Source organism: Dendropsophus ebraccatus, chromosome 5 (genome assembly GCF_027789765.1).
Source record: "Dendropsophus ebraccatus isolate aDenEbr1 chromosome 5, aDenEbr1.pat, whole genome shotgun sequence".
Classification (NCBI taxonomy): Eukaryota; Metazoa; Chordata; class Amphibia; order Anura; family Hylidae; genus Dendropsophus; species Dendropsophus ebraccatus.
This window is the reverse complement of record NC_091458.1, coordinates 59,845,044-59,966,939: the sequence shown is the minus strand read 5'-3', so window position 1 is coordinate 59,966,939 and position 121,896 is coordinate 59,845,044. Positions and strand designations below refer to the sequence as shown.

The following is a 121,896-nucleotide window of genomic DNA, read 5'->3' as shown; positions in this document are numbered from 1 at the left end:
CTGAGGGAATCACGGCCGGAGTGTATACACATAGTAAACACTCTGGCCAGGATCGCTAGCGGCACTGCAAAAAACTGACATGTCATTTTTCTGCGTCTGCTATTTTTTTCTGCGTCAGAAAACCTGTAAGTGCACACAATGGAGCATGCGGCTCCCGCTGCACACTCCATTGTGTGCAGCAGGGAATTGGAATGCGGGCGTGCACGTATGCGCCCACATCCCAATTCATCAGGAGTGAAGATCATCTTCTCTCACACCGGCCGTTCTGTGTCCCGCCGGGGCACAGAACGGCTAGGGTCTTACGTAGTGGGAACATGGCCTAAACCTAGTGATAGATTGTCTTTGGGATGTTTTAGATGATAAGCATATAATTCATTTCCTAATGATGATCAATATCAATAAAATGAGCCAAAACAAAGTTTTCTAAGAGTGATGTTTTATTTCCTCTAATTTTCTCCGTGATGTTTGATAAAGAGAAGTAGATGCTTGAGGTTCTATTATACTTGTGTCTTCGGTATGTTTTCCGTGACATTTACAGGTTCTGAAAATAAAACATACATAGATTAAATAAACTTTTCAATTAGGCTGTTAAAGGATACCTCTCACTTCTTAACCGTGGCAGGATACTCTAAAGAAATCCGGCAGGTGGGCGGTCCTCCTCTGATACCAGCCATGGTACGGAATTCCCGTAAGCACCATAGACTGCATTGTAAGTGTATTACAATGCAGTCTATGGAACTTCTGGTCCATGGCTCATGTCAGAGGTGGACCGCCCACCTGCAGGATTTCTTCAGAGTATCCTGTCACAATTAAGAAGTGAGAGGTATCCTTTAAAAAGGTGGTAATGGCATTAGAACTAGACAAAATAGCGCATCAAAGCAAACCAAGTAAGTCATGAATTTTACATACAGAACAACTACTTTTCTGCTTGCATTAGGATCTACCTCTACGTGTATGTAAGCCTTATCTATCATTAGCATCATCATTATCATCATCGTTAATAATAATAATAATAATAATAATTATTATTATTATTATTACATAGACTATATTTTGGTGCATTTTTACAGTTTACAGGTACCATCACTACATGACTTTACATTAGGCCAGGGCACATTTGCTTTGTAGGTGTATGACCATCAGAATAGCACTTGTTTCCCCTTTTGTGTCTATGAATAATAAAAAGGAGACATTGAAGGAAGCTGTTTTCCACTTACAGGTAACTAAGTATCGTTTATAACCATAAACAGGAACTTACACTGTTGATCCAGGAGATGTAAGCAGACACTCTGGTGAACACTGTGGGTTTCAGGTAAGCATTACATCCAGAGGAAGACACAAAACTGGTCACACCATGGACTTGGTAGACACCATTGACAGCACAGTTCAGGGGTCCACCAGAATCTCCCTATAAGATTATAAATGGTTAGTGCTAGCAATAAGCGGGTTGTGTTTTATTTTCTAGTCAATTTTCTGAGAAAAACATTGGTTAATTAGTTTCCATGTCTATTTTGCTAAATCACAAAATCAGTATGTTACCTCTCATAAATCCATTAAATTATAATTTGGCAATACCTTGTTCACAGTAAACATATCAAATCCTATTTCAAATGATTTAAAACAAATTTAGAACTTGAAACATTCAGAAAATAAAATAAAAATAAGAACATGGTAAGACTTACTTGGCATCCAGCCTGTTGTCCATTACCGCCGGCACACACCATGGTGGATTTAACGGTGCTGCCCCAGTAGGAGCTGGTAGAGCAGGTAGAGTGGGCAACAACAGGCAGGGGGGCTTGCTGGAGGGTGGATGGCAGAGAGCCACCAGCTAGGAAAGTAAAGCAAAACTAAATGAAATGACTTCTATATGACATTATGGAATTCCTTAGAACTAGTCAAACTAATACTGAAGTGGTGAAGTATTTGAAACATACTAGTTTCTTAACATGTCCTGAATTGCAACTTACTGACGGTTCTTCCCCATCCGCTAATGATGCAGTTGTAGTTGTTGGCAAGAACGGCACCATCTGCTGGCAGTGTGGCCAATTTCACATAGCTGTTTATAGAAGCACTGGATGCCAGGTGGAGGACAGCAATATCATAACTGAAAGAGAATATAATAGAAGACTTTGCCATAATTGTCAGACACAGGGGCAGATTAACTTTACCATAGGCCCCGGGCTGTTTACCAAGCCTGGGCCCCCCACTCCACTGTAACTATGGCAGCACTAGCCTGCTGTTCATAAAATGGGATAGATAATGTCATGTTGCTCACAATTGTGCAAAATTGTGGTAAAAAGAAGCAAATGTTTACAAATCATGGCAAAACTGTAGCCAAGAGACAATACACCACTGAAATTCTAAGTCCTTTTGGGTAGCCACGGGCCCCCCAGTAGCTCTGGGCCCCGGACTACCGCCCGAAATGGACCTATTATAATCTGCTACTGGTCAGACACAATGAACAAAGGACTTTAAATGCAAATATGTTGAACCAAACTTGGTTGAATGTTGAGTTTGGTTGATCAACAAGCAGAGTCTAGCAAATTAGCTTAGGCTATGTTCACACAACCTTATTTTAAAGTAAAGAACAGATGCTGTTAAACTAGGTGTGAACATGACCTTATACAGTTTTTGAGGAAAACCCACAAGTGGATCCAGCAGGAAGCAGAAGTAGAAATCCCTCATTTATATTCCCCTTTTTGAATTCACCTTTAGTTTTGGATCAAAAACTGCAGCCTTATAGGGTTTTTTTTTCTTTCTTAGGATAGGGAAGGGTGAACTAAGAGACCATTTTTTCTCCTGCCTTTACTCCACACCACCATTCTCTCCAGAGATTAAACTTCATGGGTTTATGTCTTTTTTCAAATATATATATATATATATATATATATATATATAGTAAATTGTCTAATTTATAAAGAATAGTAAACTATTGTTGATTCTCAATGTTTAGTTTCAATCAGATACATACCCAGCAGCTACATTGTTGGTGTTCCAGCCTGAGTGGATACGAATAGTTGACACTGAGATGTACTGTTCGGTACCATCATTCTGGGATATGTTGTGATCTCCCAAGACCACCCGAAAGGTGTTGGGTCTAATTAACAGATATGAATATGTAGAGACATAGACTTAAGAGACTGTATGTAGACATGCTATGGGTATAAATACACATTATAGGCAAAGGACTTTAAGAACGTTCAAAAAGTGGCAACAGCAATGGAAATCAATGCCAAAGGCATAATTGTATGGCTATCTGGATGCTTCATATAGAAGCTGCCATTACTGGCACGTCTTGCTAAACATAACATAGCTGCCCAGAATATTACCTGTCCACACAGTGAGCGGCAGTCAGAACACGGTTAACACGGATCAGGGAGCCTCCACAGGTGTGGTACCAGCTGCCACCAGAGAGGTACTGGAGAGATACCTGCAAGGTGAAACACATTGGGATAGTTTTAACAGCACTGCCACAGAAACCAGTCCTCTACTTTAAATAAAAGCAAAATTAACAGCGGTTTAGAAGGAGAAAATTACCTTCATTTCTCAATGCCCCTGGTGCTATGGAAACATAACAGCAGGTTAGAGTCTTCTAACCTGCTGTTAGAGTTCCCCTTTAAAGTGTACCTGTGGTGCATTACTGTGAGGTGCGACCGGTCACTTGCTAGATGGTGCTATGTGACTCCACTAGTGTATTGGGTGGTCGAGATATAGCTCAACCAGGTTTAGACTTGTTCACAGCATGGGCTGGGATGATCCCTGACTTGTCCTCTCTAAGAGTACTTAGCACTGCATAGTGTGTGGAAGTGCTGTGTTCAAGAAAAGTGTTCTTGCGTCCCATGTGTGTGCATCCACTACCACACCTAAGACTACACTAGACTTGTCCTCTAACAGGGGACCTGGCATAAGCCAAGGTCCAACTTGACTGCTGTAGGGACTGTTCTGGCTTGCGTCCTTCCTCTACAGAAACCAGAGTAAGTCACTAAGTGTGGCTACACTTCCTCTCCCCATGAGACAACTTCCTACAGCACATGTAATATGTGCTGTGAGTGGGTGAGAAGAGAGTGCAAGAGAAGAAAGGAGATAGGTAGAGAGGAGAAAGAGCTCTCATTGGTGCACAATTCACAGAAACAATAACCCTTTAGTAACCTACAGCTGTGCAATACTTAAGCATACAATATATATACTAGTGACATCTAGTGGTAAAACTTAGGAACTACTTAATCACCACTACTACTTTGAAGTACAGGCTTTTGGTGCCCAAATATCCTTTCAAACACTCGTTCTCCTCACTTCCCACAATACCCCATTATACCTTACTAGACGAATTGTGGCCATAGGAAACCCTGTCAGTTCACACAATGAAGCAAGTGGCTCTGGCTGCTTGCTTCATTGTGTGCTGTGGGAGGTTCTGATGGGGACATGCGCTGATGCACCCGCATCAGAACCCTGCAGCCGGAAAGATCATCCGGCCGGTACTTAAGTACTGTCCAGGATAATCCGGGCAGAGACCAGCCGTTCCGTGACCCGGCCTAAGCATGCATAATTTCTCTTCTACTGTTCAAGCACACTAGCTCTATTCAGATCATGTAACAAAATGTCTGTCTTTAGATATGGGCTCATATGTATAATTTATGTGATCAAGCCTCCCTTCCACCAAACCCCTGCCAAGCTTTGTTTTAAAAGATAAAACTTTTTTTTAATGCTGGTAGTCTAGGGGCAGAAAAGTATACTATGATTTTATTTAGGGGGTTGAACTTTGCTTTTCAGAAATATAGCTCCAAATCCTTTGCTTTACACTGATATAAAAAAACTGTAGTAAAATTCTGCCTGTTTTTATCAGTCACTAGTGTAAGCTCATGGCATGGGAATTTGTACAGGTCCTATCAAATTCATTTATAAACCTGTATGCTTATAGCTCCCATAGTTGTAGTTTACACAGTCGTAGCTACTGAAAAGGTATTCCCATCTCAGTAAGTTCCCCCTATCCATATGACAGGTGATAATCGGTTGGTTGGGATTGAACACTGGAACTTCTGCTGATGCTGTGAACAGGAACATTATGCTCCCTGAAATGATTGTTGCGGACTTTGCCTTCATGGCTACTGCTCCATTTATTGTATATATAGCCGCCAAAAGTTTCAGAGTATTTTGTTTTAAATATTTGATATTTTCTAAACATGCAGTAACTATATAATACCCATAAAGCACTTATCATTACTTACCTGCCATGGCCAGGAATTTTTAGCTGCAGTCGTTCCTCCAACTACACGTGAATTGTCTTCAATGTAGCGAAGATTATCATCGCAGTGTCCTAGGATGGGATAGAATTGATAACAAATAATAATGTAAAACAAGTTAGCGTTTTTATGATATGGTTCTTAAAAGGCATTATCCAGCAAAAATCTGTATCTTTGAAATCACCTGGTTTCACAAAGTTATATAGATTTTTTATTTACTTCTATTTAGAAATCTCAAGTCTTCCCATACTTATCAGCTCATGTACTGTATGTCCTGCAGGAAATGTTCTTTTCAGTCTGACACAGTGCTCTCTGCTGACATCTCTGTAAGTGACAGGAACTGTCCAGAGCAGGAGATGTTCTCAATGGGAATTTGCTGCAGCTCTGGACAGTTCCTGTCACGGCCAGAGATGTCAGCAGAGAACACTGTGTCAGACTGAAAAGAACATTTCCTGAAGGACATACAGCAGCTGATAAGTATGGGAAGACTTGACATTTTTAAATAGAAGTAAATTCCAAATCTATATAACTTTCTGAAACCAGTGGATTTGTTGGTGGATCAGAGAAGCATTCTGGCTCCTGAGCACAGCAAGCAGCCTAAAAAGAGGTGCATTGTATTGTCATACTGTAGATATGCTGCAGTAACATGAGGGCGTATGCTCTTGCATCTTACCACCAAGGACAAAGGCAGCAAGGAAAAGGAATGTTAACATCTTGGATCAATTGTAGTAACCTGTGGAGTGCACTCCTGCACTCCTCTTTATATTGTTGGCAGCCCAAACCTTCATGTGTTGGGAACTGTGGCAGATGTTATATTACCAATATTTGCTATATCTTTATCTGTTTTTGTATTTTTGTCAAGGATACTTGGAACAATTGGATAAGAAGTAGTTATTTAACACAAATAAACACAGAATATATTCCAGTGATTTAAGCTGTTTCTCTAAACATTTCTGATTGCTGGGGTGTTGCTATAGGGGTTATATAATTGCAAATCCCACCTGGGTGCTGGACCTGCGGGGACCAAATGGCGCCTTCTCCCTGCTGTTATGTCCATGCCTGTTCAGACCTCAGTGTGGTCCTCTGCCCGTAAACTACAGCTGAGACTGTGCTTTTGGCCATGATTTAGAGTGCATGTGTCCTACCAGTCTGAACTCTGTCTGAATCCAGCACTTGTTGTATGGTGATTGACAGGTTCCGCCACACCCATCTGGTTTCTTCTGCTAGCCCTAGCTGGGCTGCAGATGGTTCAGACTGAGTAGTGTAGGACAGTTCCCTTGACAAGTACACTTGTAATCTTGGACATTGCTTGTGTCTCTTGTAGATAGAACTGGCATTTTGTATTGGATTGGATTGCTTAATGTTCTGACCTGTTTGCCTGTTTTTCTAATATCTTTTTTGCCTGCTGTTTTTGTACTGTTTTTAGCTGTCTTGTCTGGTTCTGTGTTTCTCTTACCTAGTGAAGGGACCGTCGCCCCGCTGTCACCATCCGGGTAGGGTCAGACTGGCTAGTAGACAGAGACAGTCTTGGCGGCCTAATGCTAGGGCTCACACTTTCTGTCTGAGGAGACCTGCACTTTAAATTATACATGACAGTTGAGGAGTTCTGGTACAGAGTTTTCATTTGGTTCTCGAATAGTAAACAGATTATCCAGGATTAGAAAAAGCACAGCTGCTTTTTTTGCAAAAACAGCACCACCCCTGTCCTCATTTGCTCCACTGCAGAATAAACCTGTCCTAGGTTAGTCCTGACATTTAGAAGGATTCTGCATAAGCAAGGTTTGAACCCAGATGACAGTTAAGGTCCTATTCCACGGAACAATTATCGTTCATAATGTCGCTCCAACGACCGCTCGTTAATGATCACTAAACAATTTTTTTTTGCGAATGATAACACATACTACCTATGAAAAAACAATGCTGGACAGTATTCTACATATATCAAAAAAATACTTTATTGATTACAAACAACAGAAATTAATTCTTTTGTTTAAAAACATATGTTTAAAAAGGGAGCTGAAAAACCATACAATACATGCATCAGATGGTATACAGGGCAGAGAGAAAGATAAAGATAATAAATACTATATTTCACTTATATATTAAACCATTGATGGTATATCACTTGGCCCACAGAGGTAGAAGGAGAAAAGAAGTGAATAATAAATGCAAATAATCAAGAAACAGTAAAGTAAATCTACACAACTAAGACTGCAAGTGCAGTTTAAAGTGCAAAGTGCAATGTAAAGTACAAACTATACAAGTGTATAGTACAACCTCTGGGTATGTAGTATATATACCTGCCCTGTACCACCACTCACCCAACGCTGCGTTTCGCTGTGCAAGCTTTATCAAGGGTCATGATAACACATAACACACATGGGAACGTGAATGATATATGTAGTGTAACGATTATTTTGCGGTCGTTACATGTTTTTTTAAAACGTTTGCCAGGGTTATCATGACCATACAACATGCCTTACGAACTGATTAGCGAATTATCTTTCAAAGACCAACGATTTTTTTTTCGACATGCTGAAAAACAATTTTGAATGACAATACAACAATTTCGCCTTTGCCGTTCGCTCGTTTACACCAATTCCACGAAGCGATTATCGTTAATGAGCGGTCGTTGGAGCGAGTTTATGAACGATAATTATTTCGTGGAATAGGGCCTTTACTCAACCTCTGGGCTTAGTACTGTTTAAGGCTCCTCCAAGTCTCTCACAATAGACAAGTGTCCTCTCTCTCCAACTCCACTAACTGAGAAGAACCCAGAACCCTGGCCTAAGCGAGGCCTGGCTGTCGACAGCAGCAACTCCTTCTCTGTGTCTCCCTTATTGCAGGCAACTGGACAAAGCCTCCTGGTTTCGGGGTGCTTTTTTACTCTGTCTGTTTTCTTTTAGTTAATTGAAAAAAGTGGGGTTGGACTTGCCAACTGTGGTAATGTGCTAGTGTGTTTAGAATAAAGAAATTAAGAAGATGCTTTTTAGACCATCAATAATTGTTAAGACCTTGTTAGAAGAGTCTTGGGAATCTGTCAGCATGGTACCTGTAGCTTACCTGTCCATGCAGCAGAAAATGTGCAATCTTAATGGGACCAAGTTCTCTCCGACCGTGCCGCGTTTTGTCACACCTCCTGTTAGCGTCAGGTATGGCAAAGGCAGTTGGCATGACCCCACTTACTGTCCCTGCCTACTTGCCACAGTCCTAGGCAACTGCGGAAAACCACGAAGGCGTTCCCTACTCTCAAAACGTTGAACACAAAGCACGGACAGACAAACAAACACACTAAGAGGTGTTAGACAAACCAGGTAAGCAACAGTCGGGGGCATAGTTCAAAAACAGTAAGCAGGAGAATAGTCGCGGTCAGATGCAGAAGGTCAGGAACACAGAGAACAGAGTAAATGAACATGGAGCTGAGCAGGCGAGTAAACTCTAATATTCAGCAGGGAAGTGAGCAGCCTGCTGCTACTTACCCAGAATCAGAGATTGGGTCCAGCTGATGATTGGGCCAGCTCTGATCCCAGCACCAAGCTCAGCTGATCAGATCTAGCAGTGCAGTAACCCCTGCACTGCCAGAGGTCTGACAAGCAAGGCAGGTGGAAGCAAGCAAGGCTGGAAAATTTGACAGACACAGTTGCAAAAAACACGGACAGAAACTCAGTGCTTCCTCGGCCATCCGGCACATAGTCACATTCCTAACACCTTCTCCTTGGTTCCTCCTCCCCTGAATAATAATTTCATATCGACCTCCAGTTCCTGCGCTGCTGATGACGTGCAAGTTTTGCTACCTAAATTCATTTAAGCAATGTAGCCAGCAAGAGCAGCACATGCGCACTGAGCAGTGAAGCTTACTTCCATCAATGTGCATGCGCCACACTTCCTGGTTACATCACTTGAATGAGTTTAGGACGTAGGACTTGCTCTTCATCGGCAGCACAGGAACTGAAAGCTGATATTAAATTATTATTCAAAAGGAGGAGGGATGAGGAAACAAGAAGGAGGCGTGAACGAGCGTGGCAAAGCTAGAGAGCTGCAACTCCTCTTTGACACTTGGTCACACTAAGATTGCACATTTTCTGCTTAGACAGATAAGCCACAGGTACCATGTTGAATAGGGTGGGTGTGACCTATATAGTCAGCAACCCAGGTTTTGTACTGAATAGTCCTAGTAGTCACCTCAATGCTTTAATTTTTTTGTGAATTGATTTAATTACCCTTTCATGTCAGCAATACATATATACATGTTCCTACTGCACATACCCCATGCAGTAGGAATGAACATATACGTTCCTGACTGTAAAGGGTTTGATGTGTGCGGGACCGCTGCAGTGAGAGTGGCCCCGCACACATCAGTGTCCCGGGAGCCCAGCATAATGACAGGCAGCTGCGATCCCCCAGCTGCCTGTCATTAACTCCTTAAACGCCGCGATCTATAGCGATTGCGGCATTTAAGGTACTCAGTGAAAGGAGAAGCTGCGGTGGTCCTGATCGCTTGTACCGATGGGCAGGGATAATCCTCAGTTCATCTGTCCTGTCAGATAGGCAATCTATGTAATAAAAAAGTTTTTAAAAGTATAAAAAAAAAAACTTATAAAGCCCCCTCCCAATAAAAGTTTAATATACCTCCTTGCCCATTATAAAAATAAAAATATTATATATCGTAGTGTACAGAATTGTCTAATCTATGAAAATATTACATTATTGTTCCGGCACAGAGAACGGCGTAAACGGGGGGGGGGGGGGGATTTTTTAGAAATTATACATCAGATTTTTTTTTTTTATAAAAAGCGATCAAAATTTGAAAGATATGAATAAAAACTAGAGGTCATGGTGCAAAAAATGACACCTCAACCAGCCCTATAGGTGGAAAAATAAAAGCGCTATGGCTCTTAGAACGTGGGGAGGAACATTGTATTAATTTGACCCGGACATCAGTGCATCTATGGGCTCGGTCTTCAGGGGTAAAATATTGAATTTATAAATCACAAAGTTGTAAATGTTAAATCTATGGTGATTCTTGTGTCATTCTTTCAATAGTTCCCATTGACTCCCACCTGTTCTTTCAGATGACTTTTCAGGACAAGCTGCTATGTGTGTGTATATCTATACTAGCTAAATGCACTTTGGTGGGTTTTTACACTTACGCTGTTTACCGTACCGAGATCAGCGATAATTTATGTAATTTGTGATAATTTAATAGTTCGGGCTGTTTAGCTAGAGGTATAACGAGTAGGAAGAGGGAGATTGTGATCCTGCTGTATAAAGTTCTAGTGAGACCATAATGTATCTGGAATACGGTGTCCAGTTCTGGAGGCCTCACGTAGAACATGTGCAAAGGCAGGCTACAAAAATGGTGAAGATATTAAGCATTAAACTTAGGAATGATTTAAATGTGTCATAAGAAAATAATCAATTGTTTAAAAAATATTTGTATGTTAAACTTTTTTTCTAATTTTCCATTTTTAATAACTATGCTATAAAATAATACTGATTTTTTGAAGTTTTCTTTTTTACCACTAGGTCTAAAACTAAACTTAGACTTTCTGCTCTGTCTGTGGTGATAAGAGGAGGCTGTTTTAACCCCTAGGCGACCCTGGACATACCCGTACGTCCAGGGCCGCCTCCATGTGTCCAGAGGAGGGCGGCATGGCGTCCGCGCTCTGAACCGCCGCGGTCCCGGGTGCCGCTCGTAGCCCGGGACCGTGGCTATAAGCAGGCACGGTCCGACCGCCGTGCCCTTTAATAAAGTAATCGGATGCAGCTGTCAAAGTTGATGTCAAACTTGATGCAGCCATTCCCTGGTGTCTAGTGGGGTGGATCGCTCCTCCAGGACGTTGTCCCGGAGGAGCGATCCCCACATCTGTTACCTCCGGGGCTCAGCGCCGTAACGGCGCTGATCCCCACTCAGCACTCGATTGCTTCCGGCTGCAGCAGCCTATCATATTGATCTATGCTGCATATCTATGCAGCACAGATCTCAATGAAAGATCAGTGTGCTTATACTAGAAGTCCCCCAGGGGGTAAAAAAAGAAAAAGTGTAAAAAAAAAAAAAAAGAAAGTGTTATTATCAATAAAAAGACCCCTCCCCTAATAAAAGTCTGAATCACCCCCTTTTACCATATTATAAATAAAAATAAATTAATTAATTAATAAACATGTTTGGTATTGCTGCGTGTATAATTGCCCGAACTATTAATTAATCATATTCCTGAGTAAATATATATGAGTAATTAATCTGGGCCAACCCTTGCCTGTAGTCAGAGAGTGCATATGTTCTTTAATCCTGATTTGTAACTTCCGTATTGTTTTCCCAATATAGTAATGGGCACTACATGGGCAAAACATAATATAAACCACATTTTTACTCTGACATGTAATAAAATTGCGTATCTCAAAGTGTTTTCCTCCTACTTTTAAATAAGCAGTATGTATCATTTGATGACAAATAGTAACAATTCCTACATTTATGGTTACCTTACAGTAACACAGCATCTAACCATGTTCCTACCTTCCTTTTACTATTTCATCCTTTAAGTTCTTACTTCTACAGAAGGAGATTAGCGGAGGGAACTTAGCTCTATCTTTTAAATGTTCATCTTCACTTAAAAGAAACCAATTCCGATGGATAATTTTTCTAATCTGATCCACCACTAGGCTATATTCCAACAAGAACACAAATCTCCTTTCCGTTTTGGTATTTCTCCTCTTATAAATAAGCCGATTCCTATCCATTTTCACTGTCTTCTCAAAAGCTCGTGCTATCACCAATTTAGGGTAATTTCTCTCTCTGAGCCACACGATCAACTCCTCTGACTGTTGTTAAAAACTTTCATAATCACTATTAATTCTTCTAAGTCGGATGAATTGACCATACGGCACACAGGTCTTCACATGTTGGGGGTGAAAACTCTCAAAACGGAGTAACCTTTAGTAAGGATTTTATTTTCCCTGGATAAATGCTGTAACATCAAGAAAATTAATTGATTCTCCCCCAAATTCTGCAGTGAATTTGGACTGCCTTTGAGAGGTGAGCACCACCTGAACCACTGGCGAATTGAACAAGTGTCAGTCACGATACTATGCCTATATGCTGAGACCTGTAGTGCTGGTTCACAAACTACATTTATTGGCATCCTGTGACAGGCTTCGTGTTTCTGTCTACAGGACACTGTAGTCATGAATTCAGTCTACTTTCCCTCCCACTACACTTTCTTATAACCCTTCCAACATAATGAGAGTGAGATGGCTAAATTCCTGACTAGAGTGTCCTGCACACAGGAACAGGTAGTCCCATACAGCAGTGTTTCTCAACTCCAGTCCTCAAGACCCACCAACAGGTCATGTTTTGAGGATTTCCCATACAACGAACAGCTGTGGCAGTTACTGGTGCGCTGACTATAATTATATCACCTGTGAAATCCTCAAAACATGACCTGTTGAGGGGTCATGAGGACTGGAGTTGAGAAACACTGCTGTACAGGATATACACCAGGGAGAAGGTTGTGCTGAAGGTAAAAGAGCAGACTGTATCAAAAGCAGAATGAAAGCATGACCACAGAAATGTAGTAAAATAATCTGATTTACCAATACATGTTTATTTGCTAAACAGTTGAAAATAAGTTTCTTCATCGAACAATCCCTTCAAGTGACCAATGCATTGAACAAACACACTAAAGACAGTAAAAGAGAAATAATTATTTTTTTATTTATTATCCTTGAAAATATTTTCACTGATGTTAAAACAAACTGATCAGATGTCACAATCTCTCTTTTCTCCAGTTGTTCATGTCTTGGCAATTTAGATGTTCTGAAAGAAAAGATGCACATGTGAAAAAACTATTTGAGGCCAACTACTACAACTAGCAATCAATACAGACTGTGCTTCCCTCCTGTAGAGCTTTCACACCAAGCTTCATAGAATTTAAGATGTAATGTTCTCATTGATAGTATATTCAATTTCCAAAAAGGTGGAGAAAAGAATGCAAGAAATTTGCAGATACTGTATAACCCCAACCAGGTACTCCTGACATAGTGCTTCTGTGTAAACTTACGCTGTTGATCCAGGAGATGTAGGCAGACACCCTGGTGAACACTGTAGGCTTAAGGTAAGCGTTGCATCCCAGGCCGGACACAAAACTAGCAATACCGTGGACTTGGTAGACACCATTGACTGGACAGTTGAGAGGTCCACCAGAATCTCCCTGAACAGAAAAGATGGATATACATTGGATAACATTGTTTTTTTAGATATAAATTGAAAGTATTTGAATTAGCTTTTACAATCAATGATTTTCAAGATGAAAATGTGCAGACTATGCTATTCTAAAGTAACAGAGAAATAATGAATGAATATGGGGTTTTGCCAAACTGAATTAGGATTATAAATTGGGACCATGTAAAATGCACCCCCCCTACCTGTTATATCACTAGTTTCTCCTCATTTGTATTTTATGTGTATTCTCATGTGGATGAGATTCCTTAGGGTCTCTCAGGCCCCAGGTTCAGGGGGAAGCTACTGTATATCTGTCTAGACTCTACAGTTACGACTCTGGGCTGGGCCACAATACTAAACTGACACCTTAATCTGTAGAAAACACTAAACGGTTCGGTACTTACTTCACACACACCTGTGCGGCCAACAACCCAGTGTGTTTGATTGTTAATACCAGACTGGCACTTGTATTGGGCGGCAGCAGTCTTCCCACCTAAATGGACCCTTACTCTTTGCACAAATGTGTGCAAGCTCTTTAGATTGTAATATATTTAATATATTCTTTACAATTCCTACAGGAATAAAATATTTTTGAAAATGATAGAAAGAAACAATACAAATAAGAAAAAGGCTGAACTTACATTGCATCCGGCCTGTTGTCCGTTACCTCCGGCACACACCATGGTGTTCTTAACAGTACTTCCCCAATAGGAGCTGGTAGAGCAGGTAGAGTGGTCAACAACGGGCAGGGGGGCCTGCTGGAGAATTGATGGCAGAGAGCCACCAGCTAGGAAGGTAAAGCAAAACAAAATGTTATTCTTTGGAATGAAGTTACTTCCATATGGCATTATGGAATTTCTTATAACTATTGAAACTGACTAGTCTATGACACTGGCATAAGACAGCATAGATCTTTTGTGCTGTCCATGCAGCACATCAGTGGAGGTTTTGAGGAAGAAGATGGTGGCAGACACTGTACAGTCTGGAAATCGACAGTGGCAATGAAGTGGAATAGATAAGTACATACATTTAGTATGTTTACCCCAACCCCCATGATAAATTGTAATTTTTACCAGATAACCCCATTACCCTTCCTCTCTAGTAAAACTTACTGGAAGTTCTTCCCCATCCGGTAATAATACAAGCATGGTTATTGGCAAGGACAGCACCATCAGCTGGAAGTACAGCCAGTTTTACAACGCTGTTCAGGCTGGCACTTGAAGCCAGGTGGAGGACGGCAACATCAAAACTAAAAGGAGAAAAAGGATGATAAGATTTGACAATCGGCAAGCACTTACATTCCAAGCATTAATGCTTTCTTTCCTGCAGTGCAAGATACATGAAGACGTAAAGTACATACTTGTCAATAGTTTGTGTTTGCCTCACTTACTGGTTATTTCTTTTTAGATTCCATGTTTGGCCAAAACTATATTATGTATAGCAATGATAATGTCGGAAAGCTTGTAAACCCTTCAAATGTTTCTATATTTCTCCATAAAATTAAACTGAAACTACATTGGATCTGCACATGTCCTAAAAGTAGATCAATAAAACAATCAAGTGAGTCAAAAATATTAAATTTGTTCAAATCTATCCAGGTTTTTCAGGACTCCCTCGGGTGACATCCAACTTTTCCAGACGCAGGGAGTATATGAATGTGTATTTGAAGCAACTTAAAGGGGTGCTCCAGTGTGGGGGCACTTTTTTGGGGGGACCGGGGAGGAGGTGGCTGAAATAAAAAACGTCCACTTACCTCCCCGGTTCCAGCGGCGGGTCCCGCATCACAGCGCTCCGGTGCCCGGTTCCCGGCCGCTTCTTGGTGTCTGACGCCGCCCGAGACGCTACGTCTCAGTGAAGGAGGCGGGATCCGTTTGAAGTCCGCTCGGATCCCGCCTCCTTCACTGAATTTTTGCTACAGAAATTGTTGTGCAGCCATTTACCTGTCTAAAATGGCTTTTGGATGGATTTATTTACTTTGTTATAGACAATGCATACATTTATGATAACAATAAATGGATTTATGCAACAATATATACTTTACTTACCCAGAAGCGACACTATTTGGGTTCCAGTTTGCATGCTTGACAATTTTGGAAACAGCAATGATCTGCTCAGTACCTTCATTTGCACTGAGGTTATGGTCTCCAAGTGCCACACGGAAGTTGACAACCCTGTTAAAGCGCAAGCAACAGGAATTATTTTGTATGGGATTAAGATAACAACTTCAAAATTACACTGCCTTTGTCAAGTGGACAGGGCTTACTGTGAAGTCAGAAAAAATGTTGGTATTATGTTAGGTATTAGTGAGCTACACTCTTTCCTTTTTTACTGTGATGTCAGCAGAAAGGGGCATGTCTTCCTGCTCACTCTTAAGTTATTACAATGTACGATTTACTCTAGACGGCTATTGTAAATTGTAGCAGAAATCGACTCTAGCTCTGAACTAGCTTAAATTTCAAAAACACTGTGCATCGGCAGCCACTGTATAAAAAAAGCATGTTCCGCTTAATAAATTGACTAAAGCTGAAACTAGCGGGATTTTACTTAAGTAGTCACAGTCCCTCGGTTTGATAGCCAATGAGATTCCTCATAAACTTGTAAATTCCTTGTTAACCAAAAATGACTACTTACCCCAGAAAAAAACAACTCCAAACTGTTCTAAAATCATGACCACTAGGTGGCCCACTTCCCTGCAATCTTCTGTCCACTGCCTGTTGAGGTGAAATCTGTCTCTAATAAGATCTACATCATGGCAAATCACAGGGGAGGTGTGGCAGGTATAACATGTGCAAGCTGAGTGGGTCTGCTTGCTGAAGATGATCTACACTGTTCCTCAAGGATTCTATACTATACGGGATCATAAAGGAAGCTATGTATATCATAGGGATCATAGAGGGGCCCTATTATATGGGGCACAAAGTGGGCACTATTACTGCATGAAGCAATACAGAAAAAAGTCTGTATAGAGGTAAAGATGGTGCTGAAGCGAGTAGCCAAAATGTTTGTCAGACAGATTCTGTGGAGATAAGTTGTGCTCGGGAGAAGTCTTTATAATGGCTGGACCAAATGGAGAAGAAAAAGGAAAGTGGACAACTCTGATGATAGAAGACGACCCCTGTGAGTTTCTGGATGTAACTGCAGTGTGCTTATGTATATGGGGGAGTAGAGTGGGAATACAATTAGGCTATGGGGGCCCAGGCACATTTTTCACTCAGTACTAATACTGTGTGACACAATAAAAATATTAAGTGTTTACTGTGCGATAAAGGGGCAGATCATTGAGGACTGCTTTGTGTGTCAGCTAGTGATGCAGCACATTACACTCTGTGCCCCCTCCAGAGAAAATGTGAAAGTGACATTGTAAAGCAAAAAATACTGTTCAACTCAGTTGATGCAATGGGTGGAGGAGATATATATATGTGGGCTGATGGGGTTTGTGTGCCAGGGCTGCTTTTCAGTCCCAATCAGGCTTTGGTACCTTGCGCACAAGTGCATCAGTAACCGCTTCTCCCTTCACATACCATCTAGTACTGTACTATGTAAATCAGCTCAGCACAGCGTCAGCCTGTTTAGACCGGTGCACTTTCTCCAGAACTGTCAGAGGACTTTTATGTGCTGTGCTGTGATTGGCCATTTTTAGCACATTTCTCTCAATTGGTTTTTAAGATGCTTTTCTTCTGTATTATCTATGACATGGTTATTTCCAAATACTATGGCAACAGCCTATAGTAATTAATGAATATGGTTTACCCCTCCTGTGCAACAGAGATGTCAGAATGGCTGATATGGGTAACTGAGCCATAAATCTAGACAATACCTGTCAACGCAGTGAGCAGCGGTCAGTACACGGTTAACACGGATCAGGGAGCCTCCACAGGTGTGGTACCAGCTGCTGCCAGACTGATACTGGAGGGAGATCTGCATGTAGAAAACATAACTATTACTATTCAGTAAAAAATAAACAACACTGGTGACATTACAGCAAATCTGTAGTAGAAGTAGTCATGCTGGATGCGCACAAGGGTGTAGATTAGAGATGAGCGAACCGGGTTCAAGTCGATCCGAACCCGAACGTTCGGTATTTGATTAGCTGGGGCTGCTGAAATTGGATAAAGCTCTAAGGTTGTCTGGAAAACATGGATACAGCCAATGACTATATCCATGTTTTCCACATAGCCTTAGGGCTTTATCCAACTTCAGCAGCCACCACTAATCAAATACCGAAAGTTCGGGTTCGGATCGACTCGAGCATGCTCAAGGTTCGCTCATCTCTAGTGTAGATCCAGCCCAATCACATCATCTGCTTGCAAAAGGAGGCCTCCAGCTTTTATCAGGAAGTGACTACTACTAAAGGAGGGTATCAGCACTTGTCCCTCTCAGGGAGCACCACAATCTCTCAACATAAAAGAATTAGAAAATCGCATAGAAATTATGGAGGCTGAATTTTCGATCAATGCTGACAGTGTTACAGTAATAATGTAAATCTACCAGAAATATACCTGAAGGTTAGAATTCCCTTTGCATATACAATCCAATGCCATGCTATTGTTATAAGAGTTATCCCCTATAAAAAGTAATTGATCAATGGTGCAGGGCAGCAGTGGGATCAACAAATATTAAGTGTTGTTGTTACCATACACTTAAGACATGTGGCCAGTCAATTATATAAGGGATAATTCATATTATAAGCTGCTATCGGATTGGTACACTTCTAAGGACACTGTTCTTTGTTGTATAACACCTGAATAAAATACATTGTTAGCATTTGGTAAAATAGTCACAGACCTGCCATGGCCAGGCATTGGGTGAAGCGTTTGAGCCTCCAACCACTCTTGAGTTCTCGACTACATCTTCTATGTACTGCACAGAGCAGTGTCCTACACAGAAAGAAAAAAAAAATCATAAAGGTAACATTTCCCATTAAAGAGGTACTGTCACATAAAAAAGTTTCATATGTCAGAGAGACAGTGTTCAGACCCTGACTGATCATGAGAACGAGTCGGGAGAACTTGCACCTGGCGTGGCCCTCTCCCGGCTATGTGTCACGTGACAAGATGGCCTCATAGTGAAGGTCTGTGAGGCACGTGTTTTCTCACTGACACAGAGAGAGGAGATGATCGTGCTGTCCACTTCCAGCTCATTCTATTGGTCGGTCAGAGTCTGACCCTGACTGATAAAAACGTTACATTTTAAACAAACACTTTAAACCATAATATTCAAAATCACAGAAAGGCTATGTTCCCACAACGTTTTTTTCAGCTCTGTTTAAAATGACGTCCGCTATTTTGAGTCTAAAATAACGGACGTTTTTCGAAGCCTGGCATCCCCTTAATGCAATGACGGGTGTTTGCACTTTATCTAAAGGCCCTATTCCACCAACAGATCTGACGACAGATTATCTGCCAAAGATTTGAAGCCAAACCCAGGAACAGACAATAATCAGAGAGCAGGTCATAAAGGAAAGACTGGATTTCTCCTCTTTTCAAATCCACTCCTGGGTTTGGCTTCAAATCTTTGGCAGATAATCTGTGGTCAGATCTGTTGGTGGAATAGGGCCTTAAGTTTGGGGTTACTAATTGCCCTTTGGTTGTGGCTTAATTGAAAAATCCATTGAATTTAATAGTAAAAACGGAGAAAGAACGGTGACAATAGAAGAACTGTGTGTGAACAACTAATACAAATCGTCCGCTATTTGCAAAAAATGTCCGAAAATAATGTTCATGTTCATTATTTTGACGTCCGCGGCAAAAACGTCCGTTTTTCAATGCATTGTGTGCATAGGACGTCCGTCTTCCCATTGACTTCAATGCAATTGCATTGAAGTCAGTTAAATTGCTGCAAAAACGGACGTTTTTTTAAATAGCGAAATCGGATGTTTTTTCTCCATTTTTGACGTTGTGTGAACATAGCCAAAGGCAGACTAATAAAGACAGGAATGATATAATAATTATACAATTTATATAATAAATTTAATGTATCACTGAATAATGAAGTGAAACATTAAAAACTCCTGTCCTTGTATCAAGACATTCCTCTAATTTGTCGTCTTTTGCCATGTCGGCAAGTGAAAATTAATGAGCTGAGTCATAAGACAATAATACAGAGATAACAACATATTACACAGTAACAATGGTCTAATCTGTAAATCCTATTACCACAGTGACAGCTTATTTCGCAAAAAAGATTTGGTGAAGAATCCATTCATTCTTTCATCATATATGCCAACATTTATTAAGCCAAAATCTGGATAGTGCCCTGCCCTGAAGATGTCCCAGGAACGTCCCCCAAATGCCCACTTTGTGGTGGAGCTAGCATAAACCTCACCTCTTCTGTGGTCCCATATTGCAAGATTCTGCCTCTAAAATAAGGATTATTGGTAAGTGAGCAATCGATTAATCCAAAATGCCCTCTGAGGCTATGTTCACACATAACAATTAATGCACGTTTAGTTAGCATTAGGGAACACGCACACTGCAGAATTTCCACAAAGACTTCAAGCCGATTCCGCCAGGCTGCCTCCGCTTGAAGTTATGCCCGTTCCATAGACTCAATGATAAAATGATATTTGACATGTCAATTCTTGAGGCAGACGGCACAATTTGCCCGCAGATATCATTGAGTCTATGGAACTTCAAACGAAGGCCGCTGGGCAGAATCCACTTAAAGTCTCAGTGGAAGTTCTGTAGTGTGCACGAATCCTTAATTAGTTATCTTTTGGCAAAACCACATCAAAATAACACTAATTAAACTCTATGGGGGAGATTTATCAAACATGGTGTAAAGTAAAACTGGCTCAGTTGCCCCTAGCAACCAATCAGATTCCACCTTTCATTCCTCTCAGACTCTTTGGAAAATGAAAAATGGAATCTGATTGGTTGCTAGGGGCAACTGAGCCAGTTTCACTTTACACCATGTTTGATAAATCGCCCCCTATGTGTGAACATAACGTTTTATTAGTTAGCACTATTTTGCAGAGAATTGTGGAATTAATTGCATAAGAGCACTAAATAACAGTAATTAAACACTCTGTGTGAACATGCCATTAACCCCTTAGCCCAAACATATTTTTATTTTTCTATTCTCAGAGCCATATAATAGTCATATAAAGGATTGTTTTTTGTGGGACAGGTTGTACTCTTCAATGGGGCCATTTTGAGATTCATATAACTTATTGATTACTTTTTTAAAAATAAATTTGGGGGGAATAATGGAAAAAAAATTGTCTTTTGTCTATTTTTATGCATTATAAATATACATTGTTCACTGTGCGGTAAAATTAATATTAAACTTTCATTCTTTGGCTCAGTATAATTACAGTACAATTAAATGAGCAAATGTATATAGCCTGTTTTATGTTTTACTAGTTTAACACAATAGAATCATACATATCTTATTAAACTTTTTAAATTACTCATCTTCTAATTGCTCATATATTACATTGTGCTACTACTGTGGTGCATAGTATTGTAACTGGCAGCATGGCGGACAGGCCATCTATAAAGCCATGCTTCGTTGAAAGGCACCCAGTTGCCATAGAAACCCATCGGCAGCGGGCGGTTACTTTGCTGGACTGCTGATAGGGTGACACTTTTGGATCTGTTACACGCCAAGAGGTTTCTTCAGTCCTGGCAGTTAGTGCAGAGAGCCTGCTGGAGGGTCTGTCACAGTGGCGGCCTGGCTGAAGATACAGTACAGAGCCAGAAGAGAGAAGAGCCAGGAGAGAGAAGAGCTATCCCCCGCCCAGATCAGGTGAGTAGGAGGTGTTGTTTTGTGTTGGGGCACATCAGAGCAAGGGTATATACAATGGAGGACATTACAGCAGGGGTAAATACTATGGGGGACATTAAAGGGGTAGTCCACCCAAAAAAAATTTCTTTCAAATCAACTGGTGCCATAAAGTGCCAGAGATTTGTAATTCACTTCTATTAAAAAATCTTAAGTCTTCCAGTACTTATCAGCTGCTGTGTGTCCAGCAGGAAGTGGTGTTTTCTTTCCTGTCTGACCCAGTGCTCTTTGTTGCCTCCTCTGTCCATGTCAGGAACTGTCCAAAGCAGCAGCAAATCCCCATAGAAAACCTCCCCTGCTCTCCAAACTGGAAATAATACAACTTCCTGTTGGGCATACAGCAGCTGATAAGTACTGGAAGACTTAAAATTTTTTAATAGAAGTGAATTACAAATCTCTGGCACTTTATGGCACCAGTTGATTTGAAAGAAATTTTTTTTGGGTGGACTACCCCTTTAAAGCAGGGGTATATACTTTGGGGCACATCAGAGCAGGGGTATATACTATGGGGGACATTACAGCAGGGGTATATATACTATGGGAGACATTACAGCAGGGGTATATATACTATGGGAGACATTACAGCAGGGGTATATATACTATGGGAGACATTACAGCAGGGGTACATATACTATGGAGGACATTACAGCAGGGGTATATATACTATGGAGGACATTACAGCAGGGGTATATATACTATGGAGGACATTACAGCAGGGGTATATACTATGGAGGACATTACAGCAGGGGTAAATACTATGGGGGACATTAAAGCAGGGGTATATACTTTGGGGCACATCAGAGCAGGGGTATATACTATGGGGGACATTACAGCAGGGGTATATATACTATGGGAGACATTACAGCAGGGGTATATATACTATGGGAGACATTACAGCAGGGGTACATATACTATGGAGGACATTACAGCAGGGGTATATATACCATGGAGGAAATTACAGCAGGGGTATATACTATGGGGGCACATTACAGCAGGGGTATATACTATGGAGGCACATTACAGCAGGGGTATATACTATGGGGGCACATTACAGCAGGGGTATATACTATGGGGGTACATTACAGCAGGGGTATATACTATGGGGGACATTACAGCAGGGGTATATACTATGGGGGACATTACAGCAGGTGGTATATACTATGGAGGACATTACAGCAGAGGTATATACAGTATATAGCCTGTGTGCCGCATATGCTTTATACTGTATATAGTCTGTGTGCAGCATATGGTATGTACTGTATATAGTCTGTGTGCAGCATATGGTATATATTGTATATAGCCTGTGTGCAGCATATGGTATGTACTGTATATAGTCTGTGCGCAGCATATGATATATAGCCTGTGTGCAGCAAATGGTATATACTGTATATAGTCTGTGTGCAGCATATGGTATATACTGTAGTCTGTGTGCAGCATATGGTATATACTGTATATAGCCTGTGTGAAGCATATGGTATATATTGTATATAGCCTGTGTGCAGCATATGATACGTACTGTATATAGTCCGTGTGCAGTATATGGTATATACTGTATATAGTCTGTGTGCAGCATATGGTATATACTGTATATAGCCTGTGTGCAGCATATGGTATGTACTGTATATAGTCTGTGTGCAGCATATGGTATATACTGTATATAGTCTGTGTGCAGCATATGATATATAGCCTGTGTGCAGCATATGATATATAGCCTGTGTGCAGCATATGGTATATACTGTATATAGCCTGTGTGCAGCATATGGTATGTACTGTATATAGTCTGTGTGCAGCATATGGTATATACTGTAGTCTGTGTGCAGCATATGGTATATACTGTATATAGCCTGTGTGAAGCATATGGTATATACTGTATATAGCTTGTGTGCAGCATATGATATATAGCCTGTGTGCAGCATATGGTATGTACTGTATATAGTCTGTGTGCAGCATATGGTATATACTGTATATAGTCTGTGTGCAGCATATGGTATATACTGTATATAGTCTGTGTGCAGCATATGGTATATACTGTATATAGTCTGTGTGCAGCATATGGTATATACTGTATATAGTCTGTGTGCAGCATATGATATATAGCCTGTGTGCAGCATATGGTACATACTGTATATAGTATGTGTGCAGCATATGATATATAGCCTGTGTGCAGCATATGGTATATACTGTATATAGCCTGTGTGCAGCATATGGTATATACTGTATATAGCCTGTGTGCAGCATATGGTATATACTGTATATAGCCTGTGTGCAGCATATTGTACATATTGTATATAGTCTGTGTGCAGCATATGATATATACTGTATATAGTCTGTGTGCAGCATATGGTATATACTGTATATAGTCTGTGTGCAGCATGTGGTATGTACTGTATATAGTCTATGTGCAGCATATGATATATAGCCTGAGAGCAGTGTATGAGATATAGCCTGTGTGCAGCATATGATATATAGCCTGAGAGCAGTGTATGAGATATAGCCTGTGTGCTGCATATGATATATAGCCTGAGAGCAGTGTATGAGATATAGCCTGTGTGCAGCATATGATATATAGCCTATATATGTCATATGCTGCACACAGGCTATACTGTATATTCCATATCATGGGCTGCACACAGCTGTGTATTTTAATCCTAAGGGTACGTTTACATGTACCATATCCGATATATACTCTACACAGCCTTTAAATACTTTCTGGTTGCTCCTTACTGCTTCAGCTAGTGTACATGGTTGGGAACTGAAGATGGGACTTAGACTTGCAAGTCCAGGTTCTGCCTGTGATTCACAACTCCATATGCTGCTGTGGTGGCTAACACTGTGAGCAAGAGCGCACAGAAAGTGCTGAAGTGCTGTGTTCTCGCATTGCATTATTAACATAAACACAAAGTGGGAATACACCCCTCCCCGTCCTGTCTCTAGGGCCTGGCATCTTCCTCTGGACTGCAGCCTCTAGTGACCATCATATGCAGAACAGAGGAGGATGCTGAGCCATACAGCCAAGAGTGAGGAGGGGTAGGTGCTACAGTAAGAAGCCACCTAAATAGAGCACTGTATGGGTTATATTTGAAAAAAAAAAAAAAAAGGGGGCCCCCCAACAAAATTTTCGCCCAGGGCCTCCACCAACCTTAATCGGGCCCTGCTACTAACATAGACTAGCTTCACACAGCATCTTTTTTTGGCCGTTTAAATCACGGACGTCATTGCGAAATAGCAGATGTTATTTGGCCTCAAAATGACAGACGGCCAAAAGGGCGGCCATCAAACGGACAAAAAAAGATGTTGTGTGAGCCTAGCCATATGCTGTTTTCCTTGTCGTGATTTCATTTTTTACAAATACATGTTTAAAGCCAATTACCCACTGTAGAAATCTATGTTACGTGTAATTATAGACCAGCTTACCGCACAGGACCAGGGCAGCAATCACAAGAAGCTTCAACATCCTGAACAGGTTGTGGAGATCTGATAGGTCTCTGTATTACAGGTGCTGCTCTTTTATACACCTGGCAACCGGTACTGGGAAATACCTTAGATGTGACAGCTGCTAGGGTGCTTGTATTTGCTTGTGAACAGTTACATGGAAAATAGACAAATCAGATAATTTTAGATGCACTATTAATAGGAACAACAAACTAGTAAGAAAGTAAAGGTTACTTGAATTCACTATGTAGACAAAGTATTAGCAACCCATCTATTGCAGCAGGTAGTAGTTCAATGTAGTCTAACAGACTTTTTGTAACTTAATAACTCCAAATTAAACGGTAATGGAACAAAAAAGCCACTTTTTAGCTTATATTTACGGTTAACCTGCCCCACCAGAAGCATATAAGATCAACTGATGGGTCACCATTATACAATGGGGGACCAAAGCATAAGCAAAAAAACAACTTTATGTAGAGCTGACATTTAAGCTAATTACTTGCTTGTTAGACCATAATGCGTACGACCCCCATTGGATTATGCACGTTATGGTCTCATTGCGTGTTCCTATCCATGCACTTCTGCATTAAGATAGGCAATCACAGCTGATATGGCAGCGGGCCGTCATGACAGGTGCACTTTAATATGAATTCATTTGTTATGCATATTTATAATGCCAAAAAAATGGATGTGCACATGTTCTGTATATTTTAAAGATAGGTCCTCTGAATTATGTTCTCTGGAGGACCAGAGAAACACCTCACACACTGCTAGGCATAACATTGGTGGGGGGTCTGGTTTACAAATCCCATAGCCTGTTAAGGAAGGATTTGTCCCCCCATTCATGGCACTTATTTATTAACAAACTTTAGATTGATTGGATGAGTGGACCACATCAGGACATCGGGGAGTGTGGAGAGATAAGCATAACATGTTTATGTTTACTAATATGGCAACAACATATTAGAAATGAGCTGAATAACCCCTTTAAATGGATTAATACTTGCAGCTGTCAGTAGAGGGAGCTCTCTTCATATATATCTACAAGCCCCACACTTTACAGATCACAATAATAGGAAGGATAACATTTATCAAGGGTCCATTCACACATTTCGTAGCACATTACAGGATAATAAGCTCTGGTGCTCCACTCACTGATGGGCTGCTAGGCCAGTTATTTCGTTGTGATTGGCTGAGCGGGCTGTCACAGAGTGGAGTACTGGAGACGGCATTGGGGGAGCACAAACAGGTGAGAATGGCTGCTTTATTGTTTTTTAGTACACCCGCAGAACAATTACCTAGGTTCTACAAGGCTATGGACTCCATTCTGACAGTGGAATGCCATAGACTTTAAAGGGGTTATCCAGCTCTACAAAAACATGGCCCCTTTCCCCCCACTCTTGTCTCCAGTTCAGGTGTGGTTTGCAATTAAGCTCCATTTACTTCAATAGAGCTGAGTTTCAAACTCCACCCAATCTGGAGACAAGAGAGGGGGGAAAAGTGACCATGTTTTTGTAGTGCTGGATAACCCCTTTAATAGTAATCATTATCAACGAAATCCACTGAAACTTAAATCTGCTGCAATAGGTTATGTGTGAATGGACCTGAATAGTAGATGATCGAGCACTCGGCATACTTCACTAAATCATGACATATTTTTCCAATAAAACATAGCATTGTTAAAACATAGGCCTTAATTTCCTAATGTGTCTCTGCTAGAATTTGGTTAAACACGTGGTGCACAGGGCTTTTCTCCACTTTCATTATGCATTATAGACACTTTTCTGTCACTCTTCCCAATGGTACAAAATGGGGGCATGGCCTACTTTGCACCCTAACTGCACCTGGCAGAAAATTCTGGCAGACTTCAAGTCAAGTTTCCCAAGTGCTGGATCTACTACTGAAATGGTTTCTTTCTCCAACTGCACAATTGCATCTGTACATGTTCCATGTTGGTGGAAAGGATACTGGAAAATTGTAGAGCCAAAGACACCAGGGTGAAAAATTCTGCCGAGACGATTCGTGGCTGAAAGATGTCTTCATAGTGGTCTGGGGCAGATGGAGGAGAAAACTAAAAGTAGAGGGCTTTAATCTGAGAAGATCTCATGTACTGTAAACTAGAAGGGTAATATTTGGGTTTTTGTATAGTGGTATTATTTATGTGGTGGTAACATATGGTGGGAAGGCATTATTCGACTGCATAGTGATATTAGATGGTGACTATATATAGGGATGAGGGATGAGGGTGTGCAGCTATAGTAACTCTTTCATTGTCTTGTACTATATACTATGCATCTGATTTAGTTACTGCAAGGATATGCCACCAATTTGTGACTTCTGGGATGCCCCAAACCTGAGAAGAGAAGGGCTGTAGCACTGATGTAGTGTTATTATGATGTTTTGGCCACCCCTTATATTCAAGGAACTGCAGCAAAGCCCCATTCAAATCACAAGTACCTCCGTAAAGGATTTGGAGGGGACCCAGCAGTGAATCAGCAATGTAGTTCTGTCTCTCTCATGTTTGGGGTCCTAGAGATTGTGTTCTAGCCATCAGGCAGGAATAATCCTTTGACAGATATAACTGTTTAACAAATTAGTCTACTTTTGTTTGGAGTATTAATTTTTTTTCATGGTGTAATATTTTCCAGGAAACTGGTGGCAGCCGGATCTTCTATACATAGAAGTATTTATTTTACAGTCACCAGTAGTACACAGTTCATTGCGATTCCACCAACTATGTTGCTACAACAATAGAAGTGGTTGTTCCAGTGCTGATTTAGATATTCCTATCTGTCTCCTCAGTACCAGAGCAGAGAGATAGGAATAACAACTTATGTTGAATATTTGTTTTAATTCGAATGATAAAGTGACTTTTATTCTGTCAAAGGGGGTAAATACTTATACTGCACTGTATATATTTCCCTTACAGGCTACTAAAATGTTTTGGTGGCCTCTAATATCAAGTAAACAACCATGTAGGTGGATCAAATTGCAAGGCCATCTACTACTGTAGATAAGATACTGGTGGTTTCATCAGAGCGGTGCAACACCTGTGTGAGTGAGGAGAAATAAATATGGCAATCTTTTTGCTGGGAGGAAAAATAAATAATAATAATAATAATAATAATAATAATAATAATAATAATAATATATATATATACACACACATTATATCTGTTTGTTGCTATAGTCCCTTGTGTCAAGTGGCCAGTTTCCTATTTCCTTGGCTTATGGTATTTAAGTTCCATTCTCAAAAAGTCTCCTTGATATTAGTATATCAGTCTGATAACATATGGATTCCCATTCATTAACATTTTATGTTTTTATAGAAAAGCTGATGTATTAGTATATATTAGTAGATTAGTGTCAGCTTGGAACAGAAGCACCAACATTCAGGCATTGTTGGACATATAGTTTCTTGAGACATACTGAAACCATCATTATCACCACAAAGTCAAAAAACATTAAGGGGACACTATTAGGGTATGTGCACACTACGGAATCCGCATGGATAACTTCCAGCAGTTTCTACCACTCGGCCCTCGCCCTCCTACTTGAAGTTCAACCTGTCCTATAGGCTCTATTCTATGCTCAGACAGATTCCGCCATCTGCCCACAGAATTCTCATGTCAATCTTCCTGAGCATAGAACAGAGCCTATGGGACAGGCGGAACTTCAATCAGGAGTGAGCATGGAATCCACTGAAACTATTATCCATGTGGATTCCGTAGTGTGCACATACCCTCACTGAAAGGGCAGCAATAGGGGGCAGTATTATGGTTGTATGCCTCCTGCTCAGTATAGTTTCCATGTAAAAAGAGATAGGGATGAACAACAGGTTCTAACGTAGTCAGTGCTGATCAAGGACCCAAAATAAAGTAACAGAAAATCCGTAGCACTCGTTTGATATGCAAAGCGTTCAAATTAGGGATGGTCCGAACCCACCGAGGTTCGGGTTCCCGCTGTCTGCCCGCTCCGTGCAGCGGACGGATACAGCGGGAGGACCATAGCCATAGTCTGTATCCCAGTTTTCCAGGCGTTCCTCCCGCTGCACGGAGCGGGCAGACAGCGGGAATCATTGCGGAGGGTTCGAGTTCGTACGAACCCCGTCCGAACCAGGTTCGGACCATCCCTAGTTCAAATGTTTATTTAACAGCGTAAAAAAAGGGCAAGGCCAGGTACATACAAAATCAAGCATCTCACTGGTGCAATACAGCACAATTTATTTTCTTGCAACTACACTACAGCCCATTCTGAAACGTTGAAAAAGACCCTGGCTAGGGTTGAAACATCAATTAGTCGCAACAAAGTACTGTAAATTGCACTATATTGCACCAGTGAGGTGCTTGATTTTGTAAGTACCTGTCATTGTCCCTTTTTAATGTTGTTAAATAAACGTTTGAACACTTTTCATATGAAACAAGAGTGGTACAGATTTTCTGTTACAGTATAGTTTTTATGGCATCCTAGTGTATGGTCATGTAGATAAGCCAGAATTCCTGTCATTTTAAAAGAAGACCCTGCTCCTTTATAGTAATCTGCAATACCCTGGCTTCTGGTCGTGAGCAGTACCCCACTAGTACCCCACTAGTAATAGAGTTTTAGAAAAGCGTCCCCCAACCTGTGTCTCTCCAGCTGCTGCAAAACTACAACCCTCAACACGTCTCAACAGCATTCAACTTCAAGGACATCATGAGAGTTGTAGATTTTAAACAGCTGGGGAACCACAGGTCCCCATTTAATAACATTTAACAATATCAATCTGCTAAGAACAAACCCTTCATACCCCTTTGATACCATGGTCCATCAAGACAAAACACAAATCTTTCTTATAACACAATGAAAAATAGTATTTTATTTTGACTAACAGACCGGAGCTGTAACCAATCGCCAAAATGCTTTTTACATTTTACACACAATGATTTGAAAATTATAAATACACAGAATCATTCAGGACATTCTGTTCTAATGAAGGAAGCCTAATTTAGGCATAGTCCTTACTGTCCAAAGAACTGATCAAATAGTCACAGTGATTCAGCCTCATATTTACCATCATCCTCCCTACAGAGGAAACAAAAAAATAACCCTTCATTCTAATAGATATTAAAGAAATAAAAAAAAATTAAAACAAAGACAAATAAAAACAGGGTGCGTTATTTATTATGTATCTCAGGGAAGAATAAGCAAGAGCACCTGTCATCTACCTTTTATAATTTAACAAACTAGGATTTTATTAGGAACCAGCATCATGGTAGGCGTTTCACTAACTAAATGTTTGTCTCCAGTGTGTATGGGGTCAGGTGGTTTTCAAGTACCATCGTCTATAAAATATACTGAAAAATGCCCTCAGTTGGAAAATCTTTTATTTCCTTATAAAATTGTAAAAAAATGTACCATATAAATAATTCTGAACAAGGAAAAAAAAAGAAAGTCCTGAAGGGTATAGATGCCCTACCGGCTGACTAAAAAACAAAAAAAAAAAGTACAGGGCGGCCAAGTGCATTTGAGGCGGTAGACAGAATAAGGCGGTAGCCTGGATCCTCACAACACGGTAAGGTTTTTGCTGGTGGATGTGGTGTTTATCTCCTGCAGAAAGAAGCATGTACTGGTAAGGACCAGTATCACTACACTCCAGCAGGATTGTCTTTTAAATGTAGAGAGAGAAAGTGTAATCCAGTGTAGAAACCCCTCAATTTGACCGTACATTGAGGAAGGACACCTTTATACGCTCTAAAGTTACTCCATAGCTTTCCTACTGCTGTGGGTGTTTTTAGACTTAAGGATCCACAGCAGATGGAAATCCACAGTATCCTCAAGCTTGCTCTAGATAATAACTAGGAGTCCTGGGATTTTGCTACAAATAAGCAAAAGCAGCATGTCACGTCACAGAAGAACCCCATGAAGACTCCACGACTACAAGGATATGATCATTGACAGTATATCGCACACTTGTAGTGTATTAAAGAGCAACTAGTGCAAATCATCCTTGTTCATATCATCTAAACATCAGTAGAAGGGGAACCCCAGCAGCCACATTGTTCCAAAATGTCCCACTTATTTCAGAGTTTCTTTACGCATGTTTTCTAATGGTCATGATGTTCTGGTTTTTTTTGGTTATTGGTTCTTCCTTCAAGGCACCGTTCTAAAAATGTAAACGTATCAGTGGAAGTTAAAAGGTTGTCTGGTTCCTGTGATCACTTTTATCTTCAGATTCCTCAGCAGGATCCAGTGGAATGAAAGGCACTGAAGAGACTGAGCCCCCCACTTACAGTCAATATCTATGGGGATTAGCTAAAGCCCCAACGTTGATGTACATCCCCAGGGTTGCACTCTGTAGTGGTAGGATGTTCTCCTCGAGAGGTTAAGCATAAATTTGAGCCAGTGTTTTTCAGCAATCGTTCCTGTTTAGAAAGAAAGAAAAAAAAAAAAAAAAAAAAAAGGGTCACAAATGCATTTCTTGTAAAACAACTCTCATGGTATTATTGAAGACATGGAAATTTAATTGGGCCCTGTCACTTTAATGAAACTTATGATACATCTTATAGACGGCTGAAGTGTGGGTGTCCAGACCCCCACTGATTGATAGATAGAGCTGGGAGAATCGTTCTACTAATCGCTTTACTCCCCGGCTTGCTGCAGAAGCATCTCTATTGTAAGTTTATGTAGACAGTCTCCTGCTGCGTGATCATAGCAAGCCAGGGAGAGAAGATAACGGCTGAGCCCTTCTCCTGGCTCCATCTAGTGATCAGCGAGGGTCTGAACCCACTCATTCAAAACTTTTAACATGTCTATAGGGCATGACAAAAGTTGTTTTTTTTTTTTTTTAAGTGACAGGGACATTAACATGGATCTAACCTGTGCATGAGCCCCCCCATATGTACATACATACATACATACATGCTGACAATTATTTTTTACTATAAGCATCTATTGTGCTTATAGGGTTTTTCCAGGCAAAAAACACTCATGAGCTATTCTCAGGATAGTTCTTCAGTCCCTGATAGGGGAGGTACTGACAAGTAGTCAGCTGTTTAGTGCCTGCACTACAGAAGCAGTTCTCTGTTCACTATATAGCAGTGGTGACTAGAGATGAGTGAACCGGGTTCGGGTTCGAGTCCATCTGAACCCGAACAATCGGCATTTGATTAGGGGGGGCTACTGAACTTTGATAAAGCTCTAAGGTTGTCTGGAAAACATGGATACAGCCAATGACTATATCCATGTTTTCCACATAGCCTTAGGGCTTTATCCAACTTCAGCAGCCACCGCTAATTAAATGCCAGAAGTTCGGGTTCGGATGGACTCAAGCATGCTCCAGGTTCGCTCATCTCTAGTGGTGACGCATAACTGTAGCTGATGTGCAAGTGAATGGCAGCCTAGCTGCGGTAACCAGTTACTATACAGTAAACTGACAACTTCTTCCTGTGCCATTGACTGTGTATTCCAGACACTGAACAGCTGATCGGTGACCCCGACCAATCAGTTACTGATGAGCTATTATTTATTTTGACCAGAAAACCATTTTAATCATTGGTATACAATTATCACTGGTGAGTTTAGATGAATATTACTCTACCTTTGTGAACTCCCACTCTTCATTGCCCGGTACGCTTGTCCCTTTTCCCTTGTATTGGCACTCTCTGAGCTCTACTTGGCCTGGGCCGTACTTGGAACATAAGCATAGCTGCTTCCCTATATTGTGGCGCAGCTCCTTTTGCGTGGTATATTCAAAGTACTGCAAAATAGAGAGATTTATTAGTCAATGATACTGAAAAAAATTAAAGAAAAGAACAAACAATACATTTTATAATAGCTTTTGTAAAATAACACCAATAGTGGATTGTGGGAAAGTGCCAAGTGTACTTTCCAGTTCCTGCCTGCAGATGGGGCTGTAGCTATAAAAATTTAAAGACTACAGTTTAATGGCTATAAGAAACCTGTGATAGGAGACAAAGGTCTCAGGGAGTTCACGCCAGATTCTGGCAATATATCCATGTACAAGTTACAACAGTGGCCCCAAATGTAGAAGTTTATTTTGTTATATAAAATTTTTGAAAATGCAGTAGACATACTGTATACTAACCTAAACCAGTCAAACATATTCTATACCACATAATGCTTTTATGGCATACATCAGGCAAAAAATACTTATTGGGCATGGTTGTCATATATGTCAAGATCCCAAGCCTGGTATAAACAGAGCCTTACACATTTATGGGAAAATTATGACTGTAGGGCAAAATGTTATTTCATTATCCTTTCGACAAAGACATATCTTGTAACATAATGTTGTATGCGCAGTATATACTGTATTACAACAATTGGAAATCCCAAATTACTGGTTAATTCAGAGCTTTACACAACCAGCTCCGTCATCTTAGTAAGCACAGAAATAGAAGTCCCTAAGCCTGAGGGCTCTATAACACGGAAAGATTATTGTGAGAAAACTTATTGTTATATCTTTGAATTTAAGCAAAAATCTTTCCTTGTGTATGCAGGCAACCACTAAGGGCCATATTACATGGCAGGATTAGGAGGAGGAAGAGAGCACCAGCCTGTCCTCCTCGTACCCCGCTGGTTATCTGTGTGTAAGGAATGTGCGCGTGTGTGTGTGTGTGTGTGTGTGTGTGGGTGGGTGGTGGGGGGGTCTGTGTGTGTGGGGGGGGCAGTGGTGTTGTTGGCTGCCCGGACAATCCTTAGATCCGTGACCAATTGATGAGAGTGGCATCAGACCATTGTAGACCACCAGCATGTTGAAAGACAATGATCAGCTGACATCATGTCGTTGCCTTTTAACATGACCTATTGACCTATTACCAAAAACGATCTTCATCAGCTGGCCAAATAAGGTCGATAAACGCTTGGTGTTATAGAGCCCTAACGAAAAATTGTTTGTATGTCATTGATTTAATCTTTTAGCTGACCATAAAATTATTGTTAATCGTTCTCAAATATTTCGGTGTATGTACACATTGTTCGTTCGATATCACGATTGTTCACATGCTAGAGTATACAAATGCTTGTAATTACGATTGCAATCGCAACTAACTACTATCTTTCTGTCTATCATGGAGAATGATTTTTTTGCAAAAGCGCTCGTTTGCAATCGTTTATCGTTAATCATGAAAATAAAAATTGCTAATAGGACCCTAAGTGAAAGATTTTGGTTGTGATATTCCTAAGTAATACATTTATTGTTGCAGGTCAAGGCAAAAAATAACTGATATTGACAGGGACACTACAAAAAAAAAAAAAAAAAAAATCTAAAGTTTTAATTAAATTATTTAAATCTAGTCATGGACATAATTTACAGGTTATATTAGGAAATATCTTATATGGCAGTTACATAATACTGTGTTTCACTGAGAATAAAACTCCCTCCTTAAATAGGACACCCCACCTACTCTACCCTCTAACCTAAAGTAAGGCATCCTCCTGAAAGTAAGGCACCCCCTACATTACACTAGAGCACCCCCCCAAAGTAAGGCAACCCATTCCCCCCACCGCCACCCAGGACTCACCTAATCCCCTCGTGGACCTCCGAAACCGGCACCACAGGCAGCCTGGTCCTTGGCCCCCACGTCCTCCCCATGTCCCAATGCACGCCGCTGAAAGCCTGACCTGTCGCGCACGCCTGTCCCGACGCTGATGGTGAGTATTCTGGGGAGGTCAGGGGCGGATGTCTTATTTCTCTCCCCCTGGGCACCTTCTGATTTTCGGGGAAGCATGGTATTATAATAAAAATATCATATTTAAATGGGTAATTAAAGGCTATGGGCACTTTTGTACAGCTAATCATTGCGTTGCGGTGGGACAGTGCACTGATTGGCTGAGTGGGCCATCAGTGACTCAGGAGCCGGAGAAGCAAGCCAGAGTGCGGGCAGGTACTGTATGAGCTTCTTTAAAGGTCCGGCAGCTGATTAGTTAATAAGACAGAGGGGCTACATTCTCGCAGTGGATTAAAAATGCAGAGGCCATAGGGCACAGCTGTACTGCATATCGCAGCCGATTTCGTTGTGGAACTCGCAGCGTGAAATCAGCTGTCGATGCAGCAAGTGTCAGTGCAGCCTTAATAATAATAATTTTTATTTATATAGCGCCAACAGATTCCGCAGTACTTTACAATTCTGGGGGTACATACATAGACAGAAAGCAGACATTACAGAGATATACATAGAATTATGCATACATGAGGAGTGAGGGCCCTGCTCACATGCATGAGCTTACACACTATTAGGAGGGGGTGCGAGACAAAATGGCAGAGGGGCAAAGTCCTTCCTTTTTAGCATGAACCGGCCATCTTTATAAATAAGGCAGTGCAGTTAAAAGGTGGGTAAACCAGTCACCAACCAATGCCTGCCTGCTACAGGTCTAAGTGCTTGAATGCCTGGCGTATGTATTTGGGGGAGGAGGGGGGGGGGGGCAATTTAGGGAACCTGGTATGCCTGCTTGAACAGATGTGTTTTGAGGGCACGTTTGAAGCTTTGGGTATTGGAGGTGAGTCTGACAGTCTTCGGTAATGCATTCTATAGAACTGGTGCAGCTCGGGTAATAGCCTTAGTATATCTTTATTGCAATATCATATGATGTAATAAAAATTAATATTGGTTTTAAAATGGTTGCACACATTTAAATAGGACTACTTATGTTACTGTTTTAATTGTGTGTACCTGGTTTCCGCCCATGCCATGGCAAGGGTACATGATTAAGGGTTTTCCTCCATGGTTGTTTTCTCCAACATCTAAGCAGCTCTGAGATCCTTCATTTTTAATCTAGGAGAAATATTAGTACATTAGTGCATACAATAATATATTTAGCATACTGTAAATGACTTATTGTACAAGTAACCCCCTGTGAATAAATACAAAAAATTGTTGTTTCTCTTAAGGGATGGAAGAAAGCTTACCTGACCTGCTTACAAATTATTCACAAAAACACAGCTGTTTGGCCATATTTAGCCGTATAACTATAGGGGATGCACAGAAAGAAATTACATCCAGACACTGCTACCTGAAGGACCCAAAGGCCCTTATATTACATTATATATAAAATGGTAATATTTTAAAGGTCTTTTCCTAGATTAAAAGTTATGCCCTGTCCACAGGATTTCACTGAATTGAACACTTTAACCAGCAGCCGACAGTGTCTTCTTTGGCTGCTCTCCTTGAGATCAGTGATCTGTTTGCCATATTGGTCTACTAGGCATTACTCCCATCTAGCCAGAATCCTGCTCCACACTGATGAGGGGCAACACCCAGAAACAGCTGTCTGTGGATGGATACCTGGCTTTGGTATTTCCCTGGTCACATCATCAGACTCGCAATGGAGTTGGATACTGAGAGAAGGGGCCACTTAAAATGGAGTATTGGTGGTCTCCATACAGGAGCCATCCTTTTGCTGGGTGCATTCCTTGGAGGGATATCTGGTTAGTCCCATGTTTTGAGACTTGTAACTGAGGCTCTGCAGACCTCTTTGCATATTGCTGTCCACAGGATTGGGGGCAACTAACTGGATCATTAGAATGGAGGCCCCTTGCTCCCCCTTTGAATAAAGTAAAAACAAAGATTGTTATTTCCTGTGTCTAGAGATGAATACTAGAAAGTGTTCTTTTTTTCTAATCTATATTTGTTTTCTCCAGACTATTTTTTTGTATGGGGCATAGTTGTCAGCATGCTCTGTGGGCTCATTCCACAGTAGAGTTGAGTTGTGAGCAACAGCTATTGTGTGCACCTGTGTTATCTATATACTGGTGTCACTTTTCACTGTCCTGTTGTCTGTTTTAATAAAAAGGGCACTGCTGGGAAATAATGTCAGGACAGGGAGTCTCAGCCTAATTTTAGGCCTAGGGGCAAAATGATCTGCAAGATTTTACTATGGGAAATAAAAAAATAAAAAAATATTATATATATATATATATATATATATATATATATATATATATATATATATATATATATATATATATATATAAAATCAAAAATGCCTGAAGTATTTTTAACATAAAAATTTGATTTTTTACATTAGGTCAGAAATAGGTCGTAGTGCATGTTCATATTAGTGGGAAATTTGCCTGTTAATGGGATTGTAGAACTATTGACTTACTGCTCCATAATATGTTGGTGAGAGGTCCGGTATAAACATCTCAGGGTAGACATTCTGCAAGTACCATGAAAAGTTCTTACACTTTAAGTCTTCCTTCAGCCTCAGTCTTGCAGTTAGATCTCCATAGTTGTTCTGTGAATATAAATACAATTATAGAAGGTTAAAGGGGTATAAAATTTCTACAAGAGTGTAACTATTCAACCAACCCATACCATTTTGATTATATTGTGGATAGGGTTTTTTTGGTATGTATTTTGTTTTTAAATAGTCTAGTCCTATACCTAAGTTAGTGCTAGGTAGACACTCAATTTTGCACACAATTTTGGGATCTGCTGGCCCTACAGGTAAGAATTAAAATGAGTAGTCAGACTGGCCCACCATCGTACCAGAGCAGTGGAAATTATTGGGCCAATGGACAATAAAGATGCTGCAGAAGACAGTCTTAAAAAAAGCTACTTGACATTATTAGTGTCCATTCCTGGCCAATAGTAACAAATTTTACAATTTAAATGGTGGATGTGCACCTTATGGAATTTCAGAATTATTTTCTCTATTATGTTAAGAAATGTTAGAAAAAGATTGAGAAATTTGCCTAATGGTTATAAGCAACTCAACTTTAATTTTCTTGATTTTTTTTTTTATACATTACAAAAAAGTATTATGGAGGTATACACATAATTGTATGACAGCATAGGATATAGAAACTTGTTCAACTTACCTCTCGAACCATTTTAGCAGCTTGTTGGTTCCTTCGGTAGTAAATCTCTTTATAGTTGTCCATCCAAACTTCTGCCAGTCGTACCTGGTTTCTGGTAATCACTTGGGTACCCTTGGGAAATGTATGAGGGCTTTTTGTGCGGAATACATGGCCAACAACCGAACATGGTATGATCTCCAGCTGTCCACCACATTGCCAGACCTAAAATGAGAATATATATATATCTCAATCAATAAAACAAGAGAATCATATGGCAACAATATAGTCTAAGTAAACATTACGTTTGTTCTGAACTTAATACTATTGAATTAGATGTATTAGTTTAGACGACTGTCCCATGTCTATAGATCATGGTCCCTTTCACTCTCCTTTGTAAAAGAACTAGATATATTATAAAATTTGCATAGCAAAATAGAACAAAACGGATCTGATATCCGATATTACATAACTGCACGATACATAAAATCTACTGTTTGAGCTGATCTATGTCCTCATTCTAATCGCTGTAATATACCTAACAATTTAATTTTTTTATGGTAAAGTCTGAGGACATACCCTAAAAGACATTTCTACATTCTCTCCTCCCCAGATTTCCATTTGATCATCGTAAGAGCCAATGTGTTCAAAGTAAGCCTTGGAGATAGAAAAAAGGCCTCCAGCAAAAGTTGGTGACCTACAGAAAAAAAAAAAAAAAAATTATTGTACTCAGCAATTATTACACTCGCCCTTAGCATAGTTCATGCATATTAAAGGTTAATAAGTTGATCACAAATAGAGGGCAGCTGGTCCTTGTCAGGACTTCACTGGTCCAATGTCATTTCAGATGATTGATATAGGTTAATGTAATTTGTAAGTACTGCGGTTCTACAATATCATATGAAAACAGGTCAGGTATAAAAGACATAAGCAAAAAAGTACCTCTATGGTGTCATTTATACTCTGAAAACAAAACATTTCAAAACAAAGTGGATCTGCCAACAGGGAAACAGGTGGTGTAAATAAGGCCAGGGCTAGATAGGGTTGGTTATCATGATTTTGGATATACTTCTTATACTACTTATTTCAACAGTCCCATTTAATAGTGAGATATAAATCTTTATGTTATGTTGCATAACAGGGGACGTAGCCCATCACAGTTAGAGATCAGGTTGGTGCAGCTAATGTCCTCTTTATCTAGTGGCTGTCGGTTAAATCGGGTAGGTTCAAGCAGGTGGTCCAGGGTGAGTTGGTAAACATGGGAGTTGGTAAATATTGGCCACATCCATTTTACCCTTTTGGACCACATCAACATAAGGCAGGCATCTGGCTAGCTATGTGTGATTCTGCCTCCCTGGTGACAAGACTATCTCTGCAAAAGAGTTGTCCTCAAAAAGGAGGAAAATCGCCTCCAAAGTGCAATTGACATAAGTGATTTGTGTAAGCGCTAATCAAAGATAATCATGTGCTTATCAGCAAAGAGCAGGTTACCTGGGTGAGATGCCGTTAAGCAGAAGCAATTTTCTTCCATTTCGAGGGCAAACTTCTCATCCACAAACTCAAGTTCAGCTATCTGACAACAAACCCCACATAATAGCATCTAACTAGATAATAGGCAAGGTTGCACTATAAATATGTCATATAGCTGTGTATTATGATTATATGGATGTTTTATTAGACTGGTTCTTGCAATAACTTTGCTTTGTTCACCAGACTGCATGGTCTGGTCATAGACTTTCTGTATCACATGACCTCCAGGTCAAGAGGTAAAACTGGAAATTATCTATACAAAATATACGCTCCAGTAGCTCATATCTGAAAAACTGGTATGTGCACCCACACGCAAAGCAATGCCCCTTCAACTCCTTAATACAGTATTCAATTATATTCTACATTCATATTGTTTGTACTTCGCTGTAAAAGCATAGATAGCTCAGTATCTAATTTTTTTAGATTTTAGATCCACTGTTCAAATCTTTCCTAATGGCCTGTGTGTCATAGTGACGTTCTAGCCAGGGAAGGCAAGGGCGTGTAAGTAATGAATCAACTTGTGTTCTAATAAGCTGAGATAACACAGCTTGTTGGCAGTGCAAGTGCATATGTCATCTCAGCCACACAGCTGGACCCACCCTCTGTCACTGCACACAAGTAATAGATCATCTCTGGCTCTATAAAGCAAGTGACCCATGTACCTGTTTAACACCCAACTATAGATTAGCATCATTATTTTACTGGTATACAATATTAAAGGTTGGTAAGTGCCACGTGGAGAACATCCTGACCTGCTAACTCAAAAGTACTTGGCTGTAGAGAATGGTCTCATAGGTAGAACTATTCACAGTGCAAGTAGCTGACGGTGCCTGCTTATATAAATGGTGTTTAATAGCATCAGCTATACAATCATACGTGCACTTTATAAAACTGTGCAACCCAGAAATGCAAAACACAGCAATGGATGTAGCGAGAAGCAGGATGGAGATGAATTAAATTATCCTTACAGTTGCAAATGGGCTAAAGCTAAACTGTTTACGTCCGACAGTCATTTTTGAATAAAACCCTTAGAGTAACCAATAGTGGTAAAGCCCAGAGTTGCTCTAGGCTCAAATAAGCTTATTTGCTATTTGTAAAAAAAGTACTAGAGCGTTGAAAGGAGTGTCGCTACCTTGGCAGCTGGGTGAGCTAGATAAGATTTTAATGAAGTATGCAATTAATCTCAAGGAGGTTTAATAGCTGCGGAGCTATTGAAAAATGCACAACTTTATACTGCAGCAAATATACATGCAAGGATTATCTAGCGTCTTGTAGATACTGTATAGCTTATAATAGAGAGACCAGGATATGAAATGGAGGACAGCTAGACCAAGTGTATTCAAGAGGTTCTCAAAAATAGAAACTGTAGGTGGCTAAACGTCATTTAAAATCAAATTTATCCAAACAATGAGGAACAAAATAAACATACACTGTGTATCAATCCTGTTCTCTGATAATACTATTGATTTTTTTTTTTTATAAAATTGTATTGCTCTAAAAAGGAAATATTTTTATCATGCATTTATGACAATAAGTCAAGAAATAGTATGAGGGATACCCTTTTGAGGGTAGTTTACCCAATTTCTATCTGATTGAAAGTCATATTTTAAGGTGATCTTAGTATCTGGGTTATTAAAGGGGTTATAACAATGTTTTTTGTCCAGGTAATTGACTATGCACTTTTATTCCTCTATCTGTAATATGTATAATGACACTTACTTAATAGGATATGTTTCATCCTTCCGTCTTTCTTTCTCATGGGCTGGAATTGTTTCCCAACCAAACGTCAAGCTCCAGTCAAAGTTGCCCCGACTATGGTGCTTTCCATACTGTACAGGCTTGGAAAATTCAAAACTGTTAAGGTCAATTGTTGTAATATCTGGGCTGACCACAGCCGTGTTATCTTCAGCAATTCGTGATAGTAAGGGTTCCAGCCAGCCATGGAAACATTCACCTTTATAAATGAATTAAAAGGGTACATTTAAATATTAAGAGTCACTCCATCATCTCTGTACATCAACTAGCGCAGTGATTTTCAACCAGTGTGCCGCGGCACACTAGTGTGCCGCGACACATGGTCGGGTGTGCCACGGGGAAAGTTCCCCAAACTATGGTGCCCCTGTGTTTTGTTCCCCGGCAATGCACAGCGATCAGTGGCGGATTATAATGTGGGCGGTTGCGTGGTGCGCTGTGGCGGGCCGTGATGCACGCATCCAATCAATGTGTGCGCTACGGCCCGCCGCAGCGCACCGCGCTCCCGGTCTCCGCTGATTGGAGGAGCACGTTCGGGCCCTACGGGCGGCCAGTAGGTGAGGCGGACAGCAGCGGCGACCATCTCGGAGGAGGTAAGGAGGAAGGAGGGGGGAGAGAAACCTGGGGATGGGGGAGAGAAACAGTGGAGAGAAGCAGGGGGGAGAGAAGTTTGGTGGAGAGAAGTATGGTGGAGAGAAGCACAGGAGAGAAGCATGGGGGAGAGAAGCACAGGAGAGAAGCATGGGGGAGAGAAGCAGGGGGGAGAAGTATGGTGGAGAGAAGCACAGGAGAGAAGCAGGGGGGAGAAGTATGGTGGAGAGAAGCATGGGGGAGAGAAGCACAGGAGAGAAACAGGGGGGAGAAGTATGGTGGAGAGAAGCACAGGAGAGAAGCAGGGGGGAGAAGTATGGTGGAGAGAAGCACAGGAGAGAAGCATGGGGGAGAAAACCAGGGGGGAGAAGTATGGTGGAGAGAAGCATGGGGGAGAGAAGCACAGGAGAGAAACAGGGGGGAGAAGTATGGTGGAGAGAAGCACAGGAGAGAAGCATGGGGGATAAGTGTGGTGGAGAGAAGCACAGGAGAGAAGCATGGGGGAGAAGTATGGTGGAGAGAAGCACAGGAGAGAAGCATGGGGGAGAGAAGCGCAGGAGAGAAGCAGGGGGGATAAGTATGGTGGAGAGAAGCACAGGGGAGAGAAGCACAGGAGAGAAGCAGGGGGGAGAAGTATGGTGGAGAGAAGCACAGGAGAGAAGCATGGGGGAGAAAACCAGGGGGGAGAAGTATGGTGGAGAGAAGCACAGGAGAAGCATGGGGGAGAGAAGCAGGGGGGAGAAGTATGGTGGAGAGAAGCATGGGGGAGAGAAGCGCAGGAGAGAAGCAGGGGGGAGAAGTATGGTGGAGAGAAGCACAGGGGAGAGAAGCACAGGAGAGAAGCAGGGGGAGAAGTATGGTGGAGAGAAGTACAGGAGAGAAGCAGGGTGGAGAGAAGTACAGGAGAGAAGCAGGGGGGAGAAGTATGGTGGAGAGAAGCACAGGAGAGAAGCATGGGGGAGAAATATGGTGGAGAGAAGCACAGGAGAGAAGTAGGGGGGAGAAGTATGGTAGAGAGAAGCACAGGAGAGAAGTAGGGGGGAGAAGTATGGTGGAGAGAAGCACAGGGGGGAGAAGAAAACAGGCCCAGGTATAAATACATTTAGAATCTATATTATTAACTATATGTATAATATGTTCTGTTTTAGTGTCATTTTGTGCCATTTTGGTTGGTGGTGTGCCCCGGGATTTTTTAAGTATAAAAAGTGTGCCGCGGCTCAAAAAGGTTGAAAATCACTGAACTAGTGTATGCAAGATTCATAAAATAAAACCCAATTGCCTCAAGGATCATAAACTGTGCAATAGTAAATAAATGGGCCCTGCTAAAAAGGAGTCTAAAATAACAAGTTGTATATGGGAGCACACATACATGACTCACATAAACTAAATGGAAAAATACATAAAAATTTACACAGAACTTTTCGATTTCTCAGCTGCAATTTGCTCTTTTCGCAGGCAACACATAATAATAGATTATAATATGATAAACTCTCCCATCATTGTAAATCAACTATACAGCTCTGTAAAATAGTGTTGTGAAGGATGATTTTTAAAAAAGGAACTACTTAAAAGCAATATACAAGTCCTTTTACAGTATACCAATGAGTTATTTTTGCTGCCTGTGTTGCTGTGTGGAGATATACTGTACCTGCCTGGGGGTCCTTTACATTAGTGTCCACATAATGATCTTTACATGTCATTTTTTTTGCGGCCGCTATTAATTGAACAACGGCTGTGCAGAACTGACAGTTCACACAATGGAAAGTGAGCTCCGGACACAGTTTCCGTTGTGTGCTGTAGTGAATTGGGATGCAGGCGCACTCGAATGTGCTCGCATCCCAATTAAACAGAAATGAAGTTCATCCGGCCAGTACTGTAGTACCAGCCGGGATGAACTTCACTGACAACAGCCGTTCTGTGACACGGCCAGGTCACAGAACGGCCATTGTCATACAGCACGTGAACGCGGCCCAAAGCTGTATCATTTACGCCGCCAAATGCATAATATATCAGCTGCTGTCTTCTCTGCTGCTCATAAACTCAGGGTCCTTTTACACATACAGATTTATCTAGCAGATTATTGCAACCAAATCCAAAAATGGATATGAAAAGAGTCTGTTTATAGTCTGTTCCTGGCTTTGGCGTCAATAATTGTCAAATAATCTGTGCGATATTTGTGTGTGTGTGTGTGTGTGTGTGTGTGTGTGTGTGTGTGTGTGTGTGTGTGTGTGTGTGTAAAAGGACCCCAAGTTCTCAGCTCTGATCAGACCCCAGTGCTTTAAGGTTCTCAAGAACAACTAAATTAAAAATGAGAGGGAAAGACCAGGACTATGCCTTTAAATTAATAGATGGATATTAAGACTGTAGCTTACAAAGAGTTTAGCTAATTCATCCCTGTCTCTGATGAAGAAAATACAAGTTTTCATGGAGAAAAGTTCTGCCACCCCCTTCACATCCTATTATTCATTAATCCAATGCTAAAATGCCTTGCCATGGTAGAGTCATATAAAAGTTTTAGAAGCATAGAATGGCATAGATGGACCGCATAGTCCCACATAGTATGTGTACCCTAGACCTTAAAGGGAACATGTCATCAGAAAATGGCCTACTGTTTAAGTTAAATGAAGCAGATCCCAGACTTTGGCCTAGTCAGCCTTACGGATAGTCAGGCCCTGGTCTGAAGTGCTTTAATACGAAAGGTGCCTTGCCCTGAAAAAAAATATAACCTAATCTCTCCAATGATCAAAAGAAAGTATTGTTATACTAGTGCACCTGTTCACAGAGATTTCCTGTAATTGCTGGCACTTGTCTACGTCAGAGGAGATAAAGGAGGGGTCAAGAAGTAGTAAAGTTGTTAGGTAACGTGGCATTTTCACTCTCTGCCATCATTGTTCTATTGTCTTACCAACCAGCAACTCACCTGCAGAATGGGGAATTACTAAAACAGACATCAATGACTAAGCTCATCCTGTGCTGTAACACAAGGAATGTGGAAACGCCATGCAAGGAAAAACAGGTTTCCCTATCCTGACTATGCACAGATCTATTTTATGGTCTGAGGTAATAAATGAAAGTGCTCCCTCCCCTCCTCTTACACGAGTACTTGTCATAATGTGCCATTAACCTGCGGACTAATATTGACTCATTAGTAGACTTACTGCTAATGCATGAAACATAATACATATGTATTTTCTGACACACCTGTGAATTTTATGTATGATTGTTGTTAGCCTCTATGAAGAGATATCATGAAAACAAAAAAAGCTTCCCACTATAGTGTGTCCATTTAATGTTCAAGACCTCGACTGTCAGAATAGAAAGTGGTCAAGAAGGGGTAAGCTTGGTTCACACTGACTTGTATGGTAGGCTTATTTAAAGGGGAAAATTTTTATTAAAAGTATTGTATTGCCCCCCCCCCCCCCCAAAAGTCATACAAGTCACCAATATAGACTTATTAAGGGAAAAGCTTATAAAGTGTTTTTTTTCCTGCACTTACTACTGCATCAAGGCTTCACTTCCTGGATAAAATGGTGATGTCACGACCCGACTCCCAGAGCTCAGCGGGCTGTGGCTGCTGGGGAGGATGATGGCAGAGGGACACTGAGGGACACAGGGCACTGGGGGGACACTGAGCATCCCTCTGCCATTATCCTTTCCAGCAGCCACAGCCCGCACAGCTCTGGGAGTCGGGTCGTAAAGTCTTGATGCAGTAGTAAGTGCAAGGGAAAAAGCACTTTAGAAGCATTTCTTGTAATAAGTGTATATTGGTGATTTCTATAACTTTTGGGGGGGGCAATGAAATAATTTAATAAAATTTTGGCCAGACTTCTCCTTTGAACACAAGTGCTGGGTATGTCTGGTTATTGCATTATATTGCTTAAAAAAACCTCATTTGCCTGACAGGGCCAAAAGTGTGTAGGTCATTTCTCCCTGTTTGGTTATATAAGGAAAGGCCAAGGCAGAAAAGCCACCAGGGACTGTTCCAATGCAGTAGCCTAACAGTGATGTCCAGTTAGCTTTAAATTAGAGATGAGCGAACCTCGAGCGTGCTCGAGTCCATCCGAACCCGCACTTTCGGCATTTGATTAGCGGTGGCTGCTGAAGTTGGATAAAGCCCTAAGGCTATGTGGAAATCATGGATATAGTCATTGGCTGTATCCATGTATTCCAGACAACCTTAGGGCTTTATCCAAGTACAGCAGCCCCGGCTAATCAAATGCCGAAAGTTCGGGTTCAAATGGACTCAAACCCGAACCTGGTTCGCTCATCTCTAACTTTAAACCCATTCACTACACTGTACTGGTTAAAAAGAATTATAGGACAAAAGCATTGTGTGGAACACTTCTGACAATTATAAGCGGCACATATAACACAACTTACAATGAGCATCCAGGAAGGTCAGCACCTCGCCTGTGGCGACACTGGCACCCAGCAACCGCGCAGTGATTAAGCCTTTCCTCTCTGGCTGGCGCACAACTCTTACAATCTGCAGGGCCTTCACATAGTTATCCAACTCCTCTTTCAAATATTCTGCAGAGGGAAAGAAGCCAAATAGGTTTATATAAATGTCACATAAATCATGCCTATAGACATCTCAAATCATATTATGTCCAATAACAGTTACACGTTTCTCAAGAGAACTCTATAAAGAAGACATTGCTATTTTATAACCATATAAAGGATATTCTAATTGAAGCAGTCTGAGCTGTCCAGCTTACTGAGGCACTCACAGAGCTATATATATTATACGCAACCAAGCCTTAGCATACTTGTATTGCCGTTCATCCATGAAGCATAACAGAGAAGTGAACTTTATTTAATCTCTTGCTGTTCTAGAAAGTGTCCCCTGGGCGTTGCCTTATCAGGGAAGTGCCCTAGCTTCTCATCACTAGACCCTCCAAAACTCATCCCATTTGGTCTATGGGGCAGTTGTAGTATCCCCTCTGTTATATAATGACTAACACCGACTGGTCTCTGACCAACTTACAGTGATAATTGGTGACAATACCAACCCACGACTATTTGTCAGTATTGGTGGACTTAAAACTGTCTATTTGTATCTATATTGCTTACTGGCATGTTTGGGAGCAAGTGCTCATTGGCAAGGGCGTTCCTAGGACCTGGCGGGCCGGGGGACAGCAAGGGGTGCTGACAGCTAGGGGGTGCCCGGCCCCAGCGCACTCACCGCACTCTATTGTGACCGCAAGCATTGTTTTGCTTGCGGTCACAAGAGGTCGGCTCTTACTGGCTGCCGGGGGTGTCCTGTCCTATCCCTGGCAGCAGGCGCATCTGAATGCTCCCTGTGCACCTGTGGCTGTGACTTCCAGCACAGGGAGCGCTTATTAAAGACACTCCTTGAGCCGGAAGTCCCAGCCACGGCACACAGGAGGCACTCTGATGCGCGCGCTGCCGGGGATAGGACGGGACACCCCCAGCAGCCGTGCATCAGCCAGGGCCAGACCAGGAGGAGAGAGGCTCGACAAGGGAAGTGGATGGCAGGTATGTTTATTTTTCTTTTTTTTATCTGCTGTGCACAGAGGGAAGAGGGGGCCATCTATAGGGAGACTAATATATATATTTTATTTTATTTTTTTTATTGGGGGGCAAGGGGACATTATTAAAAGGTATATGGGACAATGCAGGACACATTATTATACGTATATGGGACAATGCAGGGGACATTATTATAAGTATATGGGGGGCAATGCAGGGAGACATTATTCTTATATGGGAGGGACAGCAGGGGGCAACCCACATACCTACTGACTTTAGTGCACCAAACAGCAGAATTACTACAGTTTAGTAGTCTAGGAAAAGGCAAGGAAGTTGCTGAAAATGTGCGGAGCCAAGGATGTTTGTTTGGCAGGTTCTGAAGAAATTAATTGTAGCTGCAAGAAATCGTTATGGTGGTCCGGGCCAGATGGAGAGGAAAAGGAAAGTGATGCCTCAGATCAAAGAAGATGTCACTTGTGAGTCCATGTATAATGTTTTTGTACTCAGGAGAACATTATTTGTCAGGGGTGCAACACCACTCTGTTCCACAATAGACACACTGCTGGGGGGCGCTTTTATCAAGATTCATCCTGTTGCCAAAATGCCTTAGAAACTGCCCTGCTCATTGGTGATCTCTTGCATGTGACTGGAAGGACACAGGCCAATCCGCATTTTTAATATTGGAAATCGGTATGCCTAGATATCCCTTACTCCCCCTGTAAGAGACATATCTACCTTGTACATATGTAAATATAACACAGTGTTGGTGCGTTTTCATTTGTCACAATAAATTTGTTGTCTTATGCTATCCCTTCTCCAGTATTTTTATTTTATTAGCTCTCGCACACTCCCTTTAATTTGGGTATAAACTAAACAAAAACTATAGAGTCTATGCCAATTATTGCACCTCATCTATAGTGCCCAAGTGCAAGTTCTAAAAGTGAATTCCCAATAATTTGCCACTTCCAAAGCCCAGAGCACTACTCGAGCAGGAATAAGCTTGTCTGGTGAATACCTTCAGTATTATCTTCCTGTAAATGGATTTTACAAATTTAAGTACTAAATAAAATGAAATCCATCTGCAAAGAGACAAACTACTTTCTGTTCATTACATTCTACGGGGAAGCAAAATTAGAAAATGAAGTCTTTTGTTAGGACCTAATTCTGGAAACACAATACCTTTAATCATCTCGGATACATAGACTGCTAGATAGACTAGACTTGTCAGAGAGACCCTGGCAGACCTAGTGGAGTCATTCGCTTCATTACAAATGTCAGATAACCATATCTTTTATTGACTTGTAAACATTAACCTCCTACTATAAACAAATCCTAATGCAGCAGTAATAATATAACTTTTATGTGTGTATGATCGTAATATGTACCAAGGATACTGGACTATGGTATAAGCTTAAAGTGTACAAGTCATTTCAAACAGCTCTTCTGAAGTCTATAGTATAGAAAAATTTTATAAACTCTGTAATAGGTTTTACTAGGCAAAAGAGCTTCATTCTGTATCTAAATCACAGAGAAGCAAAACAAAGACAGATTTAGGCTACATTCACACTCCTGAAGTGCAACCCGTGGCCGTGGACAGCACTACAAATGTGCATTTGTAGTACATGTACATTGGCACATCATTAGCATAGCAATCCGGCACAGTTCATGGCCCTATACGCATGTACGGAAGAGTGAACATGGTCATCAAACAACATTGGTCCCATGTCCTGTCCACAGTTGCGTGTCCGCAATTGTGGAAGGGACAACGGATGTGTGAGTGTAGCCTTTACTAAGAACATAATTGAGATATATATATATATTAGTGCAATTGATTATAATGGAACTGATATATGTGTGTTGTAAAACAAAGTTTAAAATGATGCACTTTAAGTCTGTCAGGTGTGCAACACCTCCTTGAAGAGAAAGAGCTTCCTGTTCCTATCCATAGTGTACCCTGGGGTCGGGGATCGGATGAGTGCCTACTATATGGGGTGGCCATATAGTCCAGTTAGGCTGATCACGTTTTAGGTATTGATGTACAGTCTATTGCAGAGCCTTATTCTGCGGTGATGGTACAGCAGGATCATCTGATCACTGGGGGACACAGCAATGGGGCACTCCCTGTAAATGGTCTTATATATTAATACAAGTGTACATGTTCTTTTCAAAAGCCAAATAGAAAAGACTGGTAGTAGCAGCATCCAATGAGTTATACATGAGTGATCAAATCACTGCTACATTGGAAAATGAGAGCAGCTGTCTACATATACCCACTTAACTTTTGGCATAGACCAATATTTTATTTTACTCAGGGCATAATATATAGCAATCTTTTGTTGTAAAGCCATTGGAGGATTCAAACATAATAGCAAGCAATGCTTATGATGCCATGGACAGTGCACTCAGAGAAGGTAGGTTGAGCGTGTGCTGCTGGCTCAAGGTAGCTGATCAGTGTTCATAGTATTGGCCCCACTTACCATCTGTACTAGCGTCATCTACCATAATGACCTCTTTCAGAAGAATCGCAGGTGACGTGTGTAACACACTGTATACTGTTCGCAGGAGGGTTGACCAGGCCTCATTGTGGAAGACTATAATCACACTTGTGGTAGGAAGTGAGGGACAACGCTTGAATTTCTGTTCAATGCACCTGAAATACAGATGTAACATATTGAATGTCAATTTACTGAAGGGAAAGGATGAAGAATTTAGTTTAGCTTTTCTTAGCCATCTTGATACTGTATCACTAACATAAGACACGGCTCCCAGCTGCAGAAACATTACAAGAAAAACCCCAGTCAAGGAGCTATACTGTCCTCTGAGGGGCGGCCACACTGCACAGACTTGTTCTTAGCTTTTCAACACCAGGGTGAATGGTTCTTTTACAGGCCACATACCTCTATCCTAACTTCAAACAAGGGAAATGTTCCACATGAGAGCTCAGGTTTTCCTGCTGCCTTCAACAGGAACAATGATGCTCCTTTTATTCTGCTTGCTGACCAGCCATGGAGACAGCTGTTACAGTTTTGAGATTTTTTTTTCCAGTTTTCGAAAAGGGAAATTGCTAAAAGAAGGGGTGACTTCCCCACGTCAATTTAAATTGGTTTAGGCTCTTTATTCTCTCATTTGCTTTATTGAAAAGCATTCTTGCACCCGCAGGGATCTTACTTTTTTGCCTCCATTGTCACAGACACACCTGCCAGGGCAAGGACAGACACCCGCTGTGGAATATAAGCTTTCCCAAATCTTTCGGCTACTGGAGAAAGGCTCCCACAGATACAGCAATTGTTAAATGCAGCCTGATGACCCACTGTAGCATGTAAAAGTGCAGTTATAAGATCCAAATGAAAGCCGGGTGGCAAGCTGACTGTGTGCATTTACAGGAGATTGTGATGTCAGGCCATGCGTTCCTAGTTTATATTCCAGGCACGGTGGGCTGGGTACTATACAGGGAGGGGCTGAGGGCTATTCACAAGATGCTAAGAGTGGTACTGTACTCACTCCAAACTGCAGTTACACATGAAACAGAGCCAGGCCCCAATACACATGAAACAGAGAGGCTTCATCACCACTTGAAAATTAATCTAATAAATGGAGTTCTACAGGTTTACATAAGCATAGCTGAAATGGAGAGAGAACATGTAGTGCTGGAATTTTCTAATTTGGCGGGATAAATAATTTTTTGGGCCAACCAAGGGGGCACTGTATACACATCATGTCCATGCAATGACATAATGCATATGCATTGTGAGATCCACTATCCAAGGAGTTTTTCAGCCCCATGAAACTTTTTACAAACTGTCAACCTGACAATGGTATAAAAGAACAAAAAGCATTAATATTCACCTTACCAATCCCCTTCCTATGTTTCTCTAGTACTCGTCCAGTGATGATGTGATGCACTTACACGTCACCCTGCATTAAGTTACTGCCCATAGCAGTGATGTGTCACCATTAAGGCCATATTGATGACACCTTTGATGCAAGGTAAACAAGGGCACCAGGGAAACATTAGCACAGACACAGCAAAGGAAAGGCAAGTGTTACGCCCTTTGTCATCTTATACCATTGTTAGCAATGTGTAAATAAATAAATAGGGTTTTAAAACCCCTTTAAGTAAAGTCTACAAAACGGAATAGTAGTAAATGGCAACCAGATCCAACTGTATATGCATACAGGTAGTCCTCTTCTAAAAAATTTTATTAATTAATTTATTTATTTTTTTAATTTAATTTTTTTTTAAACATAAAAAGGGCAGAGTAGTGTTCAGCAGAGGATTCCCCAGGCTTGTTTTAGCAACATATCAAAAGTTTTTCTGAACCCATATAGATCATTTCTGCGTCCCTTTGCTGTGATATTGTTTGACAGGACGGAACAAAGCGATCAGCTGATTCTCACACATCAGCTGATCACTGGTCTGGGAAATGGGAAGCATTTACCAAGGATCTTTGTGTGATAAGAGCTGAGATGAAACATCACAGAACAACAATCCATAAAGCCAGCCGTAGGCACAGCACAGTCTAAGGGCTTCTCAGAACTGGTATTATATATGGTACATGATAAATTGAGGCCTGTTTTTAGGTAGAATACATTATCCAAATCGCCTAATTTTTGAGGAATAAAAGATGGAAAACATGTTCAAGATTCAAAAACATTAGCAATTAAACAGTCATTGACAAGTGTCTCAACGAGTGTGTCAACGATTTGCCCAATAATCATCCCCTGTAATAGGGCCTTAAGTCTGTATACTGAGTATGCTTTGTTCATAGATGCTCATTGTGATGTAATGGGTCACAATAAGGCAACAAAGTAAGGCTACATTCACAAGTCCGCACACACGTGTGGACCTTATAGACAGGGAAGGTAAGTAATGGATTCGATCCCTGTCCGAAACAAATCGATTACTTACCTTCCCTGTCCGTAAGGTCCGCAAAATTGCAGATGAGTGAATGGCCCCTCAGGCGTGATGGATGACGAGGAATAAAGGAGGAAGTGCATGAACCAGCTGCTCTCAACCATAAGAATCAACCTATATTAATAGTAGGTCATCTGTAATTCCTATTAAGACAGGTGTGATGTCATACAAACCTTTAAACTATTTGGGTGTGGTGACTGAGAGTATTATACTATGCATTATCATTGGATCTACTAAAAATACCAATAATTTTTTTATATATTATATGTAAGTAGTACTTACTCTGGAGGCCGAGTGTCAGGTCCCAGAGATCTGTGTAGAGAGATTTTGTCACTTGCATAGGCATTGAAGCAATGTTTGGTGAAGCCATCCTCTTTCTGCTTGGTCTCTTCAGGTGTCCACTTGTCCTGTTTAAAAGCTTTTCCATCAGCGCCAGGGCTGTTAGGATCTAGCGGTGGCCTTTCCATAAACGGCTTGAGCTCCGCTGGAGTGTAATAGCCAGGAAGACATGACTTGACTTTCTGCTCTGGTTCCACTTGCGGCACAGGGGCATTGATCTGAAGTTTTGGCATAGAGTCCCTTATATTGTTCACTGCTCCCATCATCATATCAAGCATCTGGTCTTTCCTTTCAACAATGTTCTTTAACCAAGGATCATCTTTACTGCCATTGCCAACATCTTTGTGCATAATGAATACAAATATCACAAACACAACGCCCACCATAGCCAGTTTCAGGGGCCCATTGTGTCTCCGAAACAACCTCATTTTGAGTTGTTTCTAAAGTTTAGTCCATGGGAGAATTTCTTGATGGAATAAATAGATTCTTGGGTTATTCCATTGGTTAAATAAGTAGTAAAGCAGGAGTCTAAAGAAACAAAAAGCACAATGTTAATTATTTCATCAACTTTACACATTATAAATAAATTGACTTAGTAACTAACGGATAAGGTAATCTATATGGAGCAGTGCTCCAGCGTGACAAGGGCTATACAACACTGGGAATTGTGCAAGTAAAGTTGTGTAGCCTCTTTATTCTGATCAGATTGTATGGAAATTACACCAAAATGTACAAATAACTACTATTCTATAGACCCTTCAATCAAGTGACTATATTGTTACACAACCACAGTCACAGTGTAGCCCTACAGCATGGATAGCAAAATTATTTCAGTCTGTTCTGTCCATTGACCCTTGTCAATCTTTTTTTTGTTTTGTATATGGGAAATCCCATCAAATTATTAGATTAGGAACAGTTCCCTGTTAAAACGACTTCTTGTTACTGTAAGAGGGTTAAATTCAAGCCATGTCCAATGACCCAAGGGATGACATTACATGTGGATCCTTATGAACTATACAATGAATAACCCTGTATACAGCGTTACCTGCACAAATATATACACCTTTCTCAAATGGAAATGACTTTTTAAATCTATACTAAGATCAACAATAAAAGTGCACATTACATCAGGTGCATTCATTTGTGTTTGTAAAGTATTTATAAAGACAAGGGGAAGGATTTGGAAGTAGTATATAGAAAAAAAAATATATTTTTTTTTTTGATGTTACGGCCTCCCAGGAGAGCTGGTGGCAGAAAACAGTAAGGGAGACATTCATTGTCAGATTCTAGAAAATGGAAATAATTGTATAAAGGCTAAGTGGTAGCTGAGTTTTTCAGTACCCCTATAAAATAGACTAAGAAGCTTTGAATAGAAACAGCCAGTTTAACCACTTCCTACCCAAACAAGCAGAAGGAAGCTGCACCCTTACTGTACATTATTATTTATGTCCTAGAGCACTGGTGTTCACTGGTAGAGCACTCCAGCTGTTACAAAAGTACAATTCCCATTATGCCTGGACAGCCAAAGTTTGATAAGAAATGTAGTATTGCAACAGCTAGAGGACCCGAGTTTGACACCCCTGTCCTAGAGCATGTTCACAGACAGGAGAAGTGCTCAGCTGAGCGCTTCACTCCCTGGCTCACTGCAGTAGATCATCTCTATTGTACTTTGAAGCTCATCTCCTTTATTTATGACATGTCAAAAGTTTTTAACATAACAGGGAAACTTTAAGCCAACTTATGCATGTTATATGACACAAATGTCACTGGTTAATATTTTTTTGACTTTTTATATAAATTTGTTTTATAAGTGATCGAATCAAGATTCTTAATGGGAAAACACATACTCGGGTTTTGCACAAAACAATATGAAAGGGGTTAAATGATTATTAATTTATTGTATTTCCTCTTGTCTCCTGTCCAAAGATCTTGGCCTCATCTTAGCAGATTTCAACATGACACGGCATATATACAGATCTCCTCACCAACACAGGTTCACATAACTATAGACAACACATATGGCAAACTCACCATTGTTTTGGGAGGTTTTGATTGACATCAGTACGTCATGACTTAATAGTTATGTTTGTGTTGCAGAAATATTACCCTAGCCTATAGTCTATGGTATAAAACAAATACAGGTAACCGATCAGATGACAAACAGGGAGAGGTCTATAAATCAAGGCTAGCGGAGTAGGGAGAAAATGATGGGGACCGCCCAGTTGACTAGTGGTTCTGGCAGCATAAAAATGATGACTGGTTCCCTTTAAAGAAAATTAAAAGCCTATTAATAAAATAAATGTATTACAATAATATCTGGGAAATTAGATGGTGATTTTTACAAAGAGGACAATATGAGCAACCACTACTGGGAGAATTTACCAGGACTGGAATTTTACATGCCGCTCTTTATCAAACTCCCATTGCCTTTAGATTTGGCAGGTTCATTAAAAGGTATAAGCCTCCTGATGAATCTGGCACTGCAGCTGCTTTCTATGCTAGCTCTGAGATAGTGTAGGGTCTAAATTTCCGGTATAGATCACGTTAGTTACTAGTGTAAATACAGTAAATCTGCTGGGTGGTGTTGAGGCCCTGCTCCCTTTCACACTAAGCCCCACCTATTTTCCCCCAAAGTCACAAGAGTAGCATAAACGGGACAGGAAGTCACACTTTTTATGCAAATGAACTTGTGAAAATGAGTGACTTTTTTCTGCTAAAGTAAATCCTCCCATATGCATTACTGTAAATTTAAAACAGAACATCAATTAGAATTGCAGGTCATTGGAAGAGTTTATACTCTAATCCCACAAGCGACATACATACAGAATTAAATTATTATTATTTTTTTTTAATCAGAACCACAAATTGTCCCTCCAACAAATTAACTATGCAAATGAAACGCAGGGGAGCAGCCGATAAGATTCACAATGGACAGCTAGGGAAAAATACATTATTTTTCAATTTGGCAGGTCACATTATGGTGTTCAACCTGACCGGAGGCCCTGCTATTCATCCTAAAGTTACGGCAGCACTAACTGACTGCACGTTACTAGTCCCAAGACAATCTTATCGGGAACAATGTTGTCCTTGAGAGATAAAAAGGTTAACTCGCCTACAGCAAGTGGTTTGTTTGCCTGATCCTCATCCAGTGCAGCATCTTGTACTTTTAAGAGGAGTGACCTACAGGTTTAACAAAACAAAGACGGGATTCTCTAACTCCGGTGGATGGGGCCAAGCGTTTCCCTTTTCATAGGAAGCATGCCAGTAAAGCTAGAATTAAGCAATGGTGTCCTATTCCACTTCAGGGCTTTGTCAGAGTCATTTTCAAATGCAAAAGGGACCGAGTTGGTAGACTAAGTCCTTCCAAACCTTAAATAAATTTCTCTTCTCATTTGGGAATTTATAGGGTTAATGTAAGAGAAAAGAGTACTTTGATCACTACTCTAAGTCCAAAAATAAATGTAAATATAAAATGAGCAGTGATGTGGGAGTTCATATTACCACAGTGCTTGCCTAGAACAATTTGCCCAAAACTACACTGTGCTTCTTTCTCTCATAAAACTTGTTTCTTTTTATTCTTCTGCCTCATGCAAACAACCTTGTTTATAAATTGTGCACCACGTTGTGGACTCAAATATACAAATGGTGGTCAACACTATTGCGCTGATTACTGAATTATTACTTTGAGGAGAGAATACAGCGATTTTTACAGTGGGTTGCATGTCCCCATGGGGGAAGATCATGTTTTTACGCATTCTCACAGCGGAATGAAAAATCTGCTGCAAGGATGTAAAGCCATAGAAAACGCCAGTTCCAGGTATTGCAGTGGATTTCACTGCGGAGCTCGCCATACAGGTAATTGCATACACTGATTTTGGTTGTTATCAGATAATAGAGTAAAGCCCCTATTACACAGTGCAATTCAGGAGGTTGGTGCTCGCTTGCTCCTATCAGGTCAGCGTTAGCTTGCTCCTCGTTTCCCACTCGCTGCCGGCGCTATTACACTCGCCAGCAGCGAGCAGGTAAGAGCAGGGGGGGCTGCGGGGGGGCCTGCCCGAGTGATTGCTAGAACGTCTGGGCAGCCCATAGAAGAATGTAGCGGTCTGATGCCACAGTGACGGAAGCAAATCGCTGCTATCTAGATTGTTTCAACATGTTGAAAGACAAAGATCAGCTGACATCGTGCATGCCGGTTGATCATTGTCTTCTATGATGCTGCGTTTACATGGAACGATTAACGGCCGAAATCTGCTGATAATCACCTCATGTAATAGGGCCTTAAAGCGACTCTGTACCCACTTCCCCCCCAACTACTTATACCTGTTTGTTGCTCATGTGAAGTCCATTCATGTGTTTTGGTTTCTTTCATGTGAAATAAGAAGTTTACTTGTGGAAATGCCGTGCCTAAGAGGTAGGTCCCAGAGCCTTTGTGCCCAGGTGAAGCGGCGCCTGTGTGGTCCCGGTGTGCGTCTCCTCCTCCTCTGGTTCCGCCCTCTGTCCGCCCTCACAAGAGAAGCCGAGCTTGTAACCCCCTGGTGCAGTTGCCGTGACGTCAGGGGTCATCTCCGCCTCGTTGCGGGTCACGCTGAGCGTCGTCCACGCAGTGTTTGCGACGGGCTTCTGCGTGGCCCGCCTCCAAAGTGTTTGTCATCCGCCTCCCGTTGTTCCTGGCCCGCTTCCCATGTCAGTCTGTGGCCAGCACGCCCCCGGCTTACGCTCTTTCCGTCTGTTTGTTTGTCGTCGATGTAGCGCATGCGCAGTTGAGCGTCGTAGCGCACGTATCCCGCGCAGACGCAGTGACGCCACCGGTCTTTTCTGGCCAGTGCGAATCATCATTGCGCCTGCGCGGGATACGTGCGCTATGACGCTCAACTGCGCATGCGCTACGTCGACGACAAACGAACGGAAAGAGCGTAAGCCGTAAGCAGAAGCGTGTCGCCAACACAGGGCGTGGACGACGCTCAGCGTGACCCGCAACGAGGCGGCGATGACCCCTGACGTCACGGCAACGGTGCCAGGAGGTTAGAAGCTCGGTGCAGGCGCTACAGCAACTTCTCTTGTGAGGGCGGACAGAGGGCGGAACCAGAGGAGGAGGAGCCGCACACCGGGACCACACAGGCGGCGCTTCACCTGGGCACAAAGGCTCTGGGAGCCGCCTCTTAGACACGGCATTTCCACTAAGTAAACTTCTTATTTCACATGAAAGAAATCTCTCCCAGCGTCCACAAACCGAACGCATGAATGGACTTCACATGAGCAACAAACAGGTAGAAATAGTTGGGGGGGGGGGGGGGGTAAGTGGGTGCAGAGTCGCTTTAAGTAACTTGTGGTAAAATGTAAAAGTATAAAAAACAGTCCACAGTTTCTCAGCAGACACAAGTTTTTGAAAATGTATTCTCAATCACAATATACATTGTTAAAAAAATAGTATATGACTTGATACCCATGAAGCATGCTATTGCTGAAATGACTGTTATAAACTTATCAAAATTGTGTTTATTAGGACCATGAATATCATTATATAAAATGAGTGTTTTTTGTTTTTTTTTAATTAAAAGAAAAAAGCTGCAGCATGCTTTAAGGCCAGAGCAGGTTCTTTCCTAGAAGCAGAGATTTCCAGAGTCAGATGGACACATTTTCAAAGATCTCTGGTAACAGCTGGGTGTGGAACTGAATCGACTAATGCGCTTACTTTGCTCCAGTCACTGACAAAAGGAACAATATTTATCCCAGACAGGTTTGTTTTCCAACTCACCGGTCACCAACAACGTGTCACCAGGACGCAAGTGCCTGAACATCCTGTTCCTGTCAAACCAGTCTTCAACATACTGGACTGAACTGTAATACTGGAAAGTGCAACCCCCATTAGTATGCCTGCCATGCATAGGAAGGGGTTGGGGGATTTTTAGAAGGACATTTTGGCGGAACCTTTCACACATTCCTATAGCTGTGATGACACTGGCAGATGATAAGGATAGCTGACTTGCAATTCATGATCTTAAAGGTTGCCTGATAGCATCATGTACCAAGAAATAGCTTAGTGGGGTAGCAGATATGAAATATTTTCTTATTAATTAGTTCTATTTAGATTATAATCAATATATCTGGGGCATACTTAGAGACATATGTAAAAACTGTATTAGGCTAGGTTCACACACATTTGTTTAGTATTTTGCAACCAAATCCAGAAGTGGATTGAAAACACAGAAAGGCTATGTTCACACACAGTTGAAATTGAGTGGATGGTGGTAATTTAATGGCAAATAGTGGCCGTTGTTTTAAAATAACAGCAATTATTTGCCATTAAATGGTGGCTATCTACTCAATATCAACAGTGAACATAGCCTTTCTGTGTTTTCAATCAACTCTTGGTTTTGGTTGCAAAAACACTGAGCAAAAATACTGTGTGGAAACATAACCTAAGGCTACATTCACATATTTTATGCCTCACGCCAGGCTGTACATTGGAAACCTGTCAAAGAGAGATGCTGAGGTATAGATATGTTTCTGAGGGCCTACTGACTTTAAAGGGGTACTCCGGGCTGGGGTTATTTTGAAGGATGGCCGGGGAGGGGGTGGAAATTGAAGCCTCCCCCGTTCCAGCGCCGGTTCCCGGATTGCACCGCCTGGTACTCCCGTCCCGCGGCCACTACCTGGTCAGAGCTGCTACATGAGACGCGATGTCTCAAGGCAGCTCTGCCATTCAGCGGCCGAGGCGGAACTCCGCTAGGGCCTCTGATTGGCAGAGCTGCCTTGAGACGTCATGTCTCATGCGGCAGCTCTGACCAGGAAGCAGCCGCAGGACGGGAGTACGGGGCAGCGTGTTTGGGCACCAGCACTGGAACGGCTGAGGTAAGTGACTTCTGGCTTCAATTCCCCCCCCCCTCCCCGGCGATCCTCCAAAATACCCCCCCCGGCCCGGAGTACCCCTTTAATGACCTGAACACAGCCTTATAGATAAGTTTACTCCATTCTCTGAAAAAGTAAAAACGAGAAATCTAACTGCTCTATCCCCTACCTGTCAATTAGAGAAATGCAACATCATTTCATGTCTATCCTGTAAGTGGATGGTATATACATCCACCCTTTTCATTCTAAATTTATCATGGAAGTATTAGGGGCACAAAAAGATTATAGGTCCCCAGACCTGACACATTCAAACATGTATTATAAATGGCAAAACTGGATCTTCAAGTTCTGTTCTTATGTGTGTATACAGTAGCTCTATTCATTTCTTACTTTATCAACCCTATGTTGTCGCACTAGAAGTAAAAAGTTCTTAGAGTCCTGGGAAAGGCCCTTAGGTTTCTGATTAACTATACAATTCTCTTGTTAACCAATTCTTGACACAAAATTGACATATGGAATGAACATAATAATACAGGAGATTAGATGTAAACTGTCCGAGTGGCACTGTGACGCACAGCTCAAAGGTCCACTTATAAACAGCCAACAAGTTGTAAGAATTCCACCACACCCTCATGGTGATCAAAGTAATGGACAAAGGCCATGTAGTATACAGAACTGAGGACTAGGGCCATATGTATGTATCTGTATAACCCTAGCTATATATATATATACACACACACACACACACACACACGCTGTATAGATAGACAACATACACATAAAATGCCATAGCTATTAACCCAAACAGTGCATCAAAACAGCCTTGTTTGTTTTGTATTTCATATTCGTCAATTAACTTTAACCCCTTAGTGACCAATCTAATTTGGGCCTTATTCTGTCACATACTAGGAGTTCTATAATTTTTCATTGCCTATCATGACACAGACATATGAGGGCTTGTTATTTGTGTGACATGGTGTACTTTTTGATGGCACCATTTTGGGTTTATGTAACTTATAAAAATAGGACTCTTATCTTTTTCTGCTTCGCACACATCAATTTCATGTACTGACTGGTCACTTTCTACCCACCATATCCCAGCTTTTGACGGGAACCATCATCCCATGATTCACTTCACCTGTCAGTGGTTATAATGTTATGGCTGATCGGTGTTTTGTTCACAATTAAATTCACATTTACGGCTAGAGATAACTGAAGGTACAATAAGTACAGATTAGTACACACTCTACTCAGCTGCAACTAATTTGTTTCTTGCAAAAGCCCATTCATTGGGGGAGATTCATCAAACATGCTGTAAAGTGAAACTGGCTCAGTTGCCCCTAGCAACCAATCAGATTCCACCTTTCATTTTCCAAAGAGTCTGTGAGGAATGAAAGGTGGAATCTGATTGGTTGCTAGGGGCAACTGGGCCAGTTTCACTTTACACCATGTTTGATAAATCTCCCCCAATGAGTTTAAATGGAACAGAACAGTCCAGCATGACACTCTGTGCAAGAATTCAGCAAACATCCATCACAATTATTCAGCAAAAAAACAATCATCAATCCAACTAAGACTAAACAAGCGGACACCCCAAATGATCAGACCCCCTGCACAGAGATAACCCTCATCTTGTATACCTCTAATGTCACTAGTACAGTTGTATCCCTATTTGAGATATTTATGGCATTACCCTTATCCCTGTAACCTTTGTTCTGCCATAACACCTGCATGGTACTGCAGAGAGAATGAAAAGGTGGTTGTCTCCTTGGACCCTCCCCTATTAGGCATTCCTGTCTCAGAAGGGAATACCTCTTAAGGTCCAGTTCACACGCAGCAAAAACAACGGAATCCCGGCTCAGTGTCCTGCAGTATCTCTATGGAAGCGCTGCCGCTGATCTCTGCTCAAAGAATTAGCATCATGTTATAGAGCATGGGTGTCAAACTCAGGCCCTCCAGCTGTTACAAAACTGCAGTTTACCTGGACAGCCAATGATAAAGCTTTGGTTTTCCTGGCATGATGGGAATTGTAGTCTTGTAACAGCTGGGGGGCCTGAGTTTGACACTTATGTTAGGGTACGTGCACACTACGGAATCCCGACGGAAAACCTGTTGCGGATTCTGCAGCTCGCACCCGCTTGTGGCCATATGCATTTCCACCTGTGCCACAGGTTCATTCTTCAGACGGACAGTGTAATCTGCCCGTGCATAGAATGGGGTCTATGGCACGGGCGGAAATGAGTCTGCAAGCGGGAGCGAGCTGCGGAATCCCCAACAGGTTTTTCGTCAGGATTTTGTAGTGTGCACATACCCTTATAGAGCAAAATAAGCTGACAGACTGTTATAGCTTAAAGAGAAAAAAATTAATAAAATCGGTTTTATTTTTAAAAATTGAGATCTCTGCTCATTCCAGAGGGCAGTCTCATTCAGTAACTGACTGCCTTCCCTGTATGACCATACTTACATAGATGGTCAGTCCTTGCTTGCTTTCAATCACTCACTGGACTCCTAGGTCCAGAATAAGAAGAGATTTAAATGACTAAAAATCTAATTATACTAAATGTTTTTCCTTTAAATACAAAATCTGTTTAAACAGGATATGGTTACTAAAATATGTTTAGGTCATGTTGACGACACTAAAAAAAAACAAAACTTTCTTAGATTCATCATCTATGCAAATATACAGTAATCTCCTAATATATTCTATGAGTCATTCAGTTTAATTAATTCATTTAGAGTAACTCAGGTAACCAAAGTAGGTTAGTGATGTGTGCTATGTGTATGTAATACCAGTTTGTACAAAATGACTACACCTTGTGGTTACTCATTATCAGATGTGACAAATTTCTCTGACATGTAGTGGTTACCAGGAATGCAGACACTGATCTGTATCATTCACTAAATATATAGATATAATACAGAGAGCTTTGTTGCTTATCAAACAGTAAATCTATTTAAGGATGTAATCTCCAACTTTTGCCCTGTATATTGCTTCCCTTCCACTATTTAATTTTGGTTTCAGTGCAAATGTCAACCAAGCCTTAAAGGGGTACTCTGGCAGGGGAGCATTTTTTTTCCTGACACCGGGGAAGAGGTGGCTGAGGCAAACAACGTCCACTCACCTCCTCGGTTCCAGCGGCGGGTCCCGCATAGCGGCGCTCCGGTCCCCGGCCGCTTCCTGGTGTCTGACGTGGGCTCAGCCAGTCAGTGACAGAGGCGGGATCTGAGCGGACTTGAAACGGATCCCGCCTCAGTCACTGACTGGCTGAGCGGACCTGAGACATCACGTCTCGGGCCTGCGTCAGACACCAGGAAGTGGTCGGGACCCACCGCAGGAAATGGGGAGGCGAGTGGATGTCGTTTCGCTCAGCCACCTACTCCCAGGTGTCAGGAAAAAAATTTCCCCCTGCCGGACTACCCCTTTAAGCTATTACGGGGGGAGAATGTCTGGGAGCAAGCGAACGGTGACTTTTCAGGTCAGCGGTCTCTGGGTCCCTGTTCTCCGCTCGTTGCCGGCGCTATTACACACGCCAACATTGAGTGCGCGGGGGGTCCAGAGTTCGCGCCGGCTTGCTGCCGGCGCTCGTATTGCATGGTGCAACGGCAGCAGATTGTTGCTCTCCATGTTGTTTGTCTTTTAACATGTTGACAGACAATGAAAGACAAGGATCAGCCGGCATCGTTCATGTTGGCTAATCACTGCATTTTATTACACAAAGTGACTATTGGCCGTACTGACCGATAATCGGCCAAATAAAGCCAATAATCGCTTCGTGTAATAGGACCTTTATATTTTACCATTGAATTTCCAGTACCTACTGAAGTTGAGATACAAAAGTTTCAAACTTTCAAAAAGGAATATTTAAAGGGTTTGTCCTGGCTTAGAAAAACATGTTCACTTTCGTCCATAAACAGCAAGACTCTGGTCTACAGTGTGGTTTTGCAACTCCGTTTCTTTGAAGTAAATGGAGTTTAATTGCAAAACCACACCCAAGCTGAAGACAAAATCTGTGTTGTTTTTAGAGTGGTCATGTTAATCTTCTTCTGAATAACCCCTTTAAGGGCCCTATTACACCCACAGATTTATCCAACAGATTTTTGAGACCAAAGCCAGGAATAGATTTGAAAAGAGGAGAAATCTCTTTATGACCTGTTCTATTTTTATTGTCTGTTTCTGGCTTTGGCTTCATTGATGTGTCAGATAAATCTGTCAGTGTAATAGGGCCCTAAGTAATAGGGTTAGAATTATAAAACGGTTGGTGAAAATTAAGCACTTTTATTCCCCTCCTTTAAGGATATGTTCACACTGAGTAAAAGTGGCGGAGCTCTCCGTCGCGGAAACCCACCTGCCTCAGTGTCCCACAGTATCTCTATGGGAGGGCTCCCGTGCCTCCGCTCCCGCTGCTCTCCTCACAAAGAATTGACAATTTGACACCCCCCCCCCCCCCCCAAAGAGACACTGTGGTACACTGGGGCAGGCGGGAATTCTGCCACTTTTACTCAGTGTGAACATACCCTAAAGGCCCTATTACACGGAACGATTATCAGCCGTATTTGGCCGATAATCGTCCAGTGTAATAGAAGGCAAAGATCAGCCGACATGAACGATGCCGGCTGATCGTTGCAGTCGTTTGTCTTTCAACAAAAACAAACAACTAATATAGCAATTGGTTGTCATCGCTCCACGGAATAGGAGCGGCAGCAGCAGACCACAGCTACCTGCTATTACACGTGTCGGCAGCATGCGGGTGAGTACGGGGGGCGGAGCTGCCCGGGTGATCGCTGCCCTCCTCCCGCAGCAATTTCAGTACTAATTTAAGATGAACAGCTTAATGCCTAACAACTGATTTTTTTTTTTATGGGTTTATCAGGCAGCATTTTCCATAGAAACCCCTTAGATTTTATACTGTATGTCTTCAACTAAAGCTCATAAACCTTATGTATTGGTAGCAAGGAGGTTCTTCCTGGGCACATGACAAGGGTCACTGTTCCCTATGGACAGCTTTTGTGTAATAACTGGGCACTAGATAGCAATGCCTATTAAATGTCACTATGATGGGAAATTACATACCCAGATCATGATGCTGATAATGAAGACTTTACAATGGTGCTGTGGATTATTTATCACTGACCTTTTCCCATTGCAGAGACAAACTGAAGTTATGATCACTCTGCCCTATTATCATCAAGATTGTCCTGATTCTTTAACACTCAGAGAACAGGGCTTTCACAATGAAACTTGTCTACCATCAATGACAAGATGGATCACTGCCAACACTGTATATTGCACGCATACCTTTATAACAGATTCATACATGGCACTGAGAATGTATAACACATAGCCGTTGTTTCAGGTAACGTTTTAGAATAAACGTCCAAGTGTGTGCATAAGGCTAGGGCTGCATGAAGACTTTGGTCATGTGACAGCAACTTGTGCAACCAAAATATTTTGGGCGACTTGCTGTCATACGATAGCATTACGGTTATAAATTGATTGTTAACAAAATGTCCAAAGTCACACGCAATTTGATTTGCAATAAGGTCAATGGTAGCAAAGTAACGTGCGACTTGCAACCAAAAATCCATCAAGGATGGAATTTCTTTGCAACTGTTGTGTCACGGTTGCAACATCATTCACAACTATTTTGTGAGAGCCCTAGCCTAAGGGTTAATTTCTATTTCTGGCCACTATGTAACGGTTGTGACCTACAGTCTGACCTTTACAATGGCTCCCATATATTGCACACACACAAAAGGTTGGAGGGGGGGGGGTCCTGCTCTTCTATAGTTTCACAGCACAGTCTAAGCAATAGCAGCATGGAGAACATTATAGAGCAGTACTAAGCAGTCTATCATGTGACTCAAGCCCTAGGGTGAGAATTCTGTGTACTCTATTTGTTTCTGGCTTTTTCCAGTCACAATCAGTCAGAGAGATGTCATGTCAAAAGTTTGTTTAACAGTAACACTTTAAGTCCTATTGAGCTACAGTGCATTAATGTAAAGGCAAATATTGGATTCCCAAACCTGATACACAGAATAGACTTATTAACATTTTTGCTATTGTTCTACAATTTATTTCACTTGTGTTTTATATGTGCTGAAGAATTAGTGAGCAGGGACAAATATTTTCCCTCCCAGGATATAGGCATGTGCATATTTGAAGGAATGAATGAACATCATCTACTGTGGTTTATTCTATTGTGTGCTTTGGCGGTGGAGGTTTAGTTTTCAGCTCTATTTAGTACATTTTATTTTACAAGTGATTTGCCAATACTAGCAGAGGGCCAGCTTCATTCCCATAATTCTAGCAGAATGTCAGTTCCCTGTGTATCTGTTCAATATCAAACGGACACCAAGAAACTCACTGAATTTTATGACTTTTCTTATGAAAGGAACAGGTAACACAAGTTTAAGTTGCCCCCTGCCTCTTTTTATCACTCCATTATTCTGCAGGACAAACCAGTTTTAAGGATTACTAAAAGTGAAGAATTTTCTTACGCAAGGGCATAAATTACTATATGATAGCCCTTAGCTAGAGCGCATGCATAAGGCCATATAATGACACTGTGCAAGTCATAATAAAAGGCTAGTTCTAGTGTAAAGGTACTTACTGCATCTCCATATGCCCCTGATTTCATATTGAGGCCCTTACTGCTATATCCATTGATACCCAACTAAGCCCGTAAGGTGGCTTATAAAGGCTATACGGACTGTGCCACATGTATGCCAACCATTGTTTCCCCCATTAAGTGGGAAGAATAATGGTGGCATTTAAATTCTCTTGTCATCACACCAGTAAAATAGATCTGTATAAAGATGCAAGGCCGCAGGTGATGTCCTGAGAACTATGAAAAGCTTTTGGACCAATACATTGGGAGATGTATTAAAAACAGTGCCTAGGAAAATTGTAATGGTTCATTATGACAACCAATCATAGTAAAATAGAAGAAAAAAAGACACCCTGGTTCATCTAGTCTGCCCTTATGTGATTCATTTTCAATCAGTTCTGTTTTCATGAGGCACAAGGCCTTAAAGTGAATGTACCACTAGGTACATTTCTTTGGGTTTTATACATGAAATGAACATGGAGCCATGTCACAGAGGGGAGATTGTCACACTGGGGGTCGTTGGACCTGCCCCTGGTGCTCCAGGTACATTCTCTTTAAAGAACACAGCTTCCCTGTGTCATGCCCCCCTCCCGTTTTCAGATCATGTACTATATAATGCATTAATCCAGGATTAAAGGGTTGATTTTATCTGAGACATTTATGGCATGTCCAAGGGATATATAAGGGGTAGATGCAGGTCGTCCTCTTGGATTTACAACTCAGTGTTTCAATAACACTTACGAAAAAAATGCAAGTTTACATTTGTCTTACGACTTCGAAATAGTGAATATAGCCTAAAAGGTAACCAGCAACTGGTCAGATTTCCACGGAGAGCAAAGTTTACTTTTAAGGTTGGATTCACAGGATAATACAGTTTTTTTGATGGTATGAAAAAGGTTACAAATAAGCCATGACAAGACATACAAGTAACAGGTTTTGCCGCCAAAGTCAATACTTCACAATTTAGAACTGAACATTATTAAACAAGGAAGTATATATAACAAAGGACATCTGATCCGGCAAGTGTTGGCTTTGAGAAATGGTGCATTAACTATGTTCCCGAAATGGCACTCTACGGTGTTTACATCTCTACTTATTCGCTGCACTTTGGAAGGAACGTCAGGTTCATCTATACTAGGGTTTCAGTATGGTACGGGTGAACAGTAGAGATGAGCAAACCGGGTTCGGGTTCGAGTCGATCCGAACCTGAACGTTCGGTATTTGATTAGCGGGGCTGCTGAACTTGGATAAAGCTCTAAGGTTGTCTGGAAAACATGGACACAGCCAATGACTATATCCATGTTTTCCACATAGCCTTAGGGCTTTATCCAAGTTCAGCAGCCACCGCTAATCAAATGACGAAAGTTCAGGTTCGGATGGACTCGAGCATGCTCCAGGTTCGCTCATCTCTAGTGAACAGGAAAGCTATTACCACCATGTCACACCTGCCCTACCTTATAACCTTTTATTGTTTATTATGTACACATACTATAGGTCATGCAAATTATATGTTGGTGGTACCACCAGTGTACAGCTATATCATATCAAAAACATCAGTGAGCAAATATCAGATTTGATGTCACAATGTATTCCAGCATTCAAGTCTTTTTGTATTGCCATTTAAATCCAAGATGGAGCACTCTATTGCTATGACGTTAAATAGTCTACCAAGATTTGATAAGTGCTGGAGTAAGTGGTGTAAGTTTTCCTCCACCTTCACTTTATGAGTTATCTGGGACTGTCCTTGAATTATTCTGGGCATAAAGAGATCTGTCCTCCAGATTGACTAAGAGGTGCTCTATTACTTAGCTACTGGAAATATTATTGGATTTACTTTGTGCTAACCATGTACTTATATAAATGAATGGGCGACGGTAGATGACATTTTGATATTTTTTTTTCTATTTATATTGGTTTTTTTCCTCCTTTTCTTGAAAATATGCTAGGAGCCAATGGCCCTGTTTAATCGACCCCAAATACTATATTGTTTGTGTAAAGATTTTTAAAAATATATAATAATAATCATCATCATCCATACTTACCTGCCCCAATTCCTTGATTCAGTCATTTTACCAGCTCCCAAAACTCTTACCTTCCAGGGAACAAGAACTGCTGGAATGGCAGGGACTACGCTGTATTTTTTAATCTTGCAGCACCCAGGGCCCTTTGTAAAAAAAAATATTTCATCCCCAAACAACCCTTTTAATTTTGATGCCCAACCTTAGGATTACCCATCACTATATAGTATTAGGCTAGGGCTACACAGAAACTTAGGGGGAGAATTATCAAACTGGTTTAAAGTAGAATTGTCTCAGTCAACCAATCAGTTTCCACCTTTCATTTTTCAAAGAATCTGTGAGGAATGAAAAGTGGAATCTGATTGGTTGCTAGCGGCAACTAAGACAATTCTACTTTACACCAGTTTGATAAATCTTCCCTTAGTACCTGGAAGTCCAGGTTGCAATGTGGTCATATTCGCTTTTATTAGCTGCAAAGCAGGTATATGATACTACAATTGTTAGCGCACAAGCTATGTCCAGGCATAAGTCGCAGAGTGCCCCGATAGTGAGGGTCAAAATCAATTTAATGAAAGAAGTAGGGATGGTCTGAACCGAGTTTGGTTCGGGTTCGTATGGACCCGAACTCTCGGTAATGATCCCCATTGTCTGCCCGTTCCGTGCAGGGGGTGGATACAGCGGGAGGACCGCCGGGAAAACTGGGATACAGCCATAGCCATAGGCTGTATCCTAGTTTTCCAGGCGGTCCTCCCGCTGTATCCACCCGCTGCACGGAGCAGGCAGACAGCGGGAATCTGATGCAGAGCGTTCTGGTTCATACGAACCCGAACCTTGGCAGTTTCGGACCATCCCTAGAAAGAAGGTCTCCTTCATTGTTCAGAACACCGTACATACAGTTGTGTATTTTGGTTCAAGCGCATGGGACTCAGTGACAGTACCAGTGTTCTGCAATGCATTTATACACTTGCCTTTGGTTTTCTGCCACAGAGGTCACACTGATCTCTGGAATCTGGCACAATCTCTGTAAAATGCTGTCAATTAGCTCCGTAATTCATGTCATGAAAATGTTAATTGAACTGGAAATACAGAAATCATAATTATTCACACCTTTTAAAAAGTGAAGACGTGGAATCAGTCACTTTCTCACACTTAGATTTCTACAGCTCCTGGACTGTTTGCATTGCTGGGTGGTGGAGGTTTGACCTTGTTCTAGCAAAGTATTGTTGTAGGGTCACTGCTACAATGTGTTCCCATGTTCTCTCCACAGTTTGACGTGGAGATGCAGCTCCCACCCGGGGACTGGAGTGCCAATGCTGTGCCCGAGCCCAATTTTAATTAATGGGGCTCGTTCCCAGAACATGCCAGGCATGGGATGGTTGCCTAAGCAAATCAATCCTCCAGTGCCTGCTAGATCTTTTCATGCTGAACTGTGGAGAGAACATAGGACTGCAACATGGCATTGGCCTTTAGACCTAAAAAGATACATTTGCCATTTTGGCTTTATAATCACATCCAGTAGTCGCAAGCAGGTCGGAAGATGATCAGGGGCCCTAATGTTCTTGCTGCTATGACAGTATCACTTTAAGGCATAATTATCATTAAATAAAAAAAACTTTGGCCATGTCACAGGGACATGTCAAAAGTTTTAATCGGTTGATGATCAGGGCAGCAAACTGGGAGCAGCGCACTGCACATCCCAGCTGTCAATCATCTTCATGCAGACAGCCCCATAGACTTATAATGGAGTTGCCTGGACAGAGATTACAGAAAGATAGAGAAAGAAATGCATTACCAAGTGCTTCTCCCAACTTGTTCTGGGCAACACCGAATAACAATGTAATATACTTATTTATTTGCTCCCCCATTGCTGATAGTTTCTTGAGCATCAAGTCTCCGATGTGGTCCTCTTTACTAGTTTGTGCGGAAAGGCGATAAGAATTGACAGCACATAGATCAACTGCTGAGCGGACATTACCTGTCAGCAGGGACCATAAGTCATGTTCAGCAGACCTGTCAAACTTGTTCGGGTACGGCAATGTTCTCCAAACCAAAACGCTGGTCTTTTGATTCCTTGTGGCTGTTGAAGTTGAATGCAGCCCTAGGACTGCATCCAACTTCTGCAGCTGTGGTGAATCAAACACAGAGCGTTCGGGTTCGGAGAGTGTTGACAGGTCTGACAGGTCTGCTGAACACTTAACATTAGCAGAACTAGCAAAGAAGACTGCTCAGGAATCTAGCGCTCAGTAATTTTCAATGCAGCCCAAAGCACATATTTAAAAAAATAGCCCATGCCTTAAGAGACCCTTGAAGTTAAAGTTCAGTCTCCAAGGAAAGACAAGATACAGTAATATTTGGTATTCCCAAAACAACATAAATACGTATGTATAGAATGTAGATTTTATCCATCTTCCTTGCCTCCATCCATCCCTTCCTTGGTTGAACTATATAGACATGTGTCTGTTTTTCAACTGTACTATGTAACTACTGTACGTAAATCTAGTATATCCTCTGCATACAGAATTGTATATATGAAGTCAACTTATTTTGTTCTGGAAAAACTGGCTGACAACTTGTTGCCCTAACAGTTTCCACGTGAAATGTAAGAGTGGCAAATCAGTGTTCATGCAGTGATTTATTGTCTATATAATTCCATTAAGGGTTGTAAAATACTTGGGTAACAACCATTGTGTTACTTATAGTAGTAGCCTAGAAATAGATACAGCTAAGAAACATCATGGGACAAAGCAAGGAATTAGATTGCCTTTTTTTCTAAAGGGGAAGTACTTTTTTTGAATAACCTTCTTGTGAAATTATCATTTCAGCCCATCAGACAGACTGGCATATCAGGTTAGGGACTAGGCTGAAACTCTTGAATGACTAGCACTTACATAGGATGACACAATAGGTCCACGTCATGAAGAGGAAAAAAAAAAAAAAAAAAAAAAAACTAAAACCTTTGGGGTGTGTACTGGTTAACCAACCATGTATCACCTTTTCTACAGTTACCATGTATTGTATTATTGTACTGTGTGTGAATAGTTGCACAAGTATCTATGGATTTCCGTGTGGTTTCAAATTAGCTTTTTACTTAATCGGGTCATAGCAACATAGCACAATATTCCCAATGGGGATAAAGCTTTAGGTAACACAATATTGTAAATCATGAGAAATTCTGACCCTGCTAGTAGTATGGTGTGACAGCACTCATTCGCTATACAGTGTGTATAAAAGTGGAAAATTATACTTTGTTACAGTAAATATGTGTACGTAAATGTTGACAGCTTAATACATAAAATAGAATATGGGGGATTTTCATTATGATATGGCATACAGCCATACTGTTACTGTCCAGTACTGACAAAGTCAATGTATTAGTTTTCCACCTGATTAGTACTACATTCACAAAGCAGAAGTTCATTTGCACATGAAGACTAGAACAAAATAAAGAAAAATAATATATCAAATAAAGCTCACAAAACTTTGCTGGCCACCGGATATCATGTTCTCTGAAGCTATAGTCATATGACAAAGAGAAGCAAAAAGAACTAATTGTAGTGCAAGGTAGAGAAGGTTATGCAGTCAGCAGCAGGGTATAAGGGCTTCTATATGGATGTAGCCACACTGTAATCTGTACAGTTTACATAGGAAAGTCACATTATATAGTGTCTGGTTGGTTCCCTTTAAGACATACATGTGCATTGTGATCAGGCTATTAAGTTCAAAGTCACCTAGGAAGCTAAAGCACAATGTGGCTGGCACAGGCTGAGGGTCATCTTACCTTTTGTCCTGATGTGCTTGGCACTGGGGTGCAGTACAGTGAGCACCAGGGATGTCTGGATGTGCTGGGAGCAGGAGAACTTGTGAGCTGACAGTTACTTCTAATGCTGCTGCTGCTGCTGATCTTTAACCACACTTAAATCATTCAGGAAATGATCTGCTGCTAGTGAGAAGGAGGGTGCTGCCAGCAGCCCAGGAGGAGTCACTGGTGGAGAGAGACTACAAGGAGGCAGGAAACAAAGCATTACCTGCACAGGAGGGAGGGGAGGGCTGCCAAACAGGTGTATCCTAGAGGGAGGCAGGTCATCTCCTCCAGGTCCTAGAGCCTCCCACACCAGGTCATCATCCTTAGAATACCACAGACATGCGTCACTTCATGTCTGTCTGGTTTGAGTTTCATCGTATTTCATTTATTATATAGTCACTTACAATTCTGCAGTACTGATTTTATTATGCTATTGTGTTTCTGTTCTTAATAGCTTAAAAAAAGGACAAAAAACACAAAAAAGTTATGTTCGTAGTTTTAAGCTGTAATAATTGTATATTGGCAGCATAAATATACTGTATATATGGTGTTGTATATGAAAGCGAAGCTTCATCTTGAAAGCTCTTTAAAGTCAGGGCTCCATATACAGTAGATTTATAGCATGCAATTAACACACGTGTGCGTGCCCAGGAAAATGCATAGTACTGAACGCCTGTGCTGTGTTTCCGCTATATAGTAGCTGTAAATGAGGGAAGTAACAGTAATAACGAAGCAGCGGGATTCGTTTTCTCTGCAATTCGCTCATCAGCCGGCTGACTTCTAACTTACTGCCGCTCTGTGCAGCTCTTCCCCGAGTTCTGGGAAAAGCTGGATCCAGTCCTGGGAAATTAGGAGAGGTTTCCCAGGACTGGATCTAGTTTTTCCTAGCACCTGGCAGGCTGATGAGCGTATTGCAGAGATAATGAAGAGCTTTGCTTGGTTATTACTGTCCATTTTTCCATCTCTAGCTGCAAACACATCAGCACTGTTGGGGTCCATTTACTCAGAAAGATTATCTGACAGATTATTTGCCAAAGATTTGAAGCCAAAGCCAGGAATGGATTTGAAAAGAGGAGAAATTTCAAGTTTACCTTTATGACTAGTGTTGAGCTGATCTGTCAAAAGTGTTTGAGTCGGCAACTCAAAGACTTGGCATTCGATTACCGGTGGCTGCAGGGATTGCATGCCGCCCTAGGGCTGCCGGGAAAACATGGACATGACCGTAGGTTGTTTTCCTGGCAGCCCTAGGCCGGCATGCAATCCCTGCAGCCACCGGTAATCGAATGCCAAGTCTTTCAGTTGCCGACTCAAACACTTTTGACAGATGAGCTCCACACTATTTATGACCTGGTCTCTGTTTATAGTCTGTTTCTGACTTTGGCTTCAAATCTTTGGCAGATAATCTGTCAGATAATCTTTCTGTGTAAATGGACCCTTATATTTTGTATGATTATTTCTTAAAACCAGTTGATTACCCTCATCTTCCTGCAAATAGCATAACATATGTGAATTTCCACGACCATCTTGCATGAATCCAACACACAGAGGGCAGGGCTTTATTTTAAACTGGTCCTAATAAATCTCCTCCATTGTATATTTGTTGTTAGACCTTATGCACACGTCCCGTAATTTACGGATCCGAGTTAGTGCACATTGATGTCTATTGGGCTATTCACACTATCAGTAGCAGAAATGGATGAAAATCTATCCTGAAAAAAAAAAGGACATGTCCTAGTGCGGACCCGGTGTGGACCCATTTTTTTTGCGGATCCTCTCATTGAAATCAATTGGTTACGGATTGTTTACGGATTGTAACATGTTGGCATCCGTATTTTTTTGCAATGAAAAGCAATGAGTAGTAAAAAAATTGAATTACGGAAACACGGATGGAATACGGATGTCCAATCCGTAATTTCTCACGGGTTGTTTCAGGACCAGAAAAAAATACTGAACGTGTGCATAAGGCCTTGGACTTTAGTTGTGGAATCCAAACTGAATTCAATGACAAAGTTTATTCCAAGGTAGTGAATGGGGTTTTAAATTGTTTTCCAATTTTCCAATTCTAGGATTTGCAAGCCCTGTCTGTTGCACCAATAGTAAACCACAGTATATGTCAGAGTACATTTTCTTAACCCCTTAAGGTCAATGCCAATTTTTATTTTTGAGCTTTTGCTTTTTCCACTTTATGTTTAAAAGGCCATAGCACTTGCATTTTTTCACCTAGAGACCCACATGAGCCCTTATTTTTTGCGTCACTAATTGTACTTTGCAATGAAAGGCAGAATTTTTGCATAAAGTACACTGTGAAACCAGAAAAAAATTCAATGTGTGGTGAAATTGAAAAAAAAAAGAAACGCATTTCTTTTATTTGGAGGGTATTTCTTTTTACGCCGTTCACCCTGGGGTAAAACTGATATGTTATGCATGTTCCTCAAGTCGTTAGGATTAAAACGATATGTTACATGTATAACTTTTATATTATGTGATGGCCTGTAAAAAATTCAAACCATTGTTAACAATTATATGTTCCTTAAAATTGCTCCATTCCCAGGCTTATAGCGCTCTTATCCTTTGGTCTATGGGGCTGTGGGAGGTGTCATTTTTTGCGCCATGATCTTTACTTTCAATCGGTACCTTGATTGCGCATATGCGACTTTTTGATCGCTTTTTATTACATTTTTTTCTGGATTTGATGCGACTAAAAATGCGCAGTTTTGCACTTTGGAATTTTCTTTCCTCCTACGCCGTTTACCGTGCGAGATCAGGAATGTGATAAATTAAAATTTTGGGCGATTACGTGCGCGACAATAGTAAATATGTTTATTTGTTTATTTATTTATATTTATAAAATGGGAAAAGGGGGCTGATTTGGACTTTTATTAGGGGACGGGATTTTTTATTAATAAAAAAACATTTTTACTTTTATTTTTACATTAACTAGAAGCCCCCCTGGGGGACTTGTATATAGACAGCACTGATCTCTCATAGAGATCAATGCTGTGTATATACACAGCAAAGATCGATTAGATCGGTCATAGATTGCTTTAACCTGCTGCAGGCCACAGCAATCTATTGCCGTGCCGGGATCAGCGTCATTGCGGCGCTAAGGCCCGGCACGGGCAGAAGAACAGATCTCCCACTAGACACCAGGGATGTGAGTAATAAAGCACTTCAATGCAGCTGTCAGGTTTGACAGCTGCATTGAAGTGCTTAATTAGCCGGCGCAGCAACGGGACCCACGCCGGCTAATAGAGGCACTGTCTGGCTGCAGATTGCAGCCAGGAGCGGTGCCGTTCAGAGTGGGGTCCCGGCGGGACCCCTCTCTGAACTCCCCCCGCGGCACCATGACGTAGCAGGTACGTCCTGGGTCGCTAAGGGGTTAAGTATATTAATGCATAATGGCAACAAAGGCTCCAATCTCGGATGTGACTGGGGTCTTACATTTTAAACATAGCTGCTTAGCTGCTTGCTGTCATTAAACACTCAAAGAATCAGCTGGGAGAAATACGTGCTAAGCTTGTTCTTTCCCGATTCTTTGTCAACTGTCTGTGGGGTCATCTCATTCACAAAGACACAGAGCTAGTAGAGGAGTGTGGCACGGTACCTCTCTCACTACTCATTCTCCTGAGTCTGAACACTCGGACACCAATGATAAAAACCTTTGAAATGTTTCTGTGATGTGCAAAATTTTTTTTTTTTTTAATGTTAGGTACACTTTAAATGGCAAAGCTTTTTCTGTAACACAAAAATACTTCTCACAGCTGGGGGGTTTCCAACAATGTATTGACTGCAAGGAATTTTCCTTGAACTAGAGTTGAGAAACACTGAGCTAAACAAAGCACCAGTACAATTTTTTGCCTGTTTGCTACAGTGTATGTATAAGTAGAATGTATAAGTCTGGACCCCAGACTGTTTGTAACTCTGGTGTTGAGACCCTTACCTGTTGCTAAAAAGAAGGGACATAAGCATTCAGCTGTGATGTCTGTGATGACTGTGATGTCCCTTTGTTTCTTCTCAACTCTCCTAGGAAAATAAAAAAAAAACAAATTAGTGTTGCTATTTGTTTTGGTAGATTTATTGACCAGCCTGCCACTGCAGTGGTTGTTTGTGAGCCGCACTCTGATGCCAAATGGTCACTGTTGTTTCAGACATTGTTGCTTCCCTCAGTTTTCCCTCAATTTTTGATAGGGGGGGGGGGAGAGAGAGAAAGAGAGAGAGGGAGAGTCTAGAAACCTCTACTAAATGATCCATCTGTACCTGAAAGGTAAATCAAGGCTTCTTTTTAATCTCTGACCTTGTTCTGGGCAGCTGTCCCTTTAGTTCCCATAACTGTATGCACACAGTGCAGCCTCTTGAATTTCATCCTTCTCCCTGTAGCTTATTATGATCATCAGTGGCAACAGCAGTTCAGTGCTTAGTGTAACCCCTGCCTTGCTGTGAAATATAGAAACGTATTATTATGTAAGCTCTTCTCCCTCTATTTGCAATAATAATAATAATAATAATAATAATAATAATAATAATAATAATAATAATATTTATAATAATATTTATTTGTATAGCGCCAACAGATTCTGCAGCACTTTTTCTTTTATACATACAGTACAGAGGTTACGTAATACACAGATTAATAATTAGAATAAATAAAAATAAAATAGAAATACAAGTGTATACGAGACCTGCTCGTTGGAGCTTACAGACTACAACTGGGGTCTACACCAGGCACAAGTGCTTTATTTGTCCATGGTCCAGCCATTGTACATAGTTGGAAGGAAAAGGATGAGCCAGTAACAACGCCAATAACTGATTTCAAGTAAATCGTATAAAGTACTTATAGAGATATAGAGTGAGGGAACAACAGAAGGGGGACCAGTTTAGGGAATGTTATAAGCGAGCCAGAAGAGATGAGTCTTTAGGGCACGCTTGAAACTGTGAGTGTTGGTAATGAGTCTGAGGTCTTTGGGTAGGGCGTTCCAGAGAACTAGTGCAGCATGAGAGAAGTCTTGGAGGCGGGAGTGGTAGGTTCTGATTATAGAAGATGTCAGGGTTAGATCATTTGCAGAGCGCAGAGCACGGGCAGGATGGTAGGTGGAGATGACGGAGGAGATGTATGGAGGGGCAGAGTTGTGGAGAGCTCTATGGGTGAGGGTGAGGAGTTTGAAGTGAATTCTGGACTTAATGGGTAACCAGTTCAGTGACTGGCACAGGGGGGAGATGTCAGTGTAACGGCTGGAGAGGAAGATGAGCCTGGCTGCTGCATTCAGGATAGACTGGAGAGGGGAGAGCTTAGAGAAAGGAAGACCGATTAGAAGGGAGTTGCAATAGTCAAGACAGAAATGGATCAGGGCGACAGTCAGATTCTGAGTGGTGTTAGTGGTGAGAAATGGGCGCATTCTGGATATGTTTTTGAGATGTAGGTGACAGGAGCATGCAAGAGCTTGGATATAGGGAGTGAAGGATAAATCAGAGTCTAGCATAACCCCCATGCTATCTCTAGTACTGAACTAGTATTCATCTTCTAGCACTGTGCCAGCCTGTGTAGCCCAGTGCACTTTCGCCACCACTATGTCATGTCTTAGCAGTAAGGGGTGCTGTGACTCGCCAGACAACTAAGGGAAAGGATGTACTTGTGTATGTACTACTGGAAAACAGCACTGCTTGATAAGATGGAGCTGAGAAATAGCTGAGGCCCATGAAGGGATCAAGGGGACATTTATATGCTGAATAAAACCAGTTAGTGTCACTGCTCATCTGGAGCAATTAATGTAGGCTTTAAAAAAAACTTGAAAAAATTGTTACATGTTAAACTATGTAACTAGTGATCTAGACTAATGAGATTTTATACAGTAATTTAAGAAAATTCTTTATACTGATATGGTCTCGGCGTATATGCCTTGAGTCCTACCTGGTATTAGGTCAAGCAACTGCTTAAGTAAAAACAAAATAGCAGTAATCAGAAAATCAGTAATCACATAATATTCTCAGATATACAACATGTTCAGGCTTAAACACACAGTGGAAAGTATTGGCTTATGACTCCTTATGGCACCCAAGTCTAAATTTGAGGTCTCATTATGATTTGTAAAATTCCTATCACTAGCGTGAACATTTCATGTATAGTAAAACTTCTGGATATATTTGGGGAATAACGGACAACATCATAAATAAAAACTCCTGCCGGTAGTTTTACTGTTTAAAAAGTTTTAACTCTGCAAAAGTGGTGGTGGTAGGGGGGAACTGACAGGGTATGTACCTTAGGACGCACTAATGAGAAGTAAGTATAGCTAAGGGATAAGCCTGCAGGAGCCGTCACAAGTGTTTTCTTGAGTGAAAGAACATTGGTTACCTCTCTGCCGAGGGAAATTGTTTTGTGTTCAAAACTAAATAAAAAATGAAAGAGTATGGCACAATGAAAAAGGTAAGATATATGCATAATAATTATATTGTTTAATTGCAATACTACTATATCTTGGCATGGATGGAGGTTAATTAGATTTTTTCCCCCCTCAACCCTTTTTTCTCCGATATCGTTCTGTACCATAGGTATGTGGACGATGTGTTCATAATATGGAACAATACCGCAGAGAAATTCAGCCAATTTGTTGCCTATCTGAACAACACTAATACATGTAACATGCTATTCACTTCCTGTTATGGTGGCAATAGATTAGAGTTTTTAGATGTCTTAGTGACAGCTGCAGACACTGAGTTACATACTACCGTCTTTCGCAAACACACAGCAGCCAATGCGCTGCTCCACTACCAAAGCTCCCACCCCCCTCAAGTGAGAAATTCTATCCCTTACGACCAAATGTTGCGTATCAAACGCATCAACAGTACTGATCACGGGTTCCACCAACAGGCTGGCGAACTCAAGTCCCGCCTCACTGCTAGAGATTATCCCCCCTCCATCATAGATGGCGCTTACTCTCGGGCTCTTACAGTTGATAAAGCTTCCCTACACCATTCTGCTAAAAAACACAAACATACCTCCTCTGACCCCATCGAGAACAAAAGATTTGTTTTTGCCTTACAAAATACTCACATGAATGCTACGATGTGCAATATCATCAAGAAACACTGGTTTCTCTTGCAACACGATCCTGACCTCAGCAAAGTAGCCGACAAGCCACCTCTCATCACCTTTAGAAAAAAATCATACCATCGGCGATCTCCTTGATAGGGATAATAGCACACGTAGTGTGAATTGGTTACAGCGTAACAGACCAGAAGGAAATAAGCGTTGTGGCACTTGTGCCTATTGTAATCAGATGTACAATACATCCTTTATTAATTTAGGGGGTAATGATTGCTTGGTACGTGATCTTATAACTTGCCGAACCACCCATGTCGGGTACGCCATCTTTTGCCCATGCCAACGATTCTATGTTGGAAAAACCAAGCGGCCTCTCTGGACGCGGTTTAAAGAACATTTATATTCGATACGCACGGGCAAGGGCATACCCCGACTTATAGAGCATGTCAGGAGTGTACACCAGTCCGACATTAAGCTCTTGCGGTTTATTGGCCTTGAAAGAGTTCACCCCACTGTAGATGGTTCAGACAGGCATAAACTCCTGCTTAGACGGGAGACTAAATGGATTCAAAAGTTGGATGCCACAGGCCCATGTGGCTTGAACGAGAGGAACGATATGAATACTTTGTTATAAATTGCTTTGTGTTTCTATTTTTACGTTGCACTTGTTTGTATCGTATTTGCATATCACCTGTGTATATAGTGCACCTCCCACTTCCCCTGACGTTGCTCACAGCCAGACAAAGCGCCGGATAGGCGAGAAACAATTGTAGCTGTTCAGAGCGATCCTGCATAACATCTTCCCCCTCCCAGCTGAAGCCCTCGGTGTTTGGATCAATAAACCCACTTCTTTGACCAGTGAGTGTGGACTCCTCTTCCTTACTTCATATCATACTCTGTTCCTGTTTCCAGCACCACGGTTCACAAGGTTTATACACACCGCCATTGCTGTTTGCTTCCCACTCAGTGGTCCGTTTTCTGGGACTATATTCGCTGGTGCCGGTTGACTTACTCTCACCTGATATACTACTATAGGAAAAATCAGGTTCTTGGCGTACCATTTAATCAAACAGTGTGTACCACCATTTCACTACAATAAGATGTCCTCCAAAACGCTATAGACATGCCTCTCCTGGGCTAACATTAAGGGAACATTTATCATTTGCGCAATAATATTTGGGTTTGTGCACTTTTCACCTGCTACACAAAAATCTAAGGTCCATGTATAAAATGTATCATTAGGAGCATAGGCTTTGATAAATCTTTTTGCCTTTTTTTTTCTTGGCTAACAGCTTGGCTAAAAAAACGACGCCAGGGTCTGACTGAAGAACTGTTGTGCAATTCTTTTTGTGAAAAAAACTATTACACATGATAAATCTGGTTAAAAAAGTAGCTTTGAGCACAAGATTTACAAAAATGTCACAATCGACATAAACTGCTCAAAAATAGCGCAAACGCCTTGTATAAATGTTCCTTAAAAATTTACACTGAGCGCAAAAACACCAAATTACAATGGCACCTGTCAGGGATGAGGTATATTAAGCAGGAAGTGACCAATCAGTTCTACAAGTGGATGTGCAGGAAGCTGGCAAAAATGGACAAGTAGTGAACAGACAAGTACATAATGGTGATTTCGTGGGGGTGTTCACAGTATGCGGTTGTAAATACCAAAAGGTCATAAATGCTTGAAGCATATTAACACAATTGAGGAGTGACATCATTAGCCTTATTTTTAGCTGCACATCCTGGCTATTCACCGTACCTCTTGTTATAAACTGAATCTAAGACACTAAAAAACATAAATAAATTTTAAATAAAAACCTATGGAAAAAATATATGTTTTTGTGTCAAAGGTACCATGTGTCTCCTTGACCTAAGAACGATGTAACAGTTTCAATAGACTAGGTATATTTTGGCATACCATTACCATTATTCAAGTCAATTTTATTTTTCTGTAGCTATATCAGGGTTTGTTTTTTACATGACAAGCTGTATTTTTCAAATGGCACCATGTCTAATGGGCATTCATTCATATATATATATATATATATATATATATATAGTGGTGCCTTGGATTATGCGCATAATTCGTTCCGAGACCGTGCTTGTAATCCAAATTACTCTTCAGCCAAATAAAACTTTACCATAAGAAATCATTAAAATGCAGGCAACTGGTTCCAAAAATAATGACTTTTTATTCTGAATAACAGGTAAAACAAATAAAACAAACATTTAGAAACAGCTGAATATGTCATATTATAAATTAATGTACAGCGCAGCAATCAGCATGTAGAGTGTAATGTATACTAAGTGCATAAGAATGAAAACAATAGCAGCAGTTTGTAGATACAGGATGGAACTGCAGATCCCCAGAATGCAGTAGTGCAGTACAACAGGCTAGAACAGAGAAGCAGGGCTGCTGTCAGAGGTCTGTGTGGTCACATGACAGCAATGGGGAAGGGGCGTGTGTTCAGCATCAGGAAGAAAGAATCACAGAGCTGTGCAGGAGGACAGTGACAGAAACTTTTCTATACAGCAGTGTGTATAACGTATGGAGAGGACGGAAAACACAAGGACTGACAGCGATAAAGGATGAAGGACTGAGCAGGGTATAGGGTGAGCACAGTATAGCAGCACTCTCTGGGGAGAGAGAGGTTACAGATATGAAGAGATTACCTCTATAGTCAAGTCCCTTGATGTAAACCGCAGCCTGAAGTGGATCTGCCATGATTTGGAAGGTGAGGGAGACTTCCTGGGTCAGGGTACAGTGCTGTAGATCCCACTATGCAGACCATGCCCCTTCCCCCTTCTCCCACCCAGTACAGGGAGCTCTTAAACCAAGTTACAATTTTGAAAAACTGTAATATGTAATGATAAAATTATTTTGCGAGTTATTATGATTACATCTGGACCAGCCTAATATATGTTTATGTTTTTATACACTTGTCCAGTAAGACTTTACTTTTTTTTCCCTTGTGTCGCTCTTAGGACCAGTTCACATGGGGCAAAAGCAGCAGAGTTCCGCCTGCTTCAGTGTGACACTGTTTCTCTATGGGAGGGCTCCTGCGCTTTCACGGCTCTCTGCTCAAAGAATTGACATATCAATTCTTTGAGCAGAGAGCGATGGAAGTAGAGGCGCGTGAGTCCACCCATAAAGAAACTGGGTCACGCTTTTGCTCCAAGTCAACTGGCCCTTAGGGTATGCTCAAAAAAGGATTTTTGAGGCACAAGTTCGGCAACATTTTGATAATTACAGCCACAATGGTCATTATTTACAGCCACAAAAAACATTGTGTAACCATACCCTTAGGCTATGTTCACACTACGTTAGTTTCATAATAATCACGGCCATTGTGACAACAGCCATGATTACTACGGAACTTACGTAGTGCTGCCATCTAAGGAATCCCAGCTGGAGTGTATACACATGGTAACTGACATGTCAGTTTTCTGTGGCCACTATTCAGTGAATAGCGGCTGCAGAAAACCTGTCAGTGCACACAATGGAGCATACAGCGTCGAATTGGGATGCAGGCATGCACGGATGCACCCGCATCCGAATTCAGCAGCAGTGAAGATCATCTGACATCAGGCGTGTCACGTGTCACGGTATTTTACAACATGGGAACATGGCCTTAGATAGCAAAATGATCCATGACAGCATGTGTCATTTCTTAGAATGAAACTTAGTATATTTATAGGCTTCATCTACTTGATATGATCTAAGGTTCTGATAAGGAACTTATATATGTGTAATGAAAGGACAGCTCCACCCAAACTTTTTATACCTGTTACATAAGTACATTACAAGTAAATATGGACAGGGAACATCCCTTCAGTCAAATGTATCTTTTAAGTTAGGGGAGGAGGCAGCCATGTTACAATGATATCTGGGTGGTACGATCTGTTTTTCTTCATCCCCTTAGATTATAAGAAGCTGAGGATCCCTTATGATGAGCTGTCTCCAGTAACCGTGTCTGTTTCCATAATAACATAATCCTGGCCTATACTTAAGCTCAGTACATATCAGGGAAATTACTATGGGCTGTTGGTAATTATATCACATGAACAGTTAAAGCCTTTAATGCCGCCCAGTAATTGACGTTTTCTTGCGGGAGACAATTGAGCAGGAGACATTGTTACTTCTGGTTACAGTGATCAGTACACATCTTAACCTCATCTCTTCCTATTGTCAGACCAGTTTGAAAACTTTCACTGAACCAATGGCTAGATGTGTATCTCTGGGTGTACAATATACTGTAAAACCCTTTAATTTGGCATTCGATAATTCCTTGTATAAAAGTATCAAAAAGGGCTTCACATTAAAAAGAGAGCACTGACTTAGGCTATATTCACACACTGTCAAATGATGGTTATTTTTATTTGATGGCCATCATCTAACGGCAAATGTCATTTTATAACAATGCCTGTCTTTGTATAATAACTGTTACTTGCTGTTAAATGACAGCCATTCAGCAAATACGGCCGTTATTTTGAGGGTGTGTGAACTTAGCCTTAAGGTGGCCATACACCTTAAGGCTATGTTCACACTATGTATATGTCCGACCGCATATTTTCGCGGCCGGACATATACGCGGTAAACTCCGGCCGCGGATTTACGCCAGTTGCGGCCGGCTACGTACGGAGTGCGAACTTACGCCCGCAGTCTACTTACGCATCCTGAGCGCCCTACGTAGCGATCTGACAGCGGTCTTTTACTTGGAAAGCTTCGCCTAGCCCCGAACACCCCACAGAACCTTTTGGATCGGCACAAAAAGGTGGAAAAATGAATAAATCACCACTACGTACGGGACCGCATGTAACGCTACAGGCGTAAGTTACAGCATTTTCGTCCTTAAACAATGGTCTGGTTCATTTTTTACGGCGCCGCGTACGATCCTCGCGTAAGTTCTTACTTAGTGTGAACTGTGCAGCTGTAAATCGTATACTTTCCATTGTACACAAAATACGTAAGTCTCCGGCCGCTTATTCACGGAACGCGCTACGTCCCGAGACTTACGTAGTGTGAACCCAGCCTTAATAACTAAAGCCTTAATAACTAAAGCCTGAATGATCATTTAGCTGTCAGTTATCTTGTGTTGTCTATGGGGAGGGAAGGGGTAAGCCGCACAAGAGAGTTATGACTGCGACTTATCTCTCACAGAACAATGAGGTCAGGCAGTGATTTTCTGTAATGCCCAACCACTATCTCCACTGACATCATCTGTTGGTGGATAATGGGAGACCCCCATACACCCGAACCTGTTGTATGGCAGACAAAAGTAGAAATTGTATGGGGAACTCTAATTAACAAATGAGACTGAATTGTTATTACTGTTGGGTTCTATAGTATATAATATATAAGTCTATAGAGCCTGACTCCTGCAAAAAGATGAAGAAAGCAGAGGGGCAGGGCATAAAGCACTTAGCCGCGTGCTTCATCCAGCTCTAACTAGTGATCATGGGGGCCTAAACACCCATACAGTGACCAAGCAAAGTTTTATATAGTGACAGTAATACTTAAAGGGATGTAAGGTTTTTTCTTAATATTATTATTATACATACTTAAAGGGGCACTCCAAAAAAAAAAAAAAAAGAAGATTATATAGATTTGTAATTTACTTCCAGTACTTATCAACTTCTGTATGTCCATCAGGAAGTGTTGTATTCTTTCCAGTCTGACAGTGTTCTTTGCTGCCACCTCCGTCTGTGACAGGAACTCTTCAGAGCAGAAGCAAATCCCAATAGAACACCTCTCCTACTCTGGACAGTTCCTTTCACTGACAGAGGTGTCAGCAGAGAGCATTGTCTCACTTTCTGCAGAACATACAGCAGCTGAGAAGTACTGGTAGACTGGAGATTTTTAAATAGAAGTAAATTACAAATTTGTATAACTTTCTGATGTCTGTTAATTTTAAAGAAAAAAAATTGCTGGATAACCCCTTTAGGCTATATTCATGCATAGTACTTTGCTCAGTATTTTGGTCATTATTTCTTTTTACACCAAAACCAAAAGTGGGTTGAAAACATAGAAACTGTGCAGATCTTTCTATTATACTTTTTCTCTGCCTGCTCCAATCCTGATAATGGCTACAACTACTGACCAAAATAATAATAAAAATACTATGTGTGAACATAGCCTTAAAGTTATTTAATTTGTTTGAAAGGGGAGGGGCCTTACAACAGCTCTTGATCTGCTGGGGAGTCAGAGAAAAGAGGCTAAAGCTGACTATGCACATAAATAAGACAGACCCCACTCATTACATTTGTTTGAACTGGGCAACCATCTAATGTGTATGGTGACCTCCAGACAGCGGATGTGGGGGAGAGAAAAATTAAGTGGTCAAATAAAGCAATTGTTATGTTATTATATTGAGTTAAAAATCTATATAATGTAAATGAATGTAATGTAAAGGTGATGACCCAGGGCAGACCACTTCCTCTAACCCATTAAGCACTGTGACTAGTGATCACATGACCCAGTTACAGTAATGTAATGCATGGATGCAGCTGCACTAGAATAAAATAGAAGCCATTGTTAGACTAGTGATGGTGAGTGTTTATTTAATTTCTTGACACTCGGGCATGTATAAATGTTAATATTATATATATGGATAATTTACAGGTAATAGGATATCACAGTTTACTTAGGAAGGTGTAAATGAACAAGTAGAGCAAAAGATGTTATGGTCTGAAAACCTTGTTTAATGAATTATAGTATAATGGGTAAAAAGTATGGCGAAAGAAATGAAAAAGACGTTCAACGTCTTGAATGGAACTTGTGAGTCACATTTAGGGATTTGAGTTACTGGCACACAGATCTTACATGTCAAGGCAGTTCCAGTTTTGTAGAGAGGAAATTCCAGGACATAGTAAAGCAATGAGTGTAAGAGAAATTATGGCCAATTAACAAGTATAAGGACATGTTTAATAGGGCGATAATTAACGGCAAGTACAGAACCACATGTGACTAAGTGTGAGGTATATATATATATATATATATATATATATATATATGTTAATGTGTGAACTGTACAGTTGTATAACTTTGATATAGTATCTAGCAGGTCGCATTATGCCACCATGTGACACAAGATTTGCATAGTATTAGGTTCACATTTAAAGTGTCTTACTGGATCTATAATCCAAAAATTGTGTAACCCTGCGCTTACACAGTGCAATTAATTTACATTGACACTGCATGTTTATAGGCAGATCAGGAGGGTACTCACAGCTATTAATGTATATTGCCTCTTTACTTGTTTGGGGGTACAGGGGCAGTTGACTCCGGGGCCTGTTGATGGACATATATTTACCTACTCATAGGTAGGCGTACAAGGTCAAATTTAGAAAGTGAACAAAAAAAGGCTGCAAAGTTCAACATTAATGTCCTAGAGCTATCATTAGGATAATCCATTAATATAAGACTAGAGGGGTATAGCATCCATGTTTGAGCTCTGCAGCCTCTTCATTGTTTATATGTGTTCCCAGGCCTGTATTTAGAGTTCATGCTGCCCTAGGCACTTTGCATGCCGAGGCGCCCCCCCCCCCCCCCGGCGAACTAGTGCCCCCTTCCCCTCGGCACTGGCAGGTTACATGCATGGTGTATACCCTGGCACAGCTGGCAGGCCGGCACTCCAGCACCCAGTACTACTGAGCGGCACCCCCCGACTGTCAGTAGTACTGGGGTGCCCTTTTGCTTGATGCCCGCTCTTCTCATCATCAGACGTGATGGAGGAAGGAAGGAGGGCGGGGACTTAATTTGGGGACCGCTTCTGTCCAGTGTCGGACTGGGGCACCTGGGGCCCACCAATATAGAACCAGTGAAACGCGACATGCTGACCCGCTCCTTTCCTGGATTTATCTGTATCTGTGACAAATCTCAGAACACCCTCCATGTATACAGCTCTCAGGGTATGCTGGGATTTGTAGTCTCTGAGAGGACAACCCTGTAATAAATCACTGTGTGCAGAGTCTCCTGGTGGCTGCAATCTGTGGGTGACTACCATCAGCCCTGAAGGTCCAGCAATACATCTGTCTACACTGTACTACAACTCCCAGCATATCCTGAGGGCTGCAGACTGTCAGTACATGCTGGGAGTTGTAGTGCATGCAGCTGTTAGGTCCTAGGAGGCTTGGTGGAAGATCAGAATACATAGATCTGTGGGGGCTCAGTGCAGGGAAGTGACCCCAGAACATCACTAATAGGGGATAGAACAAAAACATCTACTCCTATCCCCTATTAGTGATGTTCTGGGGTCACTTCCCTGCACTGAGCCCCCACAGATCTATGTTTTCCTATATGTCGTATAATGCACCTAGGACCCAACTAGAACAGCTGCAGGCACTACAACTCCCAGCATATCCCGAGGGCTGCAGACTCAGTACATGCTGGGAGTTGTAGTGCCTGCAGCTGTTGTAGTTGGGTCCTAGGTGCATCATACACTGGATGCTTTGTGGGAGATCAGAATACATAGATCTGTGGGGGCTCAGTGTGTGGAAGAGACCCCAGAACATCACTAATATGGTAGGGGGAGATGTTTTTGTTGTATCCCCTATTAGTGATGTTCTGGGGTCACTTCCCTGCACTGAGCCCCCACAAATCTATGTATTCTGATCTCCCACAAAGCACCTAGTGTATAGGACCCAACTACAACAGCTGCAGGCACTACAAATCCCAGCATGTACTGAAAGTCTGCAGCCCTCAGGATATGCTGGGAGTTTTAGTACCTGCAGCTGTTGTAGTTGCATTCTAGTTTAAAAGTTTGTGCTAGTGTACTGTAGTGACCGCAGGGCTGTGTCAGTACACTACCGCAAACCATACACTGACCCATTTAGACCCCAATGGTACACAGGCTCTGCACACTATAGAAGTGATTACAGTGCAGTTACTAATGACTCACAGGTGACGTCTTGCCGTTGCTCACTTTTTTCTTTCTTCTCCATCTGGTGCAGCCATCATGATGACTTCTCCGACCACAACTCGTCTGCAGGCGGGCAGAGCAGGGTGACTGGGGAAGGGAGGCAGCTGGGGGTGACAGGGGAAAGGAGGCAGCTGGGGATGGCAGGAGGAACAGCTGGGGTGATAGGGGGAGGGGGAGAAGCTGGGGAGTAGCTGGAGTGACAGGGGGAGCAGGAGAAGCTGGGGAACAGGGGGAGCAGCTGGGGCGATGAAGGCAGCTGGGGCAATGGGGAGAAGCTGGGGCGACAGGGGGAGAAGATGGGGTGGCAGAGGGAGGGGGATAAGCTGGGGTGACAGGGGGAGGGGGAGAAGCTGGGGAACAGGGGGAGCAGCTGGGGCGACAGGGGGAGGGGAAGCAGCTAGGGGTGGCAGGGGGAGAAGATGGGAGGGCAGCTGGGGTGGCAGGGGGAGAAGCTGGGTGACAGGGGGAGAACCTGGGGCGACAGGGGGAGAAGCTGGGGAACAGGGGGAGCAGCTGGGGCGACAGGGGGGCAGTCGGGTTAACAGGGAGGGGAGAAGCTGGGGAACAGGGGGAGAAGCTGGGGCGACAGGGGGAGAAGCTGGGGAATGGGGAGAAGCTGGGGAACAGGGGGAGCAGCTGGGGCGACAGGGGGGCAGTCGGGTTAACAGGGAGGGGAGAAGCTGGGGAACAGGGGGAGAAGCTGGGGAACAGGGGGAGAAGCTGGGGAACAGGGGGAGAAGCTGGGGCGACAGGGGGAGGGGGAGCAGCTAGGGGTGGCAGGGAAAGGCGGAGAAGCTGGGTAACAGGGGGAGCAGCTGGGGCGACAGGGAGGGAGAGCAACTAGGGGTGGCAGGGAAAGGGGGAGAAGCTGGGTAACAGGGGGAGCAGCTGGGGCGACAGGGGGAGGGGGAGTAGGGGGAGAAGATGGGAGGGCAGCTGGGGTGGCAGGGGAGCAGAGGGACCAGCCGGGGGGGGGGATGCAGAGGGACCAGCGGGGGGGGGGCGGTGGATTAGCCGGCCGGCAGGGACAGAGGCAGGCTGGGAAGGAAGGTCCCCCTATGCAGGGCCGGCGTGAGCTTCCGGCACAGACTGTCACACAGGCCGGAAGCTCACAGTGCAGCCCCGCGATGCCCAAACTTCCCTGCTCAGCAGCGTGCGTGTGACGTCATCACGCCGCTGCTGAGCAGGGAAGTTCGGGCATCGCGGGGCTGCACTGTGAGCTTCCGGCCTGTGTGACAGTCTGTGCCGGAAGCTCACGCCGGCCCTGCATAGGGGGACCTTCCTTCCCAGCCTGCCTCTGTTCCTGCCGCCCGACTGACCCCCCGCCACCCCCCACCCCCCCGCCGCACCACCCGGGCGCGGATGTCAGCGGAGGGGGTAAAAAAAAAAAATTAAATTAAATAAAAAAAGAAATGTGTCCTGCGGGTGCCGCCCCCCGCAGGGCGCCGCCCTAGGCACCGGACCACGGGTGCCTAGTGGCAAATACGGCCCTGTGTGTTCCTACATGCACATGTACTTTTCATAGGGGCTGCAATCAGGGCTGTATTAACAGCTTCTGCTGCCCTAGGCACTAAACCTGAAGATGCCCCATCTTCACGCACCTATTGGCGATACCAGACCTGACCAATACCACCATACCCCCCACCACCTGGAAAAGACACCAGATTTACTGGCAAGTCTGAACGGGAGGAGAGAAACGAAAAAAATAAAAACAAAAAAAAAATTGTTTTTTTCTGTCCCCCTGCTCCCTGGTGCTGCCCCCCTGCAAGGTGCTGCCCTAGGCAGCGGACCACGGGTGCCTAATGGTAAATACGGCCCTGGCTGCAATATCCATAGAGGAACAGTGAGCCCTGAACTTCATAATATCTCTGCCTATTTGGACAGTCTTAAAGGGGTTATTCAGCGCTACAAAAAATGGCCACTTTCCCCCCTCTCTTGTCTACAGATTGGGTGGGGTTTCAAACTCAGTTCCATTAATGTAAATGGAGCTTAATTGCAAACCGCACCTGAACTGGAGACAAGAGAGGGGGAAAAGTGGCCATGTTTTTGTAGGGCTGGATAACCCCTTTAAATGGCAGACCCCAACTGGACAATGCATTTTACTCTCACTAGGTACAGGGCTTGTCAGGGGTTAAAGGGGTATTCCCCCCAAAATTATTTTTGCATTAATACGCAGCCCACCCGTAGCTTTCCATCTTTCCAATATACAGTTATTATCGATTCTGCACAGTTTTGCTGTTATCCAGCTGCATTCACCCCCACGGATTGCATAGAATCATCAGACCTCAGTCCAACCCGACACGCTCCCTGCTCCTGGCCCCCACCCTCCGTGTCGGCATCACGTGTCCTCAGTCCCAGCACAGTGAAGTGACTGAGAACACTGATTGGGTAGCTGCTGTTACAGAGGGAGACAGTGATCAGCGCAGCTGTGACTGCATCCCTCTCTAACAGCAGCCACCCAGTCACCCCCAGCCCAGAGCTCACCCCGTGTCCAGAGCCCCCCGGCACCGTCCAGCACTCGCTCGCAGCGCACAGCCCCCCGCCCCACAACCGACCGCCCCCTCATCACCCGTGGCATCCCTCACTCACCCGCGGCACCCCCCCGCCAGTGGCAATCTCCGCCCCCCGCAATCGCCCGCGGCAAGCTCCGCCCCCCGCAATCGCCCGCGGCAAGCTCCGCCCCCGCAATCGCCCGCGGCAAGCCCCGCCCCCTGCAATCGCCCGCGGCAAGCTCCGCCCCCCCCCCCCGCAATCGCCCGCGGCAAGCTCCGCCCTGCTACACCGTCACCGCCAACTCTGCTCTGCTACACCGACACCGCCAACTCAGCTCTGCTACACCGTCACCGCCAACTCAGCTTTGCTACACCGTCACCGCCAACTCAGCTCTGCTACACCGTCATCCCCAACTCAGCTCTGCTACACCGTCACCGCCAACTCAGCTCTGCTATGCCGTCACCGCCAACTCAGCTCTGCTACGCCGTCACCGCCAACTCAGCTCTGCTACGCCGTCACCGCCAACTCAGCTCTGATACGCCGTCACCGCCAACTTAGCTCTGCTACGCCGTCACCGCCAACTCAGCTCTGCTATGCCGTCCCTCCAACTCAGCTCTACTACGCTGTCACTGCCAACTCAGCTCTGCTACATTGTCATCCCCAACTCAGCTCTGCTACACCATCACCGCCAACTCAGCTCTGCTACGCCGTCCCCCCAACTCAGCTCTGCTACACCGTCACCGCCAACTCAGCTCTGCTACGCCGTCCCCGCCAACTCAGCTCTGCTACATTGTTATCCCCAACTCAGCTCTGCTATGCCGTCCCCCCCAACTCAGCTCTGCTACGCCGTCACCGCCAACTCAGCTCTGCTACGCCGTCACCGCCAACTCAGCTCTGCTACGCCGTCACTGCCAACGCAGCTCTGCTACACCGTCATCCCCAACTCAGCTCTGCTACACCGTCACCGCCAACTCAGCTCTGCTACGCCGTCCCCGCCAACTCAGCTCTGCTACATTGTCATCCCCAACTCAGCTCTGCTATGCCGTCCCCCCCAACTCAGCTCTGCTACGCCGTCCCCCCAACTCAGCTCTGCTACGCCGCCCCCAACTCAGCCTTGCTACGCCGTCACCGCCAACTCAGCTCTGCTACGCCGTCACCGCCAACGCAGCTCTGCTACACCGTCATCCCCAACTCAGCTCTGCTACACCGTCACTTCCAACTCAGCTTTGCTACACCGACACCGCCATCTCAGCTCTGCTACACTGTCATCATCTCCTTCATTGTCTCAGCTCTGCTACATCGCCATCATCAGGCAGAAGCATTGCATGATGGGAAATGTAGTTTCCTATCTAGAATATAGATCAGCCTTTAGAAAAACTTAGTAACTCAGGAACGGCAGCAGCTAGAAAGATGGGAGACGGCTCAAAATACTCAGGGGGACTTGGTGAGTAAGACCAGCTAGGTTTGGGAGCATTTCATTTTTTTAGCTCTTGGGGGGAGTACCCCTTTAAGCAAGTCGATAGTCCGCATTTAAGTCAGCCAGTCACAGATTAAAAAAAAACATCCATATTGCACCACCACAAAGATATGTGGAGTCAACACACGGACACCATATATATGAGATAGATAGGTACAGTATATAGATGTATAGGTTCCTTAAGGCAGGGTATATATCTGTCCCTTATGTAGCTCTAGCACTGCGGTGATCCTGCACTTGGCCTTTCTGATTGGCCCTATATGTCCCTATGTGCCACAAAAAAGAACTTTTCTTGATACAATTATCCAATACAGCAGGCCAGACAACCATCGCAACCACATCCTGTCCCTGTCAGTGCAATGGGGAGGAAGCGTCTGCCAATAGAGCATGAAGAGGTAAGTTTGTGATAGTGGTATTACCATGTACTGCAGCTCATTGCCCCCCACTGATACAACATCAAACCTTGGGTAACCCCTGTAAGATATACAATGTTATAGGGCTCTATGCTTTTTATAGAATAACTAGATGGAGGGAGTTCCATGCCTCAGAACGTTTACTCTCAATTGAAATGATTTCCTCACTCTTGATATTCAGCATAAGCACACGGGTGATAAGCTTTTGTTGGCAAAGAGAGGCAATATCAGATGACTATGTAATATATACTACGTCATGTATAATGCTCCTGACTAGCTTGAAATTAGGGCTCAGTTGTTTCTTTTATAGAGATAAATCAATGGAAACAATGACCTAGTGTCAAGTCATAGGTAACATATACAAAGGAAATCAGATCATGTCACCCCTGCACCTTCCCCTTCAACAGAACTTATGTGAAGCTATATTACATATTATTTTTCCAAACCAACTCACCACGGCCTCCATGACAATGTAAAGTATTTATTCCGTTCAGAAAACCTATTTTTATACATTGTATTTAACATTTCTGGGTTGATAGAAGGTAGATCCAAGCCCACCCTTCTCATCAGTCCCATTTAGTCTCCTGTGCATTGCCTCGTGCAGCAGGAATGGTGGCAGCAGGCCTCCTCTAACTTGAATGGGCTGCCCTTCCCGCCCCTCCCCGCTCTCGATCTGTGAGTGTAATAGCATAGGGCAGCGAAAGGGGAACAAGAGGGTAGCGAGCTCTTCCCTAGAACATCGGGCCGTGCAATATGGCTTTAACACTTAACATTTCATGTAATGCTTAGCTTCCCTAGTGGTGGCGCTGCAGGGAAATTGAGCACTTCCATTTTTGCCTAGATTACAGTTGAACGAGATTGTTTATCGTTAACCTGAAATCGTTCACTATATTACCCAGAACGATGGTCATTAGTTCCGATCGTTACGGCGATTGTTATTGCGATCATTACTACCATCGTTTATTCCTTCTGATCCCAGCAAAACAATGGACAATGTGCTATGGACAAAACAATGGACAATTACACTGAACGATTAGTGAAAAAAATACGGAACTACAGCGAACGAATGTGGAATTACAGTGAACGATTAGCAAACAATTAGCGAACGATTACCGATATTTTTAGGGCCCTATTTCATGGGACGATTATCGTTCGAATTATCGTTACATTGTTCGGATCTAAACGATAATCGTTCGGTTGAATAGTTAACGATTAAACGACAAATGAGAAATCGTTGATCGCTTAATAAGACAATTGCAATAGCGACGACAAGACGACCGCAAGAACGATCATAAGTAACGATTATCGTTCCATGTAAATGGGTGAACGATTTCAGGCCGCTCGCAATAGCGGTTGTCTGTAATCGTTTATTGTTAACGATTATGCGAACAATAATCGTCCCGTGGAATAGGGCCCTTGGGTTCAGATCTAAATCAACGATCAACGACATACAAATGATTTCTCGATCGTTGCTTGCAATTACACAGAATAATTATTGTTTAAATTCAAACGATTTAACGATTTTTAGCACAATAATCATCCCGCTCAGGGCCGGATTAAGGTTGGTGGAGGCCCCGGGCGACAATTTTGTTGGAGGCCCCCACTCCATCCCCCCCCCCCCAAAAAAAAAATTAAACTATACCGCGATCTATACATATGGCAGCTTACTGTAGGCAACTTACCACAGACCCCTCCTCGCTCCGGGCTGTATGGCTCAGCATCCTCCTCTGTTATGCACGTGATGGTCACTAGAGGCTGCAGTGCAGAGGAAGATGCTAGGCCTAGAGACAGGAGCAGGGAGGGCTGACTATTAGGGTGTGTTCTCACATAGTGTTAATAACGCAATGTGAGAACCCAGCACTTGACAAAATACTCAAAAAAAAATGTAATTCAGTAACTCACAGGCGACGTCTTCTTTGATCTGAGGCGATCGCTCTCCGTTTCCTCTCCATCTTGCGCAGACCTCCATGATGATTTCTTCAAGCTACAATTTATCTCTTCAGAACCTGTCAGACAAACCTCTTAGACTCCGCACATTTCCAGCAACTTCCTTCCCTTTTTCCCACCCATAGGCTTTCATACAGTAGTAACTCCGCTGTTTGGTGTCATGTGCAGTAAAGTAAGGAGGTTTGTGGGTCCCGTGCTGTGCCCCCCCATATAGTAATAATGTTCCCATGCTGTGCCCTCCATATAGGAAAAATGCCCTCTGTCCCCATTGTAATGCCCCCTGCCATGTCCCCATAGTAATGCCCCTGCTCTGCCCCCATAGTAATGTCCCCTGCTCTGCCCCATAGTAATGTCCCCTGCTCTGCCCCCATAGTAATGTCCCCTGCTCTGTCCCATAGAAATGCCCCCTGCTCTGCCCCAATAGAAATGCCCCCTGCTCTGCCCCCATAGAAATGCTCCCTGCTCTGCCCCCATAGAAATGCTCCCTGCTCTGCCCCTATAGAAATGTCCCCTGCTCTGCCCCATAGTAATGTCCCCTGCTCTGCCCCCATAGCAATGTCCCCTGCTCTGCCCCCATAGTAATGTCCCCTGCTCTGCCCCCATAGTAATGTCCCCTGCTCTGCCCCCATAGTAATGTCCCCTGCTCTGCCCCCATAGTAATGTCCCCTGCCCTGCCCCCCATAGTAATGTCCCCTGCCCCCATAGTAATGTCCCATGCTCTGCCCCCATAGTAATGTCCCATGCCCCCATAGTAATGTCCCCTGCCCCATAGTAGATGCCCCCTGCTCAGCCCCTATAGTAATGTCCCCTGCCCCATAGTAATGCCCCATAGTAGATGCCCCCTGCTCTGCCCCCATAGAAATGCCCCCTTATCTGCCCCCATAGAAATGCCCCCTGCTCAGCCCCTATATTAATGCCCCCTGCCCCCATAGAAATGCCCCCTGCTCTCTCTCAACACAAGAAAATAAAAAAATAAAATCATACTCACTAATTCGGGCGGGGAACGGGTCCTCTTCTCCCTTGTGTGCGCCTTGTGGATCCACCAGCAGGTGTGATGACGTCATCGCTCTGCGTCTGCTGGTGAGATCGGATCCACGCAGGGATGAGACTAGAATGAAGTTGCTAGAAGGAGGTCCTCCCCCTGGAGTCTGTATTCTAGCTTCTTCACCTTAGAGCAATGGAGTTGCTAGAAGGAGTTGCCAGACATTATTACAATCAGAAGACATTACATGAGGTATACCGGGGGAAACTACAACTCCCAGCATGGCCAGCCTGTTATAATGGGAGATCAGAGGACATTACAGGAGGCGGTATGAGGACTACAACTTCCAGCATGTCCAGCCTGTTATTATGGGAGATCAGAGGACATTACAGGAGGAGGTATAAGAGGACTACAACTCCCAGCATGGCCAGCCTGTTATTATGGGAGATCAGAGGACATTACAGGAGGAGATATAATAGGACTACAACTCCCAGCATGTCCAGCCTGTTATTATGGGTGATCCGAGGACATTACAGGAGGCACTATGAGGACTACAACTTCCAGAATGTCCAGCCTGTTATTATGGGAGATCAGAGGACATTACAGGAGGAGATATTATAGGACTACAACTCCCAGCATGTCCAGCCTGTTATTATGGGTTATCAGAGGACATTACAGGAGGCAGTATGAGGACTACAACTCCCAGCATGACCAGCCTGTTATGGGTGATCAGAGGACATTTTAGGAGGCGGTATGAGGACTACAACTTTCAGCATGTCCAGACTGTTATTATGGGAGATCAGAGGACATTACAGGAGGAGGTATAAGAGGACTACAACTCCCAGCATGGCCAGCCTGTTATTATGGGAGATCAGAGGACATTACAGGAGGAGGTATAAGAGGTCTACAACTCCCAGCATGGCCAGCCTGTTATTATGGGTGATCGGAGGACATTACAGGAGAATGTATAAGAGGACTACAACTCCCAGCATGTCCAGCCTGTTATTATGGGAGATCAGAGGACATTACAGGAGGAGGTATAAGAGGACTACAACTTCCAGCTTGGCCAGCCTGTTATTATGGAAGATCAGAGGACATTACAGGAGGAGGTATAATAGGACTACAACTCCCAGCATGTCCAGCCTGTTATTATGGGAGATCAGAGGACATTACAGGAGGAGGTATAAGAGGACTACAACTCCCAGCATGGCCAGCCTGTTATTATGGGAGATCAGAGGACATTACAGGAGGAGGTATAAGAGGACTACAACTCCCAGCATGGCCAGCCTGTTATTATGGGAGATCAGAGGACATTACAGGAGGAGATGTAAGAGGACTACAACTCCCAGCATACAGAGGGGAAGTATAAGTGAGCCCCGCCCCCTCAAGTCACATGACAATGATCACAGGTCCTTCATCCACCAGCATCCTCCCGTTCTCAGCCCCGACCCTTATGACATCACCACAGGTCCTTCCCCCATCACTCTGCTGCAGACACGGCAGGTCCTTTACACCTCCTTCTAACAACTCCATTCTAGGGAGGGAGAGAGGGCCCCCCAGACTCAGGGTCAGCAGCACCCACCCCTGGGGTCAGATAAATCTCTCTGTCTAAAGGCTTCCTCAATCCGGCTTGAGGTGCATGCTATGATCTGAAATGTGGACAACTATATATTTTAGGCTTAATAGATTTTTAAGATCAGCTAAAACGTTTCAGTGCCTATTAGGATATACATCTTGGCCTCTTTGTTACTCCTTTGAAACTTTTTTTTAATTGCTAGAAACACATTGGGCAGATATATCAAAATTGTCTAAAAGTAAAACAGTCTTTTAACCACAGAAACCAATTGCAGAGTAACTTTTATTTTACTACTGCAACTTAAGAAATAAAAGCTGAGCTCTGATTGGTTGATTAATTTCTTTCAAGCAATATTAATAAATGAAGCCCATTGTTACTACACAATAGACTTTTCAGTTCTACAGGAATCAGGATGTTAGGAGAGCAAATATTACAAACATGACGTGATTCATAGGTTCTTACTTATTAACTTATTTAACTTACTGAGTTTATTATCTCTCTTAATAGTCTGAAATAATAAGGCCCAGTTTACATTATGTTTGAGCTTTCATTTAAAACTAAATGTCATGAGGATTTCCTGACATTTACCTTGGTAAGAAGGCTGCAATGTATGACACTGTATAGGCATATAGCGACGTATGTGGCCTGTAAGCTATCATGTTTAGTATGTCTCTGTATAGAAACACGTATCTAACAGTACACTGCAATACTATAGTGCAATGCAATACTGCAGTGTACTATATAAGCAAATGAAAGATTGCTTATACAAGTCCGCTGAGGTCCTAAAAATTACGGAGGGCTGCCAATTTAAAAGTTGTTTTTTAGGACAATAACTGCATCACCTGCTGAACGGACCCCAGGAGAGATCTTGGAATAAAAGCAGCTATCTGAGGGTACAAGTGGTTTGGGGGGGTCAGATTGTGGGTACAGAGTCGCTTTAACTATATCAATTTAGCAGTACTGTTATAGGCTATGTTCTCACTATGTATTAACAACAGCTGTTATTTGGCACTCAAAACAACAGCCGTTGTTGTAAATGAAAATTTGCATTGAAGTATATGGACAACGGACGGAAATAAACGACATGAACTTTATTTTCACGGTATGCCAACATCCCAATAGTACTGACACACAAAAATAACATGTCAGTTTTAGGCTATGTTCACACTACGTATGATTCCGGTCGTAGTGCGAACCGCGAATATACGCACGTAGTTTTGAGGTTGATGCGCTCGCTTGAAAGTATACGATATACGGCCGCACAATGCACACTACGTATGAACTTACGGCTGGATCGTATACGGCGCCGTGAAAAATGAACACAACCATTGTTTAAGGACGGAAATGTTCCAACTCACGGACGTGGATTTCCATGCGGTCCCGTACGAAGTACTTATTTCAGCCAAATTGAACTTGATTTTTCGATCCAAAAGGTTCTGTGAGTTTTATTGGGCTGGGCGAACATTTCCAAGTAAATGACCTGCTTCAGATCGCTTCGAAAAAAGCTAGGAAGCATAACTGTACTACGGGCGTATGTTCGCGGTTCGTACGCATCCAGCCGCATGTCTATTTTTCCCACTGCCGTAGTTTCAGCCGCACATCTACGACTGCGTACGAACTACGGCTGGAATCGTACGTAGTGTGAACATAGCCTTACTGAGCAGAGAATGGTGTAATATTAAAAATAAATGAAAAATAATCTGCCCACAAGGAAGGTGATCTGATATAACATTAGCACTAACTGTCACTGTGGCCGCATCATGGAGGTCACATGGCTATACCATGTGATCGAATGACGTTCCTCGGAGCGCTGGAACTTTGGCCCCATCACGGAGTCACATGGTCACATCATGTGACCAGACAACACGTCTTACCCGGAAGCGCTCCAGTTTCACTGAATGACGTGAACAGATCGAAAGGCAGAGACTGGATGGTGAGCCTCTGATTGGTACTTTACTATTGACATCATCTGTAAACGCCGAGAGGGACAGCGATGACCCTAAATCGGCGTCTGACGTGGTACTATGTGATTGGATGATATTTGCCAATATGGCCGTGACACCTTAAAACAGTGATGTGATTGGGGCAAAGGATGTTATGACCCTATGAGGTCAATGGGGAGCTTGCTTCATTGTGTGAACTGACATGGGTTTCTACAGCATCAGCCGCAGAAAACTGACATTTCAATTCTTTGCGGCACCAAATGGGATCCCAGCCGGAGCGTATACTTTTTGTATACGCTCCGGCCGGGATCCCATAGAAGAACAGGTTGTGTTCCACACCGTACAAAGTACGGCCGTTGTTGCCGATGGCAACAGCGGCCGTACTTTTACGTAGTGTGAACATAGCCTAGGCTATGTTCACACCGTGTAACAACAACAGCCTTTCCGCGTGAACGTCTTTTTATAATGCAATGATTTGCATTGAAGTCAATGCAAACAACGGCCGTATTTTCACACAATGCATTGTACAATGGCTGGTGTTTGACTACGGCCGTCAAAATAATGTTCATGTCATCCATCCTTTGTCCATAGACTTCATTGCAAATTTTCATTTAAAACAACAGCTGTTGTTTGGAGCGGCAAATAACAGCTGATGTTTATACGTAATGGGAAAGTGGGAAAGAATGTCAGCAGTTTGGAGTTTTCACAATTTCTTACAGCTTACAGAGAATGTGGAGAGAATGATTACCACAAGTTTAGGCCATGCAGGTTGCATGATGTAATGGGCAAGGAGTGTGGACCTACTGTGTCACCCAGCTTTGTGCCACTCTCAACAGCCAATGTCTAAGTATCTTACCTGGTTTCTATCCTTTGACTCCTGTATGGGGATCAGGACTGCATTTAGCTTCCAGGTTGGCTGGGGAAGCTCTTAAAGGGGAACTATCAGCAGGTTAGATGAATATAACCTGCTGATAGCTCCCTTTTGAGCATGGGGCGCTAAAGATGAGGGTATGTCTCTTACCTTCATCCTTGGCACTGTCCTCATGCAGTTTTAAATATAATCCTATGTCCAGTAAGGCAGTTTGAAGCACTGCCCCGCCCCCAGAGTACCAATCTGCCCCCAACCATCCAGCCGCTTCTAATGATTATCAGTGGAGCAGGCTGGCCGGGGGTGAGCCAGATTGGTGCTCTGGGGGCTGGGCAGTGCTCCAAATGAAATGGTCTTACCAGAAACAGGGTTACAACAAAGCACTTCATGCTTAGCACCCCATACTCAATAGGGAGCTATCAGCAGGTTATATCTGCCTAATCTGCTGATAGCTCCCTTTAATGCACAGTGCATACAGTTATTGATGTCAATAGAAACATTGAAGATTGACATCAGAAATGAAACACAAATGCCTACATTTACTAAAACTGAGTGCAAACTTATGGTGCGTTTACACAGAAAGATTTATCTGACAGATTTTGGAAGCCAAACCCAGGAATGGATGTGAAAAGAAGAGAAATCTCAATCTTTCCTTTATGACCTGTTCCCTCTTTATAGTCTGCTCCTGGCTTTGGCTTCAAAGATCTGACAGATAAATCTTTCTGTGTAAATGCACCATTAGACTAGACAATCTTTAAAGGGAACCAATCAGCCCAATTGGGCTGATATGGTTCCCAGGAGCGCTGTATGAAGCCCTGAGGCTGCTGCAGTAGCTTTATTTGGAGAAAAACAAGTTTTATTACCTAAGTACGTGGCAGGCAGAGGCAGGGAGGTAGTCATCTGGGCGGCTCCTCGTCCGTGTCTAGTCACCACTCTCTGCCTGTCAGTGCGCTCGGCTGGGATGATTGACAAGCAGAGAGGTGCGTAACTGTCCTCTCTGCCTGACCATCCTCCTGCCTGACCATCCTCCTGCTGAGCACGGTACGTCCCGCAGGCTGCTTAGGAGCTTTATACAGAGCACCTGGAAACCATATCAGCCCAATTGGGCTGATTGGTTCCCTTTAAATGTGCCAGATTTATCAGATTGTTTGATAAATCTATCGCACTTAAAGACTAATTAAAGAAAAGAAAAAGAAAAAAATGGTACTCTCCTTGCTTATCTTTGATTATGATATTTGTAGGCCTCTGTTGGGCGTATCCCGTCTTTTGGTACCATCAGCTTGGCAGTCCTGTGTATGTCCTTCACCAGCCATAGATCCTGGCACTTCCCTGACTGCTCACTGGCCACCTTGTATTGGGACATCTGATGTTCCCCTGTAAAAGCAAGGGGTAATATGCAAAAAACACAAGGGGCTAATAGGTGAGCAGTTTCTAAACCTCATTGTGTGCTCTATACTGACATATTACACAAGGTGCTTGGGCCTTTTTTTCCTTTTTTCCCCCTAGTACTTAAAGACCGTCCAGTGTTTCGGTACAAAGTTTACACCACCTATTACTTGGCTTGAAGTCTGCCAGAATATTCGTTCAGATTCAGGTGCATTTTTAGGTGCAGAGTGGACAATGGCCACTTCTTGCTGAAACCACGCCCTTTCTGTATCAGGCAGAAAAGTGTCTTAAATGAATAATAAATGTGGCTAAAAGTCCTGTGCGCCACTTTTGTGGCCAAGATTCTGGTAGAGACAGATTGGTAAATCTGAGCCAAAGAGTTTTCAAGACTTAAAACAAAAAATAAAGAAATCAATTTTCATGTTTTTTTTTTTTTGTTGTTGTTGTAATGGAAGTCAATAGAAAAACGTATGGCATACAATTGCATTTGTTTTTTCATCCATTTTTCACCCCATAAAAGCCTATTACCTAGGCTGAATCCCAGAATTCCAGGCAGCACCCAGGCTGTCTCCTCCTTCCCCATGGACCAGGAAAGCATCGGGAATCAAATGTGGCAGGTTCGTGAATGTTCGAGTTCGATCGAACCTACAATTTCACAAGGTTCCATCAACTCTAGTCCGGAGTACCGTTAGGTCTACTGCCCCATCCCCATAGCGCCAGGCAGAGCTCCTCATAGTGCCAATGAGGTATCGCTCCCATGTTTCTAACCTGATGATAGTTCCCCTTTAAAGCATCACAGAGCTACTGTATAACCGCATAAAGTGAGACAGATATGATTTTAAAAAATTGGCTTGGAGATTAAAGAGATTCTGTCTAAGGTTTATGCTGCTCTATCTAGCATAAAGTTGTAGTGACAGAAAAGCTGAACGGAATGATGTATGACGTATGATGTATGATGTATGTAAGACATTTTCTATGCAGCTGATTCGGAGATATCCCTCTGAATAACATGGACAATAAGTTGCCCTCTCCAATAAGAGTGTGAGCTCAGTAGTCCTGGATATTAATTGGAAGCAGAAAACTCTGCCCACCATTCAACTGTCAATCAGCAGCAATAGGGCTGGGGGAGGGGTGTAAAAAGCATCCTATTCTCCTGCATATAAGGAGAACAGCTGAACAAAATGATGTAAGTAATACACTGATCTGTTCAGCATTTACTATTTTAGGCTGTCCTCATTTAAGGCAGCATACACCTAGTGACACATTCCCTTTAAAGAGGTGGTGTCACAAGGAAAACTAGATCTATAGAGATGTTTCATAACTTGTTGCCCTTGGTAACGGCCAGCAAAGGCATCCACTTTCTTGGGGTGCTCATGCTCAGTTCAATCCCAGTCACATGATCTGTCTGATTAGTACTGGCAGTTGGTTTTCACTTCACATGCAGAAAGGGGGATTGTAGGAAAGTGTCTGCACTGTTGCAGGGTCAAAGTTCAGAGAGTAAACCAGAAATTGATCAGATGCATAGAGAAGAAAAATGTTACAGCGATGTAAGCTTCTAAAACCAGCACATTTGTACTCCTTTATATATGTATGGGGTCCACATCTGATTTTACCTTCTTTGCTTTGTTATACTACCCCTTCAAGACCCAAACTAGCTGCAGCACAAAGGTTTTGATTATATTTCCACTTTTTATTTTTTCTTTAAGTTTTGTACTTAAGACCTTACACCATTCTTTCACCTGTCTTTGAACGCGCTTTATCATATATATCTTTTTGCTGTGTTTTTTCATAGTTTTATAAATCTTCCCTAGTATTATACATGTGATCACTCTATACAGCTCTATATCTGTATCCTTCTGGTGGCTGGTATACTGTAGGTAAGTTTATTACAACCACTTGAATGTGATATTCATATATATGATATTGAATTTGAATATGATATTGAAAAAAATTATATGAATAAATTCTCTGAGGGTAATTTGCAAAAATATTTTAGGTAATCAAAGTAAAGATGTAGGTGTTTGCCTCAAAGCACAATCTACCTGTAGCATATTATGACAATGGAATGTCTCTAGATGAATGCTGGCTGACAGGTTTGACTGGTTTACACCTATATAGCTTGTTGCCTCCTAATACCACATTTTAGTGTGTATGTTAAATTGGGCTTGCTTTATATACACTACCGTTCAAAAGTTTGGGGTCACCCAAACAATTTAGTGTTTTCCATGAAAGGTCACACTTATTCACCACCATACGTTGTGAAATGAATAAAAAATAGAGTCAAGACATCATTTGTATTTGAAATAACATTGTTTTTACATCAAACTTTGCTTTCGTCAAAGAATCCACCGTTTGCAGCAATTACAGCATTGCGCACCTTTGGCATTCGAGCTATTAATCTGTTGAGGTAAGCTGGAGAAATTGCACCCCACGCTTCTAGAAGCAGCTCCCACAAGTTTGATTGGTTGGATGGGCACTTCTGGTGTACCATACGGTCAAGCTGCTCCCACAACAGCTCAATGGGATTCAGATCTGGTGACTGCGCTGGCCACTCCATTACCGATAGAATACCAGCTGCCTGCTTCTGCTGTAAATAGTTCTTGCACAATTTAGAGGTGTGTTTAGGGTCATGTTCCTGTTGTAGGATGAAACTGGCTCCAATCAAGCGCTGCCCACTGGGTATGGCATGGCGTTGCAAAATTGAGTGATAGCCTTCCTTATTCAGAATCCCTTTTACCCTGTACAAATCTCCCACCTTACCAGCACCAAAGCAACCCCAGACCATCACATTACCTCCACCATGCTTAACAGGTGGCATCAGGCATTCTTCCAGCATCTTTTCATTTGTTCTGTGTCTCACAAACGTTCTTCTTTGTGATCCAAACACCTCAAACTTGGATTCATCCGTCCACAACACTTTTTTCCAGTCTTCCTCTGTCCTATGTCTGTGTTCTTTTGCCCATCTTAATCTTTTTCTTTTATTGGCCAGTCTCAGATATGGCTTTTTCTTTGCCACTCTGCCCTGAAGCCCAAAATCCTGCAGCCGCCTCTTCACTGTAGATGTTGACACTGGTGTTTTGCGGGTACTATTTAATGAAGATGCCAGTTGGGGACCTGTGAGGCGTCTGTTTCTCAAACTAGTGTAACGCCTGGAGTAGTGGATCCACTGAACCGTCACTAGCGATGGCACTAACCTCACCAGGGAGCGGAGTCTAAGGGGCCGCTGGTTTTCTCCAGAGCCCGCCGCAAGGCGGGATGGACTTGCTGCGGCAGGCGACCCCCAGGTCACTACCCCTGGCTTGGTTGCTAGTGACGGCAGGCGAGGCGTGGCAGGAGCAGTAGGCAGGAGATAGTGCAGGCAGAGGTCTGTAGGCGTGATCGCAGGTGGCGGACAGGACTCAGGAACAATGGGAAGGCAGCGGGCAGGGACTAGGGACAAGGACTGCGGACAGGAACAAGGAACAAGGACTAAGGTCAGGAACAACAGGGAGCTGGGCCAAACGCTATGGGAAGCATGCAGAGGCTCCAACACCTGTAGTGGGGCAGGGCTGGAATTTATAGAGAGTGATTAGTGCAACTAACCAATTAGGGGCGGACTGGCCCTTTAAATCTGAGACAGCCGGCGCGCGCGCGCCCCAGGGGGCAGGGACGCGCGCGCCGGCCGGCACAGACTGAGATAGGAGCGGGGCGAGGTAAGGCGCCCCCCGGGGCCGAACAGGTAGCAGCGCCGGGTCCCTGCACAAGGACCCCGGTGGCTGCATGGGGCAGAGGGAGGTCGCGGTGGCGGCGGCGGCCCGGAGCACGGGACGCCGCTGCGGCCGTGACAGTACCCCCCCCTTTGGCCTTCCCCTCTTTCTAGCCTGCAGGAACCTCTTGATGAGATCTTGGTCCAGGATGTTAGCCTTGGGTTCCCAGGACCTCTCCTCAGGACCAAATCCTCTCCAGTCCACTAGGAAGAACCGTCTCCCTCTGACAGTTTTCATGGCCAGAATGGGTAGTCCAGCTTTCATGGGCGAAGAGAACCGTCCTTCTTCTGCACAAAGAAGAATCCTGCGCCAGCAGGGGACGTGGATTTGCGAATGAAACCCTTCTGAAGGTTCTCCCGGATGTAGGAAGACATGGCCTCAGTCTCGGGCACGGAGAGAGGGTACACCCGACCTCGTGGAAAAGAAGTTCCAGGAAGGAGGTCTATGGGACAATCATATGTCCGGTGAGGGGGTAGAGAGTCCGCCTCTTTGGCAGAAAAGACGTCAGCCAAGTCTCGGTATTCTGCCGGTAGGCCGGGTAGAGGCTTGACGGAGTCAGGTGACGTCACAGAGCTCTTGGGCTGAAGAAGCTTCAGACACCGGTTAGGACAGTCCAGACCCCAACTGATAATCTCCCCGGTTCTCCAGTCTAGCTTAGGGGTATGTAATTGCAGCCAAGGTAGACCCAGCAGGATGTCGGAAGAGGAATGGCGCAAGATGTAGAAGGAGATCTTCTCCTGATGTAAAGCGCCCACCTGGAGGACTAGAGGTGCAGTCTGGTAGAGCACAGCTTCAGCAAGAGTCTCGCCTGTGACCGAGGAGATAGACAGGGATCGGGCTAGCTGGATCATGGGTAGCCGCCATCTTTGGACCAAGGTAGCTGCAATGAAACTGCCCGCAGACCCGGAGTCGATGAAGGCAGTAGTCTGGTGAATTTGTCCTGAGGGTGTCTGGATGGAAACTGGCATAGACAATCTTGGAGAGGTGGCATTCACACCTAGGGAGGCCTCTCCTACCGGACCTAGGTGCGAGCGTTTCCCGGACACTGAGGACGTTGGGGACATCTCTGCCGGAAGTGATCAGAGCCACCGCAATAGAGACAGAGATTCAGGTCTAGTCGGCGAGCCCTCTCATGAGGAGTCAGGCGAACTCGTTCTACTTGCATAGGAACCTCAGGAGTCGACTGGGGTACAGGAGCAACAGGATTCTGAAAAACTGGTGCTAGGCGGTGATGGCGACGGGGCAGGCTTAGTCGCCGTTCTTGCCAGACCTCCTCCTCTCTCTCGGAAAATCGGTTGTCGACTCTGGTAGCCAGTAGGATTAGATCGTTCAGAGATGTAGGGAGGTCGCGGGCTGAGAGCACGTCTTTCACCCGACTGGATCGGCCCTTCTTGAAGGTGGCTATTAGAGCGGCCTCATTCCAGTCTAATTCAGCTGCCAGGGTGTGGAACTGGATGGCGTAGTCACCAACAGAGGAGCTCCCTTGAGAGAGGTTGAGGAGAGCAGTCTCAGCTGAAGAAGCACGGGCAGGTTCCTCAAAGACGGAGTGAAACTCGGCCAGGAAGGTTCGGAGATTGGCAGCAACAGGATCATCTCGGTCCCACAGCGGCGTGGTCCAGGCCAAAGCTCTACCCTCCAATAGGCTGATGATGAAAGCCACTTTAGAGCGCTCGGTGGGAAACTGACTATTTAAGAGTTCAATATGCATGGTGCATTGAGTCAGGAATCCCCTGCACAACTTGGGATCACCTCCATATTTACTCGGGAGAGCCAGTCGAAGTCTCGAAGAGGCTGCAGGAGGTGGTGAGCGCTGAGCTGTAGTATGCTGCTGTAAGGCTGCAGTCAGTTGCTGGATCTGCTGTGACTGTTGCTGGATTTGTTGAGCCTGTTGAGCGACCACTCTGGCTACGTCACAGAGATCAGGCACCTCGCCGGGATCCATGGTTGGAGCCTACTGTAACACCTAAAGTAGTGGATCCACTGAACCGTCACTAGCGATGGCACTAACCTCACCAGGGAGCAGAGTCTAAGGGGCCGCTGGTTTTCACCAGAGCCCGCCGCAAGGCGGGATGGACTTGCTGCGGCAGGCGCCCCGCAGGTCGCTACCCCTGGCTTGGTTGCTAGTGACGGCAGGCGAGGCGTAGCAGGAGCAGTAGGCCCTTTAAATCTGAGACAGCCAGCGCACGCGCGCCCTAGGAGGCGGGGCCGCGCGCGCCGGCCGGCACAGACAGGAGTGGGGCGAGGTAAGGCGCCCCCCGGGGCCGAACAGGTGGCAGCGCCGGGTCCCTGCACAAGGACCCCGGCAGCTGCATGGGGCAGAGGGAGGTCACGGCGGCAGCCCGGAGCACGGGACGCCGCCGCGGCCGTGACAACTAGAGACTCTAATGTGCTTTTCTCCTTGCTTAGTTGTGCAACGCGGCCTCCCACTTCTTTTTCTACTCTGGTTAGAGCCTGTTTGTGCTGTCCTCTGAAGGGAGTAGTACACACCGTTGTAGGAAATCTTCAATTTCTTAACAATTTCTCGCATGGAATAGCCTTCATTTCTAAGAACAAGAATAGACTGTCGAGTTTCAGATGAAAGTTCTCTTTTTCTGGCCATTTTGAGCGTTTAATTGACCCCACAAATGTGATGCTCCAGAAACACAATCTGCTCAAAGGAAGGTCAGTTTTGTAGCTTCTGTAACGAGCTAGACTGTTTTCAGATATGTGAACATGATTGCACAAGGGTTTTTTAATCATCAATTAGCCTTCTGAGCCAATGAGCAAACACATTGTACCATTAGAACGCTGGAGTGATAGTTGCTGGAAATGGGCCTCTATACACCTATGTAGATATTGCACCAAAAACCAGACATTTGCAGCTAGAATAGTCATTTACCAATTAGCATTGTAGAGTGTATTTGTTTAACGTTAGGACTAGTTTAAAGTTATCTTCATTGAAAAGTACAGTGCTTTTCCTTCAAAAATAAGGACATTTCAATGTGACCCCAAACTTTTGAACGGTAGTGTATATTTATTTATTAAGTAATTTAAACATTTTCATTGTATTATTACAACTTATTGTTAAAAAATACTGGAAACTTACTGTACATATTGTTCATTCTTGATCTTTCATTTAACGCATATGTGTTCTTGCCATTGTATGTGTACATGAGGTATTTTCTCAGTATTTTCCTCTGCAGGATTCATTTCAAATTGTCTGTTTGCTCAGGGTTGTGGAGCCCAGAGCAATCCATTACTGAGCCACGATCAGCATCATTGCAACGCTGAGGCCTGGCCGGGTAAGAAGCAGGGATCGCCCCTCCGCAATCCGCCACTAGACATCAGGGATGGCTTGTTTATAGCCATTCAAATGCAGCTGTCAGCTTTGACAGCTGCATGTAAATGGCTAATTAGCCAGGCGTGGCACGGCCAGTCCCCGGCTGCTGATAGCAGCTGGAAGCCGTGCGCTGCCGTCACATGGGCCCTTCATATGGTCACCACAAACTTACCTATATTCCCTTGTACTATTAATACCTACAAGTTATGTTGAATATACAGTGCATATTCAATCAATGTCCTTGTAAAGGGAGACACTACTTTCTGCCTAATGTCTTAAAGGAGTTGGCAACCTTTTCTCAAACACAGTGGAGTAAGTATAGCCAACCCCTTTAAGATGTCCTTGGAGATTCAGGCTATGTTTACATTGTGAACATATACACTAGTTTAAGCGCCTGAAATGGACATTAAACATAAACACAAATGTCTAACATTGGTACCTGTCACCTATATCAGTATACCTTTACTCAAGGGGGATGTGAGATGTTCAGGAGCTTATCATAATGTATATGTTAAAAAAATGACAGTGATAGTTGTCCGTCACAGGCATCTATCAACCCTAGGCTATGATGGCATATATTCGCCGAAAGTGATAAAAGGCTTATCGAAAGCTCAGTTCATAATATATGTGTCCAACTGATGCGTGTGATCTCTGCCACACAGTGATATCTATCTACTGTATTCCTCCTAGGCTGTTGCTGTATGTTAACAAAACACATGAGTGTAAACATCACAGAGGCAGACTGCAGCTGCTATGGGTGCCTATGGGGGAAGGAGCGCAGCCCTGACTGGACATATTCCTTTTGAACTGGTAAGAAACTGTGTAGAACTCCTCTAATCAACTGCACTGTCAACTTGTAGAAAGATGGCGCATTGGTGCCATGGTCATGGAAAGCAGGGTAGCCAACAGCAGGGCCTTCTGTCCTGGAGTGCACAACCAGATATTATAATAGGAGGGGCATTTTGATCTTTGCTATGGGGTACCCTATTTTGTGTGTACACTAAATAATATGTACCATGCAGTGTATGATTTATACTGGACCCATCGGGATAGAATAATGTAGTCTAATTGTCAGGGAGTCCTGGGGTCCGGGAAGATGGCAGTCCCTTCTAACACTAATAGGCTATTCTGTTAGGATATTAGGATATTCTTTTCAGTATACCAACTAGACGGACAGCAGGACAACACAGGTGGAGGAGGGGACTTTTAGGTTTATGAATTTAGCTGTATGGGACACACAGGGAGCTGCTGTCAGTAAGTGCAATGAGTATTAGAGATGAGCGATCCGGCCGAGGTTCGGGTTCGTATGAACCTGAACTCTCGGCTTCTGATTTCCGCTGTCTGCCTGCTCCGCTCCTATGGCTATGGCTGTATTCCAGTTTTCCAGGCGGTCCTCAGGCTGTATCCACCCTCTCCACGGATACGAGACGATACGATCTGAGTGGACATGAAACGGATCCCGCCTCCATCACTGACTGGCTGAGACACCAGTCGCATCAGACACCAGGAAGCAGCCGGGAACCGGGTACCAGAGCGCCACGATGCGGAACCCGCCGCTGGAACCGGGGAGGTGAGTGGACGTCGTTTCCCTCAGCCACCTACTCCCTGGTGTCAGGAAAAAAATGCCCCCCCGCCGGACTACCCCTTTAAACATGACAATACTACACAAATTAGTTACACGCTAACATTCACACATACTAGTGCCCTTCTTTAAAGAGACTATAAATGTAAATGTGTATATATTTTGCCTTTTCATTTCTGCATTTTACTTTACTTGTCCATCTGGCACTATTTCTGGTTGCCCACTCCTCTTGTGTCTCCCTTATTCCCTTACAGATTGTAAGCTCGTGTAAGCGGGGTCCTCACTCCTCTTGTGTTATACCTATTTCCTCATAGATTGTAAGCTTATGTAAGCCGGACCCTTACTCCTTTTATGTCTCCCCTATTTTGTTATAGAATAGATGGTAGGCTCTTGTGAGCAGGACCCTTACTTCTTTTGTGTCTCCCCTATCCTGATGGTAGGCTCTTGTGAGCAGGACCCTCACTCCTTTTGTGTCTCCCCTATCCTGATGGTAGGCTCTTGTGAGCAGGACCCTCACTCCTTTCATGTCTCCCCTATCCTGATGGTAGGCTCTTGTGAGCAGGACCCTCACTCCTTTCATGTCTCCCCTATCCTGATGGTAGGCTCTTGTGAGCAGGACCCTCACTCCTTTTGTGTCTCCCCTATCCTGATGGTAGGCTCTTGTGAGCAGGACCCTTACTTCTTTGGTGTCTTCCCTATCCTGATGGTAGGCTCTTGTGAGCAGGACCCTCACTCCTTTCGTGTCTCCCCTATCCTGATGGTAGGCTCTTGTGAGCAGGACCCTCACTCCTTTCGTGTCTCCCCTATCCTGATGGTAGGCTCTTGTGAGCAGGACCCTCAAACCTTTTGTGTCTCCCCTATCTTGATGGTAGGCTCTTGTGAGCAGGACCCTCACTCCTTTCATGTCTCCCCTATCCTGATGGTAGGCTCTTGTGAGCAGGACCCTCACTCCTTTCATGTCTCCCCTATCTTGATGGTAGGCTCTTGTGAGCAGGACCCTCACTCCTTTCATGTCTCCCCTATCCTGATGGTAGGCTCTTGTGAGCAGGACCCTCACTCCTTTTGTGTCTCCCCTATCTTGATGGTAGGCTCTTGTGAGCAGGACCCTCACTCCTTTCATGTCTCCCCTATCTTGATGGTAGGCTCCTTTGCTTTGAATTGTTAGTTTGTTACTCTGTGATGTCTAACCTTGTCAGTACATGAACTCTCTGGATTGTAAAGTGCTGCAGAATATATTGGTAACATGATTAGTAGAAGACTTTCTATAAGACATCAGCTTATTTTCATGTGAAGCTTTGTAACAGGGATGCTGTGGCAAATGTCTCAGGAAACATCTCATTACCAGACTAATAATACTGTCATGGCTGTGGAAGCTATCATTTATTTTGTTTTGGTAAGTATTATGACATGTCTGGCAGAAACACTGTTCACCTAAGGTTCTCTCTGAGCCTCACGGCCTGTCAGTAATTCCACCGCCTTTCTCCGAGCAGTGGTAAACAGCAGTCAATTAGAGAGTGTCTGCTCTGCCTAGTGGTGACTGTGCACATAGTCATACTACCAAACCACTCATTGCTCTAGGTATTTTTCATGGAATAACTCGTCTTTAGAGTTATATAAGTATGATGATTTTATGATGAGTTTCTGGTCTGCTACATTTCCAAATATAGATCATAAAATACCCTAACATGTAAGGGAAGCTTTGGTGAGGACTATTCACATTGCAACTATTCTGAAGATTTCTACAAGTAACACTACATATAGTATAAAGGGTGATGGCCTTCATAACAAAATCTGTAAAGCCCCCTCCATGTGCCATTTCTAATACTGGTCTCCTCTTATAAAAGAGGTCTTTGAGTTTAAGGTATATGCACAGCTGCTACTTCTGAACCCCTATAACTATATCTATAATAAGAAGTGGAGGTCTGAACCTGATCAGCCAATGATCCTAAATAGCAGTCTACACCCCACCCACCTTTGGATGGCAGAGTATAGGACTACCCCTGTGACTCCACCTGACTGGCCACGGGCCAGATTGCATTGGCAGTGCACTGAGATAAAGTCTTGATGCAGGACAGCAGGCCGCAAACTGTCATAGATGCCCCAAGAGGGTAGAGTGTCATTGTCTAACTGGGTCTGTACTAGGAAGAATCCTCAGGACAGAAACAGCAAAAAGTAGTATAACCAAATTCAGAAGCCAAGGGGTTAACAGTTAAACAGTCTGGAAGTCTAATGGTGGTTTTACACAAAGCGATAATTCGCCCGATCGTACGATTAACGTTTTTGAATGAGCAATTTTTTTTTTATAACGATCGGCGTTTAGACGGAACGATACATCGTACAGAATATTCGTTTTGCGATCGTTTTGCGATCGCTTAAGCCTATCTCACACATAGGGGAAATCGTTAAAAGACTGTTTACACTGAAGGATCTGCGAATTTTTTGCGAACGATCAACGACGATTTGAGAACTTGTCGCTTGTCGCTTGATCGTTCGCTGCATTTACACGTACGATTATCGTTCCAATTCGACCGTTATCGTGCAAATTCGAACGATACATCATTCCGTGTAAAACCACCATAAATCAGGAGGTTACATATAATTACCAGGGGAGAGGGTTATGGAGTAAACAGTCCCATGGGGTCGGTGGCCTGAATACAGTTAGGGAAGCAGAAGGCCTCCATCAGTGCTGTCATGTTGTTCAATGTGGCCAGTGGAGGTGGTATAGACATGTGCTGTGAGAGCCCAGATAAGTAAGTATGTCACAGTAACCCTGCTGGCAGTGGATATTGATAAGTGCCTTTCAGTTTCAGCTGCCGGAGTATATCCTTTATATTTAATGTTGTGGATTTAGAAGAGGCTATTTTCTTATTCTCTGTTCTCAGCATTGTGACTAAAAATCCATAAACTTACATTATGTATACAGTTGGATAATCTCCCACTGTTTAAGCTGAATGTACTGTACTTTTTCAGTATGTGCAATTGTATAGAGTTTAATATGTCATCTATTGACTCACATATTCGTATATTAGAGTTAGCATTTCAGTACAGTGAGGAAAAAGGCCAGACATATCATCCAAGTAACAAGATAGATAGATAGATAGATAGATAGATAGATAGATAGATAGATAGATAGATTTTGTTTTTGTTTTTTACTGAAGTTGTATTTGGGCTTCAGCGCCTTTATATATTTTTGCGTTTTATAGATATTTTCTTTTCATTCCCAAGATCTGACTGCTTTACAGATTGTTCTAAAATTGGATGGGCAGAATAGTAAGAAACTAGATCAGACTGGGGTACGAACACAGCAGTAAGAGACAAGTTATTGGATCTAATAGGGACTGGTCTATTTGTGTGCCTATCTTATTAAGAAATATATAAAGAAGTGTACATTCGGATGGGGACATACAAGAGTACATGTACTAAGATATTGCACAAAAGGGTTGCTAAGACCTTGTCATGGTCAATGACTCCATAGTTTGAGATCAGAAGCATATTGTACATGAGCCCTATGGTGGAGCAAAGGAAAATGAAAGGAGGCATACAGTCTCCGGTAAGAATTACTGGCTACTGGTTCTGATTCTGTGCTTCTTCTTTATGTTTATAAATATAGAAAATATTTCAGTGATGATTTATCTCTCACTTTATGCTAAATCAAATAGTTATTGCTTAACATTTCTATTACGGACATGCCTTCGCAAAAGTTTATGATTCAGCATGAAAACCTTTAAGTGACCTGTATTCTGGGCATGCCTAGACATGGGTATCTGGAACAAGAACCGCCAATACCAAGAATAGACAAGCAGCATAATGTGGGCTATTTGTGACACTTCACATTATAATAGATTGAGACTTGAATTACAATAGCTGTATTAGAATGTGGAACCAGTTTATCAACATCTCTATTAAACAGGTGAGGTAAAGGGAGGGCAACAGAGTTGAAAGTAGTAATTGCTTATGATTCGTTCATGACAAATGTAATTTAGAGCTAATGTTTATCATGATAGTCTCATTTTCAGGCTGTCATATCCAGATAACTGCTGTCTGTGAAGGTGATTATAGTCATAATGACTTTTCATGCACTCTACTAATAGAATATTTAAAATAAGGCCAAGGTGAGGTTTCTCTTTTGTTAAAAATGGCCCAACAAAGCTTTGGTGACTACCCCCCCCCCCAACTTGTTTATATGAATTTTACAAATGATATTCACTACCCCCCCCCCCCCCCCCCCCCCCAACTTGTTTATATGAATTTTACAAATGATATTCAATATAAAAAGAGAGGGGGATAAGAATAACAGGAAGGTTCTGGAGGAGTCATCATGGGGGAGATTTATCAAACATGGTATAAAGTGAAACTGGCTGAGTTGCCCCTAGCAACCAATCAGATTCCACCTTTCAATTTCCAAAGAGTTTGTGAGGAATGATCGGTTGCTAGGGGCAACCGAGCCAGCTTCACTTTACACCATGTTTGACAACTCTCCCCCCTGAAGTCCATGTATCGGTGAAGTCCATTTTTAGGTTACCACCCTTCACAGTAAAACAGTTAAGTCTAGGATGTAATCTATTGCCAGTGGACTCAGGTTCTTCAGTGCCCGATGAGAAGAAGAAAGAGAACCTTTCCAAAGCATTATTACCTGTGATGGATAGGGAGAAGGGGGCAGGGGGTTGAGATTCATGGATCCTAATGACAATGGAAGAGGTAACCCAGTGGGCAAATTAGATTTGAAACAGTTTTAGGCCATGGGATCATTCCTTGTGAGGTTCTGTTCCAGAAACCATGTGGTTGTACTTAAAGGGGTAGTCCACAAAAAAAAATTTTCTTTCAAATCAACTGCTACCATGAAGTGCCAGAGATTTGTAATTTACTTCTATTAAAAAATCTCAAGCCTTCCAGTACTTATCAGCTGCTGTATGCCCAACAGGAAGTTGTATTATTTCCAGTCTGGAGAGCAGGAGAGGTTTTCTATGGGGATTTGCTCCTGCTTTGGACAGTTCCTGACATGGACAGAGGAGGCAACAGAGAGCACTGGGTCAGACAGGAAAGAAAACACCACTTCCTGCTGGACACACAGCAGCTGATAAGTACTGGAAGACTTAAATTTTTTTAATAGAAGTGAATTACAAATCTCTGGCACTTTATGGCACCAGTTGATTTGAAAGAAAAATTTTTTGGGTGGACTACCCCTTTAAGCATCATCTGATGTGGTCCCTGATGTATGGGAGTAATCTAACGATGGGTGACCATATATCAAAAACCTTTTTAACTAGGGCTTCCTTTTGCAAGGATGCCAACACCCAATCCATTCTCAGTAGGGAGGTGAGCTTTTCCAGGAAGATGTAAAGAGTAGGTGTGTTAAGTGCTAGCCAAGTCTGTAGTATTGTATAGGAAAAGTAAACATAGAAACATAGAAGATTGTCGTCAGAAAAAGACCACTGGGTCCATCTAGTCTGCCCTTTTAGCATTTCCCTTCTTATTATCTTAGGATAGATATATGTTTACCCAGGAAGCTTTACGTTGAGTTATTGTAGATGAGTGTGTTTGTGTGGGAGATTTATGTCAGCATTAGAAAGTTGCCCAAAAAGGGCCCAAGCTACTTGTGGGGAAGATTATGGGGAACCTGTGTAGTGGCAAAGACATGTATTCTTCAGCAAAATTATTTAATTTAGGGACAATCCCATAAGCAATGGAAGTGGCTGGCGGTGGCCTCCCCACACTTGGAACAGGCTGGGGTAGGGAGATTACCCATGAAAAAGTTTCATTGGTGGGTTATGTAGCCTTTATGTAAGATTTTCAGCAACATTTCCCAATAGGAAATAGGGATACATGTGAGTGTGTTGATCAAAATTTTTAGAAGTGCTGATGAGGAAAATTGAAAGTCATGTGTGGACCATGTGGTTATATCATAGGCCGTGAGTGTATAGTCGAGGTAAGACTGGAGGAGCAAATAGTTGCTGGAAATAAGGCCCTCCGTCTGGGAGAAGGCAGCCAGATGGAGACACAGCAGATCTCCCCAACCCTGCTGTGGCAGAGAGCGATTGACTGAAATTGCAACGCTTTGAGCCTGTAAGAAATAGAACAAATGGGGGCGTAAAGAAATCAAATTTCACACACGCCTGGGAGAATGAGTGAACTTTCTTGGTGGCAGGGTTCACAATGTCCGCCACAATATTTAATCGGCTACTCCACCACCGTCGGAATATTGGGTGAGGTTTTCCCTGGTGGAAGAGTGGGTTGTCGCAAAAGGGTTGGCTGATCTTGTTTGTCATGTACAGCGTTCCACAACCTCCACAGTGACATAAACAATGGATTCCCTCTTTGAGCCTCTGAGAGAGAGGAGTAGGGGCAGTGAAGCCGGGCTTGAGGTAAAAGATTTCCTATCAGAAATGTTGCTAATGTTATCGGGGAGTATCCTGATGTGTCCTAAAGCCAATCCTGCAAAATTTTCATGTTGGCAGCTAGATAATATAGCTTGAGGTCTGGGATAGTGACTTGTTTTAATTGGATAGAATATTCTTCTTAAGCCGCATAGCCTCATTTTTAAAGGGGTTATCCCATATCTGAAGTTTTCCACTAAATAGTTTACTGTTCTTATGGGTTAGACCACTACAAACCCAGAAACAAAGGACAACTGAGGCAACAGCATGCATGCTTGTCCAACTATCTATCCCCTATTATGATTTGCTGTTCCCATGCCATATTTCATATATAGATTAACAGATAAACTGACTTCTCTTTCGGTGAGAACCAGCATAGTCATTTTCGACAATGTCACAACAGTAAGCAAGAACTATTTCTCACTGTGACTTTTTTTTTGTTTCCGTTTGTCTATGGGACCATCTATGTTACTTCAGTGGTTAAATCAGCTGCTTCTTTACTGTAAGACTTGCAGCTATGCAGCTCTATGTTTCCCCCTGGTGGCAACAACAAGCAATTCCAGCAATCAGATTAAACTATACTTATTTAGGCCAAATTGTTGATCTTGTAACTATTTGACAATGGTATTAAATATACTGTATGAAATCCTTCAGTTCTTATAATGTAATGAAGTTGATTAAACTTACTACAGTATATTTCAGTGCTGGCCAAAATTATTGGCACACCGGCAATTCTGTCAGATAATACTTACTTTCTTCCAGAAAATGATTCCAATCGCAAATGCTTTGGTAATAATTAGTGATGAGCGAGTACTAAAATGCCTGGGTGCTTGCTATTCGAGACAAGTATTTCCCGATACTCGAGTGCTCGTTTTGAGTAACGAACCCCATTGAAGTCGATGGGAGACTCAAGTATTTTTGCAGGGGACCCAAATTCGGTAGAGGGAGGGTCGTGTGAAAATCTGTCAACCTCAGAAATTGATGGAAACACAACAGAAATGGACAGGAAACAGCAGGGGTAGCATGTATGCATGCCTCTGAGGCTGCCTAATGGCCCCATTATGCCTAATTCTGTGCAACAGCCTGGTTAAAACAGAGGGACAGCAATGCATTCTGGAACCTGTAGTACTGAGTACATCTGCTTAACCAGGAAATAAAGAAAACCACAAAACAAATGGATTTTTGGTAGTTTCAAAACTGGGAAAGATAGGTAATAAATAATGCTATATGCTTCTGCAGAAGTTTCATTTTTTTCTTGCCTCGATCCGGAGTTCCCCTTTAAGAAAAAAAGAAAATATTAAATTAAGAAAAAAGTACAATATATCTATACATCTATATCTATACAACCAATGAAAAGTGAGATAAGTGCAGAACTTTAAACTTTTACAATGTGAACTATGAACTGAAAACAGTCACCCAACAATAGTGATATCCCATTCCCTAGTTGACTAATGTGACAATTCTAAGTGCTAACTGGTTTAAGTGCTAACAAACAAGCATGAGCACAGCTAGATAGATTTATCTCTCATAGGCTATGTTCACACATCAAAAATGGAGAAAAAGCATCCGATTTCGCTATTTAAAAAAACGTCCGTTTTTGCAGCAATTTAACTGACTGTCAATGGGAAGACGGACGTCCTATGCACACAATGCATGGAAAAATGGACGTTTTTATCGTGGACGTCAAAATAATGAACATGAACATTATTTTCGGACGTTTTTTTGCAAATAGCGGACGTTTTGTATTAGTTGTTCACACACAGTTCTTCTATTGTCACCGTTCTTTCTCTGTTTTTACTATTAAATTCAATGGATTTTTCAATTAAGCCACAAAGGGCAATTAGTAACCCAAACTAAGATAATGTGCAAACACCCGTCATTGCAAGGGGATGCCAGGCTTCGAAAAACTTTGTTATTTCAGACTCAAAATAACGGACATAATTTTAAACGGAGCTGAAAAAAACATTGTGTTAACATAGCCATACTGTGCAAACTTACAATATGTATATATCCCAACAAATTAAACTGAAGGTTAACCATCATTTCCAAATTTCTGACATCTAACCAAACTTGTTAGGGTCAAAGTGCTGACCCTAACCCTACTTGCTTAAAGGAAGGGGCATAGGGCACTCAGCAGAGTGCGGCATCTGTTCCTTCCTGATCATCACTTCCCGGATAGACAAACAGAAACAAAAAGGTGACGACCTGACCACCTCTGCCCTATTTTGGCAACTGTTGGGGGTAAGGAGTCTGACATGTCAATATGAAAGTGATAGTCACGTCAATCGTTCTATGAAGTGATAGTTACCCTCCCCTTTAAGGCACAAACAGCATTAACAAACTATTAACTGTGGCGGTGTGTATCCTAAACGTCATTTCTATCAACTCCATTTCCCCACTCTCTTCCTCACTTTGAGTTACATCCATGACAACAACCTCACTGTCTGACAACCGGGTCTCATCGTCATCATCAGACACCTCTTCCAACCCCGCTTGCAAGTCCCCACTCTCATCACCCACTGACTGTGTGAGCTGCATAGTTTGGGCATCGGGACAGATAGACTGCTCCGGTTGCTGTAACTCAGAGAAGGGTCCAGAAAAGAGTTCCTGGGAGCATGGTGGTGGATCTGAATCCCTTCTTTCCCTGGAAGGGCCAAGCTGTGGGGAAGGAGGCTGAGCTAATGGAGCAAGGGCTCCACTCCCTTGGGTAGCGTGGGTGGACTGCGTGGAAGACTGGGTGGTGGATAAGTTACTGGACACATTATCCGCTATCCACGTGATCACCTGTTCACACTGCTGCGGTTTCAATATCAGTCTACCATGAGACCCCGTAAGTTAGGCAAAGAAGCTAGGGAGTGGACGTCTGCGGTGTGTCACTGCTACCTCCTCAACAGGTGCTGCTGTGTCACCCTTCCCTGAACCATGGCCTCCAGCAACAGCATCACTTGGAACCCCACGCCCTCGTCCTCAACCTTTACCCCTGGGGTTCACCATTTTATGGTCACTGCACAGTATGGAACTTAGATAGGCCTTGCGTAAGAAATACAGAAATCTGGAAAAATACTTGTGCTCCCTCAAGTTTTTTGGGGGGGCTGTATGGTACAATCTGGTAGTGGCTGGACCTAGATACATGCTGTGATACCCCCGTCCAATGAGCAGTGAAGTTTTATAAAGGTGAACTACAAATCCCAGCAATCCAATGTAGTACAGCAGGACCACCCCCCCCCAAAATCAAAAAAGAGTACACTGAGCACTTCTTTGGGGTGTGTATGCAACACCTAATGTCCCCTTTCTGCCAGCAGCCGATCACCACAGTGTGCTGCTGAAATCGTGGTAGCAGCACTGCAAGTCACAGCCAGGGCTGTTTGTTTGTATTGCTAGTATTCCCTGCCTACTGGAATGCTAAATCCTGCACTGACACTCTCCCTGAGAAGCAGCAGCTCTGTCCCTAATCTCTCACAGCATGCGTCTGAAGCGAGTACTGCCGGCTGCGCCTTTTATATGGCAGGGTCATCTGATCTGGCCAACCAATCGCTGCTATCGACATGTATGGGTCCCACGTGATCACAGGATGTACCAAAGAGTCTCCTGCACGTTTATTGGCTGAGAAATAGCGCCCAAACTTACAGAAAACAGATGATGAGATTTTCTCGAGTACTGCGAGATGCTCGTCCGAGTAACGAGTACCATCGAGTACCCTAATACTCGATCGAGTACCAAGCTCGGACGAGCATGCTCGCTCATCACTAATAATAATATCTTCATTTTGCTCGCAATGAAAAAACACGGCAGCAAAGCAACCCCAAAACATCAGGGAACCTCCGCCATGTTTGACTGTAGGGACCGTGTTCTTTTCTTTGAAGCCCTCTTTTTTTCCCTGTAAACTCTATGTTGAGGCCTTTTCCCAAAAAGCTCTACTTTTGTCTTATCTGACCAGAGAACATTCTTCCAAAAAGTTGTTGGCTTTCTCAGGTAAGTTTTGGCAAACTCCAAGCTGGCTTTTTTATGTCTCTGGGTCAGAAGTGGGGTCTTTCTGGGTATCCTACCATAGAGTCCCTTTTCATTCAGATGCCGACGGACAGTACGGGCTGACACTGTTGTACCCTCGGACTGCAGGGCAGCTATAACTTGTTTGGATGTTAGTCGAGGTTCTTTAGCCACCATCCGCACAATCTTTTGTTGAAATCTCTTGTCAATTTTTCTTTTCTGTCCACATGTAGGGAGGTTAGCCACAGTGCCATGGGCTTTACACTTCTTGATGACACTGCGCATGGTAGACACAAGAACATTCAGGTGTTTGGAGATGGACTTGTAGCCTTGAGATTGCTTATGCCTCCTCACAATTTGGCTTCTCAAGTCCTCAGACAGTTCTTTGGTCTTCTTTCTTTTCTCCATGCTCATTGTGGTACACACAAGGACACAGGACAGAGGTTGCGTCAACTTTAATCCATTTCAACTGGCTGCAATTGTGATTTAGTTATTGCCACCACCTGTTATGTGGCACAGGTAAGTAACAGGTGCTGTTAATTACACAAATTAGAGAAGCATCACATGATTTTTCTAAGGGTGCCAATACTTTTGTCCACCCCCTTTTTTATGTTTGGTGTGGAATTATATCCAATTTGGCTTTTTGACAATTCTTTTTGTGGTTTTCCATTGAAGACAAAGTAAATGAAGAGATTAATACCAAAGCATTTGTGATTGCAATCATTTTCTGTAAGAAATTGAGTATATTCAGTACAACTAGTTGTACATATTCAGTTCTGCAAATCATTTCCTCTAACATAAGGGTCCATTTACACAGAAAGATTATCTGCCAAAGATTTAAAGCCAAAGCCAGGAATGGATTTGAAAAGAGAAGAAATCTCAGGCTTTCCTTTATGACCTGATCTCTGTTTATAGTCTGTTCCTGGTTTTGGCTTCAAATCTTTGGCAGATAATCTGTCAGATAATCTTTCTGTGTACATGGACCCTAATGCATGGTGGTATTTAGCTCAGTATAGGTAAATGATCAGTGCAGCTAAAAGGGTTCAGCATACATTTAGATTATGATAACAGCCAGCCATGATATCTACAACTATGACATGATGCAACCTCTGTGAAAAATAATGTAATTCCTACACTTTGATGGTGGTCACCCAGTGGTTTCACTTCATAGCAAATACACAAACAACACATGAAATAAAACAATGCTTACTAGCTGAGCATTCTGGCATCATTAATTTGGTCACAGTTTTGTTGACAGTATCACTTTAAGCAGTTGTATTGACTAAAAATCTCTAAATAGGTTGTGAAGACATGAGACTGGAGGAAATGTTCTCACTTTCTTGGTCAAGCCAGGACTTAGAGGGGACATGCAGCCACTGGGTCTAATCTAAAAAAGGACTGCACCTGGAAGACTTCTCCCACAGACTACACTTCTAGAAGAAGCTGGATAAGGGATGATCATGTGACCATGTTCTGTATATCCTGGCAATAAAGTGGCAATAAAGAACAATGCTAACCCTTGCATGTCCATAATATCTTAGTCTATTTGGTGCTAGCAATGTTTACAAGCAAAACACAAGCAAAATGACCGAGTTCAGCCTAGGAGGGAATTACATGGTTGAAGGCAAGATTGTGATTCTATAAAAAAAAAAAAAAAACACAACAATCACTGATCTCAGGGAGATCAGCAAATTAAAAACCCAATGGAGCACTCATTCAAGAGTCTCCATTGATACATTGCCCTCTAAAAAAATTAAATATGCAGAAAAAGGGATTAGTGGAGCCTCAGTCACAAGTCTCAAAACATGGGAATAGCCAGATATCCCTCCTCGAAAGGAAACCTGTTGTGATGCCGAACATTTATCCAGGCTGATGGATCGCACGCTCAGCCAATTAGTGACTGGAGCGGTATCCCGCCCCAGTCACTGATTGCCTGAGCAGTCAATCTATCATCCAAGTCATGATGTTGCTGGAGCAGGAGATAGCCGAGCCTGGCGGGAGTCCCGAAGCAGTGAGAGAGCGCTGCAGAGGCACTGGAAGAGTTAAATAGGGCTTCTTTATTATGTTCCTCCCTGCCCCTGTCTGCATGAAAATTTTTATTTCTTCCAGACCTCTTCTTTAAGCAATGGGTGATAAAGGGGTACACCTGAGAAGAAAATTTGTTTTACAAACAATCGGTGTCAGATTTTTAATTTGCTTCTATTTAAAAATATTCCACTACTTATCAGCTGCTGTATGCCCTGCAGGAAGTGGTGTATTCCTTTTAGTCTGACAAGGTGCTGTATGCTGCCACATCTGTCCATGACAGGAACTGTCCAGAGCAGGAGAGGTTTTCTATGGGGATTTGCTACTGCTCTGGAAAGTTCCTGACATGGACAGAGGTGGCAGCAGAGGGCATTATATCAGGCAGGAAATAATACATCACTTCCTGTAGGGCATGCAGCAGCTGATAAGTACTGGAAGTACTGGACTTGA

The 121,896-nt window shown here is 42.8% G+C and overlaps 3 protein-coding genes and 1 long non-coding RNA gene across 7 annotated transcripts; 1 reads left to right on the top strand and 3 right to left on the bottom strand.

Moving 5' to 3' along the window:
- Window positions 1–419: 419 nt before the first annotated feature.
- LOC138792646 (chymotrypsin-like elastase family member 1) lies at window positions 420–5,999 on the bottom strand. Its single transcript, XM_069970307.1, has 8 exons — window positions 5,914–5,999; window positions 5,226–5,314; window positions 3,330–3,430; window positions 2,972–3,097; window positions 1,968–2,104; window positions 1,683–1,828; window positions 1,259–1,408; window positions 420–541 (listed from the first exon to the last, which is right to left on the bottom strand). Exons 1-8 carry the CDS (start codon window positions 5,951–5,953, stop codon window positions 533–535), a joined length of 798 nt encoding a protein of 265 aa, XP_069826408.1. The 5' UTR covers window positions 5,954–5,999; the 3' UTR covers window positions 420–532.
- A 6,927-nt stretch (window positions 6,000–12,926) lies between these two features.
- LOC138793598 (chymotrypsin-like elastase family member 1) lies at window positions 12,927–24,761 on the bottom strand. Its single transcript, XM_069972236.1, has 8 exons — window positions 24,658–24,761; window positions 18,244–18,335; window positions 17,276–17,376; window positions 15,504–15,629; window positions 14,571–14,707; window positions 14,100–14,245; window positions 13,298–13,447; window positions 12,927–13,053 (listed from the first exon to the last, which is right to left on the bottom strand). Exons 1-8 carry the CDS (start codon window positions 24,695–24,697, stop codon window positions 13,045–13,047), a joined length of 801 nt encoding a protein of 266 aa, XP_069828337.1. The 5' UTR covers window positions 24,698–24,761; the 3' UTR covers window positions 12,927–13,044.
- A 4,739-nt stretch (window positions 24,762–29,500) lies between these two features.
- Window positions 29,501–71,552, bottom strand: GALNT6 (polypeptide N-acetylgalactosaminyltransferase 6). Of its 2 annotated transcripts, XM_069970305.1 has the most exons (12): window positions 71,345–71,552; window positions 68,535–68,642; window positions 52,035–52,619; window positions 49,315–49,487; window positions 45,725–45,874; window positions 40,721–40,955; window positions 38,051–38,168; window positions 37,496–37,696; window positions 36,778–36,909; window positions 35,346–35,447; window positions 32,252–32,410; window positions 29,501–31,076 (listed from the first exon to the last, which is right to left on the bottom strand). In XM_069970305.1, the coding sequence occupies exons 3-12, from the start codon at window positions 52,517–52,519 to the stop codon at window positions 30,963–30,965; spliced, it is 1,869 nt and encodes a 622-aa protein (XP_069826406.1). In that variant the 5' UTR covers window positions 52,520–52,619; window positions 68,535–68,642; window positions 71,345–71,552; the 3' UTR covers window positions 29,501–30,962. The 2 variants fall into 2 exon arrangements, with proteins under 2 accessions (XP_069826406.1, XP_069826404.1); XM_069970303.1 differs by lacking the exon at window positions 68,535–68,642.
- Window positions 71,553–101,850: 30,298 nt separating this feature from the next.
- Window positions 101,851–120,913, top strand: LOC138792644 (uncharacterized). Of its 3 annotated transcripts, none has more exons than XR_011363168.1 (4): window positions 101,851–101,960; window positions 102,206–102,290; window positions 108,169–108,288; window positions 120,722–120,913. It is a non-coding gene; the product is annotated as an uncharacterized lncRNA (long non-coding RNA). The 3 variants fall into 3 exon arrangements; XR_011363169.1 differs by having other exon boundaries at window positions 101,851–102,081; XR_011363170.1 differs by lacking the exon at window positions 102,206–102,290.
- The last annotated feature ends 983 nt before the right edge of the window (window positions 120,914–121,896 follow it).

Excerpts from the sequence above, each read along its gene's own strand:
- GALNT6 (XM_069970305.1), bottom strand. The coding sequence starts at position 52,519 with ATGAGGTTGTTTCGGAGACACAATGGGCCCCTGAAACTGGCTATGGTG. Across the intron at positions 45,875-49,314 it reads AGATGACGCTAGTACAGATG|AATATTTGAAAGAGGAGTTG; the intron begins GTAAGTGGGGCC and ends TTCCCTCTGCAG. Across the intron at positions 37,697-38,050 it reads ATGTAGAAATGTCTTTTAGG|GTCTGGCAATGTGGTGGACA; the intron begins GTATGTCCTCAG and ends TTCTCATTTTAG.
- LOC138792646 (XM_069970307.1), bottom strand. The coding sequence starts at position 5,953 with ATGTTAACATTCCTTTTCCTTGCTGCCTTTGTCCTTGGTG. Across the intron at positions 5,315-5,913 it reads TGCTGCCTTTGTCCTTGGTG|GACACTGCGATGATAATCTT; the intron begins GTAAGATGCAAG and ends ATCCCATCCTAG. Across the intron at positions 2,105-2,971 it reads ACCAACAATGTAGCTGCTGG|TTATGATATTGCTGTCCTCC; the intron begins GTATGTATCTGA and ends ATTCTCTTTCAG.
- LOC138793598 (XM_069972236.1), bottom strand. The coding sequence starts at position 24,697 with ATGTTGAAGCTTCTTGTGATTGCTGCCCTGGTCCTGTGCG. Across the intron at positions 18,336-24,657 it reads TGCTGCCCTGGTCCTGTGCG|GACACTGCTCTGTGCAGTAC; the intron begins GTAAGCTGGTCT and ends CTTTCTGTGTAG. Across the intron at positions 14,708-15,503 it reads CCAAATAGTGTCGCTTCTGG|TTTTGATGTTGCCGTCCTCC; the intron begins GTAAGTAAAGTA and ends TTCTCCTTTTAG.